General features: G+C 40.6%; 16 protein-coding genes across 22 annotated transcripts; all 16 read left to right on the plus strand.

The window, feature by feature from the left end:
* Nucleotides 1-4,589: 4,589 nt before the first annotated feature.
* Nucleotides 4,590-6,777, plus strand: LOC139917637 (G-protein coupled receptor 4-like). Its single transcript, XM_071906808.2, has 2 exons — nucleotides 4,590-5,068; nucleotides 5,768-6,777. The coding sequence occupies exons 1-2, from the start codon at nucleotides 4,800-4,802 to the stop codon at nucleotides 6,186-6,188; spliced, it is 690 nt and encodes a 229-aa protein (XP_071762909.2). The 5' UTR covers nucleotides 4,590-4,799; the 3' UTR covers nucleotides 6,189-6,777.
* A 16,029-nt stretch (nucleotides 6,778-22,806) lies between these two features.
* LOC139910017 (uncharacterized) lies at nucleotides 22,807-25,194 on the plus strand. Its single transcript, XM_078291766.1, has 6 exons — nucleotides 22,807-22,856; nucleotides 23,049-23,384; nucleotides 23,696-24,040; nucleotides 24,505-24,645; nucleotides 24,784-24,830; nucleotides 24,916-25,194. The coding sequence occupies exons 1-6, from the start codon at nucleotides 22,814-22,816 to the stop codon at nucleotides 25,039-25,041; spliced, it is 1,038 nt and encodes a 345-aa protein (XP_078147892.1). The 5' UTR covers nucleotides 22,807-22,813; the 3' UTR covers nucleotides 25,042-25,194.
* Nucleotides 25,195-28,288: 3,094 nt separating this feature from the next.
* Nucleotides 28,289-30,007, plus strand: LOC139910354 (uncharacterized). 2 transcript variants are annotated; one of them, XM_078281702.1, is made up of 6 exons: nucleotides 28,289-28,370; nucleotides 28,450-28,800; nucleotides 28,897-28,977; nucleotides 29,077-29,211; nucleotides 29,310-29,359; nucleotides 29,467-30,007. In XM_078281702.1, the coding sequence occupies exons 1-6, from the start codon at nucleotides 28,325-28,327 to the stop codon at nucleotides 29,617-29,619; spliced, it is 816 nt and encodes a 271-aa protein (XP_078137828.1). In that variant the 5' UTR covers nucleotides 28,289-28,324; the 3' UTR covers nucleotides 29,620-30,007. The 2 variants fall into 2 exon arrangements, with proteins under 2 accessions (XP_078137828.1, XP_071753723.1); XM_071897622.2 differs by having other exon boundaries at nucleotides 29,485-30,007.
* A 3,326-nt stretch (nucleotides 30,008-33,333) lies between these two features.
* LOC139917633 (uncharacterized) lies at nucleotides 33,334-35,105 on the plus strand. Of its 3 annotated transcripts, none has more exons than XM_071906804.2 (5): nucleotides 33,334-33,393; nucleotides 33,562-34,272; nucleotides 34,425-34,550; nucleotides 34,633-34,676; nucleotides 34,823-35,105. In XM_071906804.2, the coding sequence occupies exons 1-5, from the start codon at nucleotides 33,351-33,353 to the stop codon at nucleotides 34,937-34,939; spliced, it is 1,041 nt and encodes a 346-aa protein (XP_071762905.1). In that variant the 5' UTR covers nucleotides 33,334-33,350; the 3' UTR covers nucleotides 34,940-35,105. The 3 variants fall into 3 exon arrangements, with proteins under 3 accessions (XP_071762905.1, XP_078147890.1, XP_078147891.1); XM_078291764.1 differs by having other exon boundaries at nucleotides 34,503-34,550; XM_078291765.1 differs by lacking the exon at nucleotides 34,425-34,550.
* Nucleotides 35,106-37,938: 2,833 nt separating this feature from the next.
* LOC139917634 (uncharacterized) lies at nucleotides 37,939-90,514 on the plus strand. Of its 2 annotated transcripts, XM_078281712.1 has the most exons (6): nucleotides 37,939-38,004; nucleotides 38,186-38,893; nucleotides 39,029-39,151; nucleotides 39,256-39,299; nucleotides 39,471-39,631; nucleotides 90,399-90,514. In XM_078281712.1, exons 1-5 carry the CDS (start codon nucleotides 37,950-37,952, stop codon nucleotides 39,588-39,590), a joined length of 1,050 nt encoding a protein of 349 aa, XP_078137838.1. In that variant the 5' UTR covers nucleotides 37,939-37,949; the 3' UTR covers nucleotides 39,591-39,631; nucleotides 90,399-90,514. The 2 variants fall into 2 exon arrangements, with proteins under 2 accessions (XP_078137838.1, XP_078137837.1); XM_078281711.1 differs by lacking the exon at nucleotides 90,399-90,514 and having other exon boundaries at nucleotides 39,471-40,059.
* Nucleotides 43,063-45,065, plus strand: LOC139917635 (signal-regulatory protein beta-2-like). Its single transcript, XM_071906807.2, has 6 exons — nucleotides 43,063-43,105; nucleotides 43,203-43,520; nucleotides 43,626-43,973; nucleotides 44,489-44,611; nucleotides 44,726-44,757; nucleotides 44,937-45,065. The coding sequence occupies exons 1-6, from the start codon at nucleotides 43,063-43,065 to the stop codon at nucleotides 45,063-45,065; spliced, it is 993 nt and encodes a 330-aa protein (XP_071762908.2).
* On the plus strand, nucleotides 55,292-57,479 carry LOC144537831 (G-protein coupled receptor 4-like). The gene is made up of 2 exons (XM_078291858.1): nucleotides 55,292-55,770; nucleotides 56,470-57,479. Exons 1-2 carry the CDS (start codon nucleotides 55,502-55,504, stop codon nucleotides 56,888-56,890), a joined length of 690 nt encoding a protein of 229 aa, XP_078147984.1. The 5' UTR covers nucleotides 55,292-55,501; the 3' UTR covers nucleotides 56,891-57,479.
* Nucleotides 73,511-75,898, plus strand: LOC144543557 (uncharacterized). The gene is made up of 6 exons (XM_078291782.1): nucleotides 73,511-73,560; nucleotides 73,753-74,088; nucleotides 74,400-74,744; nucleotides 75,209-75,349; nucleotides 75,488-75,534; nucleotides 75,620-75,898. Exons 1-6 carry the CDS (start codon nucleotides 73,518-73,520, stop codon nucleotides 75,743-75,745), a joined length of 1,038 nt encoding a protein of 345 aa, XP_078147908.1. The 5' UTR covers nucleotides 73,511-73,517; the 3' UTR covers nucleotides 75,746-75,898.
* Nucleotides 78,993-80,711, plus strand: LOC139910019 (uncharacterized). 2 transcript variants are annotated; one of them, XM_078281704.1, is made up of 6 exons: nucleotides 78,993-79,074; nucleotides 79,154-79,504; nucleotides 79,601-79,681; nucleotides 79,781-79,915; nucleotides 80,014-80,063; nucleotides 80,171-80,711. In XM_078281704.1, exons 1-6 carry the CDS (start codon nucleotides 79,029-79,031, stop codon nucleotides 80,321-80,323), a joined length of 816 nt encoding a protein of 271 aa, XP_078137830.1. In that variant the 5' UTR covers nucleotides 78,993-79,028; the 3' UTR covers nucleotides 80,324-80,711. The 2 variants fall into 2 exon arrangements, with proteins under 2 accessions (XP_078137830.1, XP_071753309.2); XM_071897208.2 differs by having other exon boundaries at nucleotides 80,189-80,711.
* Nucleotides 84,040-85,800, plus strand: LOC144543556 (uncharacterized). 2 transcript variants are annotated; one of them, XM_078291780.1, is made up of 5 exons: nucleotides 84,040-84,099; nucleotides 84,268-84,978; nucleotides 85,131-85,256; nucleotides 85,339-85,382; nucleotides 85,518-85,800. In XM_078291780.1, the coding sequence occupies exons 1-5, from the start codon at nucleotides 84,057-84,059 to the stop codon at nucleotides 85,632-85,634; spliced, it is 1,041 nt and encodes a 346-aa protein (XP_078147906.1). In that variant the 5' UTR covers nucleotides 84,040-84,056; the 3' UTR covers nucleotides 85,635-85,800. The 2 variants fall into 2 exon arrangements, with proteins under 2 accessions (XP_078147906.1, XP_078147907.1); XM_078291781.1 differs by lacking the exon at nucleotides 85,131-85,256.
* Nucleotides 88,671-90,447, plus strand: LOC144537857 (uncharacterized). The gene is made up of 5 exons (XM_078281710.1): nucleotides 88,671-88,766; nucleotides 88,944-89,651; nucleotides 89,787-89,909; nucleotides 90,004-90,047; nucleotides 90,221-90,447. The coding sequence occupies exons 1-5, from the start codon at nucleotides 88,712-88,714 to the stop codon at nucleotides 90,338-90,340; spliced, it is 1,050 nt and encodes a 349-aa protein (XP_078137836.1). The 5' UTR covers nucleotides 88,671-88,711; the 3' UTR covers nucleotides 90,341-90,447.
* Nucleotides 90,515-94,781: 4,267 nt separating the features above from the next.
* On the plus strand, nucleotides 94,782-97,371 carry LOC139927809 (signal-regulatory protein beta-2-like). Its single transcript, XM_071920092.2, has 6 exons — nucleotides 94,782-94,855; nucleotides 94,953-95,297; nucleotides 95,411-95,758; nucleotides 96,065-96,199; nucleotides 96,313-96,344; nucleotides 96,545-97,371. Exons 1-6 carry the CDS (start codon nucleotides 94,789-94,791, stop codon nucleotides 96,671-96,673), a joined length of 1,056 nt encoding a protein of 351 aa, XP_071776193.1. The 5' UTR covers nucleotides 94,782-94,788; the 3' UTR covers nucleotides 96,674-97,371.
* A 4,392-nt stretch (nucleotides 97,372-101,763) lies between these two features.
* LOC139927800 (signal-regulatory protein beta-2-like) lies at nucleotides 101,764-104,051 on the plus strand. The gene is made up of 6 exons (XM_071920082.2): nucleotides 101,764-101,827; nucleotides 101,935-102,252; nucleotides 102,358-102,705; nucleotides 103,221-103,343; nucleotides 103,458-103,489; nucleotides 103,655-104,051. The coding sequence occupies exons 1-6, from the start codon at nucleotides 101,764-101,766 to the stop codon at nucleotides 103,781-103,783; spliced, it is 1,014 nt and encodes a 337-aa protein (XP_071776183.2). The 3' UTR covers nucleotides 103,784-104,051.
* Nucleotides 104,052-111,949: 7,898 nt separating this feature from the next.
* Nucleotides 111,950-113,743, plus strand: LOC139927798 (uncharacterized). Its single transcript, XM_071920079.2, has 5 exons — nucleotides 111,950-112,039; nucleotides 112,211-112,918; nucleotides 113,047-113,172; nucleotides 113,267-113,310; nucleotides 113,457-113,743. The coding sequence occupies exons 1-5, from the start codon at nucleotides 111,985-111,987 to the stop codon at nucleotides 113,571-113,573; spliced, it is 1,050 nt and encodes a 349-aa protein (XP_071776180.2). The 5' UTR covers nucleotides 111,950-111,984; the 3' UTR covers nucleotides 113,574-113,743.
* A 10,528-nt stretch (nucleotides 113,744-124,271) lies between these two features.
* Nucleotides 124,272-131,696, plus strand: LOC139927799 (uncharacterized). The gene is made up of 10 exons (XM_071920081.2): nucleotides 124,272-124,896; nucleotides 125,025-125,150; nucleotides 125,245-125,288; nucleotides 125,435-125,547; nucleotides 129,615-129,712; nucleotides 129,799-130,143; nucleotides 130,261-130,608; nucleotides 130,911-131,045; nucleotides 131,165-131,196; nucleotides 131,421-131,696. Exons 1-10 carry the CDS (start codon nucleotides 124,350-124,352, stop codon nucleotides 131,547-131,549), a joined length of 1,917 nt encoding a protein of 638 aa, XP_071776182.2. The 5' UTR covers nucleotides 124,272-124,349; the 3' UTR covers nucleotides 131,550-131,696.
* A 3,064-nt stretch (nucleotides 131,697-134,760) lies between these two features.
* Nucleotides 134,761-137,457, plus strand: LOC139927803 (signal-regulatory protein beta-2-like). Its single transcript, XM_071920085.2, has 6 exons — nucleotides 134,761-134,838; nucleotides 134,936-135,253; nucleotides 135,355-135,702; nucleotides 136,091-136,213; nucleotides 136,331-136,362; nucleotides 136,534-137,457. The coding sequence occupies exons 1-6, from the start codon at nucleotides 134,772-134,774 to the stop codon at nucleotides 136,660-136,662; spliced, it is 1,017 nt and encodes a 338-aa protein (XP_071776186.2). The 5' UTR covers nucleotides 134,761-134,771; the 3' UTR covers nucleotides 136,663-137,457.
* The last annotated feature ends 2,263 nt before the right edge of the window (nucleotides 137,458-139,720 follow it).

Here is a 139,720-nt window from a genome sequence, read left to right on the forward strand (position 1 = left end):
TATAGCCTATCCCTAACATAAATAGGTATTTTCAAATTGTTTGCAATTAACGGGGTTAACAGTTTTCTGGTGTAAGATTAATTTCTCTTTCATTTTGAGATAGCCTACTTGTTAGGCTAGGGTACTGGTGACATAATTATAAGCAATTAAAATGAAGCAATTAAAAGCAATGGGTAGGCTAACCGATTTGCAATGTGATAGGTTAGATGCTTATTCAGTCACCTATGTAAACAAGAACTTTGACAGTCATCAAATCTCGGCAATGGCAGATCTAGCTCTGTTGGAAGACCTCTATGCGCCCGTAAGACGCGAGAGGGTTTTTCGGGACTGCAGGGATCTTTTTATGGAGAGTGACGAGTGGCTATTAAGTCTCTTTCGTCTCCCAAGGCATCTCCTTCTGGAATTATGCCACAATTTGGAACCTCGGTTAAGGAGAGAAACCCGACGCTCGAATGCCATACCTGTGCCAGTGCAGGTGCTCTCCACGTTGGGGTTTTTGGCCACCAGGACCTTTCAACGGGAGATCGGGGATAGGTCCGGTATGTCACAGCCAACCATTAGAAGAATGATGCCAGCAGTGTTGGCGGCTATCAAGTCCCTTTCTCGTCAATACATCAAATTTCCGTACAATGATGCTCAGCAAACCGTGATTAAGAGAGAATTTTATGAGATTGCTGGGTTTCCTAATGTGATTGGTGCAATTGATTGTACCCATGTGCGTCTGAAGCCACCATCCATGAATGATTACGCATTCATCAATCGTAAAAATTATCACTCCATAAACGTTCAGGTCATTTGTGATGCCAGACTATCTCTCCTAAACGTGGTAGCCCGGTGGCCCGGGGGGACGCACGACTAGCAGCGTAGGGACACGGCTACAGGAGGGCGCACTGCAGGGCCAGAGTCATCTCCTCGGTGAGTAACTACTGTGTTAAATTAATATTCGAAAAGTATTCCAATGACTAACAATTTGGTGTGATTCATGTACTAGGTGACAAAGGTTATCCCCTCACGGAATACCTGGTAACCCCACTGGCAAACCCTGCAACAGAGCAGGAGTGCAGATTCTCTCTCACAGCTCGCGGTTGCCTGGCTCTGTGGGGCTGGCTCCAGGCCGGTTTGTCTAGCCGAAGGCTGAACAACACCACTGGTGCCTGGCTCTGATTGATCTGAAACATCATTAAAATGAAGAAATAAATAAATGAATTGTTGTTCAACCGTGTAATTATTTAAATGTAGGCTACAAAAAATACTAGTAGCCTAGGCTATTAAATTTTTACCATTATCCGGCTCGGACACAGGTGGTGTGTCTGTGTCTCCTCCGCCACTTGTTATGCCCGAAATTGAAGCAGACCCGATAAGCGCGGCCACGCGCTCCTCAGTCTGCGTCAATGCAAGGCTGGGGTCCAGCTGGCCTCCTCCAGTCAGCGTGGTGCTGCGCCTAAGGGCCGCAACACGCTTTTGGTGGCGAGTTTGAGGTCTGACCATTTTTTCTTCACCTAAATGTAAAGAATTGCGATATAAGGTATTATATTACTATTATATATATAGGCTATACATATCATGGATGTATAAATGAAATATTCAAACCTCAGCTGGAGTTCAATTGTCGACGGCAACGCTGTTGACCACAGCAGTGATTTCTTTCTATACTGCATTTTTCCGACTTCCTTTGATGCCACTTTTCAGGCTGCCAAATAGAACTAATTGGTTCAATTGGACTTGCGACGTTAGAGTTTCTATTTTGAGGCCGGAGAAGTTTCTCTTCCTGGACGTATTACGCATCTCCATGTCGTAAACTCTAGGGGCGAGGCCTCTCAACCGAGAATATCTAGGGGCGTGATATTTAAATGACAATTGTTTTCAGCCGCCACATTTATCAACACCTGATCATTCTTACGCTGTGACTGGCGAGATACGAACGTTTCATGAATCACACGTGAACCCTGTCATAAGATGATTTCTGCGCTCGGATCTGCGCTGGTTTCTACGTTAGATTGATAAATGAGGGCCTTTGTGTCCAGTTCTATTGAACTCTATGTTTGTCTGCTCTTTCTTGTTTGGTCCTAATCTTGGGTTGTCAATTGCCTCTCCCACACACACACAAACACACACACACACACACACACACACACACACACACACAAACAAGCAACAAATCAGGCATGCACACATATTTAACAAACTGGGTTGACATTTACCTCTGCCAACAGAGTTGGACAGGGGTTATGTTTTCAGCCCTGATAGAGAAAATTAAGAAATTAATAAATGCACATGAATGCGCCAGAATCAACTAAAATCTAATACAAGAATTACCCATTACAGCCTCTGTGACAGGTTTTTCTTCTGGTGTATTAGAGAGTTTAATCAGTGAACGCTTGTACTAGTGGAGTGGATGCTGTTGGGTGGCCCCTATGCTTGATTTGGTCCTCTAGGTGCTGTCATGGACCATTTAGTTTGTTGTTGGAAGCCAAATAGTCTTGGTTAGTAGCCAGATTGTAGTTTGTGTTTTTGTCTACAGTCTTTTGCCCAATGGCCTGTTTTGGCACAGCAGTGACATTTGTCTTGACGACGGTCGCATTGGTTTGGACATTGTTGTTGACCTTTTGTTTGTTGTTTTTGGTAGCCTGGTTGGGCAACATAGAGGACTTGCATGGTTTTTCAGAAAGACCTGCTTGGTCAAGATTAGCTAAGTGCATTTTAAAATCTTGGAGAGATGATGTGTGCCATGTGGGGAGGGTGGCTCGAGATTTAAGGGTGGAGCCCATGTAAGAGGGAGCTGATGTACAGTGGGTGAGAACGTTCTCGTTAGAGTTCTATACCAGTGTTATCAGCCCACACCAAATCAAACATTTCTACGAATGCAGCAATAGACCGTTTAATGATTTTTCAATCTGCCTTTGCCTTTTCTTCACCTTCCTTGGCATTTTGTCTTTTCTCACATTCTTTTTCTTTTCACATTTCTCTCTCTGTTTGTCTGTTAGCAGGATAACTCCAAAAGTTAGGAACGGATTTGCATGAAACTTTGGGGAAAGTTTGGTCATGGTGCAAGGAAGAACTGATTAACTTTTCACACCGATTGGCCAAAGGGGTGTGTGGCAGTGGGCGTGGCTTCTCATAAAAACGCATATAACTTCAGAACGGATTCATGCAACACCATCAAACTTGATGTGTCTCTCAGCAGACATAAGAAGAAGCAAACCCTCCATTATTGGCCCAATCAAACAACATGGGAGCGCTGTAGAGCTCATTACCGATTTACACATAACCACCCTGACAATTTTTCCCAAACTTGGTACAGTGGCAGAAGGGCAGCCCTAATAGAAACTGAATAGATATAGAGCTGATTGGCCAGATGGTGTTGTGATAATAGGCTAAAATGCTTAAAAGTGGCTAGAATTTGAATAGGCATATCTCCTGTCCCATTTCAGGTCCAGTCATGAAAATATTAAACAAGTTGGTAATGTGGCATGGAAGAAATTATTAACTTCTGGTGAAAATCTGATATGTGGAACTGGCATATGTTGACAGTCGTATAGCGTTGGCAGAGGTATGTGCTATCTAGGTGAGTGCCATCTAGTCTTTAATGAAACATCTCACAATGCAACAGAGGGAGAAAAATAAATAAAAACACATTTAAAACTCGGTAACTCCAGCACCCACCCACACATGTGCACACACATTCCCACATATATGCACACACACACACACACACACACACACACACACACACACACACACATGTACAACAATATCAACATATTTAACAAGTTGGGTGGGACAAGCAGAATAGATTGAATTTCTCATTCACTTATAGAAAATAACACACCTAAAACTGCTAATTGAAAACAAAGAATAAAATGTGTGTAGTGAAATAATGTACATAATCATGTTTGATGTTAAAAGACGGTTTAGTAGAGGGTTAATGTGTTAAATGGCACGTGGCCAGAATGATCTGTAGGGCATTAGTGGTCACTCTTCATCAGTTCCTCCCCTCACAACAGCCCCTGTCCTTCTCAGTCATCCTGTCCTGTACTGGAGATAGAGAGCGAGAGTTATAGAGAGAGAGAGAGAGAGAGAGAGAGCGGTGTTTTTGTTCTGGGGTAGAAAGGCGTTCTCCTGCCTCAGGATGTTGCCTTTAAAACTGAAGAAGTGGGTTTCCTGTGGAGGAAACGATCACAGAATAGACAAGGCCTGGTTAAGACGCCGTGTTCCCAACGTGACAACACTTCTCAGGCACAGGTCAGCCAGCTGCAGAGCGGGGAGCGCAGTTTTCTGGAACAAACTCTCTATCCATTTCAGAGCCGTGAGAGGTGAGTGAAAAAACTTGGAGATAGTTTGCTTGACTGTGGTTTAAAAGGCTTAGTTTCTCATGCACCTGTTGATATTCCAGCTATGTGATGCTCAGAACTGAAGATAATTTTTTTATGCTATCAGCTTTCCAGGTGTTTGACTTCTCTGATGGATCCTGGATCATTTGAAGACCAGTTGACTGACAGCACAAAAGCTGAACCTTACCTTTCCCACAGCAGCCAGCATTTATGAATATTACACTATGGATAAATTGCAAGTAGTAGACTAATGTACCTGAAAACACCTATTGACACTTCATTTTTTCTTTTGCTTGTGTGAATGAATGGGCATTCCCACACCATCTGTGAGTATCAGCCTGCAGCCTCCAGCTGCTCACCCTGCCGCTGTGGATCCTCTACCTCCAGGGTGAGCACCGCTGGCCCTATGGCCGGCTGGCCTGCGAGCTGGTGGGCTACGTGTTTTACGTCAACGTCTATGCCAGCGTCATGTTCCTGTGCCTGATAGCGCTGGACCACTGCCTGGCCATTGTGTACCCGCTGAGCAGCCGTGGGGTGCGGACCGTGCGGGTGGCGGCAGTGTCGGGAGTGGCAGTGTGGACCCTCACCTTCCTGTTCTGCCTGTGTGGGCTGCTGCCCTCGGTGTTTGACTCCGACAGGCTGCTGTGTCTGGAGCAGTACCCCGTCAGCCCCAGATACGCCCACTTCAAGATCGCCACCGTGGCCCTCGGCTTCCTGCTGCCCTGTGCCATACTGGGGTGAGTTCACCCCAAGTTCCCCAGTTAGGCTATTCTAGGCTATTCTACTCTATTTTGTTCTGCTCTATTACATAGAATATTGTGTTGTGTCTCCATGATGGTCCTGTGTTCAAACTTTTATTCTCCAATGCACCACACTTTCTTTCATGTCTAACTGATGTAAGTGATCCAGTGTTTCCCCTATATTTATTCAGCAGTGTTCAAAGGGGAGGGACACGACTGCAAGAACATTTCCATCATTGATAGAAAATAATGTAAAATTAAATTAGAAGCAGGCAAACAATTTAGAAAATGTTTCCCTAGAACAACAATTTTAGAGTTGCAACTTGCAGCAGAAACAAAATTTGGACTAAAACTGTGTGCATGGAACCAAAAGCAAAATTACTCCTAGCACTGCGACAAGAAATATAGCATTACTGTTTCCAACTACACTGAATTTACAAAATATTGTACAATTTTGAGTTGCAGCCCCTTTTGTACAATCCACACTTTAGTTGTCCCTTCTCTAACTCGTCTGCTTCTCTTTATCTACATCTCCTCCTTTGTGACCGGTAGAGATTTAATAAGGGGAATCAATAAGGGATAATGGCTTTCATCTGGATTCACCTCATCAGTGTAATTAAAAGTCTTCCTAATATTTTGTACATTCAGTGTATAACACACAATGTTCTCTTCTGCATCTCTGCTTCCTCCCCTTAGCTACACCTCGGCCCACATTGGGGTGACGCTCCAACGATCGCCCTCTGTCTCCGACCACGAGCGACACAAAATCGTGGGCATCCTGGTCGTCATCACCGTCAACTTCATCGTGGTCTTCGGACCCTACCACCTGGTGGGGGGTTACAGGTTCGTGTCCTTGCTGCTGACCGACGAGCCGTGTGGACTGGAGCGTTCCATTTTCCTTACCTACCGACTGTGCTACGGCCTGACCAGCCTCAACACCCTGCTGGATCCACTCTTCTACATCTTCCTGTGCCCCGACGCCCGGCTGGAGCTGCGGAGGTCCCTGCCCTGCGTGGGAAAGGGGCACAGCACCCGTAAACCGGTCACCCTCAACCCCAGAGCTCACAAAGACACCCAGGGGGAGACTGTGACTGGAAGAGACCTTCAAGGAATATGAGTTGGTTATAACTGAGGGAGAGGGAGAGCGAGAGCAAGAACGGCTGTTTTTCAGTCACATCTTCTTTTGAACTCTTTGCTCATGGAACAGACTCCCCTTGTTATTCAATCATAGCGAAAGAGATGCAATTGTGCCACCCAGTGGAAATGTATGTGTGTAGCAGAGTTTCCCCTAACATTGAATAGATGGGATGCCTCAAAGAGCCACCATCCCACCTAAAAGAATTTCATTAGTCTGGGGTTTTCGATGGAGAGTTTTAGTGTCCCATCTAAATGCTGTTTCAGCAGCTTTTCCACCCTGACAAGAATACAGTTCTCAGAGAAACACTGGTGTCTACCATACAGAACACAATAAAGGGATAGAGACTTGAACTGTTACAATACACTCAAAATAGTTCCCAAAAATATGAAAATCTCGTATTCATATATAACAAAAATGCACTCTTTTATGATTGTGTCTGGCATAATACCCATTGCTGCTTCAGGGTAGAGATGTTCAGTGCACAGCCATCATATAGATACAACCTGGAATTTATTTGACCATCTATCTACTAAATTTGGGGGTATGTTCAGATATGTTTTTTGAAGAGTTTGACCAGTATATGGAATGTGTGTTTTTATTTTTAGAAAACTTTACCTATCATTTTTAACTCAAATACACTTATGTTTCACTCTAATGTTTACAAAGACTACAAACTCATGTTTAATCTCATGTTTTGCTGTTACATACTGTACATCTGTCCTCAGGGTTGTAGTACTTTTCTGAGACCACTTTTCTGATGTCTAGGACTTGTCTTGGTCTCAGCCATTATTGGAACATTTTTTAAAGATATGTTTTTCTCCACCTGATGAGTCTTTGTTTATTTTCTCCCCAGTACTGCACACAATTATTACAGGATTACACCTGTGTATAGTATGTAATAGTCCTCAAACTTCTATGCATTGATTAGTCAAATCCAAGCATTAATTAGTTGGATGTTGAAAGGTATAGTACAGAGCTCCAGCAGATAGATCTACATCTCTGTTGATCCTTAATAAGCTCCTTAAGCATTATTTAAACATTTCAAAAGACATGTACACTGTTTTATTTTGCTGTTGAATAGGACTCATATTTGCTCTCGACCCCCTTTGGACTCAAAATCGACTGGACCTGGTCTTGAAATTGACTTGCAGCTGACTAAGGTGGTCTTGACTACAGCCCTGTCTCTCCTTCCATTTCAAAAGCTCAGTCAATTTCTAAAATAAAAATTATTCACTATGTAAACACAGCCAGTAGTGAGGTGACCAGAGCATGTCGAGCGGGGAGCGGAGAGCGAGCGGGGAGCGGGAGCGGAAGGATTTTGGGTGGAGCGGTGAGCGGATTTTTTAAAAAGCTGGAGCAGCGCCTTATCTCCTGCTCCATCCAGCTCCAATTTCGCTCCGGTACCGCTCACAATATGTCGAAGCATGACCGAGTCCGACCCAGAAATGCATTTGCGCAGAATTAGTCTGGCGATGCCAGGCCAGTGTTTAAGCTATAATTAAAATACAACGCAGCTTTTTTCTTTTTTGGAGCGGAGCGGTGAGCGATTGGAGCGGAGCGGGCTGAAATCTGTGTTGAACGCGGAGCGGTATGGAGCGGAGTGGCCGTGAGCGGCCGTGAGCGGAGGAGCGGAGAGAACTGATAGCTCCGTGAGCGAGGAGCGGAAATTCTCACCGCTCCACTCCGCTCACATGCTCTGGAGGTGACAGCCTGTGACAGCATTTTATCTGAATGCCCATACGGCAACTATAGAGTGGGCCTTTCAACTGCCTACCAGCAACAAGAAGTTTTTTTTTAACTTTGTTTATTTGTGTTACTGTTTTCATAATAAGAAAAAATTGGCACTTAAAAAAGGTACTGTGGCGGACTCTATAGACATTATTCACCATAATCTGTGGTTTGGGTATGTTTAACACACACAGTTATATTGTGTGCTTCTCAGGGTTAAGGAGACATGGTCCCTTTAAGAAAGTCTGGTTTTCTGAGTCTGACGTCTGCTCGACGTATGTTGTGTTTTTGAGCGCGAAGTAAATTGTCTTGCTCTGTGGTTAAAATAAATGACACACGAGTTGGTGTAGTCAACTAGAGAAGTTGTCCGTCTCAACTTTCCTGCCACTTCTACACTGGTGACCCCGACGTTTGTCTGCTGGACGTTTCCAGTGACAGCTCTTCACGAACATGGCGACTAACGCGGTTTCCCTCAAACTACCGGAGTTCTGGGAATCGTCGGCCTCGGCCTGGTTCGCCCAGACGGAAGCGCAGTTCGCGCTTCGGGAGATCACCACGGACGCCACAAGGTACTTTTACGTGGTGTCGGCCCTCGGGAGTTCAACTGCATCCCGAGTGGTGAACCTCCTCAAAACTCCCCCGCTGCAGGATAAATATGAGACACTCAAAGCCCATCTGTTAAGAGCTTTTGAACTTTCTGACGCCGAGCGGGCTAGCCGGCTCTTCTCTCTACAAGGCCTCGGCGACAGTAAGCCGTCTGAGCTCATGGACAGGATGCAGGATCTCCTGGGTGGGAACAAACCCGATTTCCTCTTCGTCCACCTGTTCCTGCAACAGCTGCCTTCCCAGGTACGGGCTGCCCTGGCCAACATCGCCATCACTGACTGCTGTGCTCTTTTTCCTGGCTGGTCAACAACACTGGGCAGCCGCGCTGCTTCCTGCCCCAGCTCTTTCACCACTGCCTGGAGGCACAACAGTTGCCGCTGTAGCAACAGCTCCTCACAGGACCCCGGCCTGTGTTTTTACCATGCAAAGTTTGGGCCCAAAGCCAAGCGGTGCTGATTGTCATGCAGCTTCAGCGTGGCGGGAAACGCCGGGGCCGGCGCTCAGTAGTGGCCCTGAGCGTCGGCCGAGCAGGCAGGCTGTTGTTCATCCAGGACACCATCTCTGGACGGCGTTTCCTGTGCGACACGGGCGCGCAGAGGAGTGTCCTGCCCGCATCAGGAGTGGACATCCTGGCCGGCGGACACGGCCCCCCCATGGTAGCCGTTAACGGCAGCCCCATCCGCACCTACGGCACGAGGTACGTGGCGCTGTGTTTCGGCGGACAGCAGTTTGGCTGGGACTTTGTCACAGCGAAAGTGTCCGTCTCCCTCCTCGGCACGGATTTGCTATGCGCCTATGGACTGCTGGTGGTTGTCAAACACCGCCGCTTGATCGACGCTGTCACCTTCAGTTCATACGCGTGTACACTCAGCGGAGCAGACTCCATCAGACTGTCTCGCATGCTCTCCGCCGTGGACGAGTTTCTCCGCCTTCTCGCCGAGTTCCCGGACCTCACGCAGCCCACCTTCTTGTCATCCACCGCCAAGCACGGGGTGGAACACCACATCGCCACCACCGCCCCGCCGGTCTACGCCCGGGCCCGGCGCCTCGACCCGGCCAAGCTCGCCATCGCCAGGATGGAGTTCGAGACTATGGAGCACCTCGGCATCATTCGCCGCTCCAACAGCCCATGGGCTTCACCCCTCCACATCGCCCCAAAGCCCAACAGTGGGTGGCGCCCTTGCGGCGATTACCACCGTCTCAACAACGTGTGTCGACGCCGGACCGCTACCCGGTTCTGCACATCCAGGACTTTTCCGCCCACCTGGCGGGGAAAGTCATCTTTTCCAAAGTGGACCTCGTTCGTGGATACCACCAGGTGCCCGTCCACCCGCTGGACGTCCCCAAAACGGCAGTGATCACCCCATTCGGACTGTTCGAGTTCCTGCGCATGTCGTTCGGCCTTAAGAACGCCGCACAGACCTTCCAGTGCCTCATGGACTCAGTGCTACGGGACCTGCCTTTCCTTTTCGTCTATCTGGACGACATCCTCATTGCCAGCACCTCCAAAGCGGAACACCTGTCCCACCTTCCGACTCTCTTCGAGCAGCTCAGCCAGCACGGGCTGATCGTCAACCCAGCCAAGTGCCAGTTCGGGCTGACCACCATCGACTTCCTTGGTCACAGCATCACCAAAGACGGGGCAGTCCCCCTCCCGTCGAAGGTAGACGCCGTCACAAATTTCTCGTGCCCGCTCACGATCAAGTCCCTGCAGGAGTTCCTCGGCATGGTGAACTTTTACCACCGCTTTATCCCCCAAGCTGCTTGACTCATGCGACCCCTGTACGAGGCTCTGAAAGGCAAGGCCCCCAAACACGTGGTGGACTGGTCCGCGGAGAGGGACAAGGCGTTTACGGACGCTAAGACTGCTCTGGCTAACGCTGCAATGCTGGCGCACCCATCTCCCCGCCAACAGCGTCAGCTCTCCTACATTTCGGAGTTCACCACGGACATACGGCATGTCGCTGGCAAAGCCAACCTTGTTGCCGACTGTCTCTCCTGGGCCATCGTGGGGGCCGTTCACTTGGGACTTGACTACGGCTAAAGGGATGGTGCAGAGCAGAGCCAGGACCCAGATCAGCCCATATACCTTCCCCACCAGCTGGACGTTCCTGTGATTCTGGGCCCAGACGGGTCTCAGCACCACCAGGCAGCAGTCCAGAGAGATGGCTGCCAGCAGGAAGCCGCTGACAAATGTTGAGGAACACTGTAAACCCACCCAAGGCACTGATCTTGGCTGTGGAGTTGGACGGCACACCGCTGAAATTGGCCATCCTCTGGATGAGAGGACAGTAGACAGGGCTGGAGGCTGTCATCTTGAGGGAAAAAGTCCTGATGCCCTGCTCAGTTGATGATATGTCCTTTAACTTAACCTTTCGCTGCACACTGCTGAGATCTACAACAGAAATGATGTGAAATTACACCTAGGCAATTTTCAATTTCAAGAGGCAACATCAGTCCAAAAAGAACAAGAGCATTTTTAAATGGAATAATTTTAGAAATGTGGAGAGAAAATTATTTCTATTAAAATGTCTCTAGTTACAAGATGGTGGCAGGGCTCAGTGGTGAAAATTGAAGGTTTTGGTCATCAATCACATATCTTAATCAGCTGTGGTTACAGAAAGGCCTATGATTCAGAAGCTTATGTTATCTCCTTCAATAACCATACTTTTAATTTTGAGATTAGGGCATTTATGGCTATTGAGTTCATTTTTCTCAAAGTATTCTCACCACTAAAGCATTACTTCAGTTTGCCATGTTTGCAAGCATAGACATCACCAGGCTCTTTTAGATAGGTTTCCGTTCCCTTCTGAATTTGTTTGACTCCCCTACAAATATTTTAGTCCAAAAAATTATGGATGTTTTAATAGCAAGATGAAGTTTGATCATTTTTTGCATAGAAAATGACTATGAGCTTCACTGTGGCCAGCGGACACCGCAGCCTCTGCCTGAAACGTGATACATGGTGATGTCCAATAAGGGAAGTGAAACAGGCGGCAGCTAACTTGTTCAAATGTATGTTCATGACATTTAAAATGCATTATTTGAAATTTGTGATTATCCTAATGCTATGATTACAGTTCATTTTTTTTTTAGCACAGGCTAGTTAGGCTGCTCAGTGGGGGTACATTTTCAGATGCTTCACAAACACAATGTAGCTATATTAGAACAAGAAAAAGACAGAGGCAAGATGAACATAAGTGAGTCATTTCTGCAGTGCTCACACTGAATAAACTTTGACTTTCTGGATGCTGGAGCTGTTTTCTAGGCAGAGAGCAGAGCAATTATAGAAAGAAAGGCCTGTCTGTAAGTAGGCAGCAGAGCAATACGAAGTAAACCACAGACAATTGAGACAATAAACTGACTGTCAATCCAGATGAGCTGAACTGCTCTCTAGGAAATCTCTGGTGCCAATGCGATTGCGGTATGGATGAGAAAGGGATGTTAAGATTAAAGTCAAGTCAATTGACTGTTAATATTGACCACCACGATTTTACCTCAATCCATACAATAACTGCATAAGTTTCACTGACTAATGATTATCCATTTCTACCTACTCTGAAGAAATTACAAATATTGCGTTGTGAGAGTGGAACTTACTAGATTTCCATAAACAGATTATCCAGGTGGTCAAAGAGCTGAAACCCCATAAAGTTAAAACCCGACAATCCTCTCTCTCTCTCTCTGCAGCTCTACTGAAGGGCTGTTTGTTATCTCTGAAAGGGGAATTTGAGATTGCAGCATAGTCTTATCTATCTTTCACCTTTCCCACATCCTCTCTGCAATGCACTTGGAGCTCACTTGGAGCTCACCCTTCTGAAGAGTTGACACAACACGCTACAAAAACATCTCTAATATTCAATGATTTCTAATTATAACTTGAAAGTGATTGATTGATTGATTGATTGATTGATTGATTGATTGATTGATTGATAATTTTTATTTCGAACATGTAAAAAATAAAAAAAACATAAAAACAAAACAAGAATAACAATAAAATGAAATAAACAATAAACCTATACAACAAACTCAATAAACAAATTCTCATAAACTAATAAACTAATGAACTAATAAACAATCTAACAAACAATAAACCTATACAACAAACTCAATAAACAAATTCTCATAAACAACACAAATTAAATATTACATGTTCGAAAAGGAGTAGGAAGAAGTATACACTTATTTATTCCTACCCCTTTCTCAACTACTCATCCATAAACTCATATATACAATTTATAAACAACTATCCCAATTCTATGTACAACCCAATACAATTAATAAACAACTGTCCCAATTCTAAGTTCAACCCAATACAATTTATAAACAACTGTCCCAATTCTAAGTTCAATCCAAATATCCACCCGATGTCAATAAAATAAAACTAAACTTTTAACACAACTCTTCCTCATCCATATACCTCTTAAAAATATTTTTTTTGTATATCTTCTTGAACTGATTTATGTTTGTGCTTTGTTTTAACTCCACATCCAAACCATTCCACAAATTCACCCCACAGATTGAAATACACATACTCTTAGTGGTGCGAACACAGAGTTTTTTTAAATTAAACTTTCCTCTCAAATTATAACCCCCCTCTCTGTCGAAGAACATTTTTTGTATATTACCCGGTAGTAGATTATTTCTTGCTTTATACATTATTTGTGCTGTGTTAAATTCTACCAGATCCATAAACTTCAAGGTATATGACTTTAAAAACAGCGTGTTGGTGTGTTCGCGATATCCTACATTGTTTATTATCCTTACGGCTCTTTTTTGTAGTATGCATAATGGCTGTAGGGTGCTTTTGTAGGTGTTACCCCATACCTCCACACAGTAACTCAGATACGGCAATACAAGTGAGCAATACAGAGTGTACAACGCTTTTAGATCCAAAATGTGCCTTATTTTTCCCAATACTGCAATGCTCCTTGCCAGCTTCGCTCGCATATATTTTATATGGGGTTTCCAGCAGATTTTGTGGTCTAATATCACACCTAGAAATTTATTTTCATATACTCTTTCTATATTGACATTGTCTATCATCACTTGTACTTGAGTGTTTATTTTACAATTTCCTAACAACATAATCTTTGTTTTGTTCAGATTTAATGACAATTTGTTTATGTCAAACCACCGTTTTAATTTTCTCATTTCTGTTGTGATCACCTCCAAAACCTGCTGTAAATTCTCCCCAGAGCAAAAAATATTTGTGTCGTCCGCAAATAATACAAATTTCAATATTTTTAATACTCTGACTATGTCATTTATGTACAGAATGAACAATTTCGGGCCTAATATTGACCCCTGAGGTACTCCACAAGTAACATCCATGCATGTTGATTTATGCTCACCTAACCTATCTTTACAAATTGTTGCCTGTTTCTTAAATAGCTTCTCAACAGCAGCACAACCCCTCTGATACCATACCTTTCCAATTTATCGAGTAATATATTGTGATCAATGGTATCAAAAGCTTTTTTTAAATCTATAAATACTCCCACTGCATACTTTTTTTTGTCTATACAATTAGTAATTTCATCAATTAATTCAATTATCGCCAAAGAGGTTGATCTGTTTGTTCTGAATCCATACTGACTTTCAGTCAGCAATTTGTGCTTCTCAATGAATTTGTCTAGTCTTTCAGTAACGAGTTTTTCCAATATCTTGGAGAATTGGGAAAGTAAAGAAACAGGCCTGTAATTTGTCAAATGGTGTCTATCCCCAGTTTTACATAATGGTATTACTTTTGCAATTTTCATTTTGCTTGGAAATTTACCAGTTTGAAAGGATAAGTTACAGATGTGAGTTAGTGGTTTTGCAATTCCTTCGATGACTTTCTTGACTATTGTCATATCAATTTCATTCCAGTCAGTAGAATTTTTGTTCTTATATTTGCTTACAATGTCCATGATTTCCTTTTCTTCTACTGCTCTAAGAAAAATTGAACTCGGATTTCTATCCCCATACTCATCATCAGACCCCTCTTTGGTTGTTTCTGGGTCATTTTTTCTGCCAATTTTGGTCCCACACTTACAAAGAATTTATTAAAACCACTAGCCACATCATCCATATTATTTATGGTCTTATTGTTATCAATAAAATACTGAGGGTAACTTGAGTTACTAGATCCATTTCTAATAATACTGTTTAACACACTCCATATACCTTTGATGTTGTTTTTATTATTTTCTAATATTTTATTATAGTATTCCTTCTTACATATCCTCATAATATTAGTTAACTTATTTTTTTTATATTTTTTATATTTCTTTTCTGCCTCTATAGTTCTATACTTTATGAATTCTCTATATAGTGTATTTTTCTTTTTGCAGGCATTTTGTAATCCCTTTGTGATCCATGGACTATTTGTATATTTTTGTTTTCTACTGTATTGTTTTATTGGACAATTTTTGTCATACAATGATTTGAATATTTTTAGGAATGTTTCATATGCTTTGTCGATATCTTCTTCTTCGTATACTGTTTTCCAATTTTGTGTTAGTAATTCATTTTTGAATGTATTCATGGATTCCTCTGTTCTCACTCTTTTACATTTAAAGTTATTGGCATCCTTAACCTTCCTATAATTACATGTCATAGACTACAAAAACTGGTACATGGTCACTGATGTCATTTAATAATAGCCCGCTCACTGTATTGTCTTCCATAATGTTTGTGAATATATTATCTATTAGCGTGGCACAGTGTGATATGTTATTCTGCTAGGTCTAGTGATTTTTGGATATAAACTCATACTATACATTGCATTGACAAACTCTTCAGTCATTTTGTGCTTATTTGGGTTTAACAGGTCTATATTGAAATCCCCACAAATGAACATAATCTTTTGAATTGTTTTTGCAAACATTTCTTCCATCCAATCCTTAAATATTTCAATATTAGATCCAGGTGCTCTATACAGCTCACAATTACATTTTTCTTTTTTCCCATACAGATTTCTATTGTAATACATTCTAGCTCGTCATCAACAGCTGTCGTCATGCTTTCCACCACCTTATAATTGAAGCTTTTATCCACGTACAAAGCCACACCCCCTCCATTCTTGTTCTTTCTGTTCATATAAGTCAGTTCATATCCATTCAACTCAAAGTCCACACCCTTCTCAGTGCTAATCCAAGTCTCTGATATAGCTATTATATTGAATGGTTTCTTGAATCGACTTAAATATTCTTTGATGTTTTGGAAGTTGTTAAAGTGGATAATTGATATTTTATGATCTGACTTAACCATCATATTAAACTGATCATCTGTGTGATAACAGCAGTTGTTGTTGATATTGTTGAAGAACTTATTTTCCGGATTAATATCATTTTCCATATCTTGTGGTTTATGTTCTGTATATACAAAGGTTTCCAATCCCTTCATTAAGCATAACTCATAAAGTATGGCCTATTCTGTTAAACACGTTAAGTGCTCGGGTTGGAAATTATGTGGCTGCCCAATATCTTTTTAAGCCACTGACACAGAGATTTGGAAAAAATACTAAAAAATCTCCAGTGCTCTGAGGATTTAGATGTTTATATCTGATGAAAACTATAATAACTAGAAGGGCGCTCGGAGAGCGCAGACCTCCGCCAAGGCCAATAGTCCAGTCTGCTATGATATGCAAATTTCGTGAGTCGGATCCAGATCCGCTACAAAATGTAATGGGTTCTTCCTTGGCCCATGCTACATCCTTCCACGAAGTTTCATGAAAATCGGCCCAGTAGTTGTTCCGTAATCCTGCTAACAGACAAACAAACAGACAAACAAACAAACAGCACCGAAAACATAACCTCCTTGGCGGAGGTAATAAAAACCCCCAGCCCTTTGTGGAAAAATAATTAGGTTGGCCCAAGGATCCGTCATTTGCTAAGTATTGCGCTGGTGGTGGGAACTCAGCAAAAGCGCACAGATCTTACTTTTATTAGAGCAGGTGGAAAATCTGCCAGTGGAGTGAAAAAATTCTACTACTAGTACTACTAGTGCCCCGAGGCTTTGGAGCGCACTGCTTAAGGAGAATATGCTGGCAAAATCACTTCTTTAAACAAATTCTACTGTCAGACTTTTATATAATTTGTTCAAATTTGGCTTTCTTGACTTCTTTTATATAAAATTTACTGTATATAAATTTTATATAAAATTCTCTGTCTCTAAGTGATTATGTTTCTATTACAAATGTGCACAAATCACTGTTTTTTTGCACCAGGAAGGTGTTTAAGAAGCTTTTTTGGACTTCAATGTTCAATACCATAACTGCCTTTGACATTACAGTGCAGTCCTACACTCAAATGTTTCAAATTATGGTTGTACAGCGGCAGTAGGTGCCACTTCGTCCTCACCCCAAAACCACATCCTCCACCCGATCTCCCACCCAGAAAAAAACAAACAGGCAGAATTTCAATATGTACCAAGTACTAATAACGTGTACTTTATTTTGAATGGCCTTTTCTCATTTTTTCAATCCTTTTTTTATATATAATTTTTATAATCCTTTTATTATTATTTTTTTTCACTTCATTTACTAGCATCAGTAAAATAACATCAAAAATGATTTCACTATGGCATTAAAGAATAGGATACAGATAACAAGAGAATAAATGGAACATATTGAAATTAATACAATAGACAATTGAAACAAAATAGAACATACTGAAGATAACACAACAAAAAGAACAGTGGAAATTAACACACAGTGTCTTTGTTATGGTAAAACAAAGCTCCTCTTGCTTTAAAAGAATTTTCACTATGTTGATTTTTTGACAGATTTACAGGAGAGCAGATGATCACAGTTCACAGATCTATGAATTTAAAGCATATATGCAGGGTGTGCACACTTTACAGGAGTAGTAGCAGTAGTAGTAGATGTTCAGGTATGCATCGTTAGCAGTTCACATTATCAGATAAACAGATGGAAGAGCATATATACAGAAATGTGTCCAAATGTGCCAAAGAGAATTGTTAGCTATTCACATTATCAAATTCACAGATGGAGGCAACATGGTAGCCAGACGTATAATTGTAGGTTGTAGAATATACAAATTACCAGACTGTATTTAGGGAAGGATTTGTTTTTGAGTCCAAATTTATCAATCTGATTATTTTGTTCAAGTCAAGTTTATTTTTAAAGCCCTTTTGTCGCAAAAGGTTTGTCGCAAAGTGCTTAAAAGAAAACAAGGTACCCAAAATCAGATAAAAACAAGGATGGTAAAAACGTCACAACTTGCAAGAAACTAGGCCAGAGCGTGTGTATATGTGTGTGTGTGTGTGTGTGTGTGTGTGTGTGTGTGTGTGTGTGTGTGCCTGTGTCTGTGTGCGCCCACACAAGTGTGAGTATACCAGACAATACCATGGCAGTCCACAGCAGAAGTAAGAAAATGACATACTGCAACTGAAAGTTACGGGAGGTTTGAGCCTGTGCTGAATAAATGGGTCGTGAATGAGGACATAAACACTGATTCCCTGACAAGGGCAGGAAACTTGTTCCAGAGGGAGGGGAACCTCTGTTGCCACCTATTTTCTTTAAAAGGCATGCAGTGACAAGGAGTCCTCCATCTCGTGAGCAGAGAGTACGGGTAGGTATGTAGAGAGTAAATAAATCAGTGCCATGTAATACCAAGGACTTCAATATATGCAGATACATGGAGCCAGTGAAGAGAGACCAAGATCAGGGAAATATGTTTGTGTTTTCTGGTTGCCATCAGCAAGTTGGATATTTCTAAGTGAGGCCTAAGGGCAGGTGACGAGTAATGCATTATTAGTCAATTCTAGAGAAACACAAGCATGGATGAGGTTTTCTAGGTTGGTAAAAGTGAGGAAATCCTGTAGATATTTCTAAGGTGAAGATGTGCTGTGATTGTCAAAGGTGAGGTCTGAATTAGAGACATATCAAGATTTTTGACTGCTTTTTGATGATTTTTGAGTCATTTAGAGTAACTGTCCATTTGTTGAAATTAAGAGAGGGGTCTGGTGTATGAGGTATGATGATGTAACATGTGGCCCCAGCCAACTGAGACACCAGGGCACCCCGTATCACCAGGTTTTATAGCTATGTACAGTTCTGTATAATCTGCATTAGAATGGAAGAGAACGCTATAACTACAGGTGATATTAAGGATATAAGGATACAGAGTGAGAATAAGAGAGGACCTACAACTAAACCCTGTGGAACACCAAAATAGCCCTCAGACTTTGTTATTTAGAATAAATGGTAACAGAATGGTTCAGGAGAATACCATGATCTACAGTAACAAAGGCTGAATAAGGACTGACACTGAGCTCTTCACCGTAGCTAATAGCTGGTTGTTGCTTTAATTAAATGTCTCAGTAATGTTCTGATTTTAGTTGATATCTGAATCACCATTTGCAATATTTTTGAATGTTTGAGTGAATGGGCAATGAATGTTGAGGCGATCCTGGTTCATGGTGTTCCTCTGGAAGTTCTCATTTCAGTTGTCCTGAACAAATGACTTATTTCAATGTTCAGTCAATCAGGTCCCAGTTCTTGCAGTTCTAGACAATACTTGCCTCTCAAACAGTATTGTTTGGCATAATGTTTTTTTGTCAGTAGCTAATTCGCCACCCCACTAAAATCCTTTCTATTGATTCATAGAATGTGGTAGTTCATTTTACACACTAGAAATGTTTTTCATAAGTTTTGAAAACCTTTTTTTCAGTGCAAGTTGAGGTGTGGCTATGCTTCTCTGCCTTAAATTGACCAGATTGCAGAGGACAACTAATGTGGGCATTATAATGTTGAAGACCTGAGGAGAAACCACAAGCAAAGCAGAAGTTGCCAAAAAATTAGGTAGGCCAAGTCACATGCTGTTGAAGCAGAAACCATTCTCTCATCAGATGTGTCCTGTCTGTGTCTTTTACATCAGTACCAACCATCATTGTTTGTAAAAATGCCAAGAATTTGGGTTCATTGTTATTTCTTTTTACCAAATGTGAAGATATCTTGATTTAACAGCTATCTGTCATTACAGAGCAGCTATGTCAATGTTCAGTTTTGACTGTGTTGTGTTCCGGGTTTACACTGACACCTGCTGGTCCATTGGGGTGTTGATACACATGGTATTATTTGTAAATGGGCAACTTTCCAGCAACTGAACTATAGCGACACAGGGTCAACATTATTTTCAAATGCTTTCTGGCAATAGGATGTTCCTGTATGTGAAAGCTCATCAGAGTTGCCCAATATTGCCTGTTTTTCACAATTGGCTGAGCATTTCTCAATATTGAGTTCACTTTTTCAAAACACTTCATGCAGTTAGCACACAGCGTTCATATGGACCAAACTATGAGTGATTTTTCATTGCTTTGAAACAAAGTACATTCAATGTGCCCAATTTTCAAAACCCATGAATACAATTCTCACTCAAAATCAGCCACCACCAAAACTGTGTACATCTACAGCACATTGCCAAACTCTACATAGCCTACTATTTTGGAAACTGTTAAATTTACAGTCAAAATCTAATTCTTTTCCTCATGGAGGTGGAAAGTTTATGATCACCATCCACATGATCAGACGTCCCTCCTAGATGTAATGAATGCTGGATTCCTGGATAAATGGGCAGAAGATTGCCGGGGATGGATCAGGCATGCAAAAAGATAATTTCTCCAATGTATTGCAAGAGAAGACAGAAGATGTGATGTTGATGAGAACACGAGGCCAAATGAAGAAGGCAGAGTAGACTAAAAATAAGTATGATTTGTGGTGATTTTTTATTTGTACATTGTAAATTCTTTATTTGTACATTGTCAATGTTATTGTATTGGATTTTTTGTTTTCACTACAATTTTGTTTTGTGTATTTTGTAATCATGCAAAAAAAAACAACAACTATTATTCTGTGGTGTCAGCATATAGTACATGTAAAGCAAGAGATCCCATGCTGTTGTCTTCATTGAGTGTGTGAGTGAATGAGTGAGAAAGAGTGAGAGTAAAAACCACGAAAGTCATAACTTCAGGATTTTCATTTGTTTGTCTTGAAATTCAATCTTACATGGCTCTGGGTAGGCTGATTAAATTTCATTACCCTTGGGCCAATGAACCCATTTAAAGACCAGTGAATAATTAAGAATGCATGGGCATCAACTGGAACTTTTTTTCTTTCTCTCAGTTAATTTTAAAGTTGATATACAGCAGAGGCGAGAATTTTGTCCAACAGTGACAATATATGGCTTTGGGAGCTGTTGATTTATATTGCGCTCACATACAGTACATACCAAATGTTTACAATACAAACATACAAACATTCATAATGCTGCAACTATTGTGAAATACCTAGTAACCTATTCCAACACCACAAGTAGCTCTTTAAGCAACATCACTCTCCACATCAACAGTACAGCAATATAAAATGGTTTGATCCAACATATCTCTCTCTCTCTCTCTCTCTCTCTCTCTCTCTCTCTCTCTCTCTCTCTCTCTCTCTCACACACACAAACACACACACACTTGATTATTGGTCGCCTTATGACTCCATGTGTGCATATTTTTTGTGTGTCTTTTTGTGTTTGTATATTTACAGGGTGTGGATAACAAAGGTAACAGAAATATATATTTTTTAATATTACTGTAATATAACAGTATTGTTATTATAACATGATACTACCCAACTATGATTTGACGATGCACCAATACAACTTTTTCATGACAGATTCCATATACTAATCCAATGCTTAGTTTGTGTTTGGACAACAACTGATTGATTTATAACTTTACTTTAAGGCATTATAAGGCATCATGAGCACATTATGTGAACATTATGAATGCATTATAACTGCATCATAAAATGATATAATCCATTTGTTAGATGGTGGTCGGTGTGTATGTGTATGTGTGTGTGTGTGTATGTGTTTACGTGTGTGCAAAACCTATATTTGATGCAGCTAATGAAGGGATACTGGTGCCTTTTGGGCTGAGTTGCCAAGTCTGTGCATCTGTAACCCCCTACCTCATCATTTGGAAAGAGATTTGCTTGCCCAGAGCTAATACAGACAAACACATGCACACGCATGCATGCACACACAAACAGGTATAAGACATTAGATAAGAGAATGAATATTCAGGGACTCAGCAGGGAGTAGGGGAGGAGAAAAGAGGAAAAGAGACAAAGGAAAAGAATGGGAGAAAAGAACAGGAGAGGAGAGAAGGAATGCGAGCAAAACAGGAAAAACAGAATGATATGATCTCTGAAAAGGGAATACAAACAACAAATCAAATGCCCCCATTGAGGAAAGAGTCCTGACTGGAGTGGGAAATTCTGGCAGCAGAGTATTGTTTTGAGCAGGAAGACGGGCTGGTGTGTAGGGCTGCACCATGACCTGGATGTGTGAGGGTGTGGCTCCCTTAGCAGCCTTGTGCACCAGCTCCAGGGTTTTGAATGTGATGCAAGCAGCCAATCTGTTCCAATCACACAAGTTGAAGTGGCTCCACTGCATGAAAGATGCCAAAGTGCAGATGACGCGTTGGTTTCCGGCTTTGGAGCCTTTCAAGGTGATCAATAGACCGACAGCAGATGGTGGTGAAACACAGCACAAGAAATTTTGGAGCGTTTGGTATAAACTGACTGTGACATCGAAAGGGAAGACAATAAAGATTGTATATTTAATGTGGTTGACTCAGTATAGCTGCTACATTTGCAAAGCCAAGAAATCTGTTTAGTTGCATATTTTCCCCTTGAAAAGTACAACTACAACTAAGTCTGACAAACTCTGTTTGAGTTTGACAAAGTACAGCTAAACCTGAAAAAGTATACCTGAGACTGACAGATAAAAATGGCCACAGCTAAATTAGCATAAGTACAGCTAAGCCTGAAAAAAACACACCAAAGTGTGCCAAAGATGATGTCCTAAAAAGGCCACCGTACTGCTATGGGATCTTCAGCATGTATTGTAGAAATACTGAATACTGAAAAAAAAAAAAAAAAAAACCTCAACACTTTAAACAACTATTGCAACAATAAGCTAGTATTATTTTTCTTATCTCTAGTCAACAGAAAACCAGGTGCCTAAGAAAATAGTTGTTCAGACTAGGAAATGTACATTTTTCAGGCACGGACCTAAATCTGAAGTTACAGAGAACCTGATAGTCTAAGCAAATCTCAGTGTAAGGTATGAAATCAGAGTGTCTCACTTCCTTTTGTACAAGCATTGACGCCTACCGATATGTGCTACTAAAAATGCTTTTTCCGCTGATGATGTTATTTTAGTGCTCGGCCCCTTGCTGAAGCTGTCATTACACTGGGAGAGTGGAGGATGTTCAGGTTGTATCTGCTCTTGGTTCCTCTCCTTCGAGCCTGTAAGTCACTGGGTCTTTATCATGATGAAAATGCATTATGGTCATCTTAACTCTTACTGAGGTACTTTAAAGTTGTGGTTGCAAAAGCTGAGGAAAGCTTTTCTGAACTAATTTAAATGTGTAATATGATATTGGGGTTTACAGTCTTACAGGTACAAACAGTCTTTAATTTATCCTAATCTGTGTTTTCAGATGGTGCTAAATCACAGTCTCTTCTCTACGCCAACCTCGGAGACAATGTGACTTTACCATGTCTCCATCCATCCAGCGACACTTATTTGTCATGGTACAAGCAAGCTGCAGGGGAAAAACCTCAATTGATATCATATTACTACACGCATTCGTCCAAATCCAATGTCTTTAAGCCCCCTTTTAAAGACAACCTCCGATTTTCAGTGGAAACAGAAGCAGGGCTCTATGATCTGAACATTTTGAATGTTCAGCCGTCTGATTCAGCCATGTACTACTGTGGAAGAACCAGTATTACTGTGATCGAATTCGACAATGGAACATTTTTGGTTATCAAAGGTATAAGGCTTTTTTCCTGCTTTTCCTCATAGCTTTTGCATACTTTTAAAAAGGATTTACAATTTTCAACATATCTGTGTATCTCTGTCTCTGTTTGGGACAAACCGAGACAAACAACATAACAACATATTATGTTAATGTGCTGTTATCAACTTAATTTTGTGTTGAAAAGCAGTGCAAATGTGTTTTGTCCCAAACTAAACCCACAAATGTGTTAACAATTTTTAAGAACGCATGGACTTTTTTTTTCCCCCTTTGATTTTGTCACACTTTCTCTTTCATAACCCTTTCTAATATCTAATTTCTGTCAGAGTCCAGTCGCAGGTCTTTCCTCCAGCAGCCGGTGTCTGAGTCCGTCCGGCCAGGAGACTCTGTGACTCTGAACTGTACGGTGCACAATGGGACCAGTGATGGAGAACACAGTGTGTACTGGTTCAGACACGATTCAGAAGATTCCCACCTGGGAATCATGTACACCCACACCCACAGAGGCAGGAACGGTCAGTGTGACAAGAGCTTTGAGTCTCCTGCGCAGAGCTGTGTGTACAGCTTGCCAAGAAGGAACGTCAGCCTGTCTGATGCCGGGACCTACTACTGTGCCGTGGCTTCATGTGGAGAGATGCTGCTTGGGGACGGAACGAGGCTGGATGTTAGAGGTGTGTAACACTTTATTTGAATTTGTGCAAAAGTTACTTTTGATTTCAAATAAAAAATTACAACTTTAGCATCTGTCTAAACTGTGGTTACAAAGTGCTTCACAATGATACTAAAATAAGAACACAAAAAACAGTAGAATAGTGAAACATGGATAGTAAAACAGAAGAACATAGTAAAATCATCCCTGTGGTTAGATTCTGTGTCCATAGTTTAGGGGCAGCAATAGCAAATACACAATCACCCTTTAGCTTTAGCTAGTGACTTGAGGACCTAAGAGACCTAACCAATAATCAGAGATATGTAATAATTCTGAGGTGCTTGACCATGTGATGCTTTGTTCATAATACAAATTACTTTAAAACTGTATGTCTTTATGTTTTTGCATTAGTTAGAAGGTGATATGCACTGCTAATATCACAGAAACATCTTTAAACACGCTCGATCGCTCGCTGTATTTCCGCAGGGCAACAGAGTGGACATCTTGATGCTTTGCCCGTCTTGATATATTGCCTGGTTGCAGCGCTGATTGTGTCTTTTATCGGGATCGTCATCCTGGCCTGCATCCTCTACAAAATGACCAGGAGAAGTTGTCTTCTGTGTCGAGGTAACCAATGTTTATCAGAGAATAAGTCTCTCAGTTGTTTTGATGAGGATGATGTCAGTGACAATGATCATGATGGTGCTGATGATGAGGTTGACACTGATGACTGGAAGGTTATGATGATATTTGATTTTTTTAAAGGGCTGCAACCCCAGCCGAGTGCCCCGGAATCCACCGCTGACCTTCAGGTAGAATATTCTAATATTCTCCTGACGTAACAAGTTCTAATAACTTTATCATCCACTAATAATTTTGTCCTCCTGTTTCCCACAGTATGAGGACTCTGGTGCTTTGCAATATGTGGCTCTGGACTTCAAAAAGAAAGCCAAGGCCAGGAGACAGAAAAGCACAGAGGAGGAGACCGTCTACTCTGGACTGAGACAGTCAGACCGGGACTGACATTTTCCCTTAAACCCCCACCCAACCCCCCCTCTTTCCCCGCTCTGTTTTTGACCCCTGGCATCTTAATTATTATCAATAATCTTAACTAGATCAACTTTTCTATGTCACGGCATTCAGTAGTCTTAAGTCCTGCATATAATGTACAGTACATTTTTCTAAAGACAGACAGTTTTCCAAACAAAAATTGAATGGATTAACTGTTTTTCTGGACTAAATAAAGAATAAATAGACATCATGTCATTAACTCACATTTGTCCTGATATGGATTTCTCACAGTTCACATCTCACTGTGGTCAGTGATGTTGTGGTAAATAAAAGCTAGGTAAACTATGACCTCCAGTTGGTGATCATCATAAGGCAAGCAAACATTAATATCAAAACATATATATATTCAGAAAAGCACATGTTTTTTTTCTATTTTTTTTTCTGTTTTTTCTAGAAGACCCTATCCTCATAACTTACATAAGTTTGGTATACTTTCTATGATGATTACTATGATTTATAAATTCATGAAGATTTATGTCAGCCTAAAAAGGATGGAAACTCTTATGCAAATAATAAAAAGGTGTGTAAAATGAGTTTAGGTGGCGTTACCCTCCTCTAAAACCCTGACTGTGGTTAGACTCTGTGTTAAATGCAGTAATGTTGCAGTTCACCTTTCATTCAATAGAGAGCAGTAGCCCACCTAGACATCATGGACTACGTGAGGATTCTTGTAATGTGTCATCGTAAAACGAATGAGAAATTGTTTTTGCTCACCATCACACAACGAAACTCGTAGGTTGGTGAGACCACCAGACTGTTGACGTCGGAAAGATAAGCGATGTGAAAACACCAGCTATTTTTAGCAAACGAACACACAAACATTTTTAGCAACAAAGACAGACACTTCTGAGGTGTGTCCTGTTTGTTCACACCATGCCAAAGCATCCACCCACACAGTGATCTGTGTGCAGGTACTGTTGTGGTCTACGGCTTCTATCCTTTAGCTTGCCTTTAACACAACACAAGACTCTCTCTCTCTCTCTCATTCTCTCTCTCCCCTTCCCTCTCTTTGCTTGGTGCAGACTTCACGAAGAATAAAACGACGGCTACAAAAGGCTGCAGTTTAGACCTGGGCTTCAACACGGGGTTTAAGTCGTGAAAATGTTTGTTGGAAGGTAGTTTTTCTCTTTCAGCCACTCACCCACACAGTCATTTGTTTGCAGGTATTGCTGCCTACTGACTAAAAAGAAGAAAAGAAAAAAAAAAAACAGGTCGCATCTACGTTCTCGCTCTGGTCAAGCCCTCTCAGAGCCTTCAGCACAACCCAAGTGGTTTCTCGCCTTTTTTCTCTCTCCCTGCCCTCCTTATAACAGGATGTCTATGTGGTTTATTTGCACTGCTGGTTTCTTGTTTGTTTGCTCCTGTTGCTTCACAACCACACTCCGCTTTCACAACTGATTCTGATGTACATTTTGATACCATATATATTTTATACGTGTATTGTGAACGGGTCAGAACACAATATAAGGATGTCGCACTTACAATTTCAAAACTGAACCAAAAGATTGTGATAAATTGTCATCGACTCGATTTATCATTTATCAAAAGACGCCACACCAGGTATAGAAGAGGAAGGAGGAGGAGCTCTGTTACAGCGATGTCATGGGAGGCCCGTCATCACTCTCTCTTGGCTCCGTTACGACATGGTTTTATTCACATAAAACACTCTTTGAAGGGTCATTCCATGTATGCTCTTGCTTCTGAAATATACTTTTGAAAAGTCTTTGATGTATCCAAGAGTATATTTCTCGTTGTGACACTCGTAGCACCAGCCACCCACTCAGAGAGATGTTTTTAAGCTATTCTAGAGAATACAATGAATGCAAAAGAAACATATTGAAACAAGAGGCATACACATGCAAATATGATTAAGAAGAAACTTAAGCAATCATCACCCAGTATAAAGTTCAAACAGCAAAGTGCATCAGACAGCAGACAACAGCCGTTGAGATGTACAAGCTAAGCTTCAAAGGCAAAGTATTTTTTCTCTTTGTGTAATAGCACACGAGTGTAGAGGAGTGAAGCATCTCACCCATGACTGACCTGAATTTACCTCTCGATGCCCACAGCGCAGTAGGAAACACAACAGCAAATGTGACTAGTGAAAAGTTGACTAATGGCAGTTTATGGATGTGTCATTTAGTCAAGTGTAATGGCAAAGTGAATTTCCCCCATAGATTTGTTTCCCTGACTGACTGTACTTTACACCAAGACCAAGACACAGAGGATCTCCACTGCACTGTTGCGGCCCTCACTGTGAGAACCAGCGCCAGCAACCACCTGTTTAAAGACCTGATGAAACAGATGCCAGAGCTTACTTAATGTTTCAACATCTTGTTTGGCCTCCTGGTTAAAGGGCCATTAAGTAATTGATGACCTCTGTCGTTCTCTATCTGCAACAAGTAGGAAACCCCTCCTGCCTCTGTGACACAAACAATAAAGTCACATTTTCACAATAGAGAGGAGTAGGCTTTCTAATTAGAGCAGAGATCCAACAGAAACATCTAGTGAAGAGGTAATATGTCACCATGCAAAATACTTGAATCGGGCTAGAAAGTGAGTTTTGAACGCCAGAAATCTCAGCACCTGGTCAAGTAATTGTTGAGTCATTGGTATTGATCAATAACTCTATCAACCCCTGCAGATATATTATGGTCATTTTGTGCTATGGGCCAGTAAAAATATTACTTCTCGCCCATTTAAGGAAATCAGCTGAGACAAAAAAAGAAAAGAACTCATCTCCATGTAAATAAAATCCAAAATATCATTTTTCTTTTATGGAGTCTTTAGTAAAAATTTGTTTGATGGCAGAATATGCTTATTCGTTTCCACTGCATGTGTGTGTGAACTATTCAACAAAATGGCTGCAGTATGATTATTATTAAACAAAACTCTGTAATAACACTGCCTCCTGTGCACCTACTATGTGTGCATTAATGCAGGTTGTGATACAGCAGAGACAGTGATAATACAAAATAACACCTTTCAGCGTGAATCAATGGCGACATTAACTACGGTGAAATGCTACAGGCTAATGCACAACAGTGAGTCACATTTGTCAAACAAGCAAAGATGAAGGTTTTTATTGTACCAACATGTCATTGTAGCCTGTTGCGCAGCCAATCACAGGCCCAGAGAGTCGTATCTGATGATCAAATCAGATGGCACCAATGATAACTTCACCTGAAGCTCCTCTAGACACTCTTGAAGGTTCAGTTGACATACATTTCTCACCATGGAGGCTGCCAAGATGATGAAACCCTGTGCCATTCTAATCCTTTGTAAGTAAACACAGTTGTGACCAGCAGTGTGCATAGTAAACTATAATAAAATAACCATGTTTTCACTTTCATATTCTAGATTTTGCTGTTGGTTTGGCTGCTGGAATAATGATAACCTCGGCAGTAGCGGCCCAATCCACTGAGCTGGGAGAAGACGTGATATTAGAGTGTCAAATTGACAAAAAGGCACCGTACCACACCTGGTTTAAGCTCACTGCAGATAAACAGTTCAAGGTGATAGCATCAGTTAGAAATCAGATACCTCAGTATAATGAAGAATTCATGGATGGACGTTTCAAGATCTTGTCGGATAAAGGATTCCACCTTAAGATATCGTCTATTAAAACTGAAGATAATGGGATATACTACTGTGGTACAGGAGTCTGCAATCACATGTGGTTTGGACCCGGAACGCCTATATCTGCTAAAAGTAAAATATATTTAAACATATAAATGATGAAGAAAAACATAATTTATGATATTGTTGACCATTCAGCCATTTGATTTTGTTTTTACCTTTTTAAAGGTTCTAAATTGAGGAATCAAACTCAGCCACCTGCCCTGCCAGTCCACACAGAAGTGCCTATGACCCTGAATTATACTGCCGGTAAGGTTTCTTTTTTTCTTGTTTTTACTGCATATCATTCTTCAGTTACATTTCATAAGCCTTCTAAGGCCTTTAACCAAATCACATTCATTTTTCTAGGTTGCAACCTTCCATGCGACAGAACTATTCTTGTATACAGCTTGGGGATAACAGCAGCTGTGTGTGTCGCACTCACACTTGTCCTGGTTTGTGTAATTTTCAACCTCACGACCAGGGGATGTCAACAGAGCAGAGGTGGGTGATTAGTATTTTGTTCATATTAATATTGTAAGGTTGTTATTACTATAATATTAATGGCAATACTGTAACTCTGGCATGTGTTTGTTCACAAGGTATGACTGCTAAGCAGAGAGCTTCTGCAAGCTCCAGATCTTGCAACAAGGTAAAAAGAAATGCAACTTTCATCAGTCAGAGGCACTGAGTATACTTGGTTCCATGGCATGTGACATGTGATTAGAACACAAATAGATATGTTGATGAATGGTGTAGTCTGTACTGTGTCTTCAGGACCAGGATGCAGCACATGACCTCCATTATGCTGCTCTGGACATAGCGGATGCCAGGAACAGGGGCAGGAGGCCGTGGACCAGCAGGGAGCCAGAGATTGTCTACTCTCAAGTCAGGTGTCAGAACTCTGTTTAAACATTTCAAACCTCTCAAGATCAGGCCTTGTGTTGAAGACATGTAGCCTATTGTCTGGGTGCAGACCTTCCAAGTAAATATCTGTTTAAAGTAACAATCTGTGACATTTTCATATTAATAAATTTCCGTTTTGTTACCCTCTATCGTAGATTGATATAACACAAATATAACACAATGGTGACAACCTACACCCAGTTTGTGAAAGCTTTTGCATTTGCTGCATTTGCTTTTCCAAACACCTGGTGCTGGGTAGGTGGTCCATTCAAAGTCAGAGGTTGGAAATTTCAGAAAAATGCATTGGAATGGCCCTTCAAGTCAGAAACTTTCCAAAATGCAGTTATCTGATGCCACTGTAAATGCTACCCAGCATTACTTTTAGCTTGTTTATGATCCTCAAAATAAGATTAAGTGCAATTGTCAGCATTCCATGGCCTTAAATCTATTAAAACACCCATGTGGTAAATGGTTAAACAAAGTAAAATGTAAAGTTGCACTTAACAGTTGCTAACTAGCCACCTAATGTTGCCAAATATAATGGACTTAGCACTAGCTGTTGCTTGGGAACAGTTTTTTTTTTTAATTAGAGGGCATTCATGTTACTTCCTTGGTTTTTTCCGAGTTGGACGACTGGAATACATGGAGATCAGAAATTTCAACTGGGAACTTCAGACCTCTGACTTTGAATGGAATGCAGCATTAGCAAGAGCAGCGAAAAACACCATGGCTGAACAGAGAAAGAAAAGACAGAAACTCCAACTTCATCAGCAGAAAATCCAAGGAAAGTACAGTACTGGACACACTGTTTGATTGACAGGTGATCTCTGGGAAGAGCAGTGCAGAAACACCACCGCAATGAGCGCTGAGCAACAAAGATGTTGCCAAGACTAAAAAAAACCTACCTTACTACTTCAAGGTAGATCAGGCTAGGCTGTTTGAAAATGTGAGACACTGTTTAACAAGCAGCCACACTCTTAATGTTCTAAAACCATAGAAAATCAAAGCTTCTCAACAATGCAATTATGATGCAATGCCATGGCTGTTTGTGTCTGTGATGTGTGATTTAAGAAAAGTAAAGCCTTTTGTAACATGTTGCTTCCTCTGTTTATTTTTTGTCCATGTGGTCTGACTCATTCTCATAAGAGGTGAAGGGGAGGATCTACTGCAGTTCATCCATTTTAGCAAACTCACGCCAGAAAACCGTTAGGCCGTCCCACTGTCACTTCGTGCTACTCAGGAAGTACGGCTTCAAGTGAAGCTTCTTGGTCAGTAACACCTCATCTGTAGCGAGTCAACAACCATGTAGCTCATACCACAATGTTGTTAAAGAACGTACATGAAGACCACAAAGATCAAAAGATGTATTTGGTTCACATGGGGTGGCATGGTTGTGCTTTGTAAAGGTGTACTGCATGAGTTACCAGTGCTATCATGTCTATCAGGGCAAGGCTGAGCGAAATGTAATGGGAAATTATGTACAGTATGTAGTTTAAGGAGCCAAATCTGCCACCACCACCATTCGACTTCTTCACTGTCTCTCGTTCTCTCTATCTCACTCTAGCACATACACACCCATGCACAAGCACACACGCGGACGTGCGCACACACACAGGCCTACAGTAAGCTCTAAACCACGTGCGTTACAGTCAAGGACCATGAGTGCTTTATGCTAAACAGACACATCCGCAACCCCCTCCAACACTGAGTTGCCAATACTAACGCATCTGGCATGAGACACACTCGTTCAGGCTCCATCTCACGCTCTCAAGCTCCACAAACAAATCTCACACCACAGTTTAAATGGTCATTTAACATACAGCAAGACTCAGTCTGAGCAAAGTTAACATTCTGAACACATCTGTTGGCAGACAGTATTTTTCCCTGCATGATCAGATGAGATTGGCTCATAGACAGTAAGGACAGATGAGATTGGCTACATTCCTCCGCGCCACAAACTGCTCCTGCACTTTCTGAAAATTTATACCAAATTCTCAAGTCAGCGGTTAGAGGAAAGAACCTCCACCCACGATTATTATCCAAGATACGTCACAAAGTCACAGTGATTGAAGTGGAAAATATCCACATTTTCAAAAACTGAAAATGTATCAGAATAGTGTACTACCTGTATAAATGTGGGAAAGCCTAGTGTAGCCCATCCTGCCGGTAAGGAAAATGTATCAGAATAGGCTGCTAAGAGACTAGGTCACTTCCTGTATTCCAACATAATTTGACATTTGACAACATTCCTACCCTTTCTCCTCAGTTCTTATTTCATTACCTGGTGCCTCTCTATCATACATGATAGACTCATCCATGTGTCCGTGGTAGATCGTTCACTGCTGAGTGATGCTAGGTGATTAGCAATAACTCAAAACTGAGAAATTGAGAACTTGTAGCACCTCCAAAATTAAATGGTGAGTAATCTTAAGTGATATACAGCAAATTCTGGCATTTTTGTGTAGGAGATGGGGAAATATGAAACAAAAATAACATAGTTTTGAAAAGCAGGGACTGCAGCAGCTCTTCACAAAAGAAGTGAAGGTGGTGGGTGAAGGGAGACTTTGTACAGCTAAAAATCACTGCACAACAGACAAATATGTGGTTGCTCACCTGAAATAGTTCAAAAAATATATATATATAAATTGACTATATTATGTTAATATTTCTTTGTTAAAATTTAAAGGTCTGCAGGCGATAAAAAAATCTAACAACATTCTATTACTAAAAGGCTTGCCTTGGATATTGCTACTCACTTACACTCACTCAGCATTCTAAAGTGTTTCCATGGAGCACTGGAACAAAATCTATCAGGGACACATGGATGATTTTGATGTCTATGTTCTCATCATTTAAGTTGACCAACGGGCCAACCACCCAAAACTGCCTCTTATCAACCCACTAACAAACAGTTGGTAGATGCCGTTGTCTGCTCTACTACAAGGCACTGTTGTGGACTACTGACAAAACATACAAGACCAGATCCCCCGGCTTCAGAGCCCTTTGAATAATAGTATTGTTTCCTACCTGCTTTCTCTCTCAGACTTCCTCCTTCTTTCTTTCTTTCTTTCTTTCTTTCATTGTTTCTTTCTTTATTTCTTTCATTCTCTCTCTCTCTCTCACACACACACACACACACACACACACACACACACACACACACACACACACACACACACGCACACACACAGAAAAAGTAGCCCATAGACACACAATTCCAGACAACAAATAGACAAGTAGACAAGTAATTGGGCATATAAGCACACCTAAATCTAAAAAAGACAAATGTGAGAATGACATAGGTCATGACTGAAGAATACAGTATGTATTCTCATTGCACAAAGATACTGGGAAGATACTCCACCATATTGCCTATTTTTCCCAAACGGAAAAATCACCCTTAAGCATAGTGCATATTGTGAAGTACAGACACTAACGTGCATCAAATGGGCTTGCATGCATTTTCTTCCAGTAAATCAGCGATGCATGTTGTTGAAAATATTACACCTACTGGTCCTCTGGTGTACTTAGTACCAACTATGATATAACCAAGAAAACTCAGTCTACCCCCGGTACACCTCTGATCACCTCAGGCACTGACCTTTTGGAACTGAACGAATCCCTAGTCTGACAAACCAGTCAGCTTAGCCAATCACAAACAGCCTCCGTCTCCTTTTAAGAGTTGTGTGCGTCCATAAACTCTTTCCCCTCAAGGCACAGACTGTAGAGCTTCAGAGATGATGCCACTTTGCATCATACTTGTATTTCTCAGTGAAATATGTGAGTATTTTACACTTTTTTCTTTTTCTTTTTTTTTTACTGTTTCTGTGTGGGTGAATACCATTTTGAGTGCCAGGGATGTTGTGGTTTTGAAAACTGTTTTAAACTGTGAACAACATTATGTTCTCTTTACTGTGTGTAATTCATATAATTTTTATCTTAATCTAGGTCAGGTACCAGCTGTTAAGAATTCCTCAGTTATAATACAGGACAGTGGGGTCATAAGAGCACAAGTTGGGGACAGTGTGACTTTGCGATGCTCCTATCAAGATTCTGGTGCAACTTTCCTCTCCTGGTACCAGCAAACCTTGGGAGACAAACCTCACATCATATCCACATCGATGATGCATAGCGCTGAAGCTGAAATTAACCTTAAGTTTAAAGAAACTTCACGTTTCTTTGTACAAACTGGAGAAGGAATAAACCATCTCACAATCAAAAACCTTATCACGTCAGATTCAGCAACATATTACTGTGCGTTCTTAGAATTCAACTCAATTGAATTTGGACAAGGAGCTTTTCTTCATGTCAAAACTTCAGTGTCCAAGATCCAAGCTGTGGTCAAACAGCCAGGGTCTGAGCTAGTCCAGCAGGGGGACTCTGTGAATTTGAACTGTACAATATACGCTGAGCCATGTGCAGGAGAGCACAGCGTCTACTGGCTCAGACATGGTGGATCTCAGCCTGGAATCATTTATCCCTATGTTGACCAGTGCAAAGAGCTCGCCCAAGCATCCCGAGCAGAATCTCCCATGCAAAGTTGCACTTTTAACCTCCCTATGAAGAATCTGAGCTCCTCTGATGCTGGGATGTACTACTGTGCTCTGGCCTCATGTGGGGAGATTGTGTTTGGAAATGGAACAAGAGTGGACATTGTGGGTATGTGATAACATAAATCATCATATCATCTTTTCTTCTATCCTGAACACATGATAAATTAACCCTTGAATTAGTCAGCATATTTTTTATATCTGCAAAAGGCATGTATAGAAAATACAAAAGGCAATGTGAGATATTATTTCTCTTGGCAGATTCGACCACAGTCTCTCTCCTGGTGAATTGCCTGGGTGTGGCACTGGCTGTTTCATTTATTTTGATCTTTGTCTTAGCTTACATCATGTACAACTTGAACAAGAAATCATGCTCTGTGTGCAAAGGTAAGTGAGATCCCCCGAATCAGAGTCATTTTTTTTTGTATGTATTTAACCAGCTCAATTGTTTACGTGTTTTGATTTGCAGGGGCAATCGCTCGTCCAAGATGTTCTGCAGCCTTTGATGCTGTGGTGGGTCAAGTTACTACATTAAAAAAATCCAATTCAGGCCTGCATCACCAAATAAGAATATTTTGATTGCAGCTCTTCATATGTACATTGTTTCTCCATTTGCTTTATTCTCACATTACTTTCCATTGTTGCTTTGTTCTTACCAGGGCCAAGATGCAGACAATCTCCATTATGCTGCTCTAAGTCTGAACAGGAAGAGCACAGTAATAAGGCAAAGGGACAGCACAGAGAGTGTCTGTGTGTACTCTGGAATTAAAAAGTAGAAATGAGTACAGTAGCACTTAACCCTTCTGTTTACCTATTTTAACTAGTAAGCTTTGTTTACTCAATAGTTTAGCCGGTGCAAGCTTCAAAAGGGCCATGAAACAGAAAGGGCCGAACAACACAAAATAAGAAGACCAAAAATGTGCTGTGTAAAATAATGCTTAATAAATGGTTCAATGAAACTTTTGAGTGCAATGTGTTTTCAGTCGTTTAAGCCTATTAAGTAAGTTCTGTGAGTGAGTGCCAAAGCCACAAGAAACAGTATTTCATTATATACAGTATGTGATTGGATCTAAACATAGGCAAAGCATGGTCATAAAAATCCCCTAAGACTCACAAGGGTCTATTAATACCTTCTTCTAACCAGAAATGTCAGCACAGGTTGCACCTTTCAAACTAGCCAAGTCTCAGCCTTTAACTTGTGTTCTCACTCCTGTGGTGAAGGTGGTGTGAACTACAGTGAGTGAGTTTCCATTGCTGGAAACTGAAGTCCTTGCAGAGCTTTTACACAGGAAGACTGACCTGTAGCATCAAGCCCACATCGTCTTGCAGTTCAACCAGCCTGGTCTCACGAAATGTTGTTAAATGAGCATGATGAATTTCCCCTAAGGGATCAATAAAGTACAATCTTATGATGTCTTAAAATACAAATAACATGCTCCATACACAAAAAGTGAGAGAAACGCATCACCACCAGGAAAGGAGGAGACATGACTAGAAACAGGAAGTAGTTTGACATTGAAATAGTGAAAGTAAGGGTGTGGAGGTCCGGGAGGTGGATGCGCAGATACATTTACCTTCATCTCCAACGACCCAAGTTCAGTTCCCAACTCATGTAAAGAAGTACTCTACTGAGTGAAGTTTTCATTTTCAGCTTATGTATTATTAATTAACCTTGACCAGAAACCTACCCTAATCATAATTAAATTGCTTTTGTTGCCTAACATTAACCAAAGTTTCAGTTCCACAACATGTCGTCTGTGTTTCAGACTTTGTGCTCATTTCATGAAATTTTGTGACTGTGTTGAGCTCGGCAATCATCAGAGCTGTTTGTGAGCTGCAATATGAAATTTTCCTGGTTTCAAGAAGCGGACCAAGTCACAGTGAACAGGACATAACAACATTATTATATAAGAAACTGTACACCCAACCAAGCAAAGAGCTATCCATGTTTTTGAACTGTTTCTGCTATGAACACTGAAATTAAGTCGTCATTACACTGAGGCCTATATTGACCTTTGCCCGTGTACTCTGCTTTGTATCTCTTACAGTACAGCAGCCTCTGTGGTTTTAAGCAGGAAGTAGAAGTGTTTGTGCTCTCACATGCTCCTCTTGACACTAAAGACCATCATAGCATATCCATTATAGGTATCTAATCAACCTAAAGAACCGACAATGAAAAATGTCCTCTCCAGGTTACTTATAATAGCAACAACAATAATAATAATAAAAGTAGCCGCAAGCGGCCATTCGTGGGGTACAGGCCTAAAGAGGAATTTTGACAGTGACAATATAAGCATGATTCATCATTTTTGAAAAGTTCTACATCTCAACGATCAAACATTTTGGTGACAGTCCTGTCACCAAATAGTTGCTGTTGCAAGGTTGGCCTGATAGTGGTGCTATGGAGCATTACCAAATGTGGCCTGTCACACTTTGAGGTCCATCCCAAATATGTATCTTAAGTTTGGTTGCTCTAGCATCAACCGTTTAGGAATTCTGCCTGACTTCCTATTTGCGTGTCTTTGCCATAAACTTAATTTGTGCACCACGGCCAAACGGTTTGGATTATCAAAACTCTGGGTAATAGCCATAATGCAGGAAGTCCATATATGCTGTATGCAAAATGCATTGCATTAACTTTGTGGGGGAAACAGGAACAAATATAATCCGAAATGGTAGAAAAACTGTCACGGCAGAAATGAAAACCCGTATTTGCAATGGATTTGACTTGAGCCAAGGAATCTGAGGGAAAAAATGTTGATTCTAGACCTTACAGTTCAGTATTTGGGTAGATTTGAAACATATCCACCAAATATTGGTTGCTCTAGGACTTAAAGTTTTTGAGATACAGATAAACCATTTATATAGTACTATTTAAAGCCACAATAAGCGATATTTCTGACCACTAGGGGGGCGACAGAAACCACAACACAGTTGTAAATAACACAGCAAAGCCACTGCACTATGGAGGCCTACGAAGGACAAATGGAAAGATATATGCTATTAGCTAAGATAAACGTACCTGTGGAGAAGTGTCGCCAGTTACCAGTCTCTCTTTGCCAGAACTTTCTCCTGTTCAAGGTTACATGTCCCACAATAAGTGAAGAGGTAGGTAGCCAGTTTACAGTTTAAAAAGTTCGCTTCAGGGTTGAATTCTATGAGACCATAAGTTCAGTGTTTAATTTTTCTTCAAAATTTGTCTCTTCACAACATCACAGGTTTCAGTCTTGGTTCTCTGGATTCTAGCGTTGGAAAAGTCATTAATGTTCTCAAGTATGGATTGAACTGCCTAAAATCATAGGAACCGCATTTGAATTTGGTGTGTATTTTCTGATTAAATGCAGACTCATTGCAAGTGATCTTTTCCATTGCTGTATCCCTAGTTTACTTGACAGGTATTGAGCAAATCATCAAAGCTGACCAGTTACTACAAGTTGGACAGATATTATTATGCCTGCATGCCTGTTATGGTCTGTGAAAGCTGTAGACATTGGGCTGCCTTGCTGGCATTCAGAGCATAACTGGACTCCACTGTATCTTATACAAATGTTTATATAGATAATTTCTGTTTCACTGATTTTAAAGCTAATGTTAGGTGTCATATTGTGGTTCAGATACCTCTATCCATGTGTCTCATTTCAAGGACCAAAGTTAACAATGTAGGGGGCTGTAACCATGTCATGTCATTCAATGTCAGTTCTGGTGGACCAATCAAAAACAGTCTTGTCTCTGAAGAGTAGAGTACATACGGAGATTCTCTCCTTTCAACACAGAAATTCTGACACGATGACTCCTCCAAAGTTTGCTTTTTATCTGACATGTCTATTCTTGGGGATGATAGGTGAGTTGTGCACTGCATTTGGTATCCTTTAGACTATAAGTTCAATCTTCATATGATTGCTTATGCTATTGCATATGATATTTTTTAATGTATTCTGCAATACAGTATGTACATTATGATTTACTTCTGATCATGGTATAAAATTAATTGTGCATTTGCTTGGTCTTTATTTTTACTTCAGTTCATATGACAACTCTGAAACAATCCTCATCTGTACATCAGGAGAGTGGTCTCGTATCAGTTAACGTTGGAGACAACGTGACTTTGCGATGCTTCTGTGAAGGTGATGTAGCAGCTATGTTTTACTGGTATAAGCAAACACTGGGACAGAAACCAAAGCTCATGTCTACCTTCTACAAGTACGATAAAAATGGCAGTTTTCATGATGAATTCAAGGACAATCCACGCTTCATACTGGACACTGGAAATGGTAAGAATCACTTGAAGATCTCAGATTTGCGCTTTTCAGACTCAGCAACTTATTTCTGCGTAAGTAGCTATTCCTTTAAGTTTGAATTTGCAGAGGGAGCTATTCTCAGTGTAAAGGGTTCGGGTTCGAACATCCAAGCTTTCATCCATCAGCCAGCGTCTGCGACCATCCAGCCAGGAGACTCTGTTACTCTGAACTGTACAGTACACACTGGGACCTGTGATGGAGAACACAGTGTTTACTGGTTCAGAAGCTCAGGAGAATCTCGTCCAGCAATCATTTACACCCATGGAGTCAGGAATGATCAGTGTGAGAGGAAACCCAAGACCCAAACACAGACCTGTGTCTACAACTTCCCAATGAAGAGCCTGAATCTTTCTGATGCTGGGACCTACTACTGTGCTGTGGTCTCATGTGGGGAGATACTGTTTGGAAATGGGACCAAGATGGACACTGAAAGTAAGTCACATTTTAGCAGAGGTTGTCTCATCTCACAAATAGTTGTGATTACTCCCTCACCAAACTTCAGATTCACATAAACAGAGAAAAAAGCTGAAAACTTTGCAATGTGTCCTAATGTCTGGATCTCTGCAGATGGGGTGGATTCTCTTGTCTTAGTGTATTTCTTCAGCACAGCATTGGCAATCACCACTATCCTGATTGTTATCCTGGCTTTCTCGGTGTACAAGATGAACAAGAGAAACTGCCAATGCACAGGTAACTAATATTCTATGTATCTGATCTGTATCTGATCTGTGCATTCAATGTACAAGGCATTTTAGTAAGAGGGCTTTTCATTCTGTCTATTTTTTCATAACCAGCCTCTAAACCAAGAAGTGCAATAGCCTCTACTCTGAATGCAGCGGTAAGTACTTCCTATTTACATCAACTGTTGTATTACCATATATACACAACAATAGCATGTTTCTGTGAGCTTCTGTTACATTGCTCTGAAGTGGAATATGTTACATTATTATGGTCATTTACCATCTATACTTTTTTTACCTTCCCCAAACTTGTTTGTTTTTGTTTGTAGGACCAAGATGCAGACAACCTCCACTACGCTGCTTTAAGTGAAAACAAGGCCAACAGATCAAGAAAAAGACAGAGGGAAAACACCAAGACTGAATGTGTGTACTCCAGCATAAGGCAGTAGAGCTGGGCATGTTTCATCTGTACTGTGATTGATCAGGCTTTGTTTCTATGTAACACAGAATCATTTTATTAGTGCCTGTTTATAAGGTTAATGTAGATTTTCCTGAAATGGGAATAGTTTTGTCAAAGTGATTTCATCAAAATATGATGACTGTAAAGCATTGCCTTGCAATAATCCAAATATGTTTTCAGAGGACTCAGGTACGTGATTCACCTGTATGTTCACACTATTATCATCACTGTAAGATTGATATCTGCTGAAATTCTCTTTTTTTTAATCAGGGAAGCTGATATACAGCAATTGAGAAAATCCCTGATAAGTTTTCAATGCTGGATGCTGATGCTGAATAGTCCACTGTTCTATAAAGTAAAATCAGTAGTTTCATTTACCATCAGAGGATTAACAGTAAAAACCATGCACAGTGTAACAGTGTTGAACTTTTATAAAATTATATAAAAAACTGAAAACATTTATTTGCATTGCCATTTTTCTGCTTTCCCCACAGTATCTTTATACACAAATCTATCACTATACCTGTAGGTTACAATGCGCAGATAAGAACTACATTCACACCTCTGTGGTGCTGGCGGGGCTAGCTACTGTAGTGAGTTTCTACTGTTGCAAAATAATGAGTAAAAATAAAACAAGTTAAAAGTCAAATAATAGTACCATGTACACTGGAAGACCTGTAATTTCCACTGCATCTGTCTCTCAGTACTACATTCCCCAAAAGCATGCCACTTCACAAAGCCAACTCCTCATCATTGACAGCATAGTATGTACATGTGTAAGGCAAAGGTCCAGTTTCATAGTTATTCATAGAAACACACCACACTCATCAGTCCCTCTTAGTTTAATGATACAGGGAATAGTTATATTCAATCCTGTGTATTGGCAAATACCTATTAGTCTCAGCTGGTTGTTTGTTGTAGACATGCTGATTGCTGACCCAGAGATGTAAGACTCTTTTTATAGCTCCCTTGCGGTCGGCAGTCAAAAGATGAGACCTTTCTGTGCTTGGCTAAGGTTTGGTGTTGTACATACCTAGACCCTCTGTTGTTTTTGTAACTATGTGGTTTCAAGCAGGATGTCTCCATAGTGTTGTTTCATTGTCTTGCACAGCAGCCATATAACCCTATAACTAACTGCTCAAAGTGCAACTCATGACACACGTTGACCTTGAGATAAGGTGAGAGTGTGTGTCTGTGTGTGTGTGTGTGTGAGAGAGAGAGAGAGAGAGAGAGAGAGAGAGAAATAAAGTAATAAAAGAAAAAAAACAAAAAGGAAGTAGCTTTGAATCTGAGCTTTGGATCCTAAGACTTATGAAGACAGCTGGTGCGCTCTAAGAGGACGTTGATGAGGACCACCTCTCATTGGACGAGCAATCCCAGGCAAGAGCCTTTTCCAATCCACAAGTGTATGAGGAGAACCCTGGCCATACAGATGTAGCAAAGCATGACATTGTGTTGAAAGAGAATGCACCTGTAAGATTTCTAAGATTCTCTAAGATATCTGAGCGCCTCCTGGCTCCCTTAACGGGTAACTTCAATATTTTTCAACCTGGACCCTAACCCTAACCCCAATTTTTTGTGTCTAAGTAACTAATGGGGACAACAATTTTTGAAATTGGTCCAGTATTGAGCGAGATCGCATCAGCCAGCAGCCGCGAAATGGGCTGTAATGTAATCCGATGGGGCAATTGTGAACCGTTAATGTACATCCACTAAAAGTGCTTGTTTTTGCCACTGACAGGCTCAGATTGTTATTATAAGTGTCTGACAACATTATGGAAAGGACCCTGCAGAGAAATGAAATGTTTTTCTTTACCTTTCGCTTGATCCGGTCTGTTTGTTATTGTGTGTAACCAAGTCTTATAGGCTTATAGCCGATTCCACGCTCACTGCCGACTCCGTGGCGGATCGTGGATTTTTCCGCCGCGGAGTCGGCAGTGAGCGCGGTATCCACTCCCTTCCATAGGAAATAATGGCGCTTTGAGCGTAAACCGCTCCGCAATGTGGGGGGTATTATGTCACGCGCCCCCTGTAGTTTCTCTGTTCCCCCCCTAGGGGCCGCGCCCCCCACTTTGGGAACCTCTGCCCGAACCCAACCGGCAACACCAACCTTAGACCCGCAGTGAAGACAAGGAAGAACTCCCAAGAACACCTTATTAAGGAAAAAAAAAGAAGAAAGAAACCATCCTGCTGGGATCCTTGGTCCCCCCTTTCCTGCTATAACAGCCTCCACTCTTCTGGGAAGGCTTTACACTAGATGTTGGAACATTGCTGCAAGGATTTGCTTCCATTCAGCCAATAGAGCATTACTGAGGTCGGGCACTGATGTTGGGCGATTATGCCTGGCTCGCAGTCAGCGTTCCAATTCATCCCAAAGGTGTTCGATGGGGTTGAGGTCTGGGCTCTGTGCAGGCCGATCAAGTTCTTCCACACCGATCTTCACAAGATTTCTGTAATGAACTTTGCTTTGTGCACAGGGGCTTTGTCATACTGAAACAAGAAAGGGCCTTCCCCAAACTGTTGCCACAAAGTTGGAAGCGCACAGTCGTCTAGAATGTCATTATATGCTGTATGCTGTAGATTTAGCTTCACTGGAAACTACGGGGACTAGCCCAAACCATGAAAAACAGCCCCAGACCATTATTCCTCCTCCACCAAACTTTACAGTTGGCACTATGTATTCCGGCAGGTAGCGTTCTCCTGGCATCCGCCAAAGCCAGATTTGTCCGGCGGACTGCCAGATGGTGAAGTGTGATAAGTTCAGCACCCACATTGGCTTAACTAAGGCATGAAGACATTTCTTCATGTTACCTAAGTAATTAACAAATGCATTTGTAAATGCTGTAATTAAACTCTGTTCATAACCTATTCATGACCAATATGTCTCAGTTTTGGAACATCCTCTCCCATTAATAAACTATTTACTGACATTAACAAAGCATAGCCAAAACAGTACTCATTACAACTCCCTTTAAAAGATCCTCATCCTTCATTAATGGTTTCCTGATGATTAGTAGACATGAATTCATGTTTGTTAACTCTGTGAAATAACCCATTACCTGTTGTAAAGTGACAGCTCTTCATGCCTTACCAATGGCACATACAAGTCAGTGTGAAACATTACTTAATTAAGGGTTCCCTGGCAATGATGCATCCAGTTGGTTTTCCAACTAATGGCTTACTGCAGTCAAGACATTAATTCATGCTTCTTAACACTGATACAAAGTTGAACTCTGCCAGGACTGTTAATCAAACAAGACCACAATGACATGTTTTTTTTTGCTCCATTGAGCAGCCAATCGGGTATTCTGCAAGATGTCTATGATGAACCAATCAGACACTTGATCTGCCATTATGAAGGAGATGTTGCTCTTGGTGAATCTGGTAAGACTGCTCTCGCTTCAATAAGTCAGAATTGCTGTGGAGAAGCAGAACAAATGATGGAGCTAGGAGCAGAGAAGATGATGGTGTATCTTCTAAAAGTTTTCATGTTCTGTAATCTGTGTAAGTAACAAATTTCCACTTGTGGGATCTTGTCATGAGAATCTACATACAGAGGTGATTATATGATTTAGGCTTCCTGCTTTTCTGTTTGTTTCAGGTGTGGCACAGTTCAGTGACATCTATCAACCTGTTTCTTTCCAAACTGCGAAGCTGGGAGACCCAGTTACTATTGAATGTCAGATAAACAGTGGTATAAGAAGTAGGGTATGGTACAAATTAACTACTGGGAGGAGACTGCAGCGTGTGGCAACAATACATATGACCCATACTCACCGTTATTCAGTAAACTTTAATGGCATCAAAAATGATTTAAGCATATCTGCTACAATGTGGGAGGACATTGGCACATACTACTGTGGAGTGGGACATCTAAACTCCATCGAATTTGGACCAGGAACCTTTCTGATGCTAAAAGGTATTTTATCTGTGCAATTTACCATTAAACTTGCATGCCAAGGTAAATTAACATGAATGTGAACTTCATGTCAGTGGTCACAATTAATTTGGTTTCTTTCCCAAGGTCCAAAGATGAACAGTGACTCTGTTGTTCAGCAGCCAGTGTCTAAGTCAGTCCAGCCAGGAGACTCTGTAACTCTCAACTGTTCTGTTCACACTGGCAACTGTGCAGGGGAATACACTAGTGTCTTTTGGCTGAAAAACTCACAAAATTCTGGTCCAGAAATGATTTACTACTCTGGAAATAAGAATGACAGCTGTGAGAAGACTGAGACTGGCTCTCAACAAACTAGCTGTGTCTACAACCTTCCCAAGAAGAACCTCAGCTCTGCCGATGCTGGAACCTACTACTGCGTTGTGGCTTCATGTGGGGAGATCCTGTTTGGAAATGGGACCGAGCTTAATATTAAAAGTAAGAGCTAAAGCTAAGAGTTAAAGCTAAAGATAAGTGAAGGGTTTTATTCCAAGATGCTAAATGTTGATTTTGAGGGGTGAAATTTGAAAATGCATATTTTGATAATTAAAAGAATACAGATGACATTCTCTATAATGTCAGCATTTTCTGAGCAAAGGTCTTAAGATAGCTAATAACTTAAATGATACGTACACAGGACATTTTCCAGTGTTAATAAGTGTAGATTTTTCAGTAACAATTGTGTGCAAGGAGTGTTGAGTCGAGAGATGTTCGTCCACTAATACAGCTGATAGGGTTCTGGTCTGTTAAATTAACTATGATGGTGTGGACTTATATAAAAACTAGCAGGGTTCATTTTTACATGGATTAAATTAACACCGATGATTTTGCTGTGCATCTCAAAAGTTTCATATAATGGTTTCTGGGACACCAGAACCAAAGATGGATAGTGCACTTGCAGTTTTTGTTATTCAGAAGCTAAATGAAAACTGTTCTTTCTCTTTGCTGTGAAGGAAACTCACCACTTGACCTGAGTCCAACTGTTGTTGCACTGGCTTTGTCAAACATCGTTCTTGGGATGGCAACACTTCTACTTGTATGGGCACTTTGCAAGAGTCGGAGCAAAGATCCCACAGGTATTACAAATTATGCATTATAATCATGACCTGTACATCTGTATCAGAAGAATGACTTATTCTCTTATATTCTGTAACAAATGACATTGACAGTAGTTATCTTTGACTCTTCAGAGAAAACTGATGGATCTTCTGAAGGCAATCAGGTAATACAATTAATTTTCTTTTATTACCAACAATTGATTTATACTCAAAATTCAACACTGACATTGCAACATGTAAACTTTGTATGGCTTGTCTATCTGTCTGTTTTCCACTAGACCTTTCTGTCTCAAACTGTCAGAACAAGTCTCTAATACTTTATTTCCATTTCCGTCTTCCTCAGACTAGTGATGCAGTTCACTATGCAGCAGTGAGTTTGGCTCCCAGAAGCTCCTCCTCCAGGCCGGTCAAAGTGAAATACAGTAGAGACGCTGTATTGTATTCTGAGGTCAGGCACCGTCAACAGGACTGAGAGCTTTAGTCCTGGACTGATGTAGATATTAGGGAATAAATATAAAATGCATATCTCTTGTTGACTCTCGTACATAAAGAGGGTTAAAATATGACCAAAGACCTCTCTGTCATGTTCTTTGTAAAAGTGCCACTGAGGCTTAGCACTACTTCACTGTAATTAAAGCTGCACAAGGCAACTTTGCACCCTTGCAGCTCCAAATGGCAGCGAGGGGGACTTCAGGGACTTTTAGGACTTCCGTGCCCAGAAATTGGACACCAGTAAACTGCCCACAGCACACTCATGTTTACCATCCCAGCCAGTCTGTGATCACTTGGGAAGATCTAATGTTGGTGAGTCCAGCTTTCTCTGGATGTAGCGACACTGATGTTTAGGAGACAATTTGTATTTCATTCTCAAGTTTAATTAATTATTCTTCCTGTGAAGATAGAAGTGACCATACCGACACCAGAATTTTATACTGGCAAATACGATGAACCTACGACGTCTGGGGATGGGACACTTTTCTTTATTGCAGCTCGACTTTGTGATTTAGGCTGATAAGATGGGTGTATTTCTACATAATAATCTTGCCTAGTGTAGACTTAATATAAGTTATTTAATAGCAGGAAAAACGTAATTCATAATAATAATAATACAAGTAAATGGCTCATTTTTCTATAGTGTGGTATTCTTAAATCCTTAAATCCTAGATGCCTAAAATGCTATATTCAACATTGTTGTATAATTTCCCCACATCAAAAGAAAGTCTTTCCATTTTGTCCTCAATAAAGTATTTATTGAATAATGGAAGTGTCAGTGTATATGGCCACAACATTACAATGTCTTTAATGTCAATCAATTGTATGAGTCAAAGTCACAAAGTAGAGTGCAAAGTAATACAACCAAACAACACAATTTTATAACTCTATGTTATAACTTCGTAATTACTCTTCTGTGTAATTGCTGTTTCTGTTTTATTTCAGCTGTAATAAAAAACAGTGAGTAAGCCTGCACCCAGAATTGAACTTTTTGAACTTAACCTGGACATTGCATACTACAAACTAGACTCTGCATGGGTATGAAGTGTTCCTGGGTGAGATCCATCTCTCTCTTAACAGACAACAAGAGCACAGTACCTTTGACACTGAGAAAAAAAACGTCTCTCGTCTAAATTCCACCATGTTGGAGTGTGAAATGTCTACTTCTAAAGGTAGCGATAATATGTTATATATAGACCTCTATAAGAAACCCACGGACCGTAGTAGCTTACTAAAAGCTGATAGTCATCATCCTCCTCCCCTAAAAAATAGTTTACCGTACAGCCAACTATGTAGAATCAAAAGAATCTGCAAAAAAACAGTCGACTTCGCACCATGACAGAGATGCTCTTTAGATTCAGGCGAAGAGGCTATTCGAACACACAGATTACCAGCGCTGTGGAAAAAATCAAAAATAAAACAAGATTCAAACTCCACAGAAAAAGACAAAACATGAATCATTCTGTCATGTTTACAACAAAATATTCCAAATGTGTGCAACAATTTAAAAAGATCATGAACAAACATTGGTTCATACTTAAGTCCGATATGTCCCTTGGTAATCTTTTTACAGAGCCACCATTGGTTATTTCTCATTGTCCAAACCTTAAAGACAAACTTATCAGCTCTGATTTGGCTCCTCACGTTTGCTTGCTCCAATACCAGATGGGAATTACAGATGTAATTCTTGTGCTCAGTGCAATAGCACATACAAGTGTAATTACTTTAAACAGCCCTATTCTGGACAAAAGATCCTAATTCGTGGAGTCATCACATGCTCGTCCAAATCTGTTATTTATTTGATTACATGTCCTTGCGGATTGGCTTATGTTGGACAGACAAAAAGACAATTAAAGGTACAAATAGCCGAACATCGTAGTACTATAAGGTGTAGAAACGTAATCTATCCAGTAGCCTCACATTTTATTGAAGCTAACCACTCCATCTCCTCTTTTCGTTATATAGGGATTGAGAACAGGGGCGGAAATCACGGGGGGGACAGGGGGGTCCGGACCCCCCCTTCCTGGGAAAAACAGAGAGTTGTCCCCCTCAATATATCATTGTAAACATAACTATATAATTTTAAATAATATAATAATATGCATTGAAAGCACTTGTGCTAATTATAGACGCAAAACAATGCGTTTTTAAGTTTCGAAAGATTGAGTCCCTCTCTCATACGCCTCACAGTGGTTTGGTCCACTGCCTACCTGCCTCCCCGAACCCCCACACACACACATTAGCCCTCGGTACGAGTGTCTGTGGAGGATCTCTGGAAGTGTGTCAGTGGTGGCAGACCTCCAGTAAGTAGCTGAGGTTAACTTAAAACAAAGGATGTGTCAGACATTTTTCTTTACTTCTACCACTCAATAGAATAAAACACATTCACAATTGTAACCAGACTACATTTTGTTCCGTTACCTCGCGGTTGAATCTCGTGCGTCAGCGTGTTGGTACGGAGCCGCGTCTCCTAATGCATGTGTGTGTATGGAGGCAGGAGGTCTATCCACAATTAAAATCCTCATAACTCGCTGAATTTTCGACCGATTTTCAAGCGGTTTGGTTTGTTACAAATGCCAGACATGTATTTATGATACAGGATAGTTGGTTAAATTAAAATGCGGGATTTCATACCAAAATACTTTATCTTTTGTAGATGGTAACAGTAATATTTCTATAATATAATATTTAAGATTAACTTACCCTATGTAATTAGGTTCTAAGTATATAATTTTTTTCTTACTGCATGTAAAATGGCTGCCACTATGTTATTTTGTTCATAATTTTGGAAATAAATGAAGACTTAATTAATAAAAAAGACATAATTACAACAAACATTATGTTAAATATAAGTACGTTTCTGGCAGGCTTCATAGCGTTCTGGACTTTTACACATTGACAGCAAAACATTAGAGATCTGCTTTTTCGGGAAAACAAAATCTAATTAGGCATATATTAGCTTTAGTTAAGTTAATGGGTGTTGCATCTCACCTACTACTGTAAATAACCTACATGCTGTGTGTGTGTGTGTGTGTGTGTGTGTGTGTGTGTGTGTGTGTGTGTCTATTTGTCAGCCAGCCAGGTCAGTTAAAATGGCAGAGAAAAGAAAAACAGACATCCGATCATTTTTCAGTGCACCGAAACGCCAAGTAGAAAGACCCCAGTAATATCAAAGGCAATTTGATAAAATCTTCATAAGAAAGGAATGAAGTGCTTATGGAAATGTTTCATAATGGACCTCTATATACATTTAATACAACAGTACTTTTTGCGGCACCTTTGGTGTCCCCTTCAGGAATTGCTCTTGAGAAATTTTTCTGTTTATTGTCCCCCCCAACAGTGAAATGAAATATCCGCCCTTGATTGAGAAGGTTGACCTTCCAAGATGGGGTGGCGATCTGGAATCTCTACTGTTGAGGCGAGAGGCAGCCTGGATCCACAGATTAAAGACCCTGGCTCCTCTCGGCCTCAATGTAGAATGTGACCTTAGACCTTTTCTGTAGTTTTATTTTATAGGCCGGTCTTACATATCTTATATTTTTCATGTAGGCCTATTCTTGATGAATTGTTGTTGATTAGTTTCCTATTGGTTGTAAATGCATGCCCTCATATGTATACACTGATTTAATGGGCATTACTTATGTAATATGATGTTATTTTTGCTCTGTTCTTGATGTAACATTTAATGCGTTTTATGCCAGTATGCGTTATTAAATTCTCTACTGTTGTAGATTGAGTACTTTTTTTTCTCTTTATATTTACTTAATTGCATATGCATTTTAAAACCTTTCTATTGTTTTCTCTACTCTGTGAATCTTCATATTGAATCTGGTGTGTCCTTTAATATTATGGACATATGCATGTGAACGGCCTCTCTAGACATTCTAGCTCTAGGCTTACGCTGATTACCCTGTGATGCCATTTATTTGGAACACCTGTTTTCTAGAGTATATATGTCACTGAGATGCTATGATTTCTTTATCCTGAAGAAGGCATCAAGTGCCGAAACGTTGATTAAATTCTTACTTTTGCATCAGAGTTACGAGTGTGCGGCTTCTCCTTTCTTTTGATACTTCTAAAGGCTTAACATACATATTCCCAAGACGATAAGTGTCATATACAGGTCCGAGATGTTCTGCAGCCTCTGATGCTGTGGTTGGTTGAGTTATATGATAATATTCAAGGTTAGGCCTATAGCATCACCTGATGAAAATATTTTGATTGCAGCTCTTCTCACTCACATCCACATTACATTGTTTCTCCATTTGCTTTATTCTCACATTGCTTCCCATTGTTGCTTCGTTCTTATCAGGGCCAAGATGCAGACAATCTCCATTATGCTGCTTTAAGTCTGATCAGGAAGAGCAGACTAAGGCAAAGGGACAGCACAGAGTGTCTGTAGAATGTCTGTAGAGAGTAGAAATGAGTAGAGCACAACTATCCTTCCATTCACCTGCTTCAACTAGTAATGTTTGTTTACTCATCATGGAGCTACTGGTGGCTAAATTATTATGATGGGCCATGAAACAGAAAGAGCAGAATTTACAACACAAACTAACAATTCACAAGACCAAATGTGCAGTGTAAAATTATGGTAAAGGCATACTGAGTAGGCTTTTCCGGTTGTGGCTTGTAAACACAACGGTCAAAGTTGATCTGTCCTCTCTAGCTCAACAAGAAGAAGACATGCGCCGTCTGAATGTGGTTGCCAGAATGATACAAAACAGTAAAAAAGTACAAAAAATGAGTACAGTGAGGCAAAACGCCAAGCAGACGAGGCTTGTTCCATTTGCATTTATCAATACACAGGATATGATGTTAATATCCCTTGTGCCATTCCATCCTTGTGAGCATTCATATGGAGGCCCAATTCAGAGTTTAACAGAATGATACACTACCATACCAATGAGTACCATAGAAAACATCAGGCTTCACCGTCATAAATCTACAGTACCATAAGATAGGCAGCAACATTCACCAGCTACCTACTCTAGTTTCAGGGTGAGTGAGTGTGAGGAAGTCATTGTGGTTATCAAGTGGGCACCTTCCTTCACCGATGTTTAGTTGAATTAGGCCCACGACACCTCAAGAAGAACTGGAACAGTGTATTCCAGCGTCCCAGAAACACTCCCCTCTTTGCCCAGACTCAGCAGACCCAAGTCCACTATACTGTCGCTGCCACCTGCACCTTGTTATCAACAACACTATTTTACATCACACACTACCATCAATATCCCTTTCTATTCAGAACATTAAGTTAACATGCAACATCTGAACCCTACTAAGTCACACATAATGGCCCTCATTTACGAAACGAACGTACGACAGAAAACTGGGCGTACGGTCATTTCCACGCAAAGCTCGGCATTTATCAATTTGGACGTGAGCGGAGGCTACGATCAAATCTCACGTCAAGTCTCAACTCGTGTACGCGAGTTTTGGAGTCAGCGTTGACTTGCGGTGCAGCATAGTAAATCTGGCTGAGTCGGAGAATTGTTATTAGACCATATATTCTGACTGGCATCTAAGCATATGCAGCCACATATTCATCACTTAAAAATATGTAGCCTATGGCAAAATATTCTATTTTGTAAAGGCCTACATCGACTATGTGTCATATAGCCTATCCCTAACATAAATAGGTATTTTCAAATTGTTTGCAATTAACGGGGTTAACAGTTTTCTGGTGTAAGATTAATTTCTCTTTCATTTTGAGATAGCCTACTTGTTAGGCTAGGGTACTGGTGACATAATTATAAGCAATTAAAATGAAGCAATTAAAAGCAATGGGTAGGCTAACCGATTTGCAATGTGATAGGTTAGATGCTTATTCAGTCACCTATGTAAACAAGAACTTTGACAGTCATCAAATCTCGGCAATGGCAGATCTAGCTCTGTTAGAAGACCTCTATGCGCCCGTAAGACGCGAGAGGGTTTTTCGGGACTGCAGGGATCTTTTTATGGAGAGTGACGAGTGGCTATTAAGTCTCTTTCGTCTCCCAAGGCATCTCCTTCTGGAATTATGCCACAATTTGGAACCTCGGTTAAGGAGAGAAACCCGACGCTCGAATGCCATACCTGTGCCAGTGCAGGTGCTCTCCACGTTGGGGTTTTTGGCCACCAGGACCTTTCAGCGGGAGATCGGGGATAGGTCCGGTATGTCACAGCCAACCATTAGAAGAATGATGCCAGCAGTGTTGGCGGCTATCAAGTCCCTTTCTCGTCAATACATCAAATTTCCGTACAATGATGCTCAGCAAACCGTGATTAAGAGAGAATTTTATGAGATTGCTGGGTTTCCTAATGTGATTGGTGCAATTGATTGTACCCATGTGCGTCTGAAGCCACCATCCATGAATGATTACGCATTCATCAATCGTAAAAATTATCACTCCATAAACGTTCAGGTCATTTGTGATGCCAGACTATCTCTCCTAAACGTGGTAGCCCGGTGGCCCGGGGGGACGCACGACTAGCAGCGTAGGGACACGGCTACAGGAGGGCGCACTGCAGGGCCAGAGTCATCTCCTCGGTGAGTAACTACTGTGTTAAATTAATATTCGAAAAGTATTCCAATGACTAACAATTTGGTGTGATTCATGTACTAGGTGACAAAGGTTATCCCCTCACGGAATACCTGGTAACCCCACTGGCAAACCCTGCAACAGAGCAGGAGTGCAGATTCTCTCTCACAGCTCGCGGTTGCCTGGCTCTGTGGGGCTGGCTCCAGGCCGGTTTGTCTAGCCGAAGGCTGAACAACACCACTGGTGCCTGGCTCTGATTGATCTGAAACATCATTAAAATGAAGAAATAAATAAATGAATTGTTGTTCAACCGTGTAATTATTTAAATGTAGGCTACAAAAAATACTAGTAGCCTAGGCTATTAAATTTTTACCATTATCCGGCTCGGACACAGGTGGTGTGTCTGTGTCTCCTCCGCCACTTGTTATGCCCGAAATTGAAGCAGACCCGATAAGCGCGGCCACGCGCTCCTCAGTCTGCGTCAATGCAAGGCTGGGGTCCAGCTGGCCTCCTCCAGTCAGCGTGGTGCTGCGCCTAAGGGCCGCAACACGCTTTTGGTGGCGAGTTTGAGGTCTGACCATTTTTTCTTCACCTAAATGTAAAGAATTGCGATATAAGGTATTATATTACTATTATATATATAGGCTATACATATCATGGATGTATAAATGAAATATTCAAACCTCAGCTGGAGTTCAATTGTCGACGGCAACGCTGTTGACCACAGCAGTGATTTCTTTCTATACTGCATTTTTCCGACTTCCTTTGATGCCACTTTTCAGGCTGCCAAATAGAACTAATTGGTTCAATTGGACTTGCGACGTTAGAGTTTCTATTTTGAGGCCGGAGAAGTTTCTCTTCCTGGACGTATTACGCATCTCCATGTCGTAAACTCTAGGGGCGAGGCCTCTCAACCGAGAATATCTAGGGGCGTGATATTTAAATGACAATTGTTTTCAGCCGCCACATTTATCAACACCTGATCATTCTTACGCTGTGACTGGCGAGATACGAACGTTTCATGAATCACACGTGAACCCTGTCATAAGATGATTTCTGCGCTCGGATCTGCGCTGGTTTCTACGTTAGATTGATAAATGAGGGCCTTTGTGTCCAGTTCTATTGAACTCTATGTTTGTCTGCTCTTTCTTGTTTGGTCCTAATCTTGGGTTGTCAATTGCCTCTCCCACACACACACAAACACACACACACACACACACACACACACACACACACACAAACAAGCAACAAATCAGGCATGCACACATATTTAACAAACTGGGTTGACATTTACCTCTGCCAACAGAGTTGGACAGGGGTTATGTTTTCAGCCCTGATAGAGAAAATTAAGAAATTAATAAATGCACATGAATGCGCCAGAATCAACTAAAATCTAATACAAGAATTACCCATTACAGCCTCTGTGACAGGTTTTTCTTCTGGTGTATTAGAGAGTTTAATCAGTGAACGCTTGTACTAGTGGAGTGGATGCTGTTGGGTGGCCCCTATGCTTGATTTGGTCCTCTAGGTGCTGTCATGGACCATTTAGTTTGTTGTTGGAAGCCAAATAGTCTTGGTTAGTAGCCAGATTGTAGTTTGTGTTTTTGTCTACAGTCTTTTGCCCAATGGCCTGTTTTGGCACAGCAGTGACATTTGTCTTGACGACGGTCGCATTGGTTTGGACATTGTTGTTGACCTTTTGTTTGTTGTTTTTGGTAGCCTGGTTGGGCAACATAGAGGACTTGCATGGTTTTTCAGAAAGACCTGCTTGGTCAAGATTAGCTAAGTGCATTTTAAAATCTTGGAGAGATGATGTGTGCCATGTGGGGAGGGTGGCTCGAGATTTAAGGGTGGAGCCCATGTAAGAGGGAGCTGATGTACAGTGGGTGAGAACGTTCTCGTTAGAGTTCTATACCAGTGTTATCAGCCCACACCAAATCAAACATTTCTACGAATGCAGCAATAGACCGTTTAATGATTTTTCAATCTGCCTTTGCCTTTTCTTCACCTTCCTTGGCATTTTGTCTTTTCTCACATTCTTTTTCTTTTCACATTTCTCTCTCTGTTTGTCTGTTAGCAGGATAACTCCAAAAGTTAGGAACGGATTTGCATGAAACTTTGGGGAAAGTTTGGTCATGGTGCAAGGAAGAACTGATTAACTTTTCACACCGATTGGCCAAAGGGGTGTGTGGCAGTGGGCGTGGCTTCTCATAAAAACGCATATAACTTCAGAACGGATTCATGCAACACCATCAAACTTGATGTGTCTCTCAGCAGACATAAGAAGAAGCAAACCCTCCATTATTGGCCCAATCAAACAACATGGGAGCGCTGTAGAGCTCATTACCGATTTACACATAACCACCCTGACAATTTTTCCCAAACTTGGTACAGTGGCAGAAGGGCAGCCCTAATAGAAACTGAATAGATATAGAGCTGATTGGCCAGATGGTGTTGTGATAATAGGCTAAAATGCTTAAAAGTGGCTAGAATTTGAATAGGCATATCTCCTGTCCCATTTCAGGTCCAGTCATGAAAATATTAAACAAGTTGGTAATGTGGCATGGAAGAAATTATTAACTTCTGGTGAAAATCTGATATGTGGAACTGGCATATGTTGACAGTCGTATAGCGTTGGCAGAGGTATGTGCTATCTAGGTGAGTGCCATCTAGTCTTTAATGAAACATCTCACAATGCAACAGAGGGAGAAAAATAAATAAAAACACATTTAAAACTCGGTAACTCCAGCACCCACCCACACATGTGCACACACATTCCCACATATATGCACACACACACACACACACACACACACACACACACACACACACACATGTACAACAATATCAACATATTTAACAAGTTGGGTGGGACAAGCAGAATAGATTGAATTTCTCATTCACTTATAGAAAATAACACACCTAAAACTGCTAATTGAAAACAAAGAATAAAATGTGTGTAGTGAAATAATGTACATAATCATGTTTGATGTTAAAAGACGGTTTAGTAGAGGGTTAATGTGTTAAATGGCACGTGGCCAGAATGATCTGTAGGGCATTAGTGGTCACTCTTCATCAGTTCCTCCCCTCACAACAGCCCCTGTCCTTCTCAGTCATCCTGTCCTGTACTGGAGATAGAGAGCGAGAGTTATAGAGAGAGAGAGAGAGAGAGAGAGAGCGGTGTTTTTGTTCTGGGGTAGAAAGGCGTTCTCCTGCCTCAGGATGTTGCCTTTAAAACTGAAGAAGTGGGTTTCCTGTGGAGGAAACGATCACAGAATAGACAAGGCCTGGTTAAGACGCCGTGTTCCCAACGTGACAACACTTCTCAGGCACAGGTCAGCCAGCTGCAGAGCGGGGAGCGCAGTTTTCTGGAACAAACTCTCTATCCATTTCAGAGCCGTGAGAGGTGAGTGAAAAAACTTGGAGATAGTTTGCTTGACTGTGGTTTAAAAGGCTTAGTTTCTCATGCACCTGTTGATATTCCAGCTATGTGATGCTCAGAACTGAAGATAATTTTTTTATGCTATCAGCTTTCCAGGTGTTTGACTTCTCTGATGGATCCTGGATCATTTGAAGACCAGTTGACTGACAGCACAAAAGCTGAACCTTACCTTTCCCACAGCAGCCAGCATTTATGAATATTACACTATGGATAAATTGCAAGTAGTAGACTAATGTACCTGAAAACACCTATTGACACTTCATTTTTTCTTTTGCTTGTGTGAATGAATGGGCATTCCCACACCATCTGTGAGTATCAGCCTGCAGCCTCCAGCTGCTCACCCTGCCGCTGTGGATCCTCTACCTCCAGGGTGAGCACCGCTGGCCCTATGGCCGGCTGGCCTGCGAGCTGGTGGGCTACGTGTTTTACGTCAACGTCTATGCCAGCGTCATGTTCCTGTGCCTGATAGCGCTGGACCACTGCCTGGCCATTGTGTACCCGCTGAGCAGCCGTGGGGTGCGGACCGTGCGGGTGGCGGCAGTGTCGGGAGTGGCAGTGTGGACCCTCACCTTCCTGTTCTGCCTGTGTGGGCTGCTGCCCTCGGTGTTTGACTCCGACAGGCTGCTGTGTCTGGAGCAGTACCCCGTCAGCCCCAGATACGCCCACTTCAAGATCGCCACCGTGGCCCTCGGCTTCCTGCTGCCCTGTGCCATACTGGGGTGAGTTCACCCCAAGTTCCCCAGTTAGGCTATTCTAGGCTATTCTACTCTATTTTGTTCTGCTCTATTACATAGAATATTGTGTTGTGTCTCCATGATGGTCCTGTGTTCAAACTTTTATTCTCCAATGCACCACACTTTCTTTCATGTCTAACTGATGTAAGTGATCCAGTGTTTCCCCTATATTTATTCAGCAGTGTTCAAAGGGGAGGGACACGACTGCAAGAACATTTCCATCATTGATAGAAAATAATGTAAAATTAAATTAGAAGCAGGCAAACAATTTAGAAAATGTTTCCCTAGAACAACAATTTTAGAGTTGCAACTTGCAGCAGAAACAAAATTTGGACTAAAACTGTGTGCATGGAACCAAAAGCAAAATTACTCCTAGCACTGCGACAAGAAATATAGCATTACTGTTTCCAACTACACTGAATTTACAAAATATTGTACAATTTTGAGTTGCAGCCCCTTTTGTACAATCCACACTTTAGTTGTCCCTTCTCTAACTCGTCTGCTTCTCTTTATCTACATCTCCTCCTTTGTGACCGGTAGAGATTTAATAAGGGGAATCAATAAGGGATAATGGCTTTCATCTGGATTCACCTCATCAGTGTAATTAAAAGTCTTCCTAATATTTTGTACATTCAGTGTATAACACACAATGTTCTCTTCTGCATCTCTGCTTCCTCCCCTTAGCTACACCTCGGCCCACATTGGGGTGACGCTCCAACGATCGCCCTCTGTCTCCGACCACGAGCGACACAAAATCGTGGGCATCCTGGTCGTCATCACCGTCAACTTCATCGTGGTCTTCGGACCCTACCACCTGGTGGGGGGTTACAGGTTCGTGTCCTTGCTGCTGACCGACGAGCCGTGTGGACTGGAGCGTTCCATTTTCCTTACCTACCGACTGTGCTACGGCCTGACCAGCCTCAACACCCTGCTGGATCCACTCTTCTACATCTTCCTGTGCCCCGACGCCCGGCTGGAGCTGCGGAGGTCCCTGCCCTGCGTGGGAAAGGGGCACAGCACCCGTAAACCGGTCACCCTCAACCCCAGAGCTCACAAAGACACCCAGGGGGAGACTGTGACTGGAAGAGACCTTCAAGGAATATGAGTTGGTTATAACTGAGGGAGAGGGAGAGCGAGAGCAAGAACGGCTGTTTTTCAGTCACATCTTCTTTTGAACTCTTTGCTCATGGAACAGACTCCCCTTGTTATTCAATCATAGCGAAAGAGATGCAATTGTGCCACCCAGTGGAAATGTATGTGTGTAGCAGAGTTTCCCCTAACATTGAATAGATGGGATGCCTCAAAGAGCCACCATCCCACCTAAAAGAATTTCATTAGTCTGGGGTTTTCGATGGAGAGTTTTAGTGTCCCATCTAAATGCTGTTTCAGCAGCTTTTCCACCCTGACAAGAATACAGTTCTCAGAGAAACACTGGTGTCTACCATACAGAACACAATAAAGGGATAGAGACTTGAACTGTTACAATACACTCAAAATAGTTCCCAAAAATATGAAAATCTCGTATTCATATATAACAAAAATGCACTCTTTTATGATTGTGTCTGGCATAATACCCATTGCTGCTTCAGGGTAGAGATGTTCAGTGCACAGCCATCATATAGATACAACCTGGAATTTATTTGACCATCTATCTACTAAATTTGGGGGTATGTTCAGATATGTTTTTTGAAGAGTTTGACCAGTATATGGAATGTGTGTTTTTATTTTTAGAAAACTTTACCTATCATTTTTAACTCAAATACACTTATGTTTCACTCTAATGTTTACAAAGACTACAAACTCATGTTTAATCTCATGTTTTGCTGTTACATACTGTACATCTGTCCTCAGGGTTGTAGTACTTTTCTGAGACCACTTTTCTGATGTCTAGGACTTGTCTTGGTCTCAGCCATTATTGGAACATTTTTTAAAGATATGTTTTTCTCCACCTGATGAGTCTTTGTTTATTTTCTCCCCAGTACTGCACACAATTATTACAGGATTACACCTGTGTATAGTATGTAATAGTCCTCAAACTTCTATGCATTGATTAGTCAAATCCAAGCATTAATTAGTTGGATGTTGAAAGGTATAGTACAGAGCTCCAGCAGATAGATCTACATCTCTGTTGATCCTTAATAAGCTCCTTAAGCATTATTTAAACATTTCAAAAGACATGTACACTGTTTTATTTTGCTGTTGAATAGGACTCATATTTGCTCTCGACCCCCTTTGGACTCAAAATCGACTGGACCTGGTCTTGAAATTGACTTGCAGCTGACTAAGGTGGTCTTGACTACAGCCCTGTCTCTCCTTCCATTTCAAAAGCTCAGTCAATTTCTAAAATAAAAATTATTCACTATGTAAACACAGCCAGTAGTGAGGTGACCAGAGCATGTCGAGCGGGGAGCGGAGAGCGAGCGGGGAGCGGGAGCGGAAGGATTTTGGGTGGAGCGGTGAGCGGATTTTTTAAAAAGCTGGAGCAGCGCCTTATCTCCTGCTCCATCCAGCTCCAATTTCGCTCCGGTACCGCTCACAATATGTCGAAGCATGACCGAGTCCGACCCAGAAATGCATTTGCGCAGAATTAGTCTGGCGATGCCAGGCCAGTGTTTAAGCTATAATTAAAATACAACGCAGCTTTTTTCTTTTTTGGAGCGGAGCGGTGAGCGATTGGAGCGGAGCGGGCTGAAATCTGTGTTGAACGCGGAGCGGTATGGAGCGGAGTGGCCGTGAGCGGCCGTGAGCGGAGGAGCGGAGAGAACTGATAGCTCCGTGAGCGAGGAGCGGAAATTCTCACCGCTCCACTCCGCTCACATGCTCTGGAGGTGACAGCCTGTGACAGCATTTTATCTGAATGCCCATACGGCAACTATAGAGTGGGCCTTTCAACTGCCTACCAGCAACAAGAAGTTTTTTTTTAACTTTGTTTATTTGTGTTACTGTTTTCATAATAAGAAAAAATTGGCACTTAAAAAAGGTACTGTGGCGGACTCTATAGACATTATTCACCATAATCTGTGGTTTGGGTATGTTTAACACACACAGTTATATTGTGTGCTTCTCAGGGTTAAGGAGACATGGTCCCTTTAAGAAAGTCTGGTTTTCTGAGTCTGACGTCTGCTCGACGTATGTTGTGTTTTTGAGCGCGAAGTAAATTGTCTTGCTCTGTGGTTAAAATAAATGACACACGAGTTGGTGTAGTCAACTAGAGAAGTTGTCCGTCTCAACTTTCCTGCCACTTCTACACTGGTGACCCCGACGTTTGTCTGCTGGACGTTTCCAGTGACAGCTCTTCACGAACATGGCGACTAACGCGGTTTCCCTCAAACTACCGGAGTTCTGGGAATCGTCGGCCTCGGCCTGGTTCGCCCAGACGGAAGCGCAGTTCGCGCTTCGGGAGATCACCACGGACGCCACAAGGTACTTTTACGTGGTGTCGGCCCTCGGGAGTTCAACTGCATCCCGAGTGGTGAACCTCCTCAAAACTCCCCCGCTGCAGGATAAATATGAGACACTCAAAGCCCATCTGTTAAGAGCTTTTGAACTTTCTGACGCCGAGCGGGCTAGCCGGCTCTTCTCTCTACAAGGCCTCGGCGACAGTAAGCCGTCTGAGCTCATGGACAGGATGCAGGATCTCCTGGGTGGGAACAAACCCGATTTCCTCTTCGTCCACCTGTTCCTGCAACAGCTGCCTTCCCAGGTACGGGCTGCCCTGGCCAACATCGCCATCACTGACTGCTGTGCTCTTTTTCCTGGCTGGTCAACAACACTGGGCAGCCGCGCTGCTTCCTGCCCCAGCTCTTTCACCACTGCCTGGAGGCACAACAGTTGCCGCTGTAGCAACAGCTCCTCACAGGACCCCGGCCTGTGTTTTTACCATGCAAAGTTTGGGCCCAAAGCCAAGCGGTGCTGATTGTCATGCAGCTTCAGCGTGGCGGGAAACGCCGGGGCCGGCGCTCAGTAGTGGCCCTGAGCGTCGGCCGAGCAGGCAGGCTGTTGTTCATCCAGGACACCATCTCTGGACGGCGTTTCCTGTGCGACACGGGCGCGCAGAGGAGTGTCCTGCCCGCATCAGGAGTGGACATCCTGGCCGGCGGACACGGCCCCCCCATGGTAGCCGTTAACGGCAGCCCCATCCGCACCTACGGCACGAGGTACGTGGCGCTGTGTTTCGGCGGACAGCAGTTTGGCTGGGACTTTGTCACAGCGAAAGTGTCCGTCTCCCTCCTCGGCACGGATTTGCTATGCGCCTATGGACTGCTGGTGGTTGTCAAACACCGCCGCTTGATCGACGCTGTCACCTTCAGTTCATACGCGTGTACACTCAGCGGAGCAGACTCCATCAGACTGTCTCGCATGCTCTCCGCCGTGGACGAGTTTCTCCGCCTTCTCGCCGAGTTCCCGGACCTCACGCAGCCCACCTTCTTGTCATCCACCGCCAAGCACGGGGTGGAACACCACATCGCCACCACCGCCCCGCCGGTCTACGCCCGGGCCCGGCGCCTCGACCCGGCCAAGCTCGCCATCGCCAGGATGGAGTTCGAGACTATGGAGCACCTCGGCATCATTCGCCGCTCCAACAGCCCATGGGCTTCACCCCTCCACATCGCCCCAAAGCCCAACAGTGGGTGGCGCCCTTGCGGCGATTACCACCGTCTCAACAACGTGTGTCGACGCCGGACCGCTACCCGGTTCTGCACATCCAGGACTTTTCCGCCCACCTGGCGGGGAAAGTCATCTTTTCCAAAGTGGACCTCGTTCGTGGATACCACCAGGTGCCCGTCCACCCGCTGGACGTCCCCAAAACGGCAGTGATCACCCCATTCGGACTGTTCGAGTTCCTGCGCATGTCGTTCGGCCTTAAGAACGCCGCACAGACCTTCCAGTGCCTCATGGACTCAGTGCTACGGGACCTGCCTTTCCTTTTCGTCTATCTGGACGACATCCTCATTGCCAGCACCTCCAAAGCGGAACACCTGTCCCACCTTCCGACTCTCTTCGAGCAGCTCAGCCAGCACGGGCTGATCGTCAACCCAGCCAAGTGCCAGTTCGGGCTGACCACCATCGACTTCCTTGGTCACAGCATCACCAAAGACGGGGCAGTCCCCCTCCCGTCGAAGGTAGACGCCGTCACAAATTTCTCGTGCCCGCTCACGATCAAGTCCCTGCAGGAGTTCCTCGGCATGGTGAACTTTTACCACCGCTTTATCCCCCAAGCTGCTTGACTCATGCGACCCCTGTACGAGGCTCTGAAAGGCAAGGCCCCCAAACACGTGGTGGACTGGTCCGCGGAGAGGGACAAGGCGTTTACGGACGCTAAGACTGCTCTGGCTAACGCTGCAATGCTGGCGCACCCATCTCCCCGCCAACAGCGTCAGCTCTCCTACATTTCGGAGTTCACCACGGACATACGGCATGTCGCTGGCAAAGCCAACCTTGTTGCCGACTGTCTCTCCTGGGCCATCGTGGGGGCCGTTCACTTGGGACTTGACTACGGCTAAAGGGATGGTGCAGAGCAGAGCCAGGACCCAGATCAGCCCATATACCTTCCCCACCAGCTGGACGTTCCTGTGATTCTGGGCCCAGACGGGTCTCAGCACCACCAGGCAGCAGTCCAGAGAGATGGCTGCCAGCAGGAAGCCGCTGACAAATGTTGAGGAACACTGTAAACCCACCCAAGGCACTGATCTTGGCTGTGGAGTTGGACGGCACACCGCTGAAATTGGCCATCCTCTGGATGAGAGGACAGTAGACAGGGCTGGAGGCTGTCATCTTGAGGGAAAAAGTCCTGATGCCCTGCTCAGTTGATGATATGTCCTTTAACTTAACCTTTCGCTGCACACTGCTGAGATCTACAACAGAAATGATGTGAAATTACACCTAGGCAATTTTCAATTTCAAGAGGCAACATCAGTCCAAAAAGAACAAGAGCATTTTTAAATGGAATAATTTTAGAAATGTGGAGAGAAAATTATTTCTATTAAAATGTCTCTAGTTACAAGATGGTGGCAGGGCTCAGTGGTGAAAATTGAAGGTTTTGGTCATCAATCACATATCTTAATCAGCTGTGGTTACAGAAAGGCCTATGATTCAGAAGCTTATGTTATCTCCTTCAATAACCATACTTTTAATTTTGAGATTAGGGCATTTATGGCTATTGAGTTCATTTTTCTCAAAGTATTCTCACCACTAAAGCATTACTTCAGTTTGCCATGTTTGCAAGCATAGACATCACCAGGCTCTTTTAGATAGGTTTCCGTTCCCTTCTGAATTTGTTTGACTCCCCTACAAATATTTTAGTCCAAAAAATTATGGATGTTTTAATAGCAAGATGAAGTTTGATCATTTTTTGCATAGAAAATGACTATGAGCTTCACTGTGGCCAGCGGACACCGCAGCCTCTGCCTGAAACGTGATACATGGTGATGTCCAATAAGGGAAGTGAAACAGGCGGCAGCTAACTTGTTCAAATGTATGTTCATGACATTTAAAATGCATTATTTGAAATTTGTGATTATCCTAATGCTATGATTACAGTTCATTTTTTTTTTAGCACAGGCTAGTTAGGCTGCTCAGTGGGGGTACATTTTCAGATGCTTCACAAACACAATGTAGCTATATTAGAACAAGAAAAAGACAGAGGCAAGATGAACATAAGTGAGTCATTTCTGCAGTGCTCACACTGAATAAACTTTGACTTTCTGGATGCTGGAGCTGTTTTCTAGGCAGAGAGCAGAGCAATTATAGAAAGAAAGGCCTGTCTGTAAGTAGGCAGCAGAGCAATACGAAGTAAACCACAGACAATTGAGACAATAAACTGACTGTCAATCCAGATGAGCTGAACTGCTCTCTAGGAAATCTCTGGTGCCAATGCGATTGCGGTATGGATGAGAAAGGGATGTTAAGATTAAAGTCAAGTCAATTGACTGTTAATATTGACCACCACGATTTTACCTCAATCCATACAATAACTGCATAAGTTTCACTGACTAATGATTATCCATTTCTACCTACTCTGAAGAAATTACAAATATTGCGTTGTGAGAGTGGAACTTACTAGATTTCCATAAACAGATTATCCAGGTGGTCAAAGAGCTGAAACCCCATAAAGTTAAAACCCGACAATCCTCTCTCTCTCTCTCTGCAGCTCTACTGAAGGGCTGTTTGTTATCTCTGAAAGGGGAATTTGAGATTGCAGCATAGTCTTATCTATCTTTCACCTTTCCCACATCCTCTCTGCAATGCACTTGGAGCTCACTTGGAGCTCACCCTTCTGAAGAGTTGACACAACACGCTACAAAAACATCTCTAATATTCAATGATTTCTAATTATAACTTGAAAGTGATTGATTGATTGATTGATTGATTGATTGATTGATTGATTGATTGATAATTTTTATTTCGAACATGTAAAAAATAAAAAAAACATAAAAACAAAACAAGAATAACAATAAAATGAAATAAACAATAAACCTATACAACAAACTCAATAAACAAATTCTCATAAACTAATAAACTAATGAACTAATAAACAATCTAACAAACAATAAACCTATACAACAAACTCAATAAACAAATTCTCATAAACAACACAAATTAAATATTACATGTTCGAAAAGGAGTAGGAAGAAGTATACACTTATTTATTCCTACCCCTTTCTCAACTACTCATCCATAAACTCATATATACAATTTATAAACAACTATCCCAATTCTATGTACAACCCAATACAATTAATAAACAACTGTCCCAATTCTAAGTTCAACCCAATACAATTTATAAACAACTGTCCCAATTCTAAGTTCAATCCAAATATCCACCCGATGTCAATAAAATAAAACTAAACTTTTAACACAACTCTTCCTCATCCATATACCTCTTAAAAATATTTTTTTTGTATATCTTCTTGAACTGATTTATGTTTGTGCTTTGTTTTAACTCCACATCCAAACCATTCCACAAATTCACCCCACAGATTGAAATACACATACTCTTAGTGGTGCGAACACAGAGTTTTTTTAAATTAAACTTTCCTCTCAAATTATAACCCCCCTCTCTGTCGAAGAACATTTTTTGTATATTACCCGGTAGTAGATTATTTCTTGCTTTATACATTATTTGTGCTGTGTTAAATTCTACCAGATCCATAAACTTCAAGGTATATGACTTTAAAAACAGCGTGTTGGTGTGTTCGCGATATCCTACATTGTTTATTATCCTTACGGCTCTTTTTTGTAGTATGCATAATGGCTGTAGGGTGCTTTTGTAGGTGTTACCCCATACCTCCACACAGTAACTCAGATACGGCAATACAAGTGAGCAATACAGAGTGTACAACGCTTTTAGATCCAAAATGTGCCTTATTTTTCCCAATACTGCAATGCTCCTTGCCAGCTTCGCTCGCATATATTTTATATGGGGTTTCCAGCAGATTTTGTGGTCTAATATCACACCTAGAAATTTATTTTCATATACTCTTTCTATATTGACATTGTCTATCATCACTTGTACTTGAGTGTTTATTTTACAATTTCCTAACAACATAATCTTTGTTTTGTTCAGATTTAATGACAATTTGTTTATGTCAAACCACCGTTTTAATTTTCTCATTTCTGTTGTGATCACCTCCAAAACCTGCTGTAAATTCTCCCCAGAGCAAAAAATATTTGTGTCGTCCGCAAATAATACAAATTTCAATATTTTTAATACTCTGACTATGTCATTTATGTACAGAATGAACAATTTCGGGCCTAATATTGACCCCTGAGGTACTCCACAAGTAACATCCATGCATGTTGATTTATGCTCACCTAACCTATCTTTACAAATTGTTGCCTGTTTCTTAAATAGCTTCTCAACAGCAGCACAACCCCTCTGATACCATACCTTTCCAATTTATCGAGTAATATATTGTGATCAATGGTATCAAAAGCTTTTTTTAAATCTATAAATACTCCCACTGCATACTTTTTTTTGTCTATACAATTAGTAATTTCATCAATTAATTCAATTATCGCCAAAGAGGTTGATCTGTTTGTTCTGAATCCATACTGACTTTCAGTCAGCAATTTGTGCTTCTCAATGAATTTGTCTAGTCTTTCAGTAACGAGTTTTTCCAATATCTTGGAGAATTGGGAAAGTAAAGAAACAGGCCTGTAATTTGTCAAATGGTGTCTATCCCCAGTTTTACATAATGGTATTACTTTTGCAATTTTCATTTTGCTTGGAAATTTACCAGTTTGAAAGGATAAGTTACAGATGTGAGTTAGTGGTTTTGCAATTCCTTCGATGACTTTCTTGACTATTGTCATATCAATTTCATTCCAGTCAGTAGAATTTTTGTTCTTATATTTGCTTACAATGTCCATGATTTCCTTTTCTTCTACTGCTCTAAGAAAAATTGAACTCGGATTTCTATCCCCATACTCATCATCAGACCCCTCTTTGGTTGTTTCTGGGTCATTTTTTCTGCCAATTTTGGTCCCACACTTACAAAGAATTTATTAAAACCACTAGCCACATCATCCATATTATTTATGGTCTTATTGTTATCAATAAAATACTGAGGGTAACTTGAGTTACTAGATCCATTTCTAATAATACTGTTTAACACACTCCATATACCTTTGATGTTGTTTTTATTATTTTCTAATATTTTATTATAGTATTCCTTCTTACATATCCTCATAATATTAGTTAACTTATTTTTTTTATATTTTTTATATTTCTTTTCTGCCTCTATAGTTCTATACTTTATGAATTCTCTATATAGTGTATTTTTCTTTTTGCAGGCATTTTGTAATCCCTTTGTGATCCATGGACTATTTGTATATTTTTGTTTTCTACTGTATTGTTTTATTGGACAATTTTTGTCATACAATGATTTGAATATTTTTAGGAATGTTTCATATGCTTTGTCGATATCTTCTTCTTCGTATACTGTTTTCCAATTTTGTGTTAGTAATTCATTTTTGAATGTATTCATGGATTCCTCTGTTCTCACTCTTTTACATTTAAAGTTATTGGCATCCTTAACCTTCCTATAATTACATGTCATAGACTACAAAAACTGGTACATGGTCACTGATGTCATTTAATAATAGCCCGCTCACTGTATTGTCTTCCATAATGTTTGTGAATATATTATCTATTAGCGTGGCACAGTGTGATATGTTATTCTGCTAGGTCTAGTGATTTTTGGATATAAACTCATACTATACATTGCATTGACAAACTCTTCAGTCATTTTGTGCTTATTTGGGTTTAACAGGTCTATATTGAAATCCCCACAAATGAACATAATCTTTTGAATTGTTTTTGCAAACATTTCTTCCATCCAATCCTTAAATATTTCAATATTAGATCCAGGTGCTCTATACAGCTCACAATTACATTTTTCTTTTTTCCCATACAGATTTCTATTGTAATACATTCTAGCTCGTCATCAACAGCTGTCGTCATGCTTTCCACCACCTTATAATTGAAGCTTTTATCCACGTACAAAGCCACACCCCCTCCATTCTTGTTCTTTCTGTTCATATAAGTCAGTTCATATCCATTCAACTCAAAGTCCACACCCTTCTCAGTGCTAATCCAAGTCTCTGATATAGCTATTATATTGAATGGTTTCTTGAATCGACTTAAATATTCTTTGATGTTTTGGAAGTTGTTAAAGTGGATAATTGATATTTTATGATCTGACTTAACCATCATATTAAACTGATCATCTGTGTGATAACAGCAGTTGTTGTTGATATTGTTGAAGAACTTATTTTCCGGATTAATATCATTTTCCATATCTTGTGGTTTATGTTCTGTATATACAAAGGTTTCCAATCCCTTCATTAAGCATAACTCATAAAGTATGGCCTATTCTGTTAAACACGTTAAGTGCTCGGGTTGGAAATTATGTGGCTGCCCAATATCTTTTTAAGCCACTGACACAGAGATTTGGAAAAAATACTAAAAAATCTCCAGTGCTCTGAGGATTTAGATGTTTATATCTGATGAAAACTATAATAACTAGAAGGGCGCTCGGAGAGCGCAGACCTCCGCCAAGGCCAATAGTCCAGTCTGCTATGATATGCAAATTTCGTGAGTCGGATCCAGATCCGCTACAAAATGTAATGGGTTCTTCCTTGGCCCATGCTACATCCTTCCACGAAGTTTCATGAAAATCGGCCCAGTAGTTGTTCCGTAATCCTGCTAACAGACAAACAAACAGACAAACAAACAAACAGCACCGAAAACATAACCTCCTTGGCGGAGGTAATAAAAACCCCCAGCCCTTTGTGGAAAAATAATTAGGTTGGCCCAAGGATCCGTCATTTGCTAAGTATTGCGCTGGTGGTGGGAACTCAGCAAAAGCGCACAGATCTTACTTTTATTAGAGCAGGTGGAAAATCTGCCAGTGGAGTGAAAAAATTCTACTACTAGTACTACTAGTGCCCCGAGGCTTTGGAGCGCACTGCTTAAGGAGAATATGCTGGCAAAATCACTTCTTTAAACAAATTCTACTGTCAGACTTTTATATAATTTGTTCAAATTTGGCTTTCTTGACTTCTTTTATATAAAATTTACTGTATATAAATTTTATATAAAATTCTCTGTCTCTAAGTGATTATGTTTCTATTACAAATGTGCACAAATCACTGTTTTTTTGCACCAGGAAGGTGTTTAAGAAGCTTTTTTGGACTTCAATGTTCAATACCATAACTGCCTTTGACATTACAGTGCAGTCCTACACTCAAATGTTTCAAATTATGGTTGTACAGCGGCAGTAGGTGCCACTTCGTCCTCACCCCAAAACCACATCCTCCACCCGATCTCCCACCCAGAAAAAAACAAACAGGCAGAATTTCAATATGTACCAAGTACTAATAACGTGTACTTTATTTTGAATGGCCTTTTCTCATTTTTTCAATCCTTTTTTTATATATAATTTTTATAATCCTTTTATTATTATTTTTTTTCACTTCATTTACTAGCATCAGTAAAATAACATCAAAAATGATTTCACTATGGCATTAAAGAATAGGATACAGATAACAAGAGAATAAATGGAACATATTGAAATTAATACAATAGACAATTGAAACAAAATAGAACATACTGAAGATAACACAACAAAAAGAACAGTGGAAATTAACACACAGTGTCTTTGTTATGGTAAAACAAAGCTCCTCTTGCTTTAAAAGAATTTTCACTATGTTGATTTTTTGACAGATTTACAGGAGAGCAGATGATCACAGTTCACAGATCTATGAATTTAAAGCATATATGCAGGGTGTGCACACTTTACAGGAGTAGTAGCAGTAGTAGTAGATGTTCAGGTATGCATCGTTAGCAGTTCACATTATCAGATAAACAGATGGAAGAGCATATATACAGAAATGTGTCCAAATGTGCCAAAGAGAATTGTTAGCTATTCACATTATCAAATTCACAGATGGAGGCAACATGGTAGCCAGACGTATAATTGTAGGTTGTAGAATATACAAATTACCAGACTGTATTTAGGGAAGGATTTGTTTTTGAGTCCAAATTTATCAATCTGATTATTTTGTTCAAGTCAAGTTTATTTTTAAAGCCCTTTTGTCGCAAAAGGTTTGTCGCAAAGTGCTTAAAAGAAAACAAGGTACCCAAAATCAGATAAAAACAAGGATGGTAAAAACGTCACAACTTGCAAGAAACTAGGCCAGAGCGTGTGTATATGTGTGTGTGTGTGTGTGTGTGTGTGTGTGTGTGTGTGTGTGTGTGTGCCTGTGTCTGTGTGCGCCCACACAAGTGTGAGTATACCAGACAATACCATGGCAGTCCACAGCAGAAGTAAGAAAATGACATACTGCAACTGAAAGTTACGGGAGGTTTGAGCCTGTGCTGAATAAATGGGTCGTGAATGAGGACATAAACACTGATTCCCTGACAAGGGCAGGAAACTTGTTCCAGAGGGAGGGGAACCTCTGTTGCCACCTATTTTCTTTAAAAGGCATGCAGTGACAAGGAGTCCTCCATCTCGTGAGCAGAGAGTACGGGTAGGTATGTAGAGAGTAAATAAATCAGTGCCATGTAATACCAAGGACTTCAATATATGCAGATACATGGAGCCAGTGAAGAGAGACCAAGATCAGGGAAATATGTTTGTGTTTTCTGGTTGCCATCAGCAAGTTGGATATTTCTAAGTGAGGCCTAAGGGCAGGTGACGAGTAATGCATTATTAGTCAATTCTAGAGAAACACAAGCATGGATGAGGTTTTCTAGGTTGGTAAAAGTGAGGAAATCCTGTAGATATTTCTAAGGTGAAGATGTGCTGTGATTGTCAAAGGTGAGGTCTGAATTAGAGACATATCAAGATTTTTGACTGCTTTTTGATGATTTTTGAGTCATTTAGAGTAACTGTCCATTTGTTGAAATTAAGAGAGGGGTCTGGTGTATGAGGTATGATGATGTAACATGTGGCCCCAGCCAACTGAGACACCAGGGCACCCCGTATCACCAGGTTTTATAGCTATGTACAGTTCTGTATAATCTGCATTAGAATGGAAGAGAACGCTATAACTACAGGTGATATTAAGGATATAAGGATACAGAGTGAGAATAAGAGAGGACCTACAACTAAACCCTGTGGAACACCAAAATAGCCCTCAGACTTTGTTATTTAGAATAAATGGTAACAGAATGGTTCAGGAGAATACCATGATCTACAGTAACAAAGGCTGAATAAGGACTGACACTGAGCTCTTCACCGTAGCTAATAGCTGGTTGTTGCTTTAATTAAATGTCTCAGTAATGTTCTGATTTTAGTTGATATCTGAATCACCATTTGCAATATTTTTGAATGTTTGAGTGAATGGGCAATGAATGTTGAGGCGATCCTGGTTCATGGTGTTCCTCTGGAAGTTCTCATTTCAGTTGTCCTGAACAAATGACTTATTTCAATGTTCAGTCAATCAGGTCCCAGTTCTTGCAGTTCTAGACAATACTTGCCTCTCAAACAGTATTGTTTGGCATAATGTTTTTTTGTCAGTAGCTAATTCGCCACCCCACTAAAATCCTTTCTATTGATTCATAGAATGTGGTAGTTCATTTTACACACTAGAAATGTTTTTCATAAGTTTTGAAAACCTTTTTTTCAGTGCAAGTTGAGGTGTGGCTATGCTTCTCTGCCTTAAATTGACCAGATTGCAGAGGACAACTAATGTGGGCATTATAATGTTGAAGACCTGAGGAGAAACCACAAGCAAAGCAGAAGTTGCCAAAAAATTAGGTAGGCCAAGTCACATGCTGTTGAAGCAGAAACCATTCTCTCATCAGATGTGTCCTGTCTGTGTCTTTTACATCAGTACCAACCATCATTGTTTGTAAAAATGCCAAGAATTTGGGTTCATTGTTATTTCTTTTTACCAAATGTGAAGATATCTTGATTTAACAGCTATCTGTCATTACAGAGCAGCTATGTCAATGTTCAGTTTTGACTGTGTTGTGTTCCGGGTTTACACTGACACCTGCTGGTCCATTGGGGTGTTGATACACATGGTATTATTTGTAAATGGGCAACTTTCCAGCAACTGAACTATAGCGACACAGGGTCAACATTATTTTCAAATGCTTTCTGGCAATAGGATGTTCCTGTATGTGAAAGCTCATCAGAGTTGCCCAATATTGCCTGTTTTTCACAATTGGCTGAGCATTTCTCAATATTGAGTTCACTTTTTCAAAACACTTCATGCAGTTAGCACACAGCGTTCATATGGACCAAACTATGAGTGATTTTTCATTGCTTTGAAACAAAGTACATTCAATGTGCCCAATTTTCAAAACCCATGAATACAATTCTCACTCAAAATCAGCCACCACCAAAACTGTGTACATCTACAGCACATTGCCAAACTCTACATAGCCTACTATTTTGGAAACTGTTAAATTTACAGTCAAAATCTAATTCTTTTCCTCATGGAGGTGGAAAGTTTATGATCACCATCCACATGATCAGACGTCCCTCCTAGATGTAATGAATGCTGGATTCCTGGATAAATGGGCAGAAGATTGCCGGGGATGGATCAGGCATGCAAAAAGATAATTTCTCCAATGTATTGCAAGAGAAGACAGAAGATGTGATGTTGATGAGAACACGAGGCCAAATGAAGAAGGCAGAGTAGACTAAAAATAAGTATGATTTGTGGTGATTTTTTATTTGTACATTGTAAATTCTTTATTTGTACATTGTCAATGTTATTGTATTGGATTTTTTGTTTTCACTACAATTTTGTTTTGTGTATTTTGTAATCATGCAAAAAAAAACAACAACTATTATTCTGTGGTGTCAGCATATAGTACATGTAAAGCAAGAGATCCCATGCTGTTGTCTTCATTGAGTGTGTGAGTGAATGAGTGAGAAAGAGTGAGAGTAAAAACCACGAAAGTCATAACTTCAGGATTTTCATTTGTTTGTCTTGAAATTCAATCTTACATGGCTCTGGGTAGGCTGATTAAATTTCATTACCCTTGGGCCAATGAACCCATTTAAAGACCAGTGAATAATTAAGAATGCATGGGCATCAACTGGAACTTTTTTTCTTTCTCTCAGTTAATTTTAAAGTTGATATACAGCAGAGGCGAGAATTTTGTCCAACAGTGACAATATATGGCTTTGGGAGCTGTTGATTTATATTGCGCTCACATACAGTACATACCAAATGTTTACAATACAAACATACAAACATTCATAATGCTGCAACTATTGTGAAATACCTAGTAACCTATTCCAACACCACAAGTAGCTCTTTAAGCAACATCACTCTCCACATCAACAGTACAGCAATATAAAATGGTTTGATCCAACATATCTCTCTCTCTCTCTCTCTCTCTCTCTCTCTCTCTCTCTCTCTCTCTCTCTCTCTCTCTCACACACACAAACACACACACACTTGATTATTGGTCGCCTTATGACTCCATGTGTGCATATTTTTTGTGTGTCTTTTTGTGTTTGTATATTTACAGGGTGTGGATAACAAAGGTAACAGAAATATATATTTTTTAATATTACTGTAATATAACAGTATTGTTATTATAACATGATACTACCCAACTATGATTTGACGATGCACCAATACAACTTTTTCATGACAGATTCCATATACTAATCCAATGCTTAGTTTGTGTTTGGACAACAACTGATTGATTTATAACTTTACTTTAAGGCATTATAAGGCATCATGAGCACATTATGTGAACATTATGAATGCATTATAACTGCATCATAAAATGATATAATCCATTTGTTAGATGGTGGTCGGTGTGTATGTGTATGTGTGTGTGTGTGTATGTGTTTACGTGTGTGCAAAACCTATATTTGATGCAGCTAATGAAGGGATACTGGTGCCTTTTGGGCTGAGTTGCCAAGTCTGTGCATCTGTAACCCCCTACCTCATCATTTGGAAAGAGATTTGCTTGCCCAGAGCTAATACAGACAAACACATGCACACGCATGCATGCACACACAAACAGGTATAAGACATTAGATAAGAGAATGAATATTCAGGGACTCAGCAGGGAGTAGGGGAGGAGAAAAGAGGAAAAGAGACAAAGGAAAAGAATGGGAGAAAAGAACAGGAGAGGAGAGAAGGAATGCGAGCAAAACAGGAAAAACAGAATGATATGATCTCTGAAAAGGGAATACAAACAACAAATCAAATGCCCCCATTGAGGAAAGAGTCCTGACTGGAGTGGGAAATTCTGGCAGCAGAGTATTGTTTTGAGCAGGAAGACGGGCTGGTGTGTAGGGCTGCACCATGACCTGGATGTGTGAGGGTGTGGCTCCCTTAGCAGCCTTGTGCACCAGCTCCAGGGTTTTGAATGTGATGCAAGCAGCCAATCTGTTCCAATCACACAAGTTGAAGTGGCTCCACTGCATGAAAGATGCCAAAGTGCAGATGACGCGTTGGTTTCCGGCTTTGGAGCCTTTCAAGGTGATCAATAGACCGACAGCAGATGGTGGTGAAACACAGCACAAGAAATTTTGGAGCGTTTGGTATAAACTGACTGTGACATCGAAAGGGAAGACAATAAAGATTGTATATTTAATGTGGTTGACTCAGTATAGCTGCTACATTTGCAAAGCCAAGAAATCTGTTTAGTTGCATATTTTCCCCTTGAAAAGTACAACTACAACTAAGTCTGACAAACTCTGTTTGAGTTTGACAAAGTACAGCTAAACCTGAAAAAGTATACCTGAGACTGACAGATAAAAATGGCCACAGCTAAATTAGCATAAGTACAGCTAAGCCTGAAAAAAACACACCAAAGTGTGCCAAAGATGATGTCCTAAAAAGGCCACCGTACTGCTATGGGATCTTCAGCATGTATTGTAGAAATACTGAATACTGAAAAAAAAAAAAAAAAAAACCTCAACACTTTAAACAACTATTGCAACAATAAGCTAGTATTATTTTTCTTATCTCTAGTCAACAGAAAACCAGGTGCCTAAGAAAATAGTTGTTCAGACTAGGAAATGTACATTTTTCAGGCACGGACCTAAATCTGAAGTTACAGAGAACCTGATAGTCTAAGCAAATCTCAGTGTAAGGTATGAAATCAGAGTGTCTCACTTCCTTTTGTACAAGCATTGACGCCTACCGATATGTGCTACTAAAAATGCTTTTTCCGCTGATGATGTTATTTTAGTGCTCGGCCCCTTGCTGAAGCTGTCATTACACTGGGAGAGTGGAGGATGTTCAGGTTGTATCTGCTCTTGGTTCCTCTCCTTCGAGCCTGTAAGTCACTGGGTCTTTATCATGATGAAAATGCATTATGGTCATCTTAACTCTTACTGAGGTACTTTAAAGTTGTGGTTGCAAAAGCTGAGGAAAGCTTTTCTGAACTAATTTAAATGTGTAATATGATATTGGGGTTTACAGTCTTACAGGTACAAACAGTCTTTAATTTATCCTAATCTGTGTTTTCAGATGGTGCTAAATCACAGTCTCTTCTCTACGCCAACCTCGGAGACAATGTGACTTTACCATGTCTCCATCCATCCAGCGACACTTATTTGTCATGGTACAAGCAAGCTGCAGGGGAAAAACCTCAATTGATATCATATTACTACACGCATTCGTCCAAATCCAATGTCTTTAAGCCCCCTTTTAAAGACAACCTCCGATTTTCAGTGGAAACAGAAGCAGGGCTCTATGATCTGAACATTTTGAATGTTCAGCCGTCTGATTCAGCCATGTACTACTGTGGAAGAACCAGTATTACTGTGATCGAATTCGACAATGGAACATTTTTGGTTATCAAAGGTATAAGGCTTTTTTCCTGCTTTTCCTCATAGCTTTTGCATACTTTTAAAAAGGATTTACAATTTTCAACATATCTGTGTATCTCTGTCTCTGTTTGGGACAAACCGAGACAAACAACATAACAACATATTATGTTAATGTGCTGTTATCAACTTAATTTTGTGTTGAAAAGCAGTGCAAATGTGTTTTGTCCCAAACTAAACCCACAAATGTGTTAACAATTTTTAAGAACGCATGGACTTTTTTTTTCCCCCTTTGATTTTGTCACACTTTCTCTTTCATAACCCTTTCTAATATCTAATTTCTGTCAGAGTCCAGTCGCAGGTCTTTCCTCCAGCAGCCGGTGTCTGAGTCCGTCCGGCCAGGAGACTCTGTGACTCTGAACTGTACGGTGCACAATGGGACCAGTGATGGAGAACACAGTGTGTACTGGTTCAGACACGATTCAGAAGATTCCCACCTGGGAATCATGTACACCCACACCCACAGAGGCAGGAACGGTCAGTGTGACAAGAGCTTTGAGTCTCCTGCGCAGAGCTGTGTGTACAGCTTGCCAAGAAGGAACGTCAGCCTGTCTGATGCCGGGACCTACTACTGTGCCGTGGCTTCATGTGGAGAGATGCTGCTTGGGGACGGAACGAGGCTGGATGTTAGAGGTGTGTAACACTTTATTTGAATTTGTGCAAAAGTTACTTTTGATTTCAAATAAAAAATTACAACTTTAGCATCTGTCTAAACTGTGGTTACAAAGTGCTTCACAATGATACTAAAATAAGAACACAAAAAACAGTAGAATAGTGAAACATGGATAGTAAAACAGAAGAACATAGTAAAATCATCCCTGTGGTTAGATTCTGTGTCCATAGTTTAGGGGCAGCAATAGCAAATACACAATCACCCTTTAGCTTTAGCTAGTGACTTGAGGACCTAAGAGACCTAACCAATAATCAGAGATATGTAATAATTCTGAGGTGCTTGACCATGTGATGCTTTGTTCATAATACAAATTACTTTAAAACTGTATGTCTTTATGTTTTTGCATTAGTTAGAAGGTGATATGCACTGCTAATATCACAGAAACATCTTTAAACACGCTCGATCGCTCGCTGTATTTCCGCAGGGCAACAGAGTGGACATCTTGATGCTTTGCCCGTCTTGATATATTGCCTGGTTGCAGCGCTGATTGTGTCTTTTATCGGGATCGTCATCCTGGCCTGCATCCTCTACAAAATGACCAGGAGAAGTTGTCTTCTGTGTCGAGGTAACCAATGTTTATCAGAGAATAAGTCTCTCAGTTGTTTTGATGAGGATGATGTCAGTGACAATGATCATGATGGTGCTGATGATGAGGTTGACACTGATGACTGGAAGGTTATGATGATATTTGATTTTTTTAAAGGGCTGCAACCCCAGCCGAGTGCCCCGGAATCCACCGCTGACCTTCAGGTAGAATATTCTAATATTCTCCTGACGTAACAAGTTCTAATAACTTTATCATCCACTAATAATTTTGTCCTCCTGTTTCCCACAGTATGAGGACTCTGGTGCTTTGCAATATGTGGCTCTGGACTTCAAAAAGAAAGCCAAGGCCAGGAGACAGAAAAGCACAGAGGAGGAGACCGTCTACTCTGGACTGAGACAGTCAGACCGGGACTGACATTTTCCCTTAAACCCCCACCCAACCCCCCCTCTTTCCCCGCTCTGTTTTTGACCCCTGGCATCTTAATTATTATCAATAATCTTAACTAGATCAACTTTTCTATGTCACGGCATTCAGTAGTCTTAAGTCCTGCATATAATGTACAGTACATTTTTCTAAAGACAGACAGTTTTCCAAACAAAAATTGAATGGATTAACTGTTTTTCTGGACTAAATAAAGAATAAATAGACATCATGTCATTAACTCACATTTGTCCTGATATGGATTTCTCACAGTTCACATCTCACTGTGGTCAGTGATGTTGTGGTAAATAAAAGCTAGGTAAACTATGACCTCCAGTTGGTGATCATCATAAGGCAAGCAAACATTAATATCAAAACATATATATATTCAGAAAAGCACATGTTTTTTTTCTATTTTTTTTTCTGTTTTTTCTAGAAGACCCTATCCTCATAACTTACATAAGTTTGGTATACTTTCTATGATGATTACTATGATTTATAAATTCATGAAGATTTATGTCAGCCTAAAAAGGATGGAAACTCTTATGCAAATAATAAAAAGGTGTGTAAAATGAGTTTAGGTGGCGTTACCCTCCTCTAAAACCCTGACTGTGGTTAGACTCTGTGTTAAATGCAGTAATGTTGCAGTTCACCTTTCATTCAATAGAGAGCAGTAGCCCACCTAGACATCATGGACTACGTGAGGATTCTTGTAATGTGTCATCGTAAAACGAATGAGAAATTGTTTTTGCTCACCATCACACAACGAAACTCGTAGGTTGGTGAGACCACCAGACTGTTGACGTCGGAAAGATAAGCGATGTGAAAACACCAGCTATTTTTAGCAAACGAACACACAAACATTTTTAGCAACAAAGACAGACACTTCTGAGGTGTGTCCTGTTTGTTCACACCATGCCAAAGCATCCACCCACACAGTGATCTGTGTGCAGGTACTGTTGTGGTCTACGGCTTCTATCCTTTAGCTTGCCTTTAACACAACACAAGACTCTCTCTCTCTCTCTCATTCTCTCTCTCCCCTTCCCTCTCTTTGCTTGGTGCAGACTTCACGAAGAATAAAACGACGGCTACAAAAGGCTGCAGTTTAGACCTGGGCTTCAACACGGGGTTTAAGTCGTGAAAATGTTTGTTGGAAGGTAGTTTTTCTCTTTCAGCCACTCACCCACACAGTCATTTGTTTGCAGGTATTGCTGCCTACTGACTAAAAAGAAGAAAAGAAAAAAAAAAAACAGGTCGCATCTACGTTCTCGCTCTGGTCAAGCCCTCTCAGAGCCTTCAGCACAACCCAAGTGGTTTCTCGCCTTTTTTCTCTCTCCCTGCCCTCCTTATAACAGGATGTCTATGTGGTTTATTTGCACTGCTGGTTTCTTGTTTGTTTGCTCCTGTTGCTTCACAACCACACTCCGCTTTCACAACTGATTCTGATGTACATTTTGATACCATATATATTTTATACGTGTATTGTGAACGGGTCAGAACACAATATAAGGATGTCGCACTTACAATTTCAAAACTGAACCAAAAGATTGTGATAAATTGTCATCGACTCGATTTATCATTTATCAAAAGACGCCACACCAGGTATAGAAGAGGAAGGAGGAGGAGCTCTGTTACAGCGATGTCATGGGAGGCCCGTCATCACTCTCTCTTGGCTCCGTTACGACATGGTTTTATTCACATAAAACACTCTTTGAAGGGTCATTCCATGTATGCTCTTGCTTCTGAAATATACTTTTGAAAAGTCTTTGATGTATCCAAGAGTATATTTCTCGTTGTGACACTCGTAGCACCAGCCACCCACTCAGAGAGATGTTTTTAAGCTATTCTAGAGAATACAATGAATGCAAAAGAAACATATTGAAACAAGAGGCATACACATGCAAATATGATTAAGAAGAAACTTAAGCAATCATCACCCAGTATAAAGTTCAAACAGCAAAGTGCATCAGACAGCAGACAACAGCCGTTGAGATGTACAAGCTAAGCTTCAAAGGCAAAGTATTTTTTCTCTTTGTGTAATAGCACACGAGTGTAGAGGAGTGAAGCATCTCACCCATGACTGACCTGAATTTACCTCTCGATGCCCACAGCGCAGTAGGAAACACAACAGCAAATGTGACTAGTGAAAAGTTGACTAATGGCAGTTTATGGATGTGTCATTTAGTCAAGTGTAATGGCAAAGTGAATTTCCCCCATAGATTTGTTTCCCTGACTGACTGTACTTTACACCAAGACCAAGACACAGAGGATCTCCACTGCACTGTTGCGGCCCTCACTGTGAGAACCAGCGCCAGCAACCACCTGTTTAAAGACCTGATGAAACAGATGCCAGAGCTTACTTAATGTTTCAACATCTTGTTTGGCCTCCTGGTTAAAGGGCCATTAAGTAATTGATGACCTCTGTCGTTCTCTATCTGCAACAAGTAGGAAACCCCTCCTGCCTCTGTGACACAAACAATAAAGTCACATTTTCACAATAGAGAGGAGTAGGCTTTCTAATTAGAGCAGAGATCCAACAGAAACATCTAGTGAAGAGGTAATATGTCACCATGCAAAATACTTGAATCGGGCTAGAAAGTGAGTTTTGAACGCCAGAAATCTCAGCACCTGGTCAAGTAATTGTTGAGTCATTGGTATTGATCAATAACTCTATCAACCCCTGCAGATATATTATGGTCATTTTGTGCTATGGGCCAGTAAAAATATTACTTCTCGCCCATTTAAGGAAATCAGCTGAGACAAAAAAAGAAAAGAACTCATCTCCATGTAAATAAAATCCAAAATATCATTTTTCTTTTATGGAGTCTTTAGTAAAAATTTGTTTGATGGCAGAATATGCTTATTCGTTTCCACTGCATGTGTGTGTGAACTATTCAACAAAATGGCTGCAGTATGATTATTATTAAACAAAACTCTGTAATAACACTGCCTCCTGTGCACCTACTATGTGTGCATTAATGCAGGTTGTGATACAGCAGAGACAGTGATAATACAAAATAACACCTTTCAGCGTGAATCAATGGCGACATTAACTACGGTGAAATGCTACAGGCTAATGCACAACAGTGAGTCACATTTGTCAAACAAGCAAAGATGAAGGTTTTTATTGTACCAACATGTCATTGTAGCCTGTTGCGCAGCCAATCACAGGCCCAGAGAGTCGTATCTGATGATCAAATCAGATGGCACCAATGATAACTTCACCTGAAGCTCCTCTAGACACTCTTGAAGGTTCAGTTGACATACATTTCTCACCATGGAGGCTGCCAAGATGATGAAACCCTGTGCCATTCTAATCCTTTGTAAGTAAACACAGTTGTGACCAGCAGTGTGCATAGTAAACTATAATAAAATAACCATGTTTTCACTTTCATATTCTAGATTTTGCTGTTGGTTTGGCTGCTGGAATAATGATAACCTCGGCAGTAGCGGCCCAATCCACTGAGCTGGGAGAAGACGTGATATTAGAGTGTCAAATTGACAAAAAGGCACCGTACCACACCTGGTTTAAGCTCACTGCAGATAAACAGTTCAAGGTGATAGCATCAGTTAGAAATCAGATACCTCAGTATAATGAAGAATTCATGGATGGACGTTTCAAGATCTTGTCGGATAAAGGATTCCACCTTAAGATATCGTCTATTAAAACTGAAGATAATGGGATATACTACTGTGGTACAGGAGTCTGCAATCACATGTGGTTTGGACCCGGAACGCCTATATCTGCTAAAAGTAAAATATATTTAAACATATAAATGATGAAGAAAAACATAATTTATGATATTGTTGACCATTCAGCCATTTGATTTTGTTTTTACCTTTTTAAAGGTTCTAAATTGAGGAATCAAACTCAGCCACCTGCCCTGCCAGTCCACACAGAAGTGCCTATGACCCTGAATTATACTGCCGGTAAGGTTTCTTTTTTTCTTGTTTTTACTGCATATCATTCTTCAGTTACATTTCATAAGCCTTCTAAGGCCTTTAACCAAATCACATTCATTTTTCTAGGTTGCAACCTTCCATGCGACAGAACTATTCTTGTATACAGCTTGGGGATAACAGCAGCTGTGTGTGTCGCACTCACACTTGTCCTGGTTTGTGTAATTTTCAACCTCACGACCAGGGGATGTCAACAGAGCAGAGGTGGGTGATTAGTATTTTGTTCATATTAATATTGTAAGGTTGTTATTACTATAATATTAATGGCAATACTGTAACTCTGGCATGTGTTTGTTCACAAGGTATGACTGCTAAGCAGAGAGCTTCTGCAAGCTCCAGATCTTGCAACAAGGTAAAAAGAAATGCAACTTTCATCAGTCAGAGGCACTGAGTATACTTGGTTCCATGGCATGTGACATGTGATTAGAACACAAATAGATATGTTGATGAATGGTGTAGTCTGTACTGTGTCTTCAGGACCAGGATGCAGCACATGACCTCCATTATGCTGCTCTGGACATAGCGGATGCCAGGAACAGGGGCAGGAGGCCGTGGACCAGCAGGGAGCCAGAGATTGTCTACTCTCAAGTCAGGTGTCAGAACTCTGTTTAAACATTTCAAACCTCTCAAGATCAGGCCTTGTGTTGAAGACATGTAGCCTATTGTCTGGGTGCAGACCTTCCAAGTAAATATCTGTTTAAAGTAACAATCTGTGACATTTTCATATTAATAAATTTCCGTTTTGTTACCCTCTATCGTAGATTGATATAACACAAATATAACACAATGGTGACAACCTACACCCAGTTTGTGAAAGCTTTTGCATTTGCTGCATTTGCTTTTCCAAACACCTGGTGCTGGGTAGGTGGTCCATTCAAAGTCAGAGGTTGGAAATTTCAGAAAAATGCATTGGAATGGCCCTTCAAGTCAGAAACTTTCCAAAATGCAGTTATCTGATGCCACTGTAAATGCTACCCAGCATTACTTTTAGCTTGTTTATGATCCTCAAAATAAGATTAAGTGCAATTGTCAGCATTCCATGGCCTTAAATCTATTAAAACACCCATGTGGTAAATGGTTAAACAAAGTAAAATGTAAAGTTGCACTTAACAGTTGCTAACTAGCCACCTAATGTTGCCAAATATAATGGACTTAGCACTAGCTGTTGCTTGGGAACAGTTTTTTTTTTTAATTAGAGGGCATTCATGTTACTTCCTTGGTTTTTTCCGAGTTGGACGACTGGAATACATGGAGATCAGAAATTTCAACTGGGAACTTCAGACCTCTGACTTTGAATGGAATGCAGCATTAGCAAGAGCAGCGAAAAACACCATGGCTGAACAGAGAAAGAAAAGACAGAAACTCCAACTTCATCAGCAGAAAATCCAAGGAAAGTACAGTACTGGACACACTGTTTGATTGACAGGTGATCTCTGGGAAGAGCAGTGCAGAAACACCACCGCAATGAGCGCTGAGCAACAAAGATGTTGCCAAGACTAAAAAAAACCTACCTTACTACTTCAAGGTAGATCAGGCTAGGCTGTTTGAAAATGTGAGACACTGTTTAACAAGCAGCCACACTCTTAATGTTCTAAAACCATAGAAAATCAAAGCTTCTCAACAATGCAATTATGATGCAATGCCATGGCTGTTTGTGTCTGTGATGTGTGATTTAAGAAAAGTAAAGCCTTTTGTAACATGTTGCTTCCTCTGTTTATTTTTTGTCCATGTGGTCTGACTCATTCTCATAAGAGGTGAAGGGGAGGATCTACTGCAGTTCATCCATTTTAGCAAACTCACGCCAGAAAACCGTTAGGCCGTCCCACTGTCACTTCGTGCTACTCAGGAAGTACGGCTTCAAGTGAAGCTTCTTGGTCAGTAACACCTCATCTGTAGCGAGTCAACAACCATGTAGCTCATACCACAATGTTGTTAAAGAACGTACATGAAGACCACAAAGATCAAAAGATGTATTTGGTTCACATGGGGTGGCATGGTTGTGCTTTGTAAAGGTGTACTGCATGAGTTACCAGTGCTATCATGTCTATCAGGGCAAGGCTGAGCGAAATGTAATGGGAAATTATGTACAGTATGTAGTTTAAGGAGCCAAATCTGCCACCACCACCATTCGACTTCTTCACTGTCTCTCGTTCTCTCTATCTCACTCTAGCACATACACACCCATGCACAAGCACACACGCGGACGTGCGCACACACACAGGCCTACAGTAAGCTCTAAACCACGTGCGTTACAGTCAAGGACCATGAGTGCTTTATGCTAAACAGACACATCCGCAACCCCCTCCAACACTGAGTTGCCAATACTAACGCATCTGGCATGAGACACACTCGTTCAGGCTCCATCTCACGCTCTCAAGCTCCACAAACAAATCTCACACCACAGTTTAAATGGTCATTTAACATACAGCAAGACTCAGTCTGAGCAAAGTTAACATTCTGAACACATCTGTTGGCAGACAGTATTTTTCCCTGCATGATCAGATGAGATTGGCTCATAGACAGTAAGGACAGATGAGATTGGCTACATTCCTCCGCGCCACAAACTGCTCCTGCACTTTCTGAAAATTTATACCAAATTCTCAAGTCAGCGGTTAGAGGAAAGAACCTCCACCCACGATTATTATCCAAGATACGTCACAAAGTCACAGTGATTGAAGTGGAAAATATCCACATTTTCAAAAACTGAAAATGTATCAGAATAGTGTACTACCTGTATAAATGTGGGAAAGCCTAGTGTAGCCCATCCTGCCGGTAAGGAAAATGTATCAGAATAGGCTGCTAAGAGACTAGGTCACTTCCTGTATTCCAACATAATTTGACATTTGACAACATTCCTACCCTTTCTCCTCAGTTCTTATTTCATTACCTGGTGCCTCTCTATCATACATGATAGACTCATCCATGTGTCCGTGGTAGATCGTTCACTGCTGAGTGATGCTAGGTGATTAGCAATAACTCAAAACTGAGAAATTGAGAACTTGTAGCACCTCCAAAATTAAATGGTGAGTAATCTTAAGTGATATACAGCAAATTCTGGCATTTTTGTGTAGGAGATGGGGAAATATGAAACAAAAATAACATAGTTTTGAAAAGCAGGGACTGCAGCAGCTCTTCACAAAAGAAGTGAAGGTGGTGGGTGAAGGGAGACTTTGTACAGCTAAAAATCACTGCACAACAGACAAATATGTGGTTGCTCACCTGAAATAGTTCAAAAAATATATATATATAAATTGACTATATTATGTTAATATTTCTTTGTTAAAATTTAAAGGTCTGCAGGCGATAAAAAAATCTAACAACATTCTATTACTAAAAGGCTTGCCTTGGATATTGCTACTCACTTACACTCACTCAGCATTCTAAAGTGTTTCCATGGAGCACTGGAACAAAATCTATCAGGGACACATGGATGATTTTGATGTCTATGTTCTCATCATTTAAGTTGACCAACGGGCCAACCACCCAAAACTGCCTCTTATCAACCCACTAACAAACAGTTGGTAGATGCCGTTGTCTGCTCTACTACAAGGCACTGTTGTGGACTACTGACAAAACATACAAGACCAGATCCCCCGGCTTCAGAGCCCTTTGAATAATAGTATTGTTTCCTACCTGCTTTCTCTCTCAGACTTCCTCCTTCTTTCTTTCTTTCTTTCTTTCTTTCATTGTTTCTTTCTTTATTTCTTTCATTCTCTCTCTCTCTCTCACACACACACACACACACACACACACACACACACACACACACACACACACACACACACACGCACACACACAGAAAAAGTAGCCCATAGACACACAATTCCAGACAACAAATAGACAAGTAGACAAGTAATTGGGCATATAAGCACACCTAAATCTAAAAAAGACAAATGTGAGAATGACATAGGTCATGACTGAAGAATACAGTATGTATTCTCATTGCACAAAGATACTGGGAAGATACTCCACCATATTGCCTATTTTTCCCAAACGGAAAAATCACCCTTAAGCATAGTGCATATTGTGAAGTACAGACACTAACGTGCATCAAATGGGCTTGCATGCATTTTCTTCCAGTAAATCAGCGATGCATGTTGTTGAAAATATTACACCTACTGGTCCTCTGGTGTACTTAGTACCAACTATGATATAACCAAGAAAACTCAGTCTACCCCCGGTACACCTCTGATCACCTCAGGCACTGACCTTTTGGAACTGAACGAATCCCTAGTCTGACAAACCAGTCAGCTTAGCCAATCACAAACAGCCTCCGTCTCCTTTTAAGAGTTGTGTGCGTCCATAAACTCTTTCCCCTCAAGGCACAGACTGTAGAGCTTCAGAGATGATGCCACTTTGCATCATACTTGTATTTCTCAGTGAAATATGTGAGTATTTTACACTTTTTTCTTTTTCTTTTTTTTTTACTGTTTCTGTGTGGGTGAATACCATTTTGAGTGCCAGGGATGTTGTGGTTTTGAAAACTGTTTTAAACTGTGAACAACATTATGTTCTCTTTACTGTGTGTAATTCATATAATTTTTATCTTAATCTAGGTCAGGTACCAGCTGTTAAGAATTCCTCAGTTATAATACAGGACAGTGGGGTCATAAGAGCACAAGTTGGGGACAGTGTGACTTTGCGATGCTCCTATCAAGATTCTGGTGCAACTTTCCTCTCCTGGTACCAGCAAACCTTGGGAGACAAACCTCACATCATATCCACATCGATGATGCATAGCGCTGAAGCTGAAATTAACCTTAAGTTTAAAGAAACTTCACGTTTCTTTGTACAAACTGGAGAAGGAATAAACCATCTCACAATCAAAAACCTTATCACGTCAGATTCAGCAACATATTACTGTGCGTTCTTAGAATTCAACTCAATTGAATTTGGACAAGGAGCTTTTCTTCATGTCAAAACTTCAGTGTCCAAGATCCAAGCTGTGGTCAAACAGCCAGGGTCTGAGCTAGTCCAGCAGGGGGACTCTGTGAATTTGAACTGTACAATATACGCTGAGCCATGTGCAGGAGAGCACAGCGTCTACTGGCTCAGACATGGTGGATCTCAGCCTGGAATCATTTATCCCTATGTTGACCAGTGCAAAGACCTCGCCCAAGCATCCCGAGCAGAATCTCCCATGCAAAGTTGCACTTTTAACCTCCCTATGAAGAATCTGAGCTCCTCTGATGCTGGGATGTACTACTGTGCTCTGGCCTCATGTGGGGAGATTGTGTTTGGAAATGGAACAAGAGTGGACATTGTGGGTATGTGATAACATAAATCATCATATCATCTTTTCTTCTATCCTGAACACATGATAAATTAACCCTTGAATTAGTCAGCATATTTTTTATATCTGCAAAAGGCATGTATAGAAAATACAAAAGGCAATGTGAGATATTATTTCTCTTGGCAGATTCGACCACAGTCTCTCTCCTGGTGAATTGCCTGGGTGTGGCACTGGCTGTTTCATTTATTTTGATCTTTGTCTTAGCTTACATCATGTACAACTTGAACAAGAAATCATGCTCTGTGTGCAAAGGTAAGTGAGATCCCCCGAATCAGAGTCATTTTTTTTTGTATGTATTTAACCAGCTCAATTGTTTACGTGTTTTGATTTGCAGGGGCAATCGCTCGTCCAAGATGTTCTGCAGCCTTTGATGCTGTGGTGGGTCAAGTTACTACATTAAAAAAATCCAATTCAGGCCTGCATCACCAATTGATTGCAGCTCTTCATATGCACATTGTTTCTCCATTTGCTTTATTCTCACATTACTTTCCATTGTTGCTTTGTTCTTACCAGGGCCAAGATGCAGACAATCTCCATTATGCTGCTCTAAGTCTGAACAGGAAGAGCACAGTAATAAGGCAAAGGGACAGCACAGAGAGTGTCTGTGTGTACTCTGGAATTAAAAAGTAGAAATGAGTACAGTAGCACTTAACCCTTCTGTTTACCTATTTTAACTAGTAAGCTTTGTTTACTCAATAGTTTAGCCGGTGCAAGCTTCAAAAGGGCCATGAAACAGAAAGGGCCGAACAACACAAAATAAGAAGACCAAAAATGTGCTGTGTAAAATAATGCTTAATAAATGGTTCAATGAAACTTTTGAGTGCAATGTGTTTTCAGTCGTTGCCTATTAAGTAAGTTCTGTGAGTGAGTGCCAAAGCCACAAGAAACAGTATTTCATTATATACAGTATGTGATTGGATCTAAACATAGGCAAAGCATGGTCATAAAAATCCCCTAAGACTCACAAGGGTCTATTAATACCTTCTTCTAACCAGAAATGTCAGCACAGGTTGCACCTTTCAAACTAACCAAGTCTCAGCCTTTAACTTGTGTTCTCACTCCTGTGGTGAAGGTGGTGTGAACTACAGTGAGCGAGTTTCCATTGCTGGAAACTGAAGTCCTTGCAGAGCTTTTACACAGGAAGACTGGCCTGTAGCATCAAGCCCACATCGTCTTGCAGTTCAACCAGCCTGGTCTCACGAAATGTTGTTAAATGAGCATGATGAATTTCCCCTAGGGGATCAATAAAGTACAATCTTATGATGTCTTAAAATACAAATAACATGCTCCATACACAAAAAGTGAGAGAAACGCATCACCACCAGGAAAGGAGGAGACATGACTAGAAACAGGAAGTAGTTTGACATTGAAATAGTGAAAGTAAGGGTGTGGAGGTCCGGGAGGCGGATGCGCAGATACATTTACCTTCATCTCCAACGACCCAAGTTCAGTTCCCAATTCATGTAAAGAAGTACTCTACTGAGTGAAGTTTTCATTTTCAGCTTATGTATTATTAATTAACCTTGACCAAAAACCTACCCTAATCATAATTAAATTGCTTTTGTTGCCTAACATTAACCAAAGTTTCAGTTCCACAACATGTCGTCTGTGTTTCAGAGTTTGTGCTCATTTCATGAAATTTTGTGACTGTGTTGAGCTCGGCAATCATCAGAGCTGTTTGTGAGCTGCAATATGAAATTTTCCTGGTTTCAAGAAGCGGACCAAGTCACAGTGAACAGGACATAACATCCATCAATCAACATAAGATAGACTCAATACTTATTTCAGTATTTAAAGTACCTAGTCATTTCCTCCACTGCTTATTATATAAGAAACTGTACACCCAACCAAGCAAAGAGCTATCCATGTTTTTGAACTGTCTCTGCTATGAACACTGAAATTAAGTAGTCATTACACTGAGGCCTATATTGACCTTTGCCCATATACTCTGCTTTGTATCTCTTACAGTACAGCAGCCTCTGTGGTTTTAAGCAGGAAGTAGAAGTGTTTGTGCTCTCACATGCTCCTCTTGACACTAAACACATCATAGCATATCAATTATAGGTATCTAATCAACCTAAAGAACCAACAATGAAAAATGTCCTCTCCAGGTTACTTATAATAGCAACAATAATAATAATAAAAGTAGCCGCAAGCGGCCATTCGTGGGGTACAGGCCTAAAGAGGAATTTTGACAGTGACAATATAAGCATGATTCATCATTTTTGAAAAGTTCTACATCTCAATGATCAAACATTTTGGTGACAGTCCTGTCACCAAATAGTTGCTGTTGCAAGGTTGGCCTGATAGTGGTGCTATGGAGCATTACCAAATGTGGCCTGTCACACTTTGAGGTCCATCCCATATGTATCTTAAGTTTGGTTGCTCTAGCATCAACCGTTTAGGAATTCTGCCTGACTTCCTATTTGCGTGTCTTTGCCATAAACTTCCTTTGTGCACCACAGCCAAACGGTTTGGATTATCAAAACTCTGGGTAATAGCCATAATGCAAGAAGTCCATATATGCTGTATGCAAATGCACTGCATTAACTTTGTGGGGGAAACAGGAACAAATATAATCCGAAATGGTAGAAAAACTGTCACGGCAGAAATGAAAACCCGTATTTGCAATGGATTTGACTTGAGCCAAGGAATCTGAGGGAAAAAATGTTGATTCTAGACCTTACAGTTCAGTATTTGGGTAGATTTGAAACATATCCACCAAATATTGGTTGCTCTAGGACTTAAAGTTTTTGAGATACAGATAAACCATTTATATAGTACTATTTAAAGCCACATTAAGCGATTTTTCTGACCACTAGGGGGGCGACAGAAACCGCAACACAGTTGTAAATAACACAGCAAAGCCACTGCACTACGGAGGCCTACGAAGGACAAATGGAAAGATAAATGCTATTAGCTAAGATAAACGTACCTGTGGAGAAGTGTCGCCAGTTACCAGTCTCTCTTTGCCAGAACTTTCTCCTGTTCAAGGATACATGTCCCACAATAAGTGAAGAGGTAGGTAGCAAGTTTACAGTTTAAAAAGTTCACTGCTCGCTTCAGGGTTGAATTCTATGAGACCATAAGTTCAGTGTTTAATTTTTCTTCAAAATTTGTCTCTTCACAACATCACAGGTTTCAGTCTTGGTTCTCTGGATTCTAGCGTTGGAAAAGTCATTAATGTTCTCAAGTATGGATTGAACTGCCTAAAATCATAGGAACCGCATTTGAATTTGGTGTGTATTTTCTGATTAAATGCAGACTCATTGCAAGTGATCTTTTCCATTGCTGTATCCCAAGTTTACTTGACAGGTATTGAGCAAATCATCAAAGCTGACCAGTTACTACTAGTTGGACAGATATTATTATGCCTGCATGCCTGTTATGGTCTGTGAAAGCTGTACACATTGGGCTGCCTTGCTGGCATTCAGAGCATAACTGGACTCCACTGTATCTTATACAAATATTTATATAGGTAATTTCTGTTTCACTGATTTTAAAGCTAATGTTAGGTGTCATATTGTGGTTCAGATACCTCTATCCATGTGTCTCTTTTCAAGGACCAAAGTTAACAATGTAGGGGGCTGTAACCATGTCTTCAACATTCAATGTCAGTTCTGGTGGACCAATCAAAAACAGTCTTGTCTCTGAAGAGTAGAGTACGTACGGGGATTCTCTCCTTTCAACACAGAAATTGTGACACGATGACTCCTTCGAAGTTTGCTTTTTATCTGACATGTCTATTCTTGGGGATGATAGGTGAGTTGTGCCTTTTTGCGCTGCATTTGGTATCCTTTAGACTATAAGTTCAATCTTCATATGATTGCTTCTAATATTTTTTTATGTATTCTGCAATACAGTATGTACATTATGATTTACTTCTGATCATGGTATAAAATTAATTGTACATTTGCTTGGTCTTTATTTTTACTTCAGTTCATATGACAACTCTGAAACAATCCTCATCTGTGCGTCAAGAGAGTGGTCTCGTATCAGTTAATGTTGGCGACAACGTGACTTTGCAATGCTTCTGTGAAGGTGATGTTGCAGCTAAGTTTTACTGGTATAAGCAAACACTGGGACAGAGACCAAAGCTCATGTCTACCTTCTACAAGTACGATAAAAATGGCAGTTTTCATGATGAATTCAAGGACAATCCACGCTTCATACTGGACACTGGAAATGGTAAGAATCACTTGAAGATCTCAGATTTGCGGCTTTCAGACTCAGCAACTTATTTCTGCGCAAGTAGCTATTCCTTTAAGTTTGAATTTGCAGAGGGAGCTATTCTCAGTGTAAAGGGTTCGGGTTCCAACATCCAAGCTTTCATCCATCAGCCAGCGTCTGCGACCATCCAGCCAGGAGACTCTGTGACTCTGAACTGTACAGTACACACTGGGACCTGTGAAGGAGAACACAGTGTTTACTGGTTCAGAAGCTCAGGAGAATCTCGTCCAGCAATCATTTACACCCATGGAGTCAGGAATGATCAGTGTGAGAGGAAACCCAAGACCCAAACACAGACCTGTGTCTACAACTTCCCAATGAAGAGCCTGAATGTTTCTGATGCTGGGACCTACTACTGTGCTGTGGTCTCATGTGGGGAGATACTGTTTGGAAATGGGACCAAGATGGACATTGAAAGTAAGTCACATTTTAACAGAGGCTGTCTCATCTCACAAATAGTTGTGATTACTCCCTCACTAAACTTCAGATTCACATAAACAGAGAAGAAAGCTGAAAACTTTGCAATGTGTCCTAATGTCTGGATCTCTGCAGATGGGGTGGATTATCTTGTCTTAGTGTATTTCTTCAGCGCAGCATTGGCAATCACCACTATCCTGATTGTTATCCTGGCTTTCTCTGTGTACAAGATGAACAAGAGAAACTGCCAATGCACAGGTAACTAATATTCTTTGTATTTGATAGTGTGCATTCAATGTACAAGGCATTTTAGTAAGAGGGCTTTTCATTCTGTCTATTTTTTCATAACCAGCCTCTAAACCAAGAAGTGCAATAGCCTCTACTCTGAACGCAGCGGTAAGTAGTTCCTATTTACATCAACTGTTGTATTACCGTATATACACAACAATAGCATGTTTCTGTGCAGCTTCTGTTGCATTGCTCTGAAGTAGAATATGTTACATTATTATGGTCATTTACCATCTATACTTTTTTTTACCTTCCCCAAACTTGTTTGTTTTTGTTTGTAGGACCAAGATGCAGACAACCTCCACTACGCTGCTTTAAGTGAAAACAAGGCCAACAGATCAAGAAAAAGACAGAGGGACAACACCAAGACTGAATGTGTGTACTCCAGCATAAGGCAGTAGAGCTGGGCATGTTTCATCTGTACTGTGATTGATCAGGCTTTGTTTCTATATAACACAGCATAATTGTATTAGTGCCTCTTTATAAGGTTAATGTAGATTTTCCTGAAATGGGAATAGTTTTGTCAAAGTGATTTCATCAAAATATGATGACTGTAAAGCATTGCCTTGCAATAATCCAATTATGTTTTCAGAGGACTCAGGTACGTGATTCACCTGTATGTTCACACTATTATCATCATTGTAAGATTGATATCTGCTGAAATTCTCTTTTTTTTAATCAGGGAAGCTGATATACAGCAATTGAGAAAACCCATGCACAGTGTAACAGTGTTGAACTTTTATAAAATTATATAAAAGACTGAAAACATTTATTTGCATTGCCATTTTTCTGCTTTCCCCACAGTATCTTTATACACAAATCTATCACTATACCTGTAGGTTACGATGCGCAGATAAGAACTACATTCACACCTCTGTGGTGCTGGCGGGGTTAGCTACTGTAGTGAGTTTCTACTGTTGGAAAATAAGGAGTAAAAATAAAATAAGTAAAAAATAAAATAAAAATACCATGTACACTGGAAGACCTGTAATTTCCACTGCATCTGTTTCTCAGTACTACATTCCCCAAAAGCATGCCACTTCATAAAGCCAACCCCTCATCATTGACAGTGTAGTATGTGCATGTGTAAGGCAAAGGTCCAGTTTCATAGTTATTCATAGAAACACACCACACTCATCAGTCCCTCTTGGTTTAATGATACAGGGAATAGTTACATTCAATCCTGTGTATTGGCAAATACCTATTAGTCTTAGCTGGTTGTTTGTTGTAGACATGCTGATTGCAGGCCCAGAGATGTAAGACTCTTTTTATAGCTCCCTTGCGGTCGGCAGTCAAAAGATGAGACCTTTCTATGCTTGGCTAAGGTTTGGTGTTGTACATACCTAGACCCTCTGTTGTTTTTGTAACTATGTGGTTTCAAGCAGGATGTCTCTGTTTCATTGTCTTGCACAGCAGCCATATAACCCTCTCACTAACTGCTCAAAGTGCAACTCATGACACATGTTGACCTTGAGATAAGGTGAGAGTGTGTGTCTGTGTGTGTGTGTGTGTGTGTGTGTGTGTGTGTGTGTCTGTGTGTGTGTGTGTGAGAGAGAGAGAGAGAGAGAGAGAGAGAGAGAGAGAGACAGAGAGAGAAAGAGAGAGAGAGAGAGAAAGAGAGAGAGAGTAAGAAAGAAAAAAAACAAAAAGAAAGTAGCTTTGAATCTGAGCTTTGGATCCTAAGACTTATGAAGAAAGCTGGTGTGCTCTAAGAGGACGTTGATGAGGACCACCTCTCAGTGGACGAGCAATCCCAGGCAAGAGCCTTTTCCAATCCACAAGTGTATGAGGAGAACCCTGGCCATACAGATGTAGCAAAGCATGACATTGTGTTGAAAGAGAATGCACCTGTAAGATTTCTAAGATTCTCTAAGATATCTAAGCATCTCCTGGCTCCCTTAAGAAGGAGGTGGACCTGATGTTGTCCCTTAGGATCATCAAACCCTCAATGAGTGAATGGTGCAACCTTATTTGTGCTGGTAACAAAAAAGGATGGTGCAATAAAGTTTTGTATTGACTTTCAGTACTTGAATTCTACATCCAAATTTGATTATTAGATTGATGACCTGATCAGCGCCTGGGCAATGTCAAGGATGTAACCACAATTGGCCCTAATGGAATACAGAATACAAACAAATGGAAACAAAACACAAAGCACAAGACACAAAATAGCATGTTGGAAAGACATAACAGAGCTACCTAAACTACCCAGCCTACCCTAACCCAGTGGTTCCCAAACGTTTTCTGTCAGGCCCCCCTTTTATGATATAGGAACATTTTCATAATAAATCATATCAACTTCCAAAAAGATTGGATAGTATAGATTGCTTCAGTCAGTGCTTTCTGACATATTTCTTGTAAACATTCTTGAATATATTTTCACATTTAAAGTAAAATTAACTTAAAATTTTAAAATTGAACTTAGGAACAACTTAGATTTCCCCACTTTTAACAGCAGGTTCTCTCAAACTGAATTAGTGTGCAAGAAAAAAACTAATCCTACATATCAAACAATGACTGATGTGGGCTTACTGTCTCATTATACTTCCTTACTTTTACCTTTTTATCTGTCGCTGTGGTCGCATCGTCGGCTGCGTTCACATTGCGGAGCGGTGTCCGCTTGAAATCCGCGACTCACCCACCTCGCTTTGTAAAAAGTGGCAGAAATGAAGCAGAGCAACACGCTCAGTTTGTTGCCAGGCAACCAAAGAAGCACTGGATTGTAGTGATCGTATCCGCTCAAGTTGAACTATTTTCAACTGTTTGCGCGACCATCCGCAGCGGAAAAATCTGTGATCCGCTGCGGAGTCGGCGGTGAGCGCGGAATCCGTTCCCTTCCATAGGAAATAATGGCGCTTTGAGCGGAAACCGCTCCGCAATGTGAACGCAATGTGGGGGGGTATTATGTCACGCCCCCCCTGTAGTTTCTCTGTTCCCCCCCTAGGGGGCGCGCCCCCCCACTTTGGGAACCTCTGCCCGAACCCAACCGGCAACACCAACCTTAGACCCGCAGTGAAGACAATGAAGAACTCCCAAGAACACCTTATTAAGGAAAAAAAAAAGAAAGAAACCTTCATCCTGCTGGGATCCTTGGTCCCCCCTTTCCTGCTATAACAACCTCCACTCTTCTGGGAAGGCTTTACATTAGATGTTGGAACATTACTGCAAGGATTTGCTTCCATTCAGCCAATAAAGCATTAGTGAGGTCGGGCACTGATGTTGGGCGATTATGCCTGGCTCGCAGTCAGTGTTCCAATTCATCCCAAAGGTGTTCGATGGGGTTGAGGTCTGGGCTCTGTGCAGGCCGATCAAGTTCTTCCACACCGATCTTCACAAGATTTCTGTACTGAACTTCGATTTGTGCACAGGGGCTTTGTCATTGCCTGATATCAGACAGAATTGTCAACTCGTTACACTCCATTTCCATCTTCAGTCTGACATTGCCTCCACCGATTTCCGTGGGGGAGGGGGATTCGATTTTCCCTAACCAATCACTAGAGACCAACGTATCCGCCTGAATCTAACGTCATTTTAAGTTGACACTGATGCAAAAAAAACATCTCCCCTTTGAATAAATGCCTTCAAAGCAGAGTGCTGTTCGGATTTCAAAGTAATTGGTACTTTTAATCGATTTAGAACAGCCTTGATAGCAGTGTCTACCTTGTCTACAGCGGTCGCCATTGTTGTTATTAATCCTCCTTGGTTCCGGCGCACAGCTTGACAACACTTGACAACAGCCTGACAACGGCGTTAGTCCCGCCCGTGGCGCTGATTGGCTAATCGTTAGTCCCCCTGAGAGAAACTGCTGTTTCATGTCACGATGCCAGACCAGAAGCAGTCAACTCGGTGGAGTGGGTGGATTCAAAGGTCTGGACCCAGGCAAGCTTTGTCATGCTGAAACAGCAAAGGGCCTTCCCCAAACAAAGCCACAAAGTTGGAAGCGCACAGTCGTCTAGAATGTAATTATATGCTGTATGCTGTAGATTTCCCTTCACTGGAAACTACGGGGACTAGCCCAAACCATGAAAAACAGCCCCAGACCATTATTCCTCCTCCACCAAACTTTACAGTTGGCACTATGCATTCCGGCAGGTAGCGTTCTCCTGGCATCCGCCAAAGCCAGATTTGTCCGGCGGACTGCCAGATGGTGTGAAGTGTGATTCTTCACGCTAGAGAACACTTCCACGGCTCCAGAGTGAAAAGTTCAGCACCCACATTGGCTTAACTAAGGCATGAATACATTTCTTCATGTTACCTAAGTAATTAACAAATGCATTTGTAAATGCTGTAATTAAACTCTGTTCATAACCTATTCATGACCAATATGTCTCAGTTTTGGAACATCCTCTTCCATTAATAAACTATTTACTGACATTAACAAAGCATAGCCAAAACAGTACTCATTACAACTCCCTTTAAAAGATCCTCATCCTTCATTAATGGTTTCCTGATGATTAGTAGACATGAATTCATGTTTGTTAACTCTGTGAAATAACCCATTACCAATGGCACATATAAGTCAGTGTGAAACATTACTTAATTAAGGGTTCCCTGGCAATGATGCATCCAGTTGGTTTTCCAACTAATGGCTTACTGCAGTCAAGACATGAATTCATGCTTCTTAACACTGATACAAAGTTGAACTCTGCCAGGACTGTTAATCAAACAAGACCACAATGACGTGTTTTTTTTTGCTCCATTGAGCAGCCAATCGGGTATTCTGCAAGATGTCTATGATGAACCAATCAGACACTTGATCTGCCATTATGAAGGAGATGTTGCTCTTGGTGAATCTGGTAAGACTGCTGTCGCTTCAATAAGTCAGAATTGCTGTGGAGAAGCAGAACAAATGATGGAGCTAGGAGCAGAGAAGATGATGGTGTATCTTCTAAAAGTTTTCATGTTCTGTAATCTGTGTAAGTAACAAATTTCCACTTGTGGGATCTTGTCATGAGAATCTAGATACAGAGGTGATTATATGATTTAGGCTTCCTGCTTTTCTGTTTGTTTCAGGTGTGGCACAGTTCAGTGACATCTATCAACCTGTTTCTTTCCAAACTGCGAAGCTGGGAGACCCAGTTACTATTGAATGTCAGATAAACAATGGTATGAGAAAAAGAGTATGGTACAAATTAACTACTGGGAGGAGACTACAATGCGTGGCAATGATGGAGACTTTGCATAACAGGAGGATATCTGGCGATCAATTTAATCATCGTTATTCAGTAGCATTTGACAGCATCAAAAATGACTTGAGCATATCTGCTACAACATGGGAGGACATTGGCACATACTACTGTGGAGTGGTATATCTAAACTTCATTAAATTTGGACCAGGAACCTTTTTGATGCTAAAAGGTACTTTATCTGTGCAGTTTACCATTAAACCATTATACTCACATCTCAAGCTAAATTAACATGAATGTCCACATGATGTCAGTGATCACAGTTCATTTGGTTTCTTTCCCAAGGTCCAAAGATGAACAGTGACTCTGTTGTTCAGCAGCCAGTGTCTAAGTCAGTCCAGCCAGGAGACTCTGTAACTCTCAACTGTTCTGTTCACACTGGCAACTGTGCAGGGGAATACACTAGTGTCGTTTGGCTGAAAAACTCACACAATTCTGGTCCAGAAATGATTTACTCCTCTGGAAATAAGAATGACAGCTGTGAGAAGACTGAGACTGGCTCTCAACAAACTAGCTGTGTCTACAACCTTCCCAAGAAGAACCTCAGCTCTGCCGATGCTGGAACCTACTACTGCGTTGTGGCTTCATGCGGGGAGATCCTGTTTGGAAATGGGACCGAGCTCAATATTAAAAGTAAGACATTAAATCTAAAGGGTTTCATTCCAAGATGCTATATATTGATTTTGAGGGGGGAATATTCCTGAAATGTTAAAAATAACCCCATCCTCAATCATGTTAGCATTTTCAACAAAGGTCTTAAGATAGCTATAACTTAAATGATACATATATCTCACAAATTTTTTATATTAATGTCTGCAATCATTATAGGAGAGTATACATCAGGTTTCTATTTTCAAATGGTGGATATTGCAGTAGCAGCAACTTTTCTTATTCAAAAGCTAAATAAAATACTGTTTGTTCACTGTCTTTGCTGTGAAGGAAACTCCACCTTGAACTCACCACTTGACCTGAGTCCAACTGTTGTTGCACTGGCTTTATCAAACATCGTTCTTGGGATGGCAACACTTCTACTTGTATGGGCACTTTGCAAGAGTCGGAGCAAAGATCCCACAGGTATTACAAATTATGCATTATAATCATTAGCTGTGACAGTATCTGAGTGACATATTCTATAATATTCTGTAGCAAATAGCATTGACAGTAGTTATCTTTGACTCTCTGTTCAGAGGAAACTGATGGATCTTCTGAAGGCAATCAGGTAATGCAAGCCAATTTTTGTTATTATCATCAACCAAAAGTTCTCTTACATTCTGTAACATAGAGTGTGTTTGGTGAAAGCTCAGCACCCACATTGCCACATGTAAACATTGCATGGTCTATCTGTCTGCTTTCCATTATACCTGTCTCAACTGTCGGAACAAGTCTGTAATACTTTATTTCCATTTCCGTCTTCCTCAGACTAGTGATGCAGTTCACTATGCAGCAGTGAGTTTGGCTCCCAGAAGCTCCTCCTCCAGGCCAGCCAAAGTGAAATACAGTAGAGACGCTGTATTGTATTCTGAGGTCAGGTACCGTCAACAGGACTGAGAGGTTTAGTCCTGGACAGGTGGAGATATGAGGGAATGAATATCAAATGAATATCTCTTGTTGACTCTCTTACATAAAGAAGGTTAAAATATGACCAAAGACGTCTCTATCATGTTCTTCGCGAAATGTGAACAAGCCAGCCACCTAGCACTTTGGCACCGATTCCTAATGCCCATGGATTAGTAAACCATGCGCACCGGTTTGTAATATGTACGTTGTACATTGATAGCGTTAAAGAGGGACTTTTAGGCCTATATACAGTGAGCCATACATACATATAGTGAGCTATAATAGCCATTAGGCACCTAGGCCTATATGTGAACCATATCCATTGATTGATCACAGCAGTAGGTCTAATTTTTTGATCCAATGTGCGTTCTTCTTATTCCCAAATTGGTGACAGTATGTAACCTATTTACTAAATATAAATCATGCTTGTAGAAAAAGCATGTTAATGCATACATCTGTAAATGTTATTTGCAACTCTATGGGCCACTGTGGTGTCCCTCTTTGATGTTATCAATGTACATATTACAAATCCGTGGGCATGGTTTAAGAATCCATGCGCACTGGTTACTAATCCATGCCCATCGCCGTTTGTTTTTTACTCCTCTCTCAGTGACACGTGTATCTTCACCAGCTTTCGTAAGCTTCGTTTCCATATTTCAGCTGTGCAGGTAGCATGCTGCACCACAGAATCAGTGTACACGGTGATAGAAAGTAACTCGCTGTTTATTGGATAAAAAAATTCCATTGATAACTGTTAAATATTGCTTTGCTGAACATGACTGAATAAAACACATCCAAAACAAAAACCCACGTGGAGTCTTTTTTTTGTTTTTGTTTTTTCTGCGAGAACAGTTTGTGAATCTAAAACGGCCGTACGCCGGAAATCCGGCGGAGAACTTTAAGCCCTGGATCTATTTAAAGGCCTTCACACTCACATTCATTCTGTACACTGATGTGTGCTTTGCTGCTGTTATTTGCAAGAGCCTCCTCCACCTGCTGCGGTTCTGCTCTGTATGCATCCTGGAGGGTCTTTATTTCCAAATTAATCCTTATTTATAATGGGCTATCTATAACTATGCTGTTATGTATGTATTACTGCAGCAGAGAGCATCCCCAATAGTAGAACCATACTGCCAAGCCAAATTGTATTGCCATCTCTATTTGCAATAAATGGTTAAGCTATGACATGAGAGATTCCTGACAGAAATCCTTTAATTTTGAACACTTTACCTGCGACTCCTCAGATCTAATTCCTGTGAAGTCAACAAAATCTTCATCTTCTTATTTCTCTGGAGAGTACGCAAGTAAACATTTTTTTTCCATTCTACAAGCCTCTTATTGTAGTTTAAGTGTCTGTAGTCGAAAGCAAACGAACAGCTGGCTAATATTGCTGCTATCCGATCATCTAATGGGGATATTCTTACTCAACCCAAAGATATTAATGTTACATTCTGTTCATTCTTCTCCAAGTTATATACTTCTGAAATAGAACATGATCAGATGAGATGCAAACGTTTTTTGATCCACTCCAATTAAATAAAGTACCTTTAGACATATCAGCCTCGCTGGAAGCCCCTGTAACCCTTGACGAACTCAAGAATGCCCTATTAAGTATGAACAAGGACAAATCACCTGGCATCGATGGTATTCCACCTTAATTTTATCTTTCCTTATGGCCTCTGCTAGGACCCCCAATGTTAGCCATGGTCAACAAAAAAACATGGTCAAAAGGGATCTTTGTCCTCTAATACAAATATTGCTATTATCTCCTTATTATTGAAGAAAGTTAAAGACCCTCTAGATTGTGCAAGTTACCGGCCAATCTCTCTTTTAAATGCAGATGTAAAACCTTATGCCAAAGTCCTAGTGTTGAGATTGGAGCTTCTTATGACAATTTTATTACATCCAGATCAAACCGGCTTCATAAAATTACGCTTAGCCGCCGATAATGTACGTTGTCTATTACATGTAATAAATTCTGTGGAAAGTCTTAACTCTTCCAGTGCTATCCTTTCTTTGGATGCTGAAAAAGCATTTGACTGGGTTGAGCGGCAGTATCCGTGGTCAGTTAAGGATTATATGGGCGTTGGGAGGGGTTTCATCATATGATCAAGGTCCTTTATACCAATCCCACTGCTTCAGTCTTAACCGGCAGCATATGTTCCTCCCTGTTTAACCTCGTGAAAGGCCAAAGACAGGGCTGTCCATTAAGCTCCTTCTTGTTCGCCATCGCTCTGGAACCAATGGCTCAGACTATCCGTCAATCCTTTGGTCATGAACCAGTCGCTGTCTGCGACTCAAAGCATTACTTATCTCTATTTGTAGAGGACACCATCATTTTTCTGCAAAATGTACTTAAGTCTACTCCTCATATATTAGCATTATTTGATTAATTCTATCACGTGGCAGGATATAAAATGAATTAGTCAAAATCCACAATAATGCCATTTAATATAGGGGATTCCGCACCTCTTAGGGATCTTAACCTGAAGGTGGTGAGTCAGTTTAAATATTTAGGTGTTGACATATTCTCCTCCCTGCTTTCGACAGCCCATGGAAATTACAACAAGGTCTACCAAGCCATTTCATCTGATATTGACAGATGGGTAAAACTTCCAATTTCTCTTCAAGGCCGGATATCAATCATCAAGATTAATGTACTCCCTCGTTTGAATTTCATTTTTTCAATGATCCCTCTTGCTCCTCCCTCTGGATATTGGAAGAAGTTGCAGGCAAATATAAATAATTTTATTTGGCAGCAGAAGCGGCCACAAATCAAATTATTTGCAGAAGTGGCCACGAATCAAAATCTCTACTTTACAGAAGGACCAATAATATAGTTGGAAGTTTGCCACCTATTGGCCCCCTGATCCAAGAGGTGGCAAAATTCCAACTATATTATTGGTCCTTCATGCTCCGTCCATTAAGTGTTTGGTTCAACCCTGCATCGTGCCCAGTATGGCGCTCTGTTGAAGAGAGCATGGTACATCCTCGCAGGTTGCAAGACCTTGTCCATTCCAATATTCCCTTGAAATCAGCCAAGGCTAAGTTTGGGCCCATCATCTACAACACTCTTGTGGTATGGCGCTCAATATGCCAAGAACTTAAAATTAAAAATCAGCCAGAAACACTCCCCTACATTTGACATGCTCTTCTCATGTGTTTGCCTTTCTCTTTAGTCTTGCCTCAATAATATTTTGTTTTATTTTTATTTACTCATTTATTTACTTGTTGTTGTTGCTTTGTTTAATGTATGTATATCTTGAATATTGCATACCATCACCTTGATAAATGCTTGAGGCAAGTAATATATGGTGTATTTTGGGGAAGGTGTAATGTGTACGACTATATACTAACGCATTGATCCCCAATAGGCGGCCCGCGGGCCGGACCTGGAGAGCCAAATGCCTGGCCCGCGCCGACCCATTGGCACTTGAACTAGAGGTCTGCAACCCAACTCGAACCCAACAGGACCCGAGACTGTATGTCGGATATTGGCCGGGTCGGGCTTGGTTTTTAAATAAATAATTTAGGCTCGTGTCGGGTCGGGCTCGGTTGTTGTTTTTTTTTCATGCGTGGAAAAAAGCATAATGTTTTATGCTCCTCGCTTTCTCCTGAAGCTCTGTGTCACACAGGCTGGGCACACACAGCCCCCCTCTGCTGAGCGCTGCTCTCTCTCTCTCTCTCCTCTCTGTCACTGGTACTGAAAGACGCACGGCGGCTACAGTACCAAAATGGGCTTTTTTCATTTTTGTTTTACTACTTCATTTTCTGTTTTACAAATGATAAAGGGAAAATTCATGTTGTGAACGCACCTGTCATAACATGTGAAATAAAGTGCCCAACATGTGAAACTAGAAGGGCACTCGGAGAGCACAGACCCCCGCCTAGGCCAATTGCTTACTTGTGAGGCTTGTTTGTGAGTCAGATCCGGATCCGCTCCAAAATTTAATGGGTTCTTCCTTGGCCCATGCTACACCCTTCCATGAAGTTTCATGAAAATCGGGCCAGTAGTTTTTTCGTAATCCTGCTGACAAACAGACAGACAAACAAACGGCACCGAAAACATAACCTCCTTGGCGGAGGTAATAAAGTGCGCGCTGCTCTACTTTATTTTGACCTCATCCCACACCATACACTTGATCAATAATCTTGATGATATCTGGCTAAAGTTCATCTCTTGTGTAAGAAATTACTGTTAAACACTGAGGAACTGTGAAGTAAAAAGTAACATAATTAAATGGTTGGTTTTGGACTTATTTTGTTTCAAGAGTGCATTTTTTTTCTTGTGTGACCCTCAACACAGGCTTTGAGATCCCAGGCCCAAATTATTACTACTACCACCACCACCACCACTACTACTACTACTACTACTAATAATAATAATAATAATAATAATAATAATAATGGTAATAACAGCAACAACAACATATGCACATAAAACAACTTTTATTGGCGCAATGAAAAAAAAAACCTGGACGTTTTGGCCTTTGGCTTGGCATGCTTGACATAATTTGGCCCTTGGGGAAAACTAATTGGGGAACCCTGTACTAACGTATACCAAATAGAAGTGTTCTGTTGAACCTTGTTTTATGTTATAAATAATTAAAAACAATTGATCACAAAAAAAAGTGTCTGTAGTCGATGAAATTTAGTGTTATTCTATTTCAGTGAATGATATTAACTATATCATTATAACATTATCATAACAATTAACAATGAAAAAATTACTAATATAACACTGAATTATGACATTCTTTCTTCAGATGCCTCTCACAGATATGATGCTTTTCAGCCCACCTCAATCCAGAAAGCAAGGCTTGAAGACAATGTGACAATAAGGTCCAATACAAATTTAAACCCTGTAATCATACAAAACCATAATGAAATGTTTTTTGCTTCATTGTTAACCAACTGATCTGATCCACTCAGCAGCCAATCAGGTATTCTTCAAGATAAATATGATGAACCAATCAGACACTTGACATCGCATGATGTAGAAGATGTTGCTCTTGGTGAATCTGGCAAGTCTGCTGTCGCTTCAATAAGTCAGAATTGCTGAGGAGAAGCAGAACAAAATGATGGAGCTAGGAGCAGAGAAGATGATGGTGCATCTTCTAAAACTTGTCCTGCTCTGTAATCTGTGTGAGTAACAAATTCCCACTTGGGAACGTGGGATTTTTTCATGAGAGTCTACACACACATATGGGTGATTATATGATTTAGGCTTTACGCTTGTCTGTTTGTTTCAGGTGTGGCACAGTTCAGTGACATCTCTCAGCCTGTTTCTTTCCAAACTGTGGACCTGGGAGAACCAGTTATTATTGAATGTCAGATAAACAGTGCTATAAGAAGTAGGGTATGGTACAAATTAACTACTGGGAGGAGACTGCAGCGTGTGGCAACAATACATATGACCCATAGTCACCGTTATTCAGTAAACTTTAATGGCATCAAAAATGATTTAAGCATATCTGCTACAATGTGGGAGGACATTGGCACATACTACTGTGGAGTGGTATATCTAAACTTCATCGAATTTGGACCAGGAACCTTTCTGATGCTAAAAGGTATTTTATCTGTACAATTTACCATTAAACTTGCATGCCAAGGTAAATTAACATGAATGTGAACTTCATGTCAGTGATCATAATTCATTTGGTTTCTTTCCCAAGGTCCAAAGATGAACAGTGACTCTGTTGTTCAGCAGCCAGTGTCTAAGTCAGTCCAGCCAGGAGACTCTGTAACTCTCAACTGTTCTGTTCACACTGGCAACTGTACAGGGGAATACACTAGTGTCTTTTGGCTGAAAAACTCACACAATTCTGGTCCAGAAATGATTTACTCCTCTGGAAATAAGAATGACAGCTGTGAGAAGACTGAGACTGGCTCTCAACAAACAAGCTGTGTCTACAACCTTCCCAAGAAGAACCTCAGCTCTGCCGATGCTGGAACCTACTACTGCGTTGTGGCTTCATGTGGGGAGATCCTGTTTGGAAATGGGACCGAGCTTAATATTAAAAGTAAGAGCTAAAGCTAAGAGTTAAAGCAAAAGATAAGTGAAGGGTTTTATTCCAAGATGCTATATGTTGATTTTGAGGGGTGAAATTTGAAAATGCATAATTTGATAATTAAAAGAATACAGTTGACATTCTCTATAATGCCAGCATTTTCTGAGCAAAGGTCTTAAGATAGCTAATAACTTAAATGATACGTACACAGGACATTTTCCAGTGTTAATAAGTGTAGATTTTTCAGTAACAATTGTGTGCAAGGAGTGTTGAGTCGAGAGATGTTCGTCCACTAATACAGCTGATAGGGTTCTGGTCTGTTAAATTAACTATGATGGTGTGGACTTATATAAAAACTAGCAGCGTTCATTTTTACATGGGTTAAATTAACACCAATGATTTTGCTCTGCATCTCAAAAGTTTTATATAATGGTTTCTGGGACACCAGAACCAAAGATGGATAGCACACTTGCAGTTTTTGTTATTCAGAAGCTAAATGAAAACTGTTCTTTCTCTTTGCTGTGAAGGAAACTCACCACTTGACCTGAGTCCAACTGTTGTTGCACTGGCTTTGTCAAACATCGTTCTTGGGATGGTAATACTTCTACTTGTATGGGCACTTTGCAAGAGTCGAAGCAAAGATCCCACAGGTATTACAAATTATGCATTATAATCATGACCTGTACATCTGTATCAGAAGAATGACTTATTCTCTTATATTCTGTAACAAATGGCACTGATAGTAGTTATCTTTGACTCTTCAGAGAAAACTGATGGATCTCCTGAAGGCAATCAGGTAATACAATTCATTTTCTTTTATTACCAACAATTGATTTATACTCCAAATTCAACACCGACGTTGCAACATGTAAACTTTGCATGGCTTGTCTGTCTGTTTTCCACTAGACCTTTCTGTCTCAAACTGTCAGAACAAGTCTCTAATACTTACTATCTTCCTCAGACTAGTGATGCAGTTCACTATGCAGCAGTGAATTTGGCTCCCAGAAGCTCCTCCTCCAGGCCAGCCACAGTGAAACACAGTAGAGACACTGTATTGTATTCTGAGGTCAGGCACCGTCAACAGGACTGAGAGCTTTAGTCCTGGACAGGTGGAGATATGAGGGAATGAATATCAAATGCATATCTCTTGTTGACTCTGTTACATAAAGGTTAAAATATGACCACGGACCTCTCTATCATGTTCTTTGTGAAAGTGCCACTGAGGCTTAGCACTACTTCAGTGTAATTAAAGCTGTAGTAGGCAACTTCGCACCCTTGCAGCTCCAAATGGCAGCGAGAGGTAATCGTTTGACTTTTTAGGACTTCAGTACCCAGAGAGGATGTACCGACACTGATGTTTAGGAGACAATTTGTAATTTGTTCTCAAGTTTAAATTCATTATCATTCGTCTGGGGATGGGACACTTTTCTCTATTGCAGCTCGACTTTGTGATTTAGGCTGATACGATGGGTGTATTTCTACATAATAATCTTGCCTAGTGCAGATTTAATATAAGCTATTTAATAGCAGGAAAAAAGTAATTCATAATAATAATACTACAAGGAAATGGCTCACTTTTCTATAGTGTGGTATTCTTAAATCCTTACATTAATGAAGATGCCTAAAATGTTACATTCAACATTGTTGTATGATTTCCCCATATCAAAAGAAAGTCTTTGCATTTTGTCCTCAATAAAGTATTTATTGAATAATGTCAGTGTCAGTGTATTTACAAGACATTACAATGTCTTCAATGTCAATCAATTGTATGAGTCAAAGTCACAAAGTAGAGTGCAAAGTAATACAACCAAACAACACAATTTTATAACTCTATGTTATAACTTCGTAATTACTCTTCTGTGTAATTGCTGTTTCTGTTTTATTTCAGCTGTTATAAAAAACAGTGAGTAAGCCTGCACCCAGAATTGAACTTTTTGAACTTAACCTGGACATTGCATACTACAAACTAGACACTGCATGGGTATGAAGTGTTCCTGGGTGAGATCCATCTCTGAACCAGTAGACACTGTGTTCTCCATCACTGGTCCCAGTTTGTACGGACTCACCGACTGCTCCACAATCTCATTGAGGTTTAATATTGCTAATATTTTTTACCTGTATTGAATGGTGACATTGTCCTTTATGTGCTGAATAAGTTCCATGGCACTGAAATCAATTCAAAATGGTCATAAAACAAAAAATATTTTTTTAAATATAGTAAATCTCTGTAGGCTTTATCTTTATAGAGACACAAAGTTTTAATCTGACAGCAGCACAGAAAAGTTTCTGTGACAATTATTTGGAGTTGACAAGTGCTGATTGGGGAGTTTGTCCACTCATAGAGCGGATATGGCTCTGGGGCTGGTGTTGAAAACTATCTAAAGTGTTCGATTAACTCTGATGGGTATGGACTTAGATAAACACTAGCATACTGTCGATTTTTACACTTTCAGTTAAATTAACACTGGAGATTTTGCTGCAAGTGATAAGAAACTTCTACGATCACATGATAATATTCAAATTTAGGCCTATAGCATCACCTGATGAAAATATTTTCTCACTCACATCCACATGTACATTGTTTCTCCATTTGCTTTATTCTCACATTACTTCCCATTGTTGCTTCATTCTTATCAGGGCCAAGATGCAGACAATCTCCATTATGCTGCTCTAAGTCTGATCAGGAAGAGCAGACTAAGGCAAAGGGACAGCACAGAGTGTCAGTAGAGTGTCTGAGTAGAAATGAGTAGAGCACAACTATCCTTCCATTCACCTGCTTCAACTAGTAATGTTTGTTTACTCATCATGGAGCTACTGGTGGCTAAATTATTATGATGGGCCATGAAACAGAAAGAGCAGAATTTACAACACAAACTAACAATTCACAAGACCAAATGTGCAGTGTAAAATTATGGTAAAGGCATACTGAGTAGGCTTTTCCGGTTGTGGCTTGTAAACACAACGGTCAAAGTTGATCTGTCCTCTCTAGCTCAACAAGAAGAAGACATGCGCCGTCTGAATGTGGTTGCCAGAATGGTACAAAACAGTAAAAAAAAGTACAAAAAACGAGTACAGTGAGGCAAAACGCCAAGCAGACGAGGCTTGTTCCATTTGCATTTATCAATACACAGGATATGATGTTAATATCCCTTGTGCCATAACCCATGGTGAGCATTCATATGGAGGCCCAATTCAGAGTTTAACAGAATGATACACTACCATACCAATGAGTACCATAGAAAACATCAGGCTGCACCGTCATAAATCTACAGTACCATAAGATAGGCAGCAACATTCACCAGCTACCTACTCTAGTTTTAGGGTGAGTGTAGGCAAATCATTGGGATTATCAAGTGGGCACCTTCCATCACTGTTTCATTGAATTAGGCCCACGACACCTCAAGAAGGCTCAACAGTGTATTCCAGCATCCCAGAAACACCCCCCCTTTGCCCTTTGTCGCTGTCACCTGCACCTTGTTATCAACAACACTATTTTACATCACACACTACCATCGATATATTTCCATTCAGAACATTAAGTTACTCGCTACATCTAAACCCTACCAAGTCACATATACTATGAAGTTTGCATCCTACACTGCCCAAGCAGAGAGCAGATACCCGACCAACAGTCAATGTCAACCAATCAGCAGTCTGCATATCCACACTGTATCTGCTTAGGTAGGGTGATCACATTTTCAAACCCCCAAACCGGGACCCTTAAGTGTACCGCACATTCATGCACGCGCACATGTATGCGCTTATGCACGCACCATAGGTGTTTTCATCAGAATGGGGGACAATTATTTCAGCGCTTAGCACACCTAGTGACTGCACCTTTCAACACCATGGACAGCGCCTCAGCAAACGAAAAATGATGTTTTGTCTCCAAAAATCCACCAAAACATAGTTTATTTGAAAACTGTATAATAACACTAGTAAACACAAAACACAAGGATTGCACTGGTGTAATATAACATATTTTTTGGTTGTCAGATACCTTTCAGCTCTGGTTGTGTTTCACCAGATGGTTGCAAAGGTCCCCTCCTGAGCTGCCAGTTTCAGATCACTGTCACCGGCGTTTGCCCCGCTGAAGTAGGTCACAACGGTGCTACTACTTGCTTGTAGCCACCGCTTATGTTTGGCCATCTTAATATGATCTTTTATGTCGGCATTTCCACCATGCGCGACCGAAAATGTACTCTTGCAGTGTGTGCAGAACGCAGCATTTTCGTTGCCGGCTACTTCACGAAGAAAAGAGTAAGCCTTCTGGAGGTCTTTAGAAAAGAGCGACTTTCTCTTCGGCATGACAGCTAACCGTTAGCGTACTGACAGATTCTGTCAGACAGAGCCACAAGCGTCATAGGCTAGCAACAGCCTTGACAACGACACATTGATTGATTGACACACATACAGACAAATCAGTGTTGAATTCAGACGTGCATTGTTTATGTTTTTTGATTGGGTTAGGTAATAATGAGCGGGACAGAACATGATAAACGTCTATGTAAGTGCTGAAAACAAGTATAATACTATTATTATTATTTTAATTGTGGTGAAAACCGGGACAATTTGGTAGTGAATGTTGAAAACCGGGACATTTTAGAGTTTTACAGATATTTGTCGGGACTCGGGACACCCATCTTGAAACCGGGACAATCCCGGACAAACCGGGACATCTGGTCACCGTATGCTTAGGCAAAGCTAAGTCTGACTGGCCCTGCTGGCTTGTTTGGCAGCTTCTCATTGAGTGCCAGGGCCCACTCAGCTGTCCAGCCACCTTCAATGTTTATATAAGTCACACGATTAATCAGAGGCCCCATTTGTGCAGGCTTTAGGTATGGTTGCTACCAACTTCATCTGCAAACAACTTCTAGCACAAGGCTACCTTAACATTCTACTAGACACTTAGGCCCCATTTATGCGGGTTCTAAGTCGTAATGCCAAACAAGTTCTGACTCACTATGTTCACTCATGTTGCCAAGCTAATGCTAACACAAGGCAGACCCAAACATGCTAGCAATCTGATGCTAGCACCTGGCTAACCCAAGAATGCTACCAAGCTACTGCTAACACAAGACTGACACAAGCATTCTACCAAGCGAATGCTAACGCATAGGCCGACACAAGCATGCTACAAAGCTAGTGCTAACACAAGGCTGACACAGGCATTCTACCAAGCTAATGCTAACACAAAGGCCTACACAAGCATGCTACAAAGCTAGTGCTAACACAAGGCTGACACAGGCATTCTACCAAGCTAATGCTAACACAAAGGCCTACACAAGTATGCTACAAAGCTAGTGCTAACACAAGGCCTACACAAACATGCTACCAAGCTATTGCTAACACAAGACTAACTCAACCATGCTACCAAGCTATTGCTAACACAAGACTAATTCAAGCATGCTAAACTACTGCTAGCACAGGGCTAGCTCAGGTAAGCCATCTACCTCAGCTACTTTGTGCACTAGTTAGCATGTTTCCTTCTCATCCACAGCCACTCACTGGCACCCATGGCTGCTTCTGACATAGTCTTAACTGCCTGCTTTAAACTCTGTCCACGGATGCCTAATTCACCAATAAGTGCTAACATTGATCTGCCTACAAATCCTCTGCAACCCACCTCAACAACAACAAACAAAATGGCTTCACTGCTGATCTTTTCTCCCTCTGTGACAAACTTAATCTTAGTACTCTCTTTCCTATCAGGCAATGAATTTATCTCTAGTCGCTTACTCTCAATTGCTGCTGCTAAGCACCTGAGCCCTTGATTATGTCTCCAGGTGTATCTTCCCTGAGAACTTGTTTTACAACCTGATAATATATAGCTGATTATCAATATGCGTTCTTGTGCGTTCTTGTGTCCTCCGTGGCATGTTTTACGTAATATCTAACTGCCGAAGCATGATTCCAAATCAAAAGAATGACAGGACGGAGGACGGATAGAAACCCCAGAAGTTTCCTTGGCAACCTCAAAATATCAAGGATGCATCAGGTGGTGACTTGACCGACAAGAACAAATTGAAAGCCCCAAGATTCATTGTGACAACGGCGAGCAGCACTGTAGTCTACAGTACAGAGCCAGTTAACAGCTGAGAAAATTAACAGCTGTGTGTCTTAATTAATCACGCACACGATGTGAAGCACACAGTCCATCTCAAATTGCAAGGAAGCTTCTCTGTGCTTACTTTCATGAGAAGAACGTTCTCCCCAAGGACACAAGTATCGACTTGGCGTTCTTGCTTTTGTTAATCAGCCTATGCCTCAGTGTAGCTATACCTGAACACAATGGGCAGGCAGGATCCTCACCTACCCATTGGCTAAGATTTTGGGGACAGGGTAATACAAGAATGAGAATTAATGCGGTTGGCTTTCACCCGTCGGCGAGTATTGAGTTGGACTGTTTTCATGTTTGCAGTAGTTGCCTATCAAGTAAGTTCTGAGTGTGTGCCAAAGCTACAAGCAATAGTATCTCCTTCCATACAGTATTTGATTGGATCCTTACATAGGCAAAGCATGCTCATAACAATAAGACAAGGGTCTATTAATACCTTCCTCTAACTAGAAATGTAAGCACAGGTTGCACTTTTCAAACTAGCCAAGTCTCAGCCTTTAACTTGTGTTCTCACGCCTGTGGTGAAGGTGGTGTGAACTACAGTGAGCGAGTTTCCATTGCTGGAAACTGAAGTCCTTGCAGAGCTTTTACACAGGAAGACTGACCTGTAGCCTCAAGCCCACAGCGTCTTGCAGTTCAACTAGCCTGGTGTCATGAAATTTTGTGAAATAAGCATGATGTCTTCAAATGCAAACAACATGTTCTGTACACAAAGAGTGAGACAAATACATTTCCCCACCAGGAAAGGATTACTTGGAGGAGACACGACTAGAAACAGGAAGTAGTTTGACATGAAATACTGAAAGTAAGGGTGTGGAAGTCTGGGAGGTGGATGCGCAGATACATTTACCTTCACCTCCAACGACCCAAGTTCAGTTCCCAAATCATGTAAATAAGTACTCTGGTGTGAGTAAAGGTTTCATTTTCAGCTTAAATTTTTATTAATTATCCATGACCAAAAACTTACCCTAACCTTAAAGGAATAGTTCACCCAAAATTAAAATTCAGTCATTATCTACTCACTTACTTCCGGGGATCTCCAGGACAGTTGTATGGACTAACAAACATTACCCGATTTTCTACTGGCATGGGGGTGAGTAGATAATGACTGAATTTTCATTTTTGGGTGAACTATTCCTTTAATTAAATTGCTTTTGTTGCCTAACATTAACCAAAGTTTCAGTTTCACAACACGCCATCTGTGTTTCAGAGTTTGTGCTTATTTCATGAAATTTTGTGACTGCAATCATCAGTCACAGTGAACAGGACATAACATCCATCAATGAAACCATTATAGCATCCAAAACCATTACTTTCGTGACATAACATAATATCTACTCTACCTAAAGAAACCACAAAGAACTCATCAGGTCACTTGTAGTAATAATACTACTACTACTACTACTAATAATAATAATAATAATAATAATAATTAATTATTTGTATAACACTGTTAACATCAGTTTACAAAGTGCTTTAAAAATCAAATAAAAGCAAATGTCATTCTCTTAAAATGAAAAGATAAGAATACTACAGAAGCCATGAAAGGCAAGGTGAAATGTGTTTTTTATCTCGTTAATCTTATTCGGATGAGTTAGTAAGTTGTTCAGACGAAGGCTTATGCCAGTAAGTTGTTCGAAAGACTTAGCACTGGCATGGAGTAAGCTTTCCATAACCTAAAACAGATGCATGAAACAGCCCAACTACCTTTCATTTCCTGATGGAAACTTAAGGTTTGACCAAAATCTAAGACTGGCATAATCTAAAGGTCCGTTATATTCTTGCCTCACTATACCATCTCTAACACTGTGCAAATCTAATTTATGAGGGATATCTGAAGCCAGCATATGAAGCCATATTTATTGAAACGGGGGCTCACACCAGCGCAAAATAGCCTAGCCATATCCAAGCTGCAGGCTGACATGAAATAACCACATCCACATCTTCCCTTGGTAAGAGCAGGCACAATTAAAACAACCCATTGCGCATATGGCATAATAACACAGGCTGATGGAAAGCATGGGAGTGCAGATACATGGGGTACTGAAAGTTTCACCAAAATCTAAACTCTTGCATTAATAAAACAGTTCCTTATGAGTCCCAATTTACCAGCATTCACTATACATATCTAACTCGCAGAAATCTGATGTCTGATCTTAAATGGAGACACAAGGAACACCGGATCACACCAGTGCAAAACAGAAAAACTGACATCAAATAATCATAACAAAAATGTCCATTAAAAGTTGAACTCCCAAAATGTCTAAAACTACCTGTGGTCTCAATTTGATCTAACTCTCCCAGTATAGAGAGCAGGCACAATTCTAACAACTGTCGGGATATCTGTACCTCACAGAGCACCAACCGACCAGCCTCACTCTGGCAACTGTGCTATCGAGGCTATAAGCTTGACAAAGAAAAAGTGCATTTACAAGCAAATTCAAGAATACTTACATAGCCTAGTCTTCAAATGCCATGATTTTTTTCTTTGGAAGATTAAAATTGATCATCAAAACCTTTAAGCTTTTCATTGACTGTAAAAATGTAACTTTTCACAACATCACAGGTTTCAGTCTTAGTTCTCTGGATTCTAGCTTTGGAAGAGTCATTCATGTTCTCAAGTATGGAGTGAACTACATAAAATCGTATGAACAGTGTGTGAATTTAGTGTGTATTTTCTGATCAAATACTGACTACATGCTACCAAATGATCTTTTCCATCGCTGTATCCCCAGTTTGCTTGACAGGTATTGAGCAAATCATCATAATTAACCTGTTACTACTAGTTGGACAGATAATATTATGCCTGCATGCCTGTTCTGGTCTGCATAACTGTGAAAGCTGTACATATTGGGCTGCCTTGCTGGCGATCAGAGCATAACTGGACTCCGCTGTAACTTATAAAAATGTTTATGTATGCTGGTGATTTCTGTTTCACTGATTTTAAAGCTAATGTTAGGATGGGTAGTCATTTTGTGGTTCAGATACCTCTTTCCACGTGTCTCTCTTCAAGGACCAGAATTAACAATGTAGGGGGCTATGACCATGTGTTCAATGTTGCCTAAAAAGGACATTCAATGTCAGTTCTGGTAGACCAATCAAACACAGTCTTGTCTCTGAAGAGTGGAGTATGTACAGAGATTCTCTCCATTCAACACAGAAATTGTGACACGATGGCACCTCCGAAGTTTGATTTTTTTCTGACATGTCTATTCTTGGGGATGATAGGTGAGTTGTGCCTTTTTTGACTGCATTTTGTATCCTTTAGACTATAAATTCAATCTTCAAATGATTGCTTCTATTTTTTAATGTATTCTGCAATACAATATGTACATTACAATTTACTTCTGATCATGGTATAAAATTAATTGTGCATTTGCTTCTCTATTTTTACTTAAGCTCATATGACAACTCTGAAACAATCCTCATCTGTACATCAGGAGAGTGGTCTTGTATCAGTTAATGTTGGAGACAATGTGACTTTGCGATGCTTCTGTGAAGGTGATTTTTCACCAAAGTTTCACTGGTATAAGCAAACACTGGGACAGAGACCACGGCTCATGTCTACCTTCTACAAGTATGATAAAAATGGCAGTTTTCATGATGAATTCAAGGACAATCCACGCTTCATACTGGACACTGAAAATGGTAAGAATCACTTGACGATCTCAGATTTGCGCCTTTCAGACTCAGCAACTTATTTCTGCGCTAGCAGCTATCCCTTTAAGTTTGAATTTGCGGAGGGAGCTATTCTCAATGTAAAGGGTTCGGGTTCCAACATCCAAGTTTTCATCCATCAGCCAGCGTCTGAGACCATCCAGCCAGGAGACTCTGTGACTCTGAACTGTACAGTACACACTGGGACCTGTGACGGAGAACACAGTGTTTACTGGTTCAGAAGCTCAGGAGAATCTCATCCAGCAATCATTTACACCCATGGAGTCAGGAATGATCAGTGTGAGAGGAAACCCAAGACCCAAACACAGACCTGTGTCTACAACTTCCCAATGAAGAGCCTGAATCTTTCTGATGCTGGGACCTACTACTGTGCTGTGGTCTCATGTGGGGAGATACTGTTTGGAAATGGGACCAAGATGGACATTGAAAGTAAGTCACATTTTAGCAGAGGCTGTCTCATTTCACAAATAGTTGTGATTACTCCCTCACCAAACTTCAGATTAACATTAACAGAAAAAAACACTTTACAATGTGTCCTAATGTCTGGATCTCTGCAGATGGGGTGGATTCTCTTGTCTTAGTGTATCTCTTGAGTGTGGCAGTGGCATTCACCACCGTCCTTGTTGTTATCCTGGCTTTCTCGGTGTACAAGATGAACAAGATAAATTGTTGCCAATGCACAGGTAATTCATATTCTTTGTATTTGATAGGATATATTAACTGTACATGGCATTTCAGTAAGAGGGCTTTTCATTCTGTCTACTTTTTCATAACCAGATTCTCAACCAAGAAATTCAGTTGCTTCTACTCCGAATGCAGAAGTGAGTCTTTTCTATTTACATCAACTGTTGTATTAATGTACCAAGATATTTTCAAAGCACCGCAATAAAGTGTTTCTGTGGGCTTCTGTTGTATTTCTCTCATGTGTTACATTATTATTGCGACTAACTGATTTATTTTTTACCAGGCCCAAGATGCAGACAACCTCCATTACGCTGCTTTAAGTGAAAACAAATCCAAAAGATCAAGAAGACAGAGGGACAACACCAAGACTGAATGTGTGTACTCCAGCATAAGGCAGTAGAGCTGGGCATGTTTCATCTGTACTTTGAATGATCAGGCTTTGCTTCTGTGTTACTAATTTTATTAGTTCCTCTCTATAAAGGTAATGTAGACTTTCCTGAAATAGGAACAGTTTTGTCAAAGTGATTTCATCTAAATATGATGACTGTAAAGCCTTGCCTTGCAATAAACTGAGAAAGCTTATGTCAGGGCTTCTTTGAAGTGATTTCTGATGTGAAAGGTGCAATGATTTCCACTATCACTATACCTGAAGGTTACAATGTGCAGAGAAGAACTACATTCACACTTCTGTGGTGTGAGTAACCAGCCAAACGGCTGGCTATGGCCAGCACCCTCGTCTACTGTCAGGTACTGCCAGGTAAAAGCAGTACAGGTGCCAGAAGGTGGGGAAAGGCAGCCACACACACACAGCTGTACTAAGCATGACCCACAGACTCAAAGGAGACATATTCAGCCACGCACACACTCATACACACTGCAGACAGTCAGTGAAATAATGCAGAAAGACCAAGAGACATCCCTAGACTAGGTTTCCAATGGCCGGTTCCTATGTTAATGCTGTCTAGACTTAAGTAAAAGAAGGGACTGTGTTGGTCCCAAATTAGACAGGTTACAGTTGGTTGAATGACAGTGACACTAGACAGGTTTTGAGTTTGGATTTGAAGATGTTCAACAAATCAGCTTCCCTAATGTTCCCCAGAGAGGTCTGCTATTCCACAGTAGTGTCTGGTGGTGAAGTTTGGCTCTTGACTCCCTGAAGTATCTCAGGGAGTTAATCTTGGAAATAAACCACTAGGCACTTAATTGGCTAGAGAGGACGAAGGACACCAATGGGAGGATAACACACTGGTACCTGGCCATGCAGCTCTTGAGGTTCAGATGCCTCACAGTAGGTGTTTCCTCATTCATAAACATGAAATACTGGGACGTTATTAGTGTTACCTTTTTCCCCGTACCTCCACCCCTTTTAATCATTTACATATTGTGAAAGCGATTGATAAAGGTACACCACGCTGCAAAAAATACCATCTGCTCTAGTCAGACGGTATATTGTAGAAATTAATGTTAACTAATGAAAACAAATATTTAAAAAATAAAGTTACATTGTCTCCCAGGGCATTAATTATCATTGGAAACATGAAAATGTTAAATAAGTATGATTCATACACTGGCTTGGATATGATTCGGTTTATCATGATAAAAAAAGAGAAGATGACCATACGCATATTCCATAAACTCTTTAGCAGCTGCTGGAGTGTACCTAATGCTAAAGAAACAGAACGCCGCACACTGCTGCCAATGCTCCAATATATTTATTTATCTTTGATAGGTCTTCATCAGGTCACGATCACCACCTATGATCAATTTATAATTTCAGTCAGTAATATCATAAACATTCGGTTTATCATCATGGCCAACATTACAACAGCAGGAGTGCATGAGGAGGAGGGTGACACGTCTATGCTGCCCATGGCACTGACACACTTCATTTTAGCTAATTTGAGTCCACGCGTTTTAGTTTAACCTTGTAATGTCAATATTGCAGTTTACTTTGCCCTTCAGTTAACATTTAAAGGTTACGTTTAGCATTCTGTGTTTCTCAAAATTAGGACCCATTTCCAATAAACCCTGTTGCTTCCTGTCGCAAAGAAGAAGATGTTGCTACTTGCCCCCTTTCCTCTCTCTGGCACTTGGTTTGAAGAACAAGAAGGAAGGATGAGAGCCGATAGCAGCCGTAGATAACAGTGGATACAGCTATATAGTAACTGTAGTTACTATGTAGTAACTGCACCCACATTATCATTGTCATCTCACATCTGGAAAGGCCCTGTGCATCCTGTGTGAGTCTCTTCCCTGATAACAGATCAGTATGGTGGGGGAAGACTGTGAGATCGTGAAGAAAGGGCACTGACCTCAATGTAAATGACCTCATTTCCACCCCTAAGAGCTGGTATCAAGGAACAGACCTGGTAAATAACCATAAAACTCCAACACTCAGCCCTGTCTCTGTTAATCCCCAAAGAGCCAGAGAGTCTGGGATGAGACACATTGGAATGTGTCCAAAATCAGGAGAAATCTTTGATACAGACTCATGAAACCTTGGGTATCACATTGTGGTGGACTCTAATGTATATGTCTAATTTTATGTGTAACTGTGATGTTTTATATAATAGTTATTTGCATTATTCAATTTCTTTATCTTTACATGGGGCTTAGATAGCCATGTTTGATATTAATGTGTTCATGAATTTGTGCTGAGTTTAATAATGTCAATGTTATGACGGTCAATCATATTGGATAGATCTGGGAACCAAAATTAAGGTTCCATGCATATGTAATGAGCCGTAACACTAGACGTACAGCCCACACACACACCCCTCAACTGATCACAACAAAACCAAACACACACATGTCCAATGCGGATTTCATGCACTTTACGTGGTTGCGACACGTGTGCTAACGGAGTCTGACAACAACTTGTTCCAAAGTTTGTCTCCGAAGACAGACTCAACTGCATCATAATCACAAGCCAAGTAGAAAGCCTGTTTCATCCGAAACAGTGAAGAGAGCCTTGCTGCCTTGCCTGTCTGCCTGCACATGTGTCTGTGTGTCCTGCCTGCTACAACCGCTATCAGCTATCCTGCTGAGTGTAATTCTGAAGAATCATCGGAACCTCTAGAGTGGGTCGGCGTTAGCCTTGAGAGACCCACAACCCTGTCCAGCAGCCTGCGTGCTTCAGCCTGCGTGTCCTTTAGTTTGGTAATAAATTATTAATAGTAAATTATTTTACATAAAGTTACCTCCTGTGCTCATTGTGTGGGTTTAAATTCAAACATGCCAAGAATTCAGTCCTTCAGATGAGACCTGTTGATGCTGTCTGTTATCTGGTCCCCCGTTCTTAATTCTCATTGAAGCTAACTCAAGCGAAATTATATTTATATCAGACACCGTCAATACCTATCACCACTATAGCTACCACCCTAGACAAATAATTGAAAATGTTCCCTTTGGTCAGTTTTTACGGTTGAAACAGATTTTCAGTAATAAAAGGTAAAGGCTGATGAAATGTCAAAGCGCTTCCTCCAAAGGGACGATGAGACAGTAGTGGTTGATCGGGCCCTAAATAAACCAAATAGACTTGATAGGCAACTGTTACTACAACCCCCTCTCCCGGGAACCTCTTGATAACAGAAGCACTTTTGTTTCCATGTATAATAATGTGTCTAAAAAGGGAAGACGCATTCTTAAGGAAGTTTGGGGGATTTTAAAGTCTATGGGACATTACAATCATCTAAACCCTGTTTCTGGTCTTTGGTGTAACCTAACTTTGTTCCAAGGCTTTATCTCCGCTGTGTGGAGTTGCTTACCAACCAAGAAATGATTTCTATCGACCTTTCTATCGAGCATGTATTATATTTATATTGAGTATGAGTTCTATCGCGATAGATATCGTTATCGTTTTAACGCCCAGCCCTAGTTAAACATTATAGTATTATTAAGTGTTCGAGCAGTGTGTGCAATTACCATCACTTCTCATAAGAGCCAGTTGATATCCCTGGTAGGTGTAGTACATGAAAGAGGTGACAAGGTCCCCATTTTTTTTTTTACCCCTTTTGTAACAGAAACAGGATTTAGATGATTATTGAAGCGACAGCTCTTAATAGATTCATCAAGAGCAGCATTTCCTACATCATGCCAGATCTGTCAAGCATCTGATTGGTTCATCATATTCATCTTGCAGAGTACCTGATTGGCTGCTGAGTGGATCAAATCAGTTGGTTAACAATGGAGCAAAAAACATTTCATCATGGATTAATAGTGCTGCCAAAGTTTAAATTTTTAACGGAAATGGAACTTAACCCTAACCCGTGCTTTCTCGATTGAGATGGGCTAGCTTCCCCCAAAATGTCTAGGCCTATGGTTAAACAGCAACCTTATTCCCAAATGTGCCAAATTTATACATTGACAGCTACCATTATTGGGCATTGATCATCATGACAATGATTACTTGTCAAAACGGACTGAATACATGGAATTCTCTCTCTCTCTAAGTTTTTGTGTATGTAGCTAGGCTAACGCTAACGTTTATTAAAGCAACAACACTTGGAGACGTCGTCTCAGCTCCCCGCTCCAGCGCTCTCCAGCACCAGCGCTTCAAGCGCAGCCCTGTCTCGCATTGTGGGGTTAGGTTGCTGTACAAATCCTACACATGCTTTCTGTTTTGGTTGCTGAAGTTGAGAAGAGTGGTGGAAGGAAGGCAAAGAAAGAAATGAGTGTACCATTGGAGAAAGGTTCGAGTGTCTGTTCAGAATGAATCTTTGTAAATCAAGTGAGTTGGCAGATTTTAGATTTCAGGCAATCAATATCTTAATTATTATGTAAATGCTGTATTTTCCACAAAGGTTATATGCTGACCGGAAATGACAGTTTTTTTCTGAATGTTCTACCTCACAGTTGTTAAATTGTACTACCTTGCATTTGTTTTTTGACAGGCACTTAACAGTAGATAGATCGTGATAAAGATTTTTGCCATATCGCCCAGCCCTATGTTTAACCACCCCCAAAATCGCTGAGAAATCCAAAGAATTCATTAACTGTATGTCCATTCATGTAATCTATATGTTAAAGTGCCCTTGTGGGCTTACATATATTGGCCAAACCAAAACAATTCTGAAACTCTGAATTTGAAGAAATGGAAACATGGATTACGCAATAGATAAAGAGAACAACCAGTATAACCTATAGAGAGAAAAACCATGTATCAGTCACTTCTCTCAAATGTATCTGCATTGGAAGAATCCTTCCCAACCCTCAGGGCAGCAGCATAATCAAACAGTTATTGACAAAATAACTGGATAATTTTACTGGACCTTTACATTAACAAGCATGTAATCTGTGATAAGCTGCAACCAGCTTGGTGCTTAGAGAAGGACCAGGCCAGCCAGGACATTTGGAGGGGAAATCCAGATCATGTCAATTCCATTTCTTTTATTACCTTGTACTTGACACATACTTGGCTTCCTTGGCATTGTCCGCCAATTGCTGCTGTGGCACCTGAGCTTCCCCAAGGGGATCAATAAAGTGCTATCTTATCTTATCTTATCTTATCTTATCTTATCTTATCTTATCATGCAGCTACTGGTGGCTAAATTATTATAATGGGCCATGAAACAGAAAGGGCAGAATTTATAACACAAACTACCAATTCACAAGACCTAATGTACAGTGCAAAATAATGATTAAAGCATGCCAAGTAGGATTTTGCTAGTTGTGGCTAGTAAACACAACTTCAAAGTTGATCTGTCCTCTCTAGTTCAATACGAATAAGACGTGGTTGCCAGAATGGTACAAAACAGTAAAAAACTACAAAAAACAAGTATAGTGAGGCGAAATGCCAAGCAGACAAGGCTTGTTCCAAAACGAGAATGAATCTGCAGTTGGCTTTCACCCGTTTGCGAGTATTGAAGGAGAGGATGGGGATGAAGAGCCATGCAGAATTGGCCTGTTTTCTGTTCCGACATGTAGGTGCCAGTTAGTTTGGCTAGCTATATCAGCTTTTCTACTACAACAAAAGTACACTGACAACGCTAGCTGCCAGTTCACAACAGTGGTTTTGGTTGCAGGCGTACACCCACTGCCAAGGGCGGATATTTCATTTCACTGTTGGGGGGGACAATAAACAGAAAAATTTCTCAAGAGCAATTCCTGAAGGGGACACCAAAGGTGCCGCCAAAAGTACTGTTGTATTAAATGTATATAGAGGTCCATTATGAAACATTTCCATAAGCACTTCATTCCTTTCTTATGAAGATTTTATCAAATTGCCTTTGATATTACTGGGGTCTTTCTACTTGGCGTTTCGGTGCACTGAAAAATGATCGGATGTCTGTTTTTCTTTTCTCTGCCATTTTAACTGACTGGCTGACAAATAGACACACACACACACACACACCCCACACACACACACAGCATGCAGGTTATTTACAGTAGTAGGTGAGATGCAACACCCATTAACTGAACTAAAGCTAATATATGCCTAATTAGATTTAGTTTTCCCGAAAAAGCAGATCTCTAATGTTTTGCTGTCAATGTGTAAAAGTCCAGAACGCTATGAAGCCTGCCAGAAACTTACTTATATTTTAACATAATGTTTGTTGTAATTATGTCTTTTTTATTAATTAAGTCTTCATTTATTTCCAAAATTATGAACAAAATAACATAGTGGCAGCCATTTTACATGCAGTAAGAAAAAAATAATATACTTAGAACCTTATTACATAGGGTAAGTTAATCTTAAATATTATATTATAGAAATATTACTGTTACCATCTACAAAAGATAAAGTATTTTGGTATGAAAACCCGCATTTTAATTTAACCAAGTATCCTGTATCATAAATACATGTCTGGCATTTGTAACAAACCAAACCGCTTGAAAATCGGCCGAAAATTCAGCGAGTTATGACGATTTTAATTGTGGATAGACCTCCTGCCTCCATACACACACATGCATTAGGAGACGCGGCTCCGTACCAACACGTTGACGCACAAGATTCAACCGCGAGGTAACGGAACAAAATGTAGTCTGGTTACAATTGTGAATGTGTTTTATTCTATTGAGTGGTAGAAGTAAAGAAAAATGTCTGACACATCCTTTGTTTTAAGTTAACCTTTGCAAAGTAGCTTCTTACTGGAGGTCTGCCACCACTGACACACTTCCAGAGATCCTCCACAGACACTCGTACCGAGGGCTAATGTGTGTGTGTGGGGGTTCGGGGAGGCAGGTAGGCAGTGGACCAAACCACTGTGAGGCGTATGAGGGGGGGACGCAATCTTTCGAAACTTAAAAACGCATTGTTTTGCGTCTATAATTAGCACAAGTGCTTTCAATGCATATTATTAGATTATTTAAAATTATATAGTTATGTTTACAATGATATATTGAGGGGGACAGCTCTCTGTTAGTCCCAGGAAGGGGGGGTCCGGACCCCCCTGTCCCCCCCGTAATTTCCGCCCCTGCCCACTGCCAAAAGGTTGATGTCATAGAATTTGAATGGATAGAACAGTCTTTCCCATTCTAATCAATGCTGCTAGATGGTCGGAACGGCGGCCATTTTTATGTGTACCGTTCCATAATATAAAACCTCCTTGGTACCGTTAGCTTAGCTTCCGTATAAACTGACTTACGGCAAGTCGCAGAGGACCAAGCAGTGGAAAACTGGCATTGTGCTATCTCTGTGGCTTTGCTGTCAGCAAGGAGCTACTCAAGGAGTTTTGGACCGGTTGGGTTTAATCGGGCTATATTACTGTTGGTAAGTCATCAAATTTTATTCATTTAATGTTCGTCTTGGAACATTACAAAGCTAACCCACTCACGCTGTGTGGCAGCCGGTGTAACACACTTTGCAGCTTTAATGGCCAAACTTCCGTTGTCACCATAGAAACCAAACATAGACCATTTTTTGGTGTATCAGCCAAAATGCCATAGAAAACAGTGGAAAGACCGTTCTATCCATTCAAATTCTGTGGTTGATGCCCAGAAATGTCCTGAACATTCAGAAAAAATAAAATCCAGGCAGAAGGCAGGGTCTGGCAGGGTCTGTGACGCTGTCACAGACTACCAATGGGCCATAAGAAATTATTGACTAGGATCATTATTGGATGAGTTTATGCTATTTCAAGGGGGAAAATCCTTGTCAGTATGCATTTAAATGGTTCAATTAAACATTTGAGTGCAATGCGTTTGCAGTAGTTAATTATCAAGTACATTCTGAGTGTGTGCAAAAGCCATAAGAAATAGTATCTTCTTCTAGAAGATACTAGAAATGTAAGCACGGGTTGCACTTTTCAAACTAGCCAAGTCTCAGCCTTTAACTTGTGTTCTCACTCCTGTGGTGAAGGTGGTGTGAACTACAGTGAGCGAGTTTCCATTGCTGGAAACTTAAGTCCTTGCAGAGCTTGAACACAGGAAGACTGGCCTGTAGCCTCAAGCCCACAGCGTCTTGCAGTTCAACCAGCCTGGTCTCATGAAATTTTGTCAAATGAGCATGATGTCTTCAAATGCAAATAACATGTTCTGCACTAAAAAGTGACAGAAACACGTTTCCCCACCAGGAAAGGATTACTTGAAGAGACACGACTAGAAACAAGTAGTTTGACATTGAAATAGTGAAAGTAAGAGTGTGGAGGTCGGGGTGGTGGATGCGCAGATACATTTACCTTCAACTCAAACGCCCTGGGTTCAGTTCTCTACTCATGTAAAGAAGTATGAACATTAACCAAAGTTTCAGTTCCACAACATGTCGTCTGTGTTTCAGAGTTTGTGCTCATTTCATGAAATTTTGTGACTGTGTTGAGCTCGGCAATCATCAGAGCTGTTTGTGAGCTGCAATATGAGATTTTCCTGGTTTCAAGAAGCGGACCAAGTCACAGTGAACAGGACATAACATCCATCAATCAACAACTCAACACTTATTTCAGTATTTATATCTAGTCTTTTCCTCCACTGGTTATTACATAAGAAACTGTACACCCAACCAAGCAAAGAGTTGTCCATGTTAACAGTCATTACACTGAGGCCTATTGACCTTTGCCCATATGCTCTGCACCTCTTTCAGTGCAGCAGCCTTTGTGGTTTTCAGCAGGATGTAGAGGTGTTTGTGCTCACACATACATGCTCCTCATGCCACTAAAGACCATTATAGCATCCAAAACCATTACTTTTGTGACATAACATATGATATCTACTCTACCTAAAGAAACCACAAAGAACTCATCAGGTCACTTGTAGTAATAATAATAATAATAATAATAATAATGATAATAATAATAATACATTATTTGTATAACACTGTTAACATCAGTTTACAAAGTGCTTTAAGAATCAAATAAAAGCAAATGTCATTCTCTTAAAATGAATTCAAATAATTAATCAAATAATTCATTTAAATAACATAAAAAAAGATAAGAATAGTACAGAAGCCCTGAAAGGCAAGGTGAAATTAGTTTTTTATCTTGTTTGGATAAGCTACTAAGTCCAATGAGGGCTTATGCCAGTAAGTTGTTCGAAAGACTTAGCACTGGCATGGAGTAAGCTTTCCATAACATAAAACAGATGCATGAAACAGCCCAACTACCTTTCATATACTGATGGAAACTTAAGGTTTGACCAAAATATAAGACTGGCATAATCTAAAGGTCCGTTATATTCTTGCCTCACTATACCATCTCTAACACTGTGTAAATCTAACTTATGAGGGATATCTGAGGTCAGCATATGAAAGCATATTTACTGAAAACTGCAATTTATTGAAAGTGGCAATTTAACAACATTCACTATACATAGTTAAATCTGAGGTCTGATCTTAAATGGAGACACAAGGAACACCGGATCACACCAGCATCAAATAATTGTAGCAAGCTCAATAACAAAAATGTCCAGTATGTTCATTAAAAGTTTGTTAACTCACAAAACGTCTAAACAAACTACCTGTGGTCTCAATTTGATCTAAATCTCCCAGTATAGAGAGCAGGTACAATTCTAACAACTGTCGGGATATCTGTACCTCGCAGAGCACCAACCGACCGGCCTGACTCTGGCAACTGTGCTATCGAGGCTATAAGCTTGACAAAGAAAACGTGCATTTACAAGCAAATTCAAGAATACTTACATAGCCTAGTCTTCAAATGCCATTTGGAAGATAACTCAATATCGTGTTTTTTTTTCTTTGGAAGATTAAAATTGATAGTCAAAACCTTTAAGCTTTTCATTGACTGTAAAAATTTGTCTCTTCACAACATCACAGGTTTCAGTCTTGGTTCTCTGGATTCTAGCTTTGGAAGAGTCATTCATGTTCTCAAGTATGGATTGAACTACATAAAATTGTATGAACAGCGTGTGAATTTAGTGTGTATTTTCTGATCAAATGCTGACTACATGCTACCAAATGATCTTTTGACAGGTATTGAGCAAATCATCATAGCTAACCAGTTACTACTACTTGGACAGATAATATTATGCCCGCATGCCAGTTATATGGTCTGCATAACTGTGAAAGCTGTACATATTGGGCTGCCTTGCTGCCGATCAGAGCATAACTGGACTCCGCTGTAACTTATAAAAATGTTTATGTATGCTGGCGATTTCTGTTTCACTGATTTTAAAGCTAATGTTAGGATGGGTAGTCATATTGTGGTTCAGATACCTCTATCCATGTCTGTCTTCAAGGACCAGAATTAACAATGTAGGGGGCTATGACCATGTGTTCAATGTTGCCTAAAAAGGACATTCAATGTCAGTTCTGACTGGCCAATCAAACACAGTCTTGTCTCTGAAGAGTGGAGTACGTACGGAGATTCTCTCCATTCAACACAGAAATTTTGACAAGATGACACCTCCAAGGTTTGCTTTTTATCTGACATGTCTATTCTTGGGGATGATAGGTGAGTTGTGCCTTTTTTGACTGCATTTTGTATCTTTTAGACTATAAGTTCAATGTTCAAATGATTGCTTCTATTTTTTAATGTATTCTGCAATATAGTATGTACATTACAATTTACTTCTGATCATGGTATAAAATTAATAGTGCATTTGCTTGGTCTCTATTTTTCCTTCAGCTCATATGACAACTCTGAAACAATCCTCATCTGTACATCAAGAGAGTGGTCTTGTATCAGTTAACGTTGGGGGCAACGTGACTTTACGATGCTTCTCTGAAGATGATTTTTCACTAAAGTTTCACTGGTATAAGCAAACACTGGGACAGAAACCAAAGCTCATGTCTACCTTCTATAAGTATAATAAAAATGGCAGTTTTCATGATGAATTCAAGGACAATCCACGCTTCATACTGGACACTGGAAATGGTAAGAATCACTTGAAGATCTCAGATTTGCGCCTTTCAGACTCAGCAACTTATTTCTGCGCAAGCAGCTATCCCTTTAAGTTTGAATTTGCGGAGGGAGCTATTCTCAATGTAAAGGGTTCAGGTTCCAACCTCCAAGCTTTCATCCATCAGCCAGCGTCTGCGACCATCCAGCCAGGAGACTCTGTGACTCTGAACTGTACAGTACACACTGGGACCTGTGACGGAGAACACAGTGTTTACTGGTTCAGAAGCTCAGGAGAATCTCGTCCAGCAATCATTTACACCCATGGAGTCAGGAATGATCAGTGTGAGAGGAAACCCAAGACCCAAACACAGACCTGTGTCTACAACTTCCCAATGAAGAGCCTGAATCTTTCTGATGCTGGGACCTACTACTGTGCTGTGGTCTCATGTGGGGAGATACTGTTTGGAAATGGGACCAAGATGGACATTGAACGTAAGTCACATTTTAGCAGAGGTTGTCTCATCTCAAAAATAGTTTTGATTACTCCCTCACTAAACTTCAGATTAACATTAACAGAAAAAAACACTTTACAATGTGTCCTAATGTCTGGATCTGTGCAGATGGGGTGGATTCTCTTGTCTTAGTGTATCTCTTGAGTGTGGCAGTGGCATTCACCACCATCCTTGTTGTTATCCTGGCTTTCTCGGTGTACAAGATGAACAAGATAAATTGTTGCCAATGCACAGGTAATTCATATTCTTTGTATTTGATAGGATATATTAACTGTACATGGCATTTCAGTAAGAGGGCTTTTCATTCTGTCTACTTTTTCATAACCAGATTCTCAACCAAGAAATTCAGTTGCTTCTACTCCGAATGCAGAAGTGAGTCTTTTCTATTTACATCAACTGTTGTATTAATGTACCAAGATATTTTCAAAGCACCCCAATAAAGTGTTTCTGTGGGCTTCTGTTGTATTTCTCTCATGTGTTACATTATTATTGCGACTAACTGATTTATTTTTTACCAGGCCCAAGATGCAGACAACCTCCATTACGCTGCTTTAAGTGAAAACAAATCCAAAAGATCAAGAAGACAGAGGGACAACACCAAGACTGAATGTGTGTACTCCAGCATAAGGCAGTAGAGCTGGGCATGTTTCATCTGTACTTTGAATGATCAGGCTTTGCTTCTGTGTTACTAATTTTATTAGTTCCTCTCTATAAAGGTAATGTAGACTTTCCTGAAATAGGAACAGTTTTGTCAAAGTGATTTCATCTAAATATGATGACTGTAAAGCCTTGCCTTGCAATAAACTGAGAAAGCTTATGTCAGGGCTTCTTTGAAGTGATTTCTGATGTGAAAGGTGCAATGATTTCCACTATCGCTATACCTGAAGGTTACAATGTGCAGAGAAGAACTACATTCACACCTCTGTGGTGTGAGTAACCAGCCAAACGGCTGGCTACGGCCAGCACCCTCGTCTACTGTCAGGTACTGCCAGGTAAAAGCAGTACAGGTGCCAGAAGGTGGGGAAAGGCAGCCACACACACACAGCTGTACTAAGCATGACCCACAGACTCAAAGGAGACATATTCAGCCACGCACACACTCATACACACTGCAGACAGTCAGTGAAATAATGCAGAAAGACCAAGAGACATCCCTAGACTAGGTTTCCAATGGCTGGTTCCTATGTTAATGCTGTCTAGACTTAAAGGATAACGCTGGTGTTTTTTTTTACTGCATTTCTTATAGTCAACAAATCCTATGAAAATAACAAAATCAACAATGCGTTTGCTCTACTCCTATTACTTTCCCACTTCCCGCGTTCCCTTTTTAGCCTTCAACCTGGAAGTCATTGGCTCCAACTGTAAGCTAAAAACCATTAAATACAGCTCACAAAGACATAGTTTCAATTTTAAAAATCGCTAACTGTTACCACAAAAAGTCAGGCTGTTGTAGTTATTACCAAATCAAATTCAAATGGGAACAAATTCTTCACTACGCCGGGGACTATTTTCGGTGCTAAGGAACTACTTTCCTGAGATCGCAAACGTGTTTACAGCCGGCTTATTAAGTTGTTTGAGGAAAAAGTCGGCTGGCCCGGTGCATCATGATGATAAAATATGCTGCCCAGAGCAACGGCATGGCTCTGTGACGTGTTTTTAATCATTTTTTTAATACAATGGAGTTCTATGGCTACTGGGACATGGCTGCATTGGGCATCGGCTACATCGACGAGACTTGTTGGCAAAACAAAATCATTGCTGATTTTGTTATTTTCATAGGATTTGTTGACGGTAAGAAATGCATTAAAAAACACCAGCGTTATCCTTTAAGTAAAAGAAGAGACTGTGTTGGTCCCAAATTAGACAAGTTATGGTTGGTTGAATGACAGTGACACTAGACAGGTTTTGGGTTTGGATTTGAAGATGTTCAACAAATCAGCTTCCCTAATGTTCCCCAGAGAGGTCTGCTATTCCACAGTGGTGCCTGGTGGTGAAGTTTTGCTCTTGACTCCCTGAAGTATCTCAGGGAGTTAATCTTGGAAATAAACCACTAGGCACTTAAGTGGCTACATGAAGTACATCAATGGGAGTATAACACACTGGTACCTGGCCATGCAGCTCTTGAGGTTCACTGTGCATCACATCCCAGGCAAGGATAATGCCACAGCCAACTTCCTAACCCAGGGCATTAATTATCATTGGAAACATGAAAATCTTAAATAAATATGATTCACACACTGGTTTTACAATCATTAGTTAACGCTCTGATTGTGGTTATAAAAGCTGATATAATTTGGTTTATCATGATAAAAAAAGAGATGATCATATGCATATCCCATAAACTTTTTAGCAGCTGCTGGAGTGTACCTAATGCTAAAGAAAGAGAACGCCGCACACTGCTACCAATGCTCCAATATATTTATTTATCTTATAGCATTTTGATAGGTCTTCATCAGGTCACGATCACCACCTACGATCAATTTAGAATTTCAGTCAGTAATATCATAAACATTCGGTTTATCATGGCCAACATTACAGCAGCAGGAGTGCATGAGGAGGAGGGTGACACATCTATGCTTCCCATTGCACTGACACACAGGTGGACAGGTGTTACATATGTAAAGCTTAATTAACATGTTGGTCGCAGAGTTTGCGCGCCGCTATTCTGTTACCGTGGAGTTTTATGAATGAGCCCCATGTTTCATGTAGCATACTCACAGCTTTATTGCCATTTTGACACTTCATTTTAGCTAATTTGAGTGCATGCATTTTAGTTTAACCTTGTAATGTTAATATTACAGTTTACTTTGCTCCCTCTAGGACAAATCATACGCAAGTATAACATTTCATTCCACTGCTATGCGGATGACACCCAGCTATACCTCCCTCTTAAACCCAGTGATCTCTGCTCCTTAGACAACCTCAGGGATTGTCTGGAGGATATTAAATGTTGGATGGCCTGTAACTTCCTCCAACTCAATGAGAGCAAGACGGAGTTGGTAATATTTGGCCCCCCGCACCTCACTTCTACCATAACTGGCAACCTTAGCCAGTTGTCCGCTTATGTCAAACCCTTTGCCAAGAATATTGGGGTTTTTTTTCGATTCAGACCTTAACTTTGATAAACAGATCAACTCAGTAGTCAGATCCAGCTTCCCCTGCAGCTAAGAACCATTTCCAAAGTCAAGTCCCTTCCTTTCTTTTCACGAACTAGAAATAGTTTTACATGCATTCATTTCCTGTCGCCTTGACTATTGTAACTCCTTGTATACTGGTATCAGTCAGTCTTCCCTGTCCCGCCTACAGCTGGCCCAGAACGCTGCCGCAAGGCTTCTCACTGGCACCAAAAAGAGAGACTGCATTTCCCCTGTTCTGGCGTCCCTTCATTGGCTCCCTGTTCACCAAAGAATTGATTTCAAGATTCTATTACTTGTTTTTAAGGCCCTCACTGGTCACCCCGTCTTATATCTCCGATCTCCTACACCCCCAAGTTTCCGGTAGGTCTCTCAAGTCCACTGACCTAAAGCTTTTAGCTGTTCCACGGTCTAGGCTGAAGCGTAAAGGGGATCGTGCCCCTTCTATTGTCACCTTTTAAATTGCGCCTTAAAACCCATCTCTTTTCTGTAGCTTTTGATTCTGTATGATCTTTATTTTCATCATTATTATTTTTATTATTATTTTATTTGTGTTTTGTGTGTACTTGTACAGCATCTTGGTTGACAATTGTTGTTTTTAAGTGTGCTTTAGAAATAAAATGAACTTGAACTTGAACTTCACTTAACAATTACGCTACATTTAGCATTCTGTGTTTAAGATCCATTTCCCATAAACCCTGTTGCTTCCTGTCGCAAGGAGGGTGTTGCTGCCCCCTTTCCCCTCCCTGGCATTTGGTTTGAAGAGGAAGGAGGAAGGATAAGAGCCGGTAGCAGCCATAGATAATAGTGGATCGCTACCACCCTCGACAAATAATTGAAAATATTCCCTTTGGTCAGTTTTTACGGTTGAAACAGATTTTCAGTAATAAGGAAGATTATAAGGTAAAGGCTGATGAAATGTCAAAGCGCTTCCTCCAAAGGGACGATGAGACAGTAGTGGTTGATCGGGCCCTAACTAAACCAAATAGACTTGATAGACAACTGTTACTACAACCCCCCTCCCCCGGGAACCAGTTGATAACAGAATCACTTTTGTTTCCATGTATAATACTGTCTAAAGAGGGAAGACACAAGGAACTCTTTTTCAGTTATAGCCACCAAGCATACTGTTTGACTATTGCATTGGCAATAATAGGCTACACACACACACACACACACACACACGCACACACACACACACACACACACACACAGACACACACACACACAGGCTTACATACATTTTATGAATTTGGCACATTAGGTAATTAGGTTGCAACACTTTAACCGTAGGCCTAGACATTTTGGGGGAAGCTAGCCCATCTAATTCGAGAAAGCAAGGCTTCGAAACAATGTAACAATAACGGCAGCACTGTTAATCATATGAAACCACGATGAAATATTTTTTGCTTCATTGTTAACCAACTGATTTGATCCACTCAGCAGCCAATCAGGTACTCTGCAAGATGAATATGATGAACCAATCAGATACTTGACAGATATGGCATGATGTAGGAAATGTTGCTCTTGATGAATCTATTAAGACTGCTGCTGCTTCAATAAGTCAGAACTGCTGTGGAGAAGAAGCAGAACAAATTATGGAGCTAGGAGTAGAGAAGATGATGTTGTATCTGCTTAATGTTTTCCTGATCTGTAATCTGAGTAAGTAACAAATTTCCCCTTATGTTAGTCTACACACACAGAGGTGATTATATGATTTAAACTTCCTGATTTTCTGTTTGTTTCAGGTGTGGCACAGTTCAATGACATCTCTCAGCCTGTTTCTTTCCAAACTGCGGAGCTGGGAGACCCAGTTACTATTGAATGTCAGATAAACGGTGGTATGAGAAAAAGAGTATGGTACAAATTAACTACTGGGAGGAGACTACAATGTGTGGCAACAATGGATACTTTCAATAATCTAACTAAATTTGGCAATCAAAATAATCATCGTTATTCAGTAGCATTTGACAGCATCAAAAATGACTTGAGCATATCTGCTACAATGTGGGAGGACATTGGCACATACTACTGTGGAGTGTTAGATTTAAACAATATTAAATTTGGACCAGGAACCTATTTGATGATAAAAGGTATTTTATCTGTGCATCTTATTTATATGTTTACCATTAAAACATTCGCCTCCCAAAGTAAGTTAACATGAATGTGAACATGTCAGTGATCACAGTTCATTTGGTTTCTTTCCCAAGGTCCAAAGATGAACAGTGACTCTGTTGTTCAGCAGCCAGTGTCTAAGTCAGTCCAGCCAGGAGACTCTGTAACTCTCAACTGTTCTGTTCACACTGGCAACTGTGCAGGGGAATACACTAGTGTCTTTTGGCTGAAAAACTCACAAAATTCTGGTCCAGAAATGATTTACTACTCTGGAAATAAGAATGACAGCTGTGAGAAGACTGAGACTGGCTCTCAACAAACTAGCTGTGTCTACAACCTTCCCAAGAAGAACCTCAGCTCTGCCGATGCTGGAACCTACTACTGCGTTGTGGCTTCATGTGGGGAGATCCTGTTTGGAAATGGGACCGAACTCAATATTAAAAGTAAGACATCAAAGCTAAGATAAGATAAAGATAAGTGAAGAGTTTCATTCCAAGATGCTATATATTGATTTTGAGGAGATAAAACTACCTGTAATGCATGTTTTGATAATTTAAAAAATACAAATGACCCCATCATAAATAATGTTAGCATTTTCACAAACAAAGCCAATAACTTAAATGATAAATAATACTTACATTATTATTTTATTTTATTCTTTTAAATGGTGGATGGTGTACTTACAGCTTTTTTTAAATTCAAAAGCTAAATAAAATACTGTTTGTTCATTCTCTTTGCTGTGAAGGAAGCTCCACCTTGAACTCACCACTTGACCTGAGTCCAATTGTTGTTGCACTGGCTTTATCAAACATCGTTCTTGGGATGGTAACACTTCTACTTGTATGGGCACTTTGCAAGAGTCGGAGCAAAGATGCCACAGGTATTACAAATTATGCATTATAATCATGAGCTGTACATCGGTATCAGAAGCAGAGTGAAATATTATTTTATATTCTGTAGAAAATGGTATTGACAGTAGTTATCTTTGACTCTCTTCAGAAGAAACTGATGGATCTTCTGAAAGCAATCAGGTAATGCAATTTTTTATTTTATTGTCTTTACCAAAAAAATTGTTGATTTAAGTTCTCTTATGTGCTGTAACATTAAGTGTGTCTCGGTCACAAGTTCAGCACTCACAGTGCCACATGTAAACTTTGCATGGCTATTTGTCTGTCTGTCAATACACGTTTCTGTCTCAAACTGTCCGAACAAGTCTCTAATACTTTCCGTTTATTTCCATTTCCGTCTTCCTCAGACTAGTGATGCAGTTCACTATGCAGCAGTGAGTTTGGCTCCCAGAAGCTCCTCCTCCAGGCCAGCCACAGTGAAATACAGTAGAGACGCTGTATTGTATTCTGAGGTCAGACACCGTCAACAGGACTGAGAGGTTTAGTCCTGGATAGGTGGAGATATGAGGGACACTGAATATCAAATGCATATCTCTTGTTGACTCTCGTACATAAAGAGGGTTACAATATGACCAAAGACGTCTCTGTCATGTTCTTTGTGAAATGTGAACAAGCCAGCCACTTAGCACTTCATGACTGTAATTAAAGTTGGACTAGGCTATTGCAAACCTTTGCAGCTCCAAATGGCAGCGAGAGGTAACAGAAGAGGTAAGGAATTTTTAGGATCATTCTATGAGCTTGTTTGGCCTACCACTTTACGCCTGAGCTATTGTTGCTCCTAGACATTTCCACTTCACAATAACAGCACTTACAGTTGACCAGAGAAGCTTTAGCAGGGCAGACATTTGATGAACTGACTTGTTAGAAAGGTGGCATCCTATGACGGTGCCACTGAGCTCTTCAGTACGGCCCATTCTACTGCCAGTGTTTGTTTACGGAGATTGCATGACTGTGTGCTAGTTTTTATATACGTGTCAGCAATGGGTGTGGCTGAAATGGCCGAATCCACTAATTTGAAGAGGAGTCTGCATACTTTTGGCCATGTAGTGTATTTTTCTACAGGACTTGCACTGGGACCTATTTTGTATATTTTAATACATAGACCTATACCCTAATGTCACCTGTATATGGCTGAATATACATTCTAAATGATATATTGTACTTCTCTACAATGTAATTTTGATGACTTATGGTTCTCAGAGTGGACTAGTGCTTATATGTCGTAGGATAGCTGGGATCTACATATATCCCAGCTGTGTTTAATAATTAGATTAATGAGCGAACCTGATGAAGCAGGGTTGCAAACCCATTGTTTGCTCCATTGTTTTTATTTGCTAAGATAATTATATAATGAATGGGCTAAGACAAATCGGTCTATGGATTTTTAATGTCTAAATGATAATGTTTGGTCTATTTCCCATTGTGTCTGTCTTCATTTTGGCCAGCTTGTATAAATGTACAGTCTCCCTCTTGTGTGGGAGACTGTCTTGTGTGGTCAGTTTGTTTAGTTCACTTGTATTTACTTTGTCCCTGTATTTTGAGTGTGGTTTAGTTGACTTCAGTTTTAGTGGGCCCAAGAACTCTTTTTTGCTGGGTGTCTGGGACCGGCCTATAAGAGTGAAAGTAGCTAACTGACTGACTGACTGACTGACTGACTGACTCCCCATTGTTGAAAGTTGTGCGAGAAGTGGCGTCAAGACCTACACAGTCATGGTGGTATACGTGATATTGCGTTGTTTGCACTGTCATGGTGTGTTTCTGCCTCCGGATTTCAAACTGGACAAACATGGCGGCTCGTTTGGAAACTTTCTCTTATATTATGAAAATGGTTCACCGAAATGTGTTTCTGAAAACATTTGAGGCGAGAAATCAGCCATCATTTTACATCGACAACGGTTAGTTTAAAAGTTTGTATACGAGTTTCGGGAGTTTCCAGAGGCGGCGAGTCACGCTATTACAAGCGTCCATTCAAATCCTGAATGAACATCTGCATAGCAACAGGTGTGTCATCGTTCACTTTATTGTCCAATCATAATGTTTCTTCCGCGGAAAACGTAGTTGTCAGGCATCGCAACCTGAGACAGCGAGAGAGAGAGAAACCAAATCGAGAGAAGTTGAATTGAAATCAGTGATAGACTATTACAGACTGAAATTATTACAATTAAACAACATAGAAATTAATTCCCGGCAGAAATATCTCAAATATTAAACTCCATCTCGCCGCGACTGAGGCTCAGTGGACTGACTTCATTTCAGGCTATAGTCTACTTTCTAACTCCGGTGCCGGTGAATGTGCGACCTGTTGAGAGTGACACCGGTGACTCTTCCTCACATCTGTGTGGTGTGCACATAAGTTTGCTCAAGTGCATCTCCATACACAAGTGAGCCTTAACTGTGGTTGAAGTTCAAAATGTGTATGTGTGTGTGTGTGCGTGCACATACATGTCTGTGTGTGTATGGACACTCAAGACTGGAATTTTAATGTTAGTATGTTATGTTATGTTTGAATGATATCGCTAATATATTTGAATAAATGTCTCAAAATAGACTGCAAACTTTGAGGCCCTTTTTCTCAAAAACATAGTTTGGTGACATAAATGCCGTTCTTTCCAACATTGTATTAAACTCAAAATGTCTCCAGGGGTCGATGTGACTGAAAATGATAGAGCAGGTCAAGGGCAGTACAGAACACATATTATACTAGGCCTCCTCTTGAAAGCCAAGAGGAGGCCAGGCTTGCACTAGGTCTACCTAGTCTTGTTTTGTAACAACCTTATTTTCTATTGTTTCACCTTTTCATCTTTTCCTGAATTTGTTACCCATATTTTATTTGTTAGCATCGTTGTTAGTCAATAAATGACGTAGATCTGGCAGGACACTCTAAGTCTTGCATGCTGTGTCACCTGACTGCTGCCACACCTATCATTTGGCGGTCTATTTAAAGGCCTTCATACTCACATTCACTGTACGCTGTGTGCTTTGCTGCTGTTATTTCCAAGAGCCTCCTCCACCCCAGCCTCCACCTGCTGTGGTTCTGCTCTGTTTGTATGCACCCTGGAGGGTCTTTATTTCCAAATTAGTCCACGGCGGGATTATTTGCAATGCTCTCTGCATCTTATTTATAATGTGCTATCTATAACTATGCTGTTATGCTGTATTACAGCAGCAGGGAGTATCCCCAAGAGTAGAACCAAACTGCCAAGACAAACTGTATTGCCATCTCAATTTGCAATAAATTATTAAGCTATGACTGATGTGATATCCTGACAGAAATCCTTTAATTTTAAACACTTTACCTGTGAAGTCAACTAAATCTTCATCTTTCTCTTCCTATTCTTCTGCAGTGTATGCAAGTACACTGCAGAAGAATTTTACCAGCCTCTTATTTTGGTTTAACTGTCAGCAGTTGATGCCATGTAGTACATTTTAATATATTTGAGTGAATTATAATATTAACTAATATAACAATTATAAGATAAACACTGAAAAAAATACTATTATAACATTGAATTATGACAATCTTTCTTAAGATAACAGCTAATTTGATCCACTCAGCAGCCAATCAGGTATTCTGCAAGAAGAAAATGATGAACCAATCAGAAACTTGACAGATCTGGCATGATGTAGGAGATGTTACTCTTGATAAGACTGCTGTCGCTTCAATAAGTCAGAACTGCTGTGGAGAAGAAGCAGAACGAATGATGGAGCTAGGAGCAGAGAAGATGATGGTGTATCTTCTAAATGTTTTCATGCTCTGTAATCTGTGTAAGTAACAAATTTCCACTTGTGGGATCTTTTCATGAGAGTCTACATACAAATGTGATTATATGATTTAGGCTTCCTGCTTTTCTGTTTGTTTCAGGTGTGGCACAGTTCAGTGACATCTCTCAGCCTGTTTCTTTCCAAACTGCGGAGCTGGGAGACCCAGTTACGATTGAATGTCAGATAAACAGTGCTATGAAAAGTAGAGTATGGTACAAATTAACTACTGGGAGGAGACTACAGTCTGTGACATCAATACATACTTTAAATAGTCGCCATTATTCAGTAAAATTTGATGGCATCAAATATGATTTGAGCATATCTGCTACAATGTGGAAGGACATTGGCACATACTACTGTGGACTGTTACATTTGAACTTCATTGAATTTGGACCAGGAACCTTTTTGATGCTAAAAGGTATTTTATCTGTGCAATTTACCATTAAACATCCCAAGGTAAATTAACATGAATGTGAACTTCATGTCAGTGATCACAGTTCATTTGGTTTCTTCCCCAAGGTCCAAAGATGAACAGTGACTCTGTTGTTCAGCAGCCAGTGTCTAAGTCAGTCCAGCCAGGAGACTCTGTAACTCTCAACTGTTCTGTTCACACTGGCAACTGTGCAGGGGAATACACTAGTGTCTTTTGGCTGAAAAACTCACACAATTCTGGTCCTGAAATGATTTACTCCTCTGGAAATAAGAATGACAGCTGTGAGAAGACTGAGACTGGCTCTCAACAAACTAGCTGTGTCTACAACCTTCCCAAGAAGAACCTCAGCTCTGCCGATGCTGGAACCTACTACTGCGTTGTGGCTTCATGTGGGGAGATCCTGTTTGGAAATGGGACCGAGCTCTATATTAAAAGTAAGACATTAATGAAAAAAAATAATGAGGGGTTTAATTCCAGGATGCTATATATTGATTTCGAGGGGGGGAATTTTAAAATGCATAATTTGATTAAAAGAATACAGGTGACCCCATTCTCTATAATGTTAGCATTTTCTGAGCAAAGGACTTAAGATAGCTAATAACTTAAATGATACGTACACAGGACATTTTCCAGTGTTAATAAGTGTAGATTTTTTAGTAACAATTATTTGGAGGGTTGAGTGGAGAGATCTTCGTCCACTAATAGAGCCGATATGGTTCTCGTCTGAAAGTATTAAATGGTGATGGTGGGTACTTATATTAAAACTAGCACAGTCTTAATTTTTTAAATCAAAACTGTTTGTTCTTTCTCTTTGCTGTGAAGGAAACTCACCACTTGACCTGAGTCCAACTGTTGTTGCACTGGCTTTGTCAAACATCGTTCTTGGGATGGCAACACTTCTACTTGTATGGGCACTTTGCAAGAGTCGGAGCAAAGGTCCCACAGGTATTACAAATTATACATTATAATCATGACCTGTACATCTGTATCAGAAGCAGGGTGACATATTCTTTTATATTCTGTAACAAATGGCACTGATAGTAGTTATCTTTGACTGTTCAGAGAAAACTGATGGATCTTCTGAAGGCAATCAGGTAATACAATTAATTTGCTTTTATTACCAACAATTGATTTATACTCCAAATTCAACACCAACGTTGCAACATGTAAACTTAGTATGGCTTGTCTGTTTTCCACTAGACCTTTCTGTCTCAAACTGTCAGAACAAGTCTCTAATACTTTATTTCCATTTCCGTCTTCCTCAGATTAGTGATGCAGTTCACTATGCAGCAGTGAATTTGGCTCCCAGAAGCTCCTCCTCCAGGCCAGCCACAGTGAAATACAGTAGAGACGCTGTATTGTATTCTGAGGTCAGGCACCGTCAACAGGACTGAGAGGTTTAGTCCTGGACTGATGTAGATATTAGGGAATGAATATCAAATGCATATCTCTTGTTGACTCTGTTACATAAAGGTTAAAATATGACCAAAGACGTCTCTATCATGTTCTTTGTGAAAGTGCCACTGGGGCTTAGCACTACTTCAGTGTAATTAAAGCTGTAGTAGGCAACTTCGCACCCTTGCAGCTCCAAATGGCAGCGAGAGGTAACCGTTTGAATTTTTAGGACTTCAGCACCCAAAAATTATATAATGGGACGCCAGTAAACTGCCCACAGCACACTCATGTTTACCATCCCAGCCAGTCTGTGATCGCTTGGGAAGATCTAATGTTGGTGAGTCCAGCTTTCTCTGGACAGAGCAAAACTGATGTTTAGGAGACGGTTTGTATTTAAGTTTAAGTTTACTTAAACATACTTGTAAATATGATGAATCTACGCTTTCTGAATTAGGGGGGATGAGACACTCTTCTCTATTGCAGCTCGACTTTGTGATTTAGGTTGATAAGATGTGTGTATAATAATCTTGCCTAGTGCAGACTTACAGTAATATAAGTTATTTAATAGCAGGAAAAATATAATTCATAATAATAATACAAGTAAATGGCTCACTTTTCTATATTGTCTCTAGTCTCTATTGTTGTATATTATGTATATTACCTTTATTTTACTTTAGTACCTATTTTCTTTTATTACCTTGTACTTGACACATACTTCCTTGGCATTGTCCGCCAATTGCTGCTGTGGCACCTGAGCTTCCCCAAGGGGATCAATAAAGTGCTATCTTATCTTATCTTATCTTATCTTATCTTATCTTATCTTATCATGCAGCTACTGGTGGCTAAATTATTATAATGGGCCATGAAACAGAAAGGGCAGAATTTACAACACAAACTTCACAAGACCAAATGTACAGTGCAAAATAATGATTAAAGCATACCGAGTAGGATTTTGCTAGTTGTGGCTTGTAAACACAACTTCAAAAGTTGATATGTCCTCTCAAGCTCAATAAGAACAAGACACGCGCCCCATGAACGTGGTTGCCAGAATGGTACAAAACAGTAAAAAACTACAAAAAACAAGTACAGTGAGGCGAAACGCCAAGCAGACAAGGCTTGTTCCAAAAGGAGAATGAATCTGCAGTTGGCTTTCACCCATTGGCGAGTATTGAAGGAGAGGATGGGGATGAAGAGCCATGCAGAATTGACTTGTTTTCTGTTCTGACATGTAGGTGCCAGTTAGTTTGGCTAGCTATATCAGCTTTTCTACTACAACAAAAGTACACTGACAACGCTAGCTGCCAGTTTACAACAGTGGTTTTGGTTGCAGGCGTACACCCACTGCCAAAAGGTTGATGTCATAGAATTTGAATGGATAGAACGGGTCTTTCCCATTCTAATCAATGCTGCTAGATGGTCGGAGTGGCGGCCATTTTTATGTGTACCGTTCCATAATATAAAACTTCTTTGGTACCGTTAGCTTCCGTATAAACTGACTTACGGCAAGTCGCAGAGGACCAAGCAGTGGAAAACTGGCATTGTGCTATCTCTGTGGCTTTGCTGTCAGCAAGGAGCTACTCAAGGAGTTTTGGATCGGTTGGGTTTAATCGCGCTATATTACTGTTGATAAGTCATCACATTTTATTCATTTAACGTTCGTCTTGGAACATTACAAAGCTAACCCACTCACGCTGTGTGGCAGCCGGTGTAACACACTTTACGGCCTTAATGGCCAAACTTCCGTTGTCACCATAGAAACCAAACATAGACCATTTTTTGGTGTATCAGCCAAAATACCATAGAAAACAGTGGAAAGACCGTTCTATCCATTCAAATTATGTGGTCGATGCCCAGAAACGTCCTGAACATTCAGAAAAAAGAAAATCCAGGCAGAAGGCAGGGTCTGGCAGGGTCTGTGACGCTGTCACACACTACCAATGGGCCATAAGAAATTATTGAGTAGGATCATTATTGAATGAGTTTATGCTATTTCAAGGGAGTAAATCCTTGTCAGTATGCATTTAAATGGTTCAATTAAACATTTGAGTGCAATGCGTTTGCAGTAGTTAATTATCAAGTACGTTTTGAGTGTGTGCCAAAGCCACAAGAAATAGCATCTCCTTCCATACAGTATGTGAATGGATCCTTACATAGGCAAAGCATGCTCATAAAAATAAGACAAGGGTCTATTCATACCTTCTAACCAGAAATGTCAGTGCAGGTTGCACTTTTCAAACTAGCCAAGTCTCAGCCTTTAACTTGTGTTCTCACTCCTGTGGTGAAGGTGGTGTGAACTACAGTGAGCGAGTTTCCATTGCTGGAAACTGAAGTCCTTGCAGAGCTTGAACACAGGAAGACTGGCCTGTAGCCTCAAGCCCACAGCGTCTTGCAGTTCAGCCAGCCTGGTCTCACGAAATGTTGTTAAATGAGCATGATGTCTTCAAATGCAAATAACATGTTCTGCACTAAAAAGTGAGAGAAAAGCATTTCCCCTCTAGGAAAGGATTATGTGGAGGAGACACGACTAGAAACAGGAAGTAGTTTGACACTGAAATAGTGAAAGTAAGGGTGTGGAAGTCCGGGTGGTGGATGGGCAGATACATTTACCTTCAACTCCAACGACCTGGGTTCAGTTCTCTACTCATGTAAAGAAGTACTCTTATCCATGGCCAAAAACCTACCCTAACATTAATTAAATTGCTTTTGTTGCCTAACATTAACCAGAGTTTCAGTTCCACAACATGTCGTCTGTGTTTCAGAGTTTGTGCTCATTTCATGAAATTTTGTGACTGTGTTGAGCTCGGCAATCATCAGAGCTGTTTGTGAGCTGCAATATGAGATGTTCCTGGTTTCAAGAAGCGGACCAAGTCACAGTGAACAGGACATAACATCCATCAATCAACAACTCAACACTTATTTCAGTATTTATATCTAGTCTTTTCCTCCACTGGTTATTACATAAGAAACTGTACACCCAACCAAGCAAAGAGTTGTCCATGTTTTGGCACTGTTTCTGCTATGAACACTGAAATGAAATGAAGCAGCCATTACACTGAG

This window comes from Centroberyx gerrardi, chromosome 23, assembly GCF_048128805.1.
Source record: "Centroberyx gerrardi isolate f3 chromosome 23, fCenGer3.hap1.cur.20231027, whole genome shotgun sequence".
Taxonomy (NCBI): Eukaryota; Metazoa; Chordata; class Actinopteri; order Beryciformes; family Berycidae; genus Centroberyx; species Centroberyx gerrardi.

Excerpts from the sequence above, each read along its gene's own strand:
- LOC139910354 (XM_078281702.1), top strand. The coding sequence starts at position 28,325 with ATGGAGGCTGCCAAGATGATGAAACCCTGTGCCATTCTAATCCTTT. Across the intron at positions 29,212-29,309 it reads GGGATGTCAACAGAGCAGAG|GTATGACTGCTAAGCAGAGA; the intron begins GTGGGTGATTAG and ends TTTGTTCACAAG. Across the intron at positions 29,360-29,466 it reads GCTCCAGATCTTGCAACAAG|TCTGTACTGTGTCTTCAGGA; the intron begins GTAAAAAGAAAT and ends TGAATGGTGTAG.
- LOC139910019 (XM_078281704.1), top strand. The coding sequence starts at position 79,029 with ATGGAGGCTGCCAAGATGATGAAACCCTGTGCCATTCTAATCCTTT. Across the intron at positions 79,075-79,153 it reads CTGTGCCATTCTAATCCTTT|ATTTTGCTGTTGGTTTGGCT; the intron begins GTAAGTAAACAC and ends TTCATATTCTAG. Across the intron at positions 79,916-80,013 it reads GGGATGTCAACAGAGCAGAG|GTATGACTGCTAAGCAGAGA; the intron begins GTGGGTGATTAG and ends TTTGTTCACAAG.
- LOC139927809 (XM_071920092.2), top strand. The coding sequence starts at position 94,789 with ATGATGGAGCTAGGAGCAGAGAAGATGATGGTGTATCTTCTAAAAGTT. Across the intron at positions 95,759-96,064 it reads GACCGAGCTCAATATTAAAA|GAAACTCCACCTTGAACTCA; the intron begins GTAAGACATTAA and ends TTTGCTGTGAAG. Across the intron at positions 96,345-96,544 it reads GATCTTCTGAAGGCAATCAG|ACTAGTGATGCAGTTCACTA; the intron begins GTAATGCAAGCC and ends CGTCTTCCTCAG.
- LOC144543557 (XM_078291782.1), top strand. The coding sequence starts at position 73,518 with ATGTTCAGGTTGTATCTGCTCTTGGTTCCTCTCCTTCGAGCCT. Across the intron at positions 73,561-73,752 it reads GGTTCCTCTCCTTCGAGCCT|ATGGTGCTAAATCACAGTCT; the intron begins GTAAGTCACTGG and ends CTGTGTTTTCAG. Across the intron at positions 75,535-75,619 it reads AATCCACCGCTGACCTTCAG|TATGAGGACTCTGGTGCTTT; the intron begins GTAGAATATTCT and ends TGTTTCCCACAG.
- LOC139910017 (XM_078291766.1), top strand. The coding sequence starts at position 22,814 with ATGTTCAGGTTGTATCTGCTCTTGGTTCCTCTCCTTCGAGCCT. Across the intron at positions 22,857-23,048 it reads GGTTCCTCTCCTTCGAGCCT|ATGGTGCTAAATCACAGTCT; the intron begins GTAAGTCACTGG and ends CTGTGTTTTCAG. Across the intron at positions 24,041-24,504 it reads AACGAGGCTGGATGTTAGAG|GGCAACAGAGTGGACATCTT; the intron begins GTGTGTAACACT and ends GTATTTCCGCAG.
- LOC144537831 (XM_078291858.1), top strand. The coding sequence starts at position 55,502 with ATGTTCCTGTGCCTGATAGCGCTGGACCACTGCCTGGCCATTGTGTAC. Across the intron at positions 55,771-56,469 it reads CTGCCCTGTGCCATACTGGG|CTACACCTCGGCCCACATTG; the intron begins GTGAGTTCACCC and ends TCCTCCCCTTAG.
- LOC139917634 (XM_078281712.1), top strand. The coding sequence starts at position 37,950 with ATGACTCCTCCAAAGTTTGCTTTTTATCTGACATGTCTATTCTTGGGG. Across the intron at positions 38,005-38,185 it reads TCTATTCTTGGGGATGATAG|TTCATATGACAACTCTGAAA; the intron begins GTGAGTTGTGCA and ends TTTTTACTTCAG. Across the intron at positions 39,300-39,470 it reads CCTCTACTCTGAATGCAGCG|GACCAAGATGCAGACAACCT; the intron begins GTAAGTACTTCC and ends TTTTGTTTGTAG.
- LOC139927799 (XM_071920081.2), top strand. The coding sequence starts at position 124,350 with ATGTCTACCTTCTATAAGTATAATAAAAATGGCAGTTTTCATGATGAA. Across the intron at positions 125,151-125,244 it reads AAATTGTTGCCAATGCACAG|ATTCTCAACCAAGAAATTCA; the intron begins GTAATTCATATT and ends TTTCATAACCAG. Across the intron at positions 130,144-130,260 it reads AACCTATTTGATGATAAAAG|GTCCAAAGATGAACAGTGAC; the intron begins GTATTTTATCTG and ends TTCTTTCCCAAG.
- LOC144543556 (XM_078291780.1), top strand. The coding sequence starts at position 84,057 with ATGATGCCACTTTGCATCATACTTGTATTTCTCAGTGAAATAT. Across the intron at positions 84,979-85,130 it reads AACAAGAGTGGACATTGTGG|ATTCGACCACAGTCTCTCTC; the intron begins GTATGTGATAAC and ends TTCTCTTGGCAG. Across the intron at positions 85,383-85,517 it reads CTGCAGCCTTTGATGCTGTG|GGCCAAGATGCAGACAATCT; the intron begins GTGGGTCAAGTT and ends TGTTCTTACCAG.
- LOC139927800 (XM_071920082.2), top strand. The coding sequence starts at position 101,764 with ATGGAGCTAGGAGCAGAGAAGATGATGGTGCATCTTCTAAAACTTGTC. Across the intron at positions 102,706-103,220 it reads GACCGAGCTTAATATTAAAA|GAAACTCACCACTTGACCTG; the intron begins GTAAGAGCTAAA and ends TTTGCTGTGAAG. Across the intron at positions 103,344-103,457 it reads TCGAAGCAAAGATCCCACAG|AGAAAACTGATGGATCTCCT; the intron begins GTATTACAAATT and ends TTGACTCTTCAG.
- LOC139927798 (XM_071920079.2), top strand. The coding sequence starts at position 111,985 with ATGGCACCTCCGAAGTTTGATTTTTTTCTGACATGTCTATTCTTGGGG. Across the intron at positions 112,040-112,210 it reads TCTATTCTTGGGGATGATAG|CTCATATGACAACTCTGAAA; the intron begins GTGAGTTGTGCC and ends TTTTTACTTAAG. Across the intron at positions 113,173-113,266 it reads AAATTGTTGCCAATGCACAG|ATTCTCAACCAAGAAATTCA; the intron begins GTAATTCATATT and ends TTTCATAACCAG.
- LOC139917633 (XM_071906804.2), top strand. The coding sequence starts at position 33,351 with ATGATGCCACTTTGCATCATACTTGTATTTCTCAGTGAAATAT. Across the intron at positions 34,273-34,424 it reads AACAAGAGTGGACATTGTGG|ATTCGACCACAGTCTCTCTC; the intron begins GTATGTGATAAC and ends TTCTCTTGGCAG. Across the intron at positions 34,677-34,822 it reads CTGCAGCCTTTGATGCTGTG|GGCCAAGATGCAGACAATCT; the intron begins GTGGGTCAAGTT and ends TGTTCTTACCAG.
- LOC139917635 (XM_071906807.2), top strand. The coding sequence starts at position 43,063 with ATGATGGTGTATCTTCTAAAAGTTTTCATGTTCTGTAATCTGT. Across the intron at positions 43,521-43,625 it reads AACCTTTCTGATGCTAAAAG|GTCCAAAGATGAACAGTGAC; the intron begins GTATTTTATCTG and ends TTCTTTCCCAAG. Across the intron at positions 44,612-44,725 it reads TCGGAGCAAAGATCCCACAG|AGAAAACTGATGGATCTTCT; the intron begins GTATTACAAATT and ends TTGACTCTTCAG.
- LOC139917637 (XM_071906808.2), top strand. The coding sequence starts at position 4,800 with ATGTTCCTGTGCCTGATAGCGCTGGACCACTGCCTGGCCATTGTGTAC. Across the intron at positions 5,069-5,767 it reads CTGCCCTGTGCCATACTGGG|CTACACCTCGGCCCACATTG; the intron begins GTGAGTTCACCC and ends TCCTCCCCTTAG.
- LOC139927803 (XM_071920085.2), top strand. The coding sequence starts at position 134,772 with ATGATGGAGCTAGGAGCAGAGAAGATGATGGTGTATCTTCTAAATGTT. Across the intron at positions 134,839-134,935 it reads TTTCATGCTCTGTAATCTGT|GTGTGGCACAGTTCAGTGAC; the intron begins GTAAGTAACAAA and ends TGTTTGTTTCAG. Across the intron at positions 135,254-135,354 it reads AACCTTTTTGATGCTAAAAG|GTCCAAAGATGAACAGTGAC; the intron begins GTATTTTATCTG and ends TTCTTCCCCAAG.
- LOC144537857 (XM_078281710.1), top strand. The coding sequence starts at position 88,712 with ATGACTCCTTCGAAGTTTGCTTTTTATCTGACATGTCTATTCTTGGGG. Across the intron at positions 88,767-88,943 it reads TCTATTCTTGGGGATGATAG|TTCATATGACAACTCTGAAA; the intron begins GTGAGTTGTGCC and ends TTTTTACTTCAG. Across the intron at positions 89,652-89,786 it reads GACCAAGATGGACATTGAAA|ATGGGGTGGATTATCTTGTC; the intron begins GTAAGTCACATT and ends GGATCTCTGCAG.